Below are 127,182 nucleotides of genomic sequence, written 5' to 3'. Positions count from 1 at the left end.
TTACACATGCCTCTAAGCCTGTCCTCTTAAAATGCTAGAAAATAGCTAATTACGAAATTTATGGGAAATAGGTAGGAAAAGAAGGCTGTAATTTGTCTATTAGAACTAAAGCTTTGTAGAAATAACTATAATATCGTTAGATTCCTTGTAGTTGCAGGATATAATTGTAAGTAAATGGATGCGAATGACTGTATATCTAGCAGAAAAGACGCTAACGGAACAACCCAGGACGCTTGTCATGAATGCCAACGTCTAGGTTTAAGAAATCGCTAAACTTTACAGGAAGCTTTGTAGTGTCTCAGTGATTTATTTTACGTGGACTCCTATTAGTGGCCCTTCCTTGTTATTTCAATCGCTGTAACATCAACATGGGTTGCCTCCAGTGGCATAAGGTGCTTCGAAAAGTTAGCACCGCATCCTTATTGAAATACCCACCCCAGCGGGAGACCACGGAAGGGGTGGTGCAACACCCACACCATGGGGGAACCACGGACAGGATGTCGCAACACCCACCTCAGGGGAAGACAACAGGGAGGCGCATAGGGCGCGCGAAGGGCCCAGTCCAGACGGGCCTATGTCCCCCACTGTCTTGCGCCCCTTTTCCCCTCAACGGAGCCAGACGGAAGAACGCCGCCCTGGCACACTACTCTCCAAACGGGCCAGCACTCGCCAGGATTGGGGTGAGACTTGTAGCCATGCAGTCCCAGGCAGTACTGCGATGACGGCCACCTTCCGCGTCAGGGAGAAGTCAACCATCATACATGAAATGATGACAAGAGACATCATGACACCTCCAGGAGGTGACATCGGAGGGGTAGACAGGGCACACACGACGTCCATGCCATATGGACGTAAGTCCCATAGGGCCACGTGCCCCTATTACCCAGAAAGCACCCGGTGCGAACACCTCAGTCTGGGTGCATTACCCTTTCACTGGACCAGCCTGCATCAGGATCGGGGTGGAGCTAGAAAGCTAGCTCCAAGCAACACCCAAGTGACGGCCAGTAACCGCGCCCCTGCAATGGCCTGTAACCGTGCACCTGTGACAGCTGGTAGCCACACACCTAAGGCAATGGCCTGTAGCCGTGCCCCAAAAGCAAAAGCCAGTAGCCGTGCACCTGTGATAGCCGGTAGCTGCACACCTTAGGCAATGGCCAGTAGCTGTGCAAAAGCAATGGCCAGTTGCCACACCCTAAAGAGATGGCCAGTAGCCGCTCCTAGTGCTGCTATTCCCCCCTGCAGAACCCGTGATGGACGGTTGCTCCACACAGGAAGAGAATGGAACGCCCTCTCTCCTTCTGCAGTTGCCTTGAGGGGCATGACACCGGTGACAGCCAGCAGCTGCACCAGCAGGCAAGGGACGGCCCGTAGCTGCTCTTTGCCTACACGTCGCCTCTCATACAGGACTTCAGTGACAGCCTGCAGCCGCACCTGCAGGCAGGTGACAGCCAGCAGCTGCACTTCACCTGCGGTCCCGTCAGGGAGTCGGGCCCCGGTAACAGCCAGTTGCTGCACCAATGGGAAAGGGATGGCCTGTAGCCGCCCTTCTCCTGTTGCCCAAGGGACTTCAGCAACAGCCAGTAGATGCACCAGGGAAGAGCACCTCAAAAGCCCCTTGCCCCCTGTGACTCCTCAACCCAAGGGAGACCCTGGAAGTCAGGCAGGTGACGGCCAACTGCCACACCTACGGGACAGGGACGGCCTGTAGCCGCCCTCCTCTCGTTGCCCAAGGGACTTCGGTGACGGCCGGTAGCCATGCCAGGGAGGGCGCCCTGAAAGCCCCTCACCCCCTTCGACTTCCCCACCCAAGGGAGACCCCTGTTCGAGCCACCCCTCCGGTGGCAGAGCAAGTCCCACCCTCGGCTCCCCTACCCGAATCAATCTCCAGGAGGAGCACCTCTATCCAGGACTGGTGGAGAGGACTCATCTTGACCCCGTGGTTACACTCCATCAAGCCAGCATCAGAGGGAGACCCACACCTGTTGGACTCCTGTCACCCACAACGCCGCAGCTCTACCCTGACAGCGAAGCAGCGGGAGCAAGACCACAGTTGGCGGGCACTCCACACCACCCCTAACACCCCGAGGCGTGACCTCTCCAGTCCGGAGGAGGAGCGACACCCTTCCCACACTGGGCACCTGCAGGAGCGCCTTGACAGAATCTTCAGCTCCAGTCCCAAGGGCCAGACTCCGGTACCAAGCCCCTCTAGTGTGGGGCCCTTCCACACACCAGACCGCAGCCCATCCCGGAGGACAACGCCCCCACGGGTAGTCCCTTGGCCCCTCACCGAGAGCGCACCTGGAGGGGCGCCACCAACACTGGGCCGCCACCTGTGAGCTGCCAGCCCCTCCCTCCTTGGTTGGCCTGCTCCCCTGCCCCTCATATCCCCATAGTGACTGTGATCTCTCTCTCCCTGCCCACGAGTGAAAGTGAAAGTGACTGCCTGAGCATCTAGTACAGCGACGGTGAAAGCTAAAGTGCAGTGGCAATGGTAAAGCAGCCAACATATAGGGAGAAATAAGAAAAGATACTACCAGTGCATACCGTGGGACAGTTGTAGAAATAAGAGGAGATACCAAGAGCCTTAGAATAAAATATAGTCACAACTTATCCCAAGAGCAGCATCTGTTTGTCTGTCTGTCAGCATCCTGCGAGATATCTTTAACTTACAAACACCTGTCCAGTCCAGCTACCTGCCTTTGGATAAAGTCTAGCTCCTGTATTCAGAATTTGGTAATAAATGTGTAAGGTTGTTGCTCTGTGTTTTTATGCCCTGTTCCTCTCATACTGTGTTTAAGCTCCAGTCTAGAAAGGGAACCCAGCTATACCTTAGGTGTTCTTAGGAGAGGAAGCCGACCTAAAAACGCCTAGCATAACAGTACACTTCCCAGCTACTATCCCCTGCAAGACTGTGGCGACGGCCACCGTCCATGCCAGGGAAGGGTCAGCCACCATACACCCTTCACCTGCAGCCTCCGCTGGGAACAGCACCACAGTTACGGCCACCGTAAATCTCTCGGCTGTGACCCCAGAGAAGGGCAGAACTGCAGCAACAGCCACCGTCCATGCCGGGGAAGGATTGGCCACCGTCTGTCCTTTGTCTGCCACCTCCACAGGGAGCAGGACCACAGCAATGGCCACTGTCCATGCCAGGGAAGGGTTGGCAACCATATACCCTTCACCTGCTGTCCCAGGGGTTAGTGGAACCGCAGCGACAGCTCACCGGGGAGGGATCACCCATCATACATCCCTCATCTGCTGGCCCTGTGACATCCCTCATGGAGGACTTCCCTTGCTTACCTCACCACCCATCCAGAGGCCGAGCAGGACACCCTTCTCTCTCTTGCCACAGAGGGAGATCCCCGGAGGAGTTACAGCTGGAGGAGATATGGCGAGGCCCCGTGATGAGTCTGGGGATCCATGCCCTGCAGCCAGCACCCTGACAATGCTCCCCGCTGTCGGACTCCGGGAGGAAGGGACGCCACAGGCAGCCCCTGATGGCAGCTCGACCCGAGCGAGACTGCAGCCCTCAGTCACCTAGCGGCACCCCCAGGACTCCAGGGCGTGACCTCCCCAGCCCCAGTGGCAAGTAGTCCTCCAGGAGCGGGCACAAACAAGCGTGCCTGCTCGCTCTGTTTGGCTCCAGTCCCAAGGGCCGACCCCCCACCGAGACCCCACCAGGAAAGGGCCTCCCTCCACGCTGCCCAGCAGCCCACTCCAGATGACCCGGCCCCTGGCAGTGGTCCCGTGCCTCCTGCGGGAGGTATACCTGACAAGACCCCTCCCACACTTGGATGGGGGGGCGGTAGCTAAGGGGTAGAGCTTCAGGCTTGGGACTGGGGGGTCGCAAGTTCAAGCTGCGCTCAGAGACTACAGCGCTGGGTGGGGTAGCTCCCACCTGTAACCTGGTGGGGCTATATGATACATTACAGTGTCTAGCTCGGGGGAACACCATTTCTCCAATTTCCCACACCTGGACGACACCCGTGAGAAGCCCAAGTCCCCAGCAGCCCAAACTAGACTCCTGTCTTATTGTGCCTTTTACCTGTACAGTGTATTGTGCTGATATTGTGTTAAGTAATGTTGATTCTAATGCAGTATACGTGTAAGGTTGGTTGACCCGAGTTTTTATGCCCTGTTCCTTAGTTGCATGCTCTAGACCCCCAGATCAGTCACTCGTGTTCAGAGGACAAGAAGTTGATCTCAGAACACATAGCATAACACTTATATTTGTGGTAAATTTATCTTACCATTCTCTCGAATATTATTTTTAAAAAATGATAATGACGTTGTTTTCATCAACATCAATATGTATAAAAGAGGTTATTGATGTGCAACGTGAAGAATAAATCGTTAAAGATGAAGTTTTACGAAAATCAAATTTAAGACAAGCCTCTGTCTACATAAAGAAATTTTTTTTTACTTGGTATAATTCTTCCATCTGAACAAATGACAGCAATTTAAACCGAGTCTACGCTAAATCATCTACAGACGCTTTCATGTCACCCAGTCCTTCGCCATCATGCTGCCCTATCTACGACAAACACCACTCCCATCCACATATCTCTCCACCCTAAGCCACCACTTCATCCATGGTCTCTCTTTTTCCATTTCCTTCCAATCCAAACTACCCTTACTCATGTCTCTCTTCATCCCATATCCCTCCATCTCATTCTCGGTCTCCCCCTTCCCCTCTCCCCTCCAGCTCACAAACACACTCTCCTAGAGACCCTATAGAGTCTGTACACTCTCCTAGTGAGGCTTTCATTCTATATCCTCTCCACATGGCCAAACCATTTCATGGTAACTTTATCCTAATGCTTATCAGCACATTCACAGTATCACAACGCTCCTCCACTTCCTCATTAGTCAGTCTCTCTCTCTCTCTCTCTCTCTCTCTCTCTAACTCCACATGCTCCTCTTAGATAACTCATATCTGTACCTCTCTCTTCACTTGTCCTTCCAACAGAGTCCACGCTTTATGAACTTCCGTATGTCAGAGTGGGGAATCACGGTATTATATATATATTTACCTTCATACTCACCCCTGTATTATTTCGTTTATAGAGACTCCACTCATGCTTGAATGCGTTGGCCTTGATCACCTAACGGTGGCTCTCCACATCGTTTGATTTCTAGCAGCCTCTCTCTTCCGCTCCTTATCCCTGAGATCACACTCTATGACCTCGTCCCAAGTCACTCTTCGGTGTCTCTCGCAGTTCTACCCTAAATGTTTACACCTCTCACCGGGTCGATCTTTTCACCGAGCGCCACCTAACCTAATTGTTATGCTAGCTGTTCTTAGGTCGACCTCTCGTCCTTAAAACACTAGCTACTGAGCCGGGGTTCTCTTTTGAGACCGGAACTAGAATACACAACAAGAGGAACAGGGCATAAAAACACGGCTGACCAACCTTCCACATTTATTATCTTACAATCAGAACAGTACAGTATTAATAATATACAGACAGGTTAAGGGGGACGCTATTAGGCTAGTTGACTCTGACCTAGGCTGCTGTGGGACTGGGCTGCTTACAGGTGGCACCAGGGCGTAGGAGGTAGCTCGTCAGGTGTGCCTTCCAGTAGGAGGCACGGGACTACTGCTGGAGGTGGTGTCGTCCGAACAGGGCTGTTGGTCGTCGTGGAGGGAGGCCCTTCCCTAGTGGGGCCTCAATGGGGAAGGCAGCACTCTGGACTGGGGCCGAACAGGGCAAGCAGGCTTGCTTGCCCCTACATGCTCCTGGAGGAGGACTGCCTGCTGGCGGGGCTGGGGAGGTCACGCCCCGGAGTCCTAGAGGTGCCCCTGGGCGTCTGGGGGCTGCAGTCTCCGCTGCGTAGAGCTGCTGTCAGGAGCTGCCTGTGGCGTCCCTTCCTCGTGGAGTCCATCAGCGGAAGGCGTCATCTGGGTGCTGCCTGCAGGGCACGGATCCCCAGGCTCGTGATGGGCCCTCGCCACAGCTCCTCCAGCTACAACTCCTCTGGGGAACTGCACCTGTGGGGAGAGAGAGAAAGGCGTCCCGCTCGGCCTCTGGATGGGTGGTAGGCCGAGCCAGGGACTTCCTTCAAGGGAATAGTCACAAGGCTAGTGGACGAAGGGCGTACAGTGGCTGTCCCTTCCTTCCCGGTGCAGATAGTGGCCATCACCGCGCGGTTCCACAGGCCCTAGAGACAACAGCCAAAGAGCGGACGGTGACCCTCTCTTCCTTCACATTGCAGACAGTGGCTGTCACCGCGGTGCTGCTCCCTAAGAAGGTGCCAGACGAACGGCATACAGTGGCTGTTCCTTCCTTCCCAGTGCGGACGGTGGCTGTCACCGCAGTTCTGCCTTTCTCTGGGTTGTCAGCCGAAGTGTGGATGGTCGCCGTTACTTCCTTCCCGTTGCGGACAGTGGCCGTCACCACGGTGCTACTCCCAGGAGCAGCTACAGCCGAAGTGCAGACAGTGACCGTCACTTCTTTCCCGGTGTGGACAGTGGCCGTCACCACGGTGCTGCAGGGGACAACAGCCGAAGAGTGAACAATGGTTGTCACCGTGGTGCTGCTTGGGACTGTGCTATGACAAGTCTCACCTCGATCCTGGCGAGGGCTGGCCCAGCTGCAGTAGTGTCTGCCGGGACGGCGTTCATGCTGGTGGCTGTGTTGAGGGGAAGAGGGATGCAGTGTCGTGGGGAACGTAGGCCCATCTCGCCCGGGCTTTGTGCGCTCCTTATGCGACTCTCCGTGGTCTCCTCCTGGGGTGGGTGTTGGGCCGTGAGTCCTTCCTGTGGTGGGAGTTGCGACACCCCTCCCTGGGCTTCCCGTAGGAGTGGGCACTTCACTAACATAACCTTGCTTTTCCAGTGGCCCTCGGTCTCTCTCGGTGACCCTTGGTGAAAAAACTCACCGCCTCTCACCCTCCGCACCCACATGCCCAAACCATCTAAGTATTAATAGCAACTGCATATTTTTGATGGCCATTGTCAGACACACTCAGATTGCATTCCACATCATATACAGCCACGGGACAGAAAGGTAATGTTATATCGTAATCACACGCTTCAGAAATTACCGCTAAAAACTGAAAGATTGTTTACACCTTACTACTCAGAGTTTTTGTAAAAATCCTTTTGCAACCGCTTCTACCCCTTCAGCCAGGCGACATATTTTCTGTCATTTTACCGTCGTTATAGCCGATTTAACCGAATCTGACAAAAATCCAAAACTTTTTCAGTTATGTGGATGGCATGATTTACTCAGATTGGAGGCTTGATTCGACTATAACCAAGAAGATTCATTCTTATTCTATAACATACCTACATACATAATCTAATCCTGCGTTGCTCCATGAGGAGCGTAGGAGCCCTGGGCTAAGCAAGTTGGTCCTGATATTTTAGATGAGAGTGACCAGCCTCACTCATCCCTGAGTGGCATTACGTCAGTAAATCCCAACCATCCCTTGGATATAAACCTACACAGGCTCAATCCGGCTGAAGCGCCTTAATACCCACTGAACCACCAGACGCTATATGGTTACCACCTAGCGTAGTAAGTGATTTCCTGGTGTGCAGGAAACCATTTGGCTTGTCACTCAGTGTAGAGTCACCTATAGACAGAGGGAAGAGGAAAGAAAGACAGATGAGGAAGATAGGAAAGAAGGAAGGAAGAGAGGAAAGGGCAGTCACCTGAGAGCAACACTACATCGAGTGAGTGGATGGTGAGCACCTCCACCTACCACCTACTCTATGGCGACATACTATAGTATAATCAAAACTGTAAGTGTTATGCAGCGTATTCTGGGTCCAACTCCTTGGACTCAGATACGGGCACGACCTTGGGTTCTTTTGTTCAGGACCGGGCTAGGGCATGCAAACACTGGATAGGGCTCAAACACGGGCTAACCAGTCTTACACGTATATTACCTTACAAACAAATACAGTGGACTTTACACAATTAGTACATGAACAACACTACTGTACATATGGCATAAGTATGGTATATGGCACAACACTATATATGGCACAAGTATGGTATATGGCACAACACTATATATGGTACAAGTATGGTATATGGCACAACACTAGATATATCACAAGTATGGCCTACTGCACAACACTACATATATATATATATATATATATATATATATATATATATATATATATATATATATATATATATATATATATATCAAGGAGAGACAGGTATCCCATAGAACTACAACACTGTAGGTTCCCACAGATATAACACAAGGGTCGTCATATTACAACTGGGGCACAAGGGTGTGGGCGCGATTTTACACACAGCAAGTATTATATATAGGGGTCACAAATATTACACAGGGGTATTGATATTACACATAGGGTACGGTGTTACACAGGGGTATAGGGCACAACACAATAGATCACAAACAGGGACGATGTTAGGGGTTAAAAGCACTACACAGGGGCAGAGTACAAATATTACACAGGGGATGTATGCGCCTAGGGTCTATGCCACGTTACGGGGAGGGGTTACTATATCACACAGGGGCACGACACTCTGGACAGGGGGGGATGGGGTTCACACAGGGTCTATAGCACTAGGGATTGGACACGAGTGTTGCACAGTGTTGGTGGTGCCGCTGGTGGGCGCCGGGGTGCACAGAGGGCTAGGTCACAGGTAAACGCAGGTGACAGCCCGGTGTGGGAGGGGGACTGTCAGGGGTGCGGTCCCGATAGGGGCACAGGTCTCAGGCGGCGTGTTGAGGTGTCCGGGGTAAGCTGGAGGCACCTGCACTGCACGACACCTGCCCTTGGCCGTGGTGGGAGTCATAGGGGAGGGTCCTGGCTGGTCCGGGCCTGGGGTCGGCTGCGGGGCGCCCCTTGAGGACCGAGGGCTGCGGTCTTGCTGAGACAAGGCCGTCAGGGGTTGGCTGTGGCTGCTCACCCTGGAGGTGTCCGTCAGCTGCTGGGGTCGTCTGGGGCTGGGCTGCAAGGACGGGACACCCAGGCTCACAACGAGGCCGCTCCAGGTACTCTCCGACAGGGACCCTGTTGGGGAGCAGTCTCCACCCTTTGTAGAGTAGGGGGAGATGGAGGGGCATCTCGCTCGGCCTCTGGAGGGGCGGGCTGAGCCAGAGACTGCACCCTCGTGGGGAGCCTCTGGGGTAGTGGAGGAGGGATGCCCGGGGGTCTGTCCCTCAGCCTGGTGGGTCTGGCGGACCCTGCCGGAACTCCACTCCAGGGCAGAGGAAGGAGGTCCGGAGGACACTCCTTCCGCCTGGTAGGTCCGGGGGATGCCACCCAGGCTCCCTCCCGGGGTAGTGGATGAAGGAGATCCGGGGGACACTCATTCTGACCGAGAGGTCCGGGGGACACTGCTGGGGGACCATTCATCCCAGGGACACTAGGAGGAGAAAGTCCGGCGGACTTTCTGGCTTCTGCGGCAGGTCCAGTGGACTCTACCGCCCTCCTGCTGCCAGGGGAAAAGTGCAGCTGAGGGACGACTGGTGGTCTCTCCCCCGGTGGCAGGTCCAATGGACTCTACCATGGGCCCGCCACCCTCCTGGGGACTGCAGGCGAAGGTCGTCTGACTGACGGTCTGAGACGCCTGCTTACGAAGGTGGGTGGCAGAAGAAGATCTGATGGACTCTCCTTCTACAGTAGATCCAGTGGATACTACTGTGCCGCTGCTCCCGTGGGGTAAAGTAGGTCTGTGAGCACCAGAAATCACTCTTCCTCCTGTGGAGGCAGGTCTGGTGGACATTGCTACCGAGGACCTACTTGGGACTGTCTTAGGGCAAGTCCCACCTGATTCTGGTGAACGCTATCCCCGTCAGAGGGTAATGCACCTGGTCGATGCACTTCCCATGGGTCTGGCTGAGTGGAAGAGGAACATAAGGAAGCTGGGGATATGGGTCGGTATAGCGCGGAACAGCGCGGGACATCTATAAGCCTCCCCGTAGCCTCCTCTAGGGGTAGGTGTCACCTCCCCATGTCCTCCTCCTGGGGTTGTGGTGTCGGGGTCGCTCTGTCGGGTAGGTATTTCAGTAAGAGTGCCACAGTTTTGTCAGACAAGAACAAACTGACACCACCTTCTATTGTCGTATAAGTATTCTCTATACCTTTTGCACAATAAACAATTATTTCAGATCAAATATTGCTGCTAAAATAGAAGTGAATGCCTCTCAGTCTAGCGAAAAAGAGTGCTAAATTGGCAACCCTGACGTTTACACTCCGGCGGCACTCGATTACCTCTTTTTATTTAATAGCTTTTTTATTATCGCCGCTTCTTACTGATCATTTACCTGATTATTTTAGTTCTGATTTACATATATTTTATTTAATACGTATTTATCGTTTTTTTCTTTTAACTGCTACTCAGTATATCTCACTACTTCCATATTTATCTTGCCAACTGCTTAAGATCCTTTATGAATAAGAAGAGGCCTGAATACTTGAAAGGAGATCTTTTTTTTTTCGGCTTCTTTTTATAATGCAAAGCCCTGAAATACGACAGGGAATAGTTGGTATTTTCTGGCATTAGTCTGTGTCAATACAGAAAGGTAGCTAGATTGAAATACCGGCCGTGGCAACACAGGGCGCAACTACACCCCCAGGAGGAGACTACGGAGGGGTAAATGGTGCGCGCGCCAAGTCCATTCAATACGGACATAAGTCCCCCCGGGCCGCGCTCCCCTATTCCCCGGAGTGCACCCGCCGTGACCACCCCAGTCCGAGTGCACTGCTTTTCGGGCGAGCTAGCCCTCGCCAGGATCGGAGAGGAGTTGAAAAATCCCAAGCAGCACCCCAGCGACGGCCGATAGGCGCGCAAACCTAGAGACGGCCTGTAGCCGCTTTAATTATAAGGAGAGGGAGGGGGAGACCGAGGATGAGATGGAGGGATGGGGTGGAGAGGTATATGAGAGAGGGGGGGTGTGAGTTGGGAGCAGGGCAGTGAAATGGCGGGGGACAGGGCGACTTGGAGGCGATTTGTTTGTGGCCACCCCAAAAGGGATTGAGGCGTCTGGCAATAGATAGATAGATAGACGGCCGATAGCCACTCTGATAAAAAGGCAACGGCCGATACCAGCACTTAAAAGAGGCAACGGCCTATAGCCATGCCCCAAAAGAGGAGATGGTCTGTAGCTGCTCCAACAGGTGCTGCTCAATCCCCCTGCAGAGCCTGTGACGGCCGAAAGCCGCACGTGGGGAGAGAATGGTACGCCCCCTCTCCCTCTGCAATTGCCTCGGAGGGCACAACACCGGCGATGGCCTATAGCTGCGCCAGTAGGCAGGAGACGGCCTGTAGCCACTCCTCGTCTACACATCGTCCTCCATACGGGACTTCGGTGACGGCCTGTAGCTGCGCCCGCAGTCAAACAATGGCCTGCAGCCACACTTCGTCTGCAGTCCCGTCAGGGAGTCGGATCCCGGTGACAGCCGAAAGCCTCACTGACAGCAAAGGGACGGCCTGTAGCCGCCCTCCATCTGTTGCCCAAGGGAACTTGGCAATGGCTGATAGCCACGGCAGGGAGGGACGCCAAAGTCCCTTACCCCCTGAGACTCTGCAACTTGAGGGTGACCTGTGATCAGTCTTGCCTGACGGCAGGCGCACAGGCCGCATGCCTGTCCACCCAGACAAAGGCAACCTCCAGAAGGAGGACTTCTGCCCTGACAACAGGTGGAAAGGCCCGGTATTATCCCTGGGGTTATTCTCCATCCAGTCGGCCTCCAAGGAGGACCCTCACCTGACGGACCCCTGCTGGGAGCGATGCCGCAGCCCCACGTGACGGTGGCACAGCAGGAAGGAGATCGCAGCCGACAGGCCTTCCAGGGCACCCCCAGGACTCCAGAGTGAGACCTCTCCCCTCCCCAACGAAGGCGACGCCCTTGCTCCACCAGGCGCCTAAGGGAGCACCTCCAGAACCTGTTTGGACCCCAGTCCCCAGCCCCGACAGTGAGGGGCCCTTCACCACGCCCAGCCCAAACCCTCAAAGAGCGATGACGCCCCCGCGAGTTATCCCGTGGCCGCGGGATGAAGGGACTCCTGAAGGGACTCCACCTACTCCAGACCGGCCACTGTGAGTCCCCAGGCCTTCCCCCTTCCCTTTTGGCCCTCCAGTGACTGTGATACATAGGTCCCACAGACAGCAAGTGAAAGGCAGAGACTGTGCAGTGTCCAAGTAATAGTGAAATCCAGTGCAATGATAAAGGACACTCGTGACAGTGCATATCCACCTCATGCAGAACGAGAGGCAAAACTCGGGGTCATCATAAGAACTCTGTGACAGTGCATACCCACTCTGTGTAAAGCCAGTGACTATATATGTATATGAGTCATAAATCTAGAAATAGAGTCAGTGCCACATCTAGGACTCTCGAACTACCCCGTGCACAGCAAAGCCCATATTTCACCCTCTCACTTTGAAACGAGTCTCACGTACAAAGACTGTGAGAACTGTGTATTGCCTCTTTACCAGATTAAGCCCATTGCCTATCTAATATCCTGCGCGATACTCGAAACCCATCTCTCAGCCTGTGTATTAACTTTGTTTAGCATATCTTGTGTACAGTCTTGTCTGCCTGTTCCACATCAGCGAATCTGTCAATATACGTGTAAGGTTGCTGCCCTTTGTTTTTGTGCCCTGTTACTCTCGTACTGTGTCTAAGCTCCGGTCTACTGTAGAAAGGGAACCCAGCTGCATCCTAGGCATTCTTAGAGCCGGAAGCCGACCTAAAAATGCCTAGCATAACATAGATAAATAGATAGGTAGGATTTACATACAAAGTAATATATGGAGTAAAATGGTCAATATATAGATAAGAAAGAGACTGAGAAACTGACTAGAAGAGTGTACGTGAATGTGGTGGTGGAGGAAAGGGGATGGGAAGACCTAGGATGAGATGGAGGGATGGGAAGGAGAGGTATATCAGAGAGGAGTGTGTGAGTTGGAGAGAGGGCAGCCTGATAGCGGGGGAGAGGGTGACATGGAGGCGATTTGTTTGTAGCCACCCCGTCTATGGTAGAGGAGATGCTAGAAAAACTCCTATAATTGCTATTTTTTTCATTTTAGGGAGCTGAGCAAGTCCAACAAGACGAATAGCTAAATTGTGGTTGACGAATGAAGCGAAAGAACGTTGTGGGGTGGATGTGGATGTGATTGAGAAAATTAGGAGAAATACACTGAGGTAGGTTAGAGCAGATGGGAGACGTGGAAGGTGTGTGCAATTCACAGAAGAAATCTGTGCAGCATGTGAGATGGTGTGTGGGGTGAAGAGAAGACGAAAGGGGGTGCAGAGAACAGTATGGTGGAATGAAGAGGTGAGACAGGCTGTGGCACAAAAGAAGAAAGCATATAGTTAGTGGATGAGAAACAGGGGCATGGAAGAAGTTGAGAGATGGAAAAGAGAGTTATACGTAGAGAGGAAGAGAGAGGTGAAAAGGTTAGTAAGAGTAAGAAGAGAGTGTATGAGGAATTTGGAAGGAATTTGAGTGTAAAGTGGAGGGAATGTAAGAAATTGTTCTGGAAAGAGGTAAAGAGAATTAGGCAGGGTGCCAAAGAAGTTAACTGAGGAGTGAAAGATAAAAATGGTAGATTGCTAGTGGAGAAGGGAGAAAAAGTGAACAGATGGAGAGAACACTTTAATGAATTATTGAACATAGAGAATGAAAGAAATGCAAATATAAGTAGCTGGGGAATGGCTGGGAGAAGGTAGGATGTGAGAAGACAGGAAGAAACCAGTAGGATGGAAGTTGTGGAAGCAATGAAGAAAGTCAAATTGGGGAAAGCCCCAGGAATTGATAAAGTGTGTGGTGAAATGCTGAAGCATGGGGGAGAGATAGTAGTAGAATGGATGTGGAAGATGTGCAGATTGGCCTGGGAGGAAGGTATAGTCTCCGAGGATTGGAAGTCAAGTATAATTATTCCCCTGTACAAAGGAAAAGGGGAAGTGTGTGGTAATCATAGGGGCATTTGCCTTCTTAGTGTAATGGGAAAAGTATATGGTAGAATACTTATTGACAGTGTTAGGGAAATAACAGAGGAATTAGCTGGAGAAGAACAAGGAGGTTTTAGGAAGGGAAGAGGTTGTGTAGATCAGATATTCATTCTTAGCTCTGTAGTGGAAAAGTTTCTAGAGAAGGGAAAGAAGTTGTATGCAGCCTTCATGGATTTTGAGAAAGCATATGACAGGGTGGATAGACAAGGATTGTGGAAAGTATTAAGAATATATGGAGTAGATGGGAAGTTGTTGAAGGCCGTGAAGAGTATGTATGAGGGTGCTAAGGCTGCAGTGCGTGTGGATGGTGAACTGAGTGAATTTTTCTATTTGAAGGTTGGATTGAAACAAGGATGTGTCATGTCTCCATGGTTGTTCAATCTGTACATGGATGGGGTTATAAAAGAGATACAAGGTAGGGCAGTGGATGCTGGAGAGGCCCTTGTTTGGAAACTCCCTGTACTGTTGTTTGCAGATGATACTGTGTTGTTTAGTGAAGACGAAGGGGAGCTGCAAAGCTTCATGGATGAGTTTGGGAGAGTGTGTAAGAAACGGAATCTAAAGGTGAATGTAGGGAAGAGTAAAGTGATGGACTTCGAGAGAAGTGAAGTCAGTGAATGTACAGTGAGGTTGGATGGGGAGGAAATGGATAATGCGAGTGCGTTCAAGTGCTTGGGTAGTGTGATAAGTAAGGATGGAGGTTTGGAGGGTGAAGTGCTTGAAAGGGTAAGGAAGAAAGGTTGCTGGTTCCTTGAAAGCAGTGATAAGAAACAGGGAAGTGCGCATGAAAGTGAAGAAGCCACTACATGACAGTATTGTGATACCAACTCTAACGCATGGAAGTGAAGCTTGGACGTTGTTGGGGGGACAGAAGTCAAGAGTGAGAGCAGTGGTAATGAGTTATTTGAGAGGAGCCTGTGGAGTCACATGGAGGGACAGACTGACAAATGAAGAAGTGAAGGAATGTTGTGGTGTGGATGTGGATGTGACAGGAAGCGTTAGGAGAAACACACTGAGGTGGTTTGGCCATGTGGAGAGGATGGAGAGTGAGAGACTGACAAGGAGAGTGTATGTGAGTGAAGTGGAGGGAGGGAGAGGGAGGGGGAGGCCAAGGATGAGATGGAGGGATGGAGTGGAGAGGTATATGAGAGAGGGGGGTGTGAGCTGGTAGCAGGGCAGTGAAATGGCGGGGGATAGAGCGACATGGAGGCAATTTGTTTGTGGCCATCCCTTACGGCATTGAGGCGTCTGGCAATAGATAGATAGATAGATAGGTTTGGACATGTGGAGAGAAAGGAGAATGAAAGGCTGGCTATAAAAGGGTGTATGTAGGTGAAGTGGAGGGAGGGAGACGGAGGGGGAGACCGAGGATGAGGTGGAGGGGTGGAATTGAGAGGTATATGAGGGAGGGGAGAGTGAGTTGGGGGAAGGGCAGTCAAATAATGGGTGACAGAGCGACTTGGAGGCGTTTTGTCTGCGGCCACCCTTTGCGGGATTAGGGCGTCGGGCTGTAGTTAGATAGATAGTGGTTGTCTGTATTTCTGTGAGCCTGAATTATGACGCAGAAAAATGCTTAGACGACAATTTATGAGTGTCGCGGATTTAGGGAACGAAATGGGATGAAAATATTTGCTAGTCAGAGAAAAAATACTCTTTTATCCCCGTGTTCTCGTAAGTTAGTGTTCAGTTTCACATTCTCCGTTCGACTTCGCGCTTCCCAACACATTCCGCACCAACTAAGCATACGGCTGAATCTCCTTGGTTACTAGTCAAACCCCCTTCCACTCTGGCTACTCCTGGCCTTCAACTGAGGCTAGAATACTTGCACCATCAGCTGTGGAGAATGTGGTGTTGGGACGCCTTCATGTGGTGGCACTGATATGGCCAGGCGGTGGAGCTGCCCGGTAACACAAGCGTCCCTCAGTGCCCTCCCCAGCCCCTGAAAAGAGGATGGCGGCCGGCAGAAGGGAGCATTCGGCCTGCAGTCCACTGGGTTCATATTTATTTGAACAGCAACTACTACTACCACTATTACTGCCGCCACTACCACCACTACCATTACTAGCTTACCACTACTATCACCACACCGCTACTACTACTGCTGCTATTATTACTACTGCTACTACCACTACTGCTACTACCACCACCACTACTACAACTACTACCATCATCACCACTACTACTATTACTGCTACCACCACTACCACCATTACTACTACTACTACTACTATTGTTTTTCGGTGACATTTTGGAAGTAGTAATGGCAGTAGCAGCAACAATAGCACAAGTAGTGGTAGTAGTAGCAGTAGTCGTAATAGTAGTAGTAATAGAGCAGCAGCAGCAGTAGTAGTAGATAGTAGTAGTAGTAGTAACAGTAGTAGTAGTAGTGCAGCAGCAGTAGCAGTAGTAGTAGTAGTAGTAGCAGTAGTAGTAATAGTAGTAGTAGAGCAGCAGCAGCAGTAGTAGTAGTAGTAGTAACAGTAGTAGTAGTAGAGCAGCAGCAGTAGTAGTAGTAGTAATAGTAGTAGTAGTAATAGTAGTAGTAGAGCAGTAGTAGTAAGTGCCATGGAAAGGATGTGGACCTGTGGCATAGTCTTTTCCTGCCACTGAGCTACGTGAAATAAGCTGAAAAAGGAGAAAAATCCGCTACGTGAAATAAGCTGAAAAAGGACGAAAATCTGACACGTGAAATAAGCTGCAAAAGGAGAATAATCCGCTACGTGAAATAAGCTGCGAAAGGACGAAAATCTGGGCCAGGTTAAGGATATATTGCACCTTATTGTCCTATTCTGTGTCATATAAACCCATCAAACATCGCCATCCTCTGCATAAATATCGTAACAAAAGAATATTACCCAGACATATCCAAAAAATAAATCGCTAAGGAAGAGGTGTTAGGGAGCCTCCTTACCCAACGAGAATAAAAATGTCAATGAAAATTAATAAATAAACGTCTATACTCCTTTCACCTTAACCTGTCCCAGATTTTCGTCCTTTTGCAGTTTGTTTTACGTAGCTCAGTGGCCGAAGTTGACAATGCTATCCCTCCTCATCCCCGCCATCGCACTTCTTCGTGACTAGCATCATCTCCGGGTGTTCGTATCTTGCTCTAACTCAGCATTCAAGACAGCGAGATGCCCTGAGAAATGTATGGTTGCTGGAACGAGTCTCCTTGGTTTCTAGTCAAATTCATCCACCAATCCGACTACAACTGGCCTTAAGCTGGGCTGGAGAGAGAGAGAGAGAGAGAGAGAGAGAGAGAGAGGAGGAGGAGGAGGAGGAGGAGGAGGAAGGTTGGAGAGAGAGAGAGAGAGAGAGAGAGAGAGAGAGAGAGAGAGAGGAGGAAGAGAAGGAGGAGGAGGAAGGTTGGAGAGAGAGAGAGAGAGAGAGAGAGAGAGAGGAGGAGGAGGAGGAGGAGGAGGAAGGTTGGAGAGAGAGAGAGAGAGAGAGAGAGAGGGGAGGAGGAGGAGGAGGAGGAGGAAGGTTGGAGAGAGAGAGAGAGAGAGAGAGAGAGAGAAATGGAGGAGGAAGATTAATGCAGTACAGACGCCTTCACGTGGTGGCACTGATATAACTGGGTGGTGGAGCTGCCTGGTTATACAAACATCCCTCAACTCCCTCCCTATCCCCCAAAAGGAGGATGGTGGGCTGCAGGGACGGTATTCTCGTCGGTTAAGGAAGCTCCCTAACACCTTTTCCTATGCGATTTATTTTGTTTATTACACCTTACTGTCCTATTCTGTTACTTGAATCCTTCCAATATCGCCATACTTTGCATAAATAGCTTCCTAACACCTTTTCCTAAGCTATTTATTTTGTCTATTACACCTTACTGTCCTATTCTGTTACTTGAATCCTTCCAATATCGCCATACTTTGCATAAATAGCTTCCTAACACCTTTTCCTAAGCTATTTATTTTGTCTATTACACCTTACTGTCCTATTCTGTGTTACTTGAATCCTTCCAATATCACCATACTCTGCATAAAACTCCCTAACACCTTTTCCTGAGCGATTTATTTTGTTTTTTATACCTCACTGTCCTATTCCGTGTTACATAAATCCTTCCAATATCGCCATACTTGTGGTAGGTGGTGGCGACCATCATCCACTCGCTTGATGTAGTGCTGGCTACTTCTTCCTTAGCCTTTATCATTCTTTTTCTGTGCCTGCCCTCCTCTCTTCCTATTTCTCCCATCTTTCCTGTTACTTCTTATTGCTTTTCTTTCCTTTACAGGTGGCTTTACATTGAGTGACAAGCCAAATGGTTTCCTGTAAGCCAAGAAACCATTTACAACGTCGGGTGGTAACCATATACCCAAACCATACGTGCTCCCTACGTGTCAGCAAGTGGGTTGGTGGAGGGTTAGTGCCCCTCCCCGTAAAACAAATAACTTAAACTCAAATGGCCACCCCTTACGGGATAATGGCGTCTGGCAATAAATAGATAGATAGATCGCCATACTCTACATAAAGCTCCCTAACACCTTTTCCTAAGAGATTTATTTTGTCTGTTACACCTCACTGTCCTATTCCGCGTTACATAAATCCTTCCAGTATCGTCATACTCTGCATAAACTCCCTAACACCTTTTCCTGAGCGATTTATTTTGTTTATTACACCTCACTGCCCTATTCCGTATTACATAAATCCTTCCAATATCGCCATACTCTGCATAAAGCTCCCTAACACCTTTTCCTGAGCGATCTATTTTGTCTATTACACCTCACTGCCCTATTCCGTATTACATAAATCCTTCCAATATCGCCATACTCTGCATAAATTATGTACAAAACGATATTAGCCAGCCATAGTCCCCCCCCCCAAAAAAAAAATCGCTAAGGAAGAGGTGCTACGGAGCTAATATTACGCTCTCCATCCAATCCCTAGCACTTCTTCGTGACAAGCATCATATTCTAATCCCTTGTTGCTACTCAGCATTTAACATGAACATAGTCATTTTTATTTCAGAGTGAGGCTTCGTGAATCCTTTTCCTAAGCGATTTATTTATTTATTTTTATATAGCTGGATAATATCGTTTTGTATGTCCTTTGTGCAGAGTATGGCGATATTGGAAGGATTTATGCAACGCAGAAGAGGTCAGTAAAGTGTAATACAATAAATCGCTTAGGAAAAGATATTAGGGAGTTTCTTAACCGACGAGAAAACGGCTCTGTTATTTAGTTTTCGTTATGAAGGGGTTAATGAGAGAGAGAGAGAGAGAGAGAGAGAGAGAGAGAGAGAGAGAGAGAGAGAGAAATAAAAAGGAGTACAAAGGAAAGGTAGCCAATAAATTTAATATATCGGTTAAAGACAAGGATAGCAAAGCAGGAAGGCTCTCCCCCACCCACCAAACCCTCCAGTGGAAGCAGGCAGGAAATAGTGAGAAGGACCACCATGCAGTATAGAAAAACTCATAGAAATCCTATAGGAAAGAGAAAAAGGAAATCTCATTCGACACTGTCTGCCTGGAAAGGAAAATACCACTGTCAACATTATTAATACGGTGTTGTTTGTGGCTTGTATCCCCCAGACTCCGAAAAAAATATATATATATATATATATATATATATATATATATATATATATATATATATATATATATATATATATATATACAATACACTACAGAAAAGTATTATTCGGAAGTGAACATACTGATTTTTAAAGGTTTGTGTGAAAGGGGAAATAGTAGGGGAGTGAAAGATAGGAATAATAGATTGTTGGTAGAGAAGAGAGAGAAATTGAGGAGATGGAAGGAGCACTTTGAGGATTTGTTGAATGTAGAGAGTGAGAGCAATGCGAGTATAAGTAGCTGGGGAATGGCTGGGAGAAGAGATGAGAGGAGGGAGGAAGAGATCAGTAGGGAGGAAGTAGTGGAAGCAATGAAGAAGATCAAGTTGGGAAAGGCCCCAGGAATTGATGGAGTGTGTGGTGAAATGCTGAGGTATGGGGGTGATTGTTGTGGAGTGGATATGGAAGTTGTGTAGATTGGCTTGGGAAGAGGGATGGGTTCCAGAGGACTGGATATCAGGTATAATTGTTCCTTTATACAAAGGAAAAGGGGAGAGAGAAGTATGCGGTAACCATAGGGGCATTTGCCTTCTTAATGTGACTGGAAAAATATATGGTAGAATACTCATTGACAGGGTTAGGCATATAACAGAGGAGCTAGTTGGAGAAGAACAAGGGGGATTTAGGAAGGGAAAAGGGTGTGTAGATCAGATATTTGTTCTACGATGTTTAGTGGAGAAGTATCTAGAGACGGGGAAAGAAAGTGTATGCTGCCTTCATGGACTTGGAGAAAGCTTATGACAGAAGAGATAGGCAAGGTATGTGGAAGGTATTGAGAATATATGGAGTGGAGGGGAAATTGTTGAGTGCGGTGAAGAGTATGTACGAAGGAGCTAGGGCTACAGTGCGAGTGGATGGTGAGCTGAGTGAGTTCTTTGATCTCAATGTGGGACTGAAACAAGGTTGTGTGATGTCTCCATGGCTGTTTAATATATATATGGATGGGGTTGTAAAGGAGGTGCAAGGTAGGGCAGTGGATGTGGGGGTGGCTCTAATGAATGAGGGTGAGATGTGGAAGATTCCGGTGTTGCTGTTTGCTGATGATACAGTATTGTTGAGTGAAGATGAATGGGAGCTGCAAGGCTTGGTGAATGAATTTAGGACAGTGTGTAGGAAGAGGAATCTGAAAGTTAATGTCAACAAGAGTAAAGTTATGGTGTTTGAGAGGAATAAAGTCACAGAATGCACAGTGAGGTTGGATGGTGAGGATATGGAGAATGTGAGTGCATTCAAGTACTTGGGTAGTGTGATGAGTAAGGATGAAACTTTGGGGGATGAAGTGCTTGAAAGGGTACAACAGGGAAGGAAGGTTGTTGGTTCACTGAAAGCAGTGGTGAGAAATAGGGAGGTGAGTATGGAAGTTAAGAAGTCACTGCATGATAGTATTGTGATCCCTACCCTGACGTATGGAAGCGAGGCATGGACCTTGCTAGAGGGGAACAAGTCAAGAGTGAAATCAGTGGAAATGAGTTACTTGAGAGGAGCATGTGGAGTGACATGGAGGGACAGGCTGACGAATGAAGAAGTGAAGGAACGTTGTGGGGTGGATATGGATGTGACTGAGAAAATTAGGAGAAATACACTGAGGTGGTTTGGACACGTGGAGAGAATGGAGAATGAAAGACTAACTAAGAGGGTGTATGTAGGTGAGATGGAGGGAGAGAGAGGGAAGGGAAGACCGAGGATGAGGTGGAGGGATGGAGTTGAGAGGTATGTGAAGGGGGGGGAGTGAGTTGGGGGGAGGGTAGTCAAATGGTGCGTGACAGCGACTTAGAGGCGTTTTGTCTGCGGCCACCCTTTGCGGGATTAGGGCATCGGGCTATAGATAGATAGATAGATACTTCATTCAAGGGCAGTTTGTTCCGTATACAGTATTTATTTACAACTGTGAAAGAAGAAAAAAATGCCTAGCTTCGTGTGACTGTAATCGTTTGTTGATAAAATCCATTCTAAAAAAAAAATAATAATAATAATGATAATAATAAAAGCAACAAAACTCATTGGTGAGGTAATGGGGGTTTGTAAGGGGGATCGTGATGAATTTCCAGCAAATAATAAATTACCCCTGATAAAACAAAATCTATTATACTCTTTAGAAAATTAGGCAATGAGAACCCAGCAGTGGGGTAATGGGTGATGGGTAGGCGGCAGGCACAGGGGATTGAGCAGGTATGTTACTATTTAATTTTAGTACAAATAATAAGTGCATTTTCTTTAAAGGAAAACTAATAATCTATAGCATGAAAATCCCTCCACCCTGAGTAATGGCTAATGGGGGAAGCGGAGGCAGGGATACGTGAGGTAGAATAGGATGGGCTGCCATTTAAAGCTATTTATAGCGGAAAACTAAAAAAAAATATACGGTATTACCAATCGCTGGGGTAATGGGTAATGGGGGACTTGAAGGTGGCGAATGGTAGTGAACTGCCATTTAATATTAAATGAAGCGATAATAAATGACACCTGATATAACAAAATCTCTTATATCTATAAATAAAATAAGGTATGGGAACTCAATGGTGAAGTAATGGACAATGGTGGGCTTGGGAGGCTGCGGGTAATGGAGGATGAGTAGAGCGACTTAGCATTTAAATTTAATTGTGATAAAACATGACACCTGCATTATTTTCTGGGGAGACTAATCAAAACATAGCATGACCACTCACCCACGGAGTAATGGATAAATAAGTTAATGGGGGATGCGGAGGTGGGGGATAATGGAGATAGAACGGGTCTGGTTGGTATTTATATACAAAGTAACGACAATAAAAGCAATAAAATTCATTACAACAGCCAAAAAAATCAAGTCTGTAAATCCAATGACGGGGTAATGGGTAATAATGGGGTCTGGGAGGCGGGGGATCATGGTGAATTGCCATTTCGAACTCGGTAAAGCCAAATAAACGACCCCTAATATAACAAAATCCATTATAGCATTCAAAAATAAGGCAATGGGAACCCAATAGCGAGATAATGGGTAATTGGGGGGCTTGGGAGGCGGGGGATAATGGGGGTTGAGCAGGGCGGCATCCAGTCCTCGCGCAGCCAAACTCATACCAATGGAAACTATTACCGCCGGGTTCTCCATGGATTTTCATTGACAGGTAAGTTGAAATTGGGTGGTGTGGGGTACAGACGGGTAGGGGAAGGGACCATGGAGGTGCTGGTTCGGGAATGGGGGTGGTGTGGGGCCCCCATGGTGAATTTATAGGGGATTTTCATGTCGCCTCGGGAAAAATTCATGGGGGTCTGTGCACGAGGCATATTGATTTACACTAGCACCCAGGCAGCCCAGTTTTATCGCCTAATTACCGGTTCCCCATCGGGTCCGGGCCCCATTGGGCACACTGGCCCCACTACCCGATCCCTGTCAGCCCCATGGAGCCCCACAGGTTTCAAATTAATGGGGGTTTTCATGGGGATTTTGGCAAAGTTTACACCAAATGATATCATGTTTTGCTTTAGGTCCTGCCAACACTTCCGAACCGGCGGTTATTTTAGCATGTAACACTCGAAATTTTACCAATATTTCAGCAATCCCCCAATCGTATACATATACAATATTCCCCTAAAACCATTTCATCATGTTTTTGGGCAATTTTAAGGGTGTTTTAAGGGTATTTGTGGTATTTGAATTGTGGTATATATGTTTTGTTTATGTTACAGGGGTTGGCCGGCCTGACACAGCATGAGCGACTTCGGCACCACTCCCTTTGAAGGTTGGTCTCTCCTTATCCCATTTTCCTGCCAAGTTTTAAGTAGGACATCTAAAATTTGTTGCTAAATTGGTAAATAATAGTTAATAGGAAATTCTAGCTCTGAAAACACGTCAATGTATAGGGAGAGCGAACTCGGCTCAGATTGTGAAGGTTAAGTTTGACCTCAGTTTTTGCTTTCGTCCCATTTTTGCCCCATTTTCCTGCCATTTTTCAACCCAGGCGTTGGAAATGGGAAGTAGAAATGAGAAATAATGGTTAGTGGAGGATTCTGACTTAGGAAACACGGCAGTGCTTAGGGGTGGCAAACTCGGCTCTGCTTTAAAGGTTGCTGCTCAGTGATATCGCCCATTTTAACCCTCCCAGCCAGCTTACGTTACTTTTATTTTAGTTTTTGCAACAATCAGGCAATTCTGGTCAACTCTGGAGAGTCACCAAGCAATTTAGAGGGTAGATAAAGGCCGTAAAACATAGAGTAATAATTCCCTCTCATTTCCATAAGCAAGATTATTTTTTTCTTAAGAGTAAGAATTTTGGTCAGCTTTAGAAAACCATCAAGTATTTAGCGGGTTACCAATGGCCATATTTTGTTAGTTCCTCCCATTCTAAGCTTCCATTAATATTTTCTTTCTCTTCAGCCATTATCAAATTATTATTCGCAGTTGCATTACCGGATGATTTTACTCAAAGATGGCTCCATGGTTGCTCAGAGTTCAAAAATATTCAGTAATTTTTTTTTTTAAACTCCATCAGCCAAATTATGTCTGTGGTATTTTTTTTTAATTGAATGTTTACTGTTACTATATTCTTCTCACCGTACTTTTGCTTGGCCCTGATTGTTATTCTTTATGATGAGATGGAGTAGAGAGGCTTATGAGAAATGGGGGTGTAAGATTGGGGGAGGGCAGCGAAATGGCAGGGGAGAGGATGACATGGAGGCATTTTGTTTGTGGCCACCCCTTACGGCATTAAGGTATCTAGCTATAAATAGGTAGATAAATATAGACTATGGCTTTACATTCCTTCCATAGCATTTCTTCGTGACTAGCATCATATTATAGTGCTAATCCTTTATTACAAACCAGCAGTCAAGATGGTGAGATGACAATTTTAGGCCAAGTTAGAGTAAAAAGGGTAGCCTATAGACAATTTCTCAACCTCAGAGAGCCATCAAGCTATGTAGGGTTTTAATGAAAGGCTTAATTCACTTAACTTTTCTCATTAAAAAAAGAAAAAACTTGCAGTAATATTGGTTTCATTTCAGAATTACACTCAACAGGGGCTGAACTTAATCTGGTCAGTTTTAAAAGTAAATAAGTGGGTGTCGGGATTGTCCGGCACCTGGCTGTCTGTTGTTGCGTCTTCGTTAAAATTGATTAAGTTAGGTTAGGTTGGGTTGCATTGGGTTAGGTTTGTGGTGGACAATATTGGTGTATATTTATTGCTGCCTTCATTTATGCATTCACTCAAGTGCAGTAGCTCCTGTTTTGTAAAGCACGTTATCTCTTCTGTTAACTAGTTTTGTATTCTCACTTTCATTAGCCTAATACTGATTTCTCTTGTTTCAGGTCTGTGTTGTCAACTTATGCTCAGTAAAGCTTCATGCAACAAGGTTAGGTTGGGTTGAGTTAGGTTAGGTTAGGGCAAATTAGACTAGGGAAGTTCATTTTAGCAAGTGTAAAGAAAGAATGGAGATAAAACTGAAGAATCTTCCCAAAATCCTCATTTACTTAATGTGTAAAAGCATTTGTGATAGATTTATTTGGAAAAGAAGGTGCTAAGAATTAATTAAATTCTTCATAATAATTTCAGTGTCATCTTTGGGCATATTTCCAAAAATTGCATTACAATATATTTATTCCTTCCTGCTGCGAGTTTATTTTATTTTTTATTTTTTTAATATTTTATGCCAACGGCCATACCACGTTGAGTACACCGCTTCCCGTCCGATCAGCGAAGTTAAGCAACGTTGGGTCTGGTTAGTACTTGGATGGGTGACCGCCTGAGAACACCAGATGCTGTTGGCATCCCCACGTGTCAAGTGGGGTTGGTGGAGGATTAGTGCCCCTCCCTGTAAAACAATTAACTCTAAGCCCTTGGCCACCCTGTCTGAGATACATGGCGTCTGGCAATGAATGAATGAAAAATGATTAATATTTTATTAAAGAGCCACACAGCATTCAAGGATGGTAGTGAACACTGTTGATGACTCTTCCATGTCAAAATATCACTTGTTAACCCTCTGTGGTATTTCTTCGGAATTAGACTAAAAAGACACTGAAATTAATATGCTCTGCACTTAGTTTGTAATGCTATATGGAGCTTCCCTTATGTAATTGTATGCTGGATTTTTTATTTCCTTTTTTTTAAATAAAGAGATCGGTTTGGTCGAACTCTTAACTCCATCTGTTATGATGTTAAAATTGAGTAACTTTAGAGTAGGTTCGGTTATGTTAGATTAAGTTAGGGTAGGTTAGGTCTTAGGTTGTGTGGTTAGGTTAGGTCAGATTCAGTTAGGTTAGGTTCAGTTTGATTACAGCAGATTAGATTAGGTTCAGTTTGGTTACGTTGGGTCAGGCTTGGCTAGATTGGCTCACTGTAATGTAGATCCAATAATGATGGAAGCAAGAGCTGGAAAAATCGCTCCTTCCCCTCCATATTTACTGAAAAAAAAAAGTAGGATGTTTATATAAGAAAAATTGCCTTGAACTGCATAAGCTAGGTGGTGGGCTTATTAGTTTTAGTACCCTATCCGCTAGTAGGGTGCATTTCCAAAAAATTAACTGAACAAATTTGCTTGGAGATAGCATTTCTATCGTATCATTTATAAAGGGTCCATCATGCTTGTGTGCGTTGGACTTGGTCACCTAATGGCAGCTCTCCACACTGCTCAGTCTCTGGCAACCACCCTATTCAGTCCATTATCCCTGAGGTCACACATTATGATCTTGTCCCAAGTCTTTTTTGGTCTGCCTGTCACGACCCTTCCCTCGACATGCACACTTGCCACCTTCCGCACCCAGTTGTCATCCTCCATCCTCTCCACATGCCCAAACCATCGCAATCTGCCCCTCATCACAACACCAATACACTCCAGTCCCATCCTTCCTCCCAAACCATCTCAATCTGCCCCTCCTCATCAAAGCACCAATACACTCCAGTCCCATCCTTCCTCCCAAACCATCTCAATCTGCCCCTCCTCATCAAAGCACCAATACACTCCAGTCCCATCCTTCCTCCCAAACCATCTCAATCTGCCCCTCCTCATCACAACACCAATACACTCCAGTCCCATCCTTCCTCCCAAACCATCTCAATCTGCCCCTCCTCATCAAAGCACCAATACACTCCAGTCCCATCCTTCCTCCCAAACCATCTCAATCTGCCCCTCCTCATCAAAGCACCAATACACTATAGTCCCATCCATCCTCTCAACTCATCAGTCAAAAGAAAAATAAAAAAAAAGTCATGTGATGTCTTTTATTGGGTGATTTTTACTGCTATGCCACTTTTACTTTAACTTGGCAAGATTCTAGTCCTTTTGCAGCTTATATCATGGAACTCATTGGAGGAAAAAGATAATACTATGGCCCTACATCCTTTCCATAGCACTTCTTCATGATTAACACCAGATTCTAATGTTAATCTGTTATGGTACTACAACTGTATTCTCTTAACTTTAACTTGGCCTAGATATGTGTCCTTTTGCAGCTTATAACATGTAACGCATTGGAGGAAGAAGATAATACTATGGCCCTACATCCATTCCAAAGCAGTTCATGCCTAACATCAAATTCTAGTATGGCATTAATCTGCTTTTACAACTGCTGTGTCTTCTTTAAAGTGACATATGAGTAGCACTAGTAGTAATAGTGGTGGTAGCTAGTAATAGTTGTACTAGTAGTAATAGTAACAGTAGCAGTAGTAGTAATAGTAGTACCAGTAGTGGTAATAGTAGTAGTAGTAGCAGCAGTAGTAGTAGCAGTAATAGTAGTAGAAGTAGTAGTAGTAGTAGTAGTAATTCTTGCAACCCAAGACTCATCTAAATATAAATCTGGTGGACTGCAAGCTGAAATTATCCTTCTGTGCATCATCATTTATTTCCAAGGACAGCAGGGGAGATGAAGGACTTTTGTTGAATTGTTGGCAAGTTAATCCCTTCCTCCTTGCAGTCTCCACAAACCTGATCGTTGGATTAAGATATTTGTTAATCCCTTCCCCCAAATCTAACTCATTTTACCTCCCCAACACACACCTAATCCTGGAGTAAAAATATTAGTCTGTACCGGTACCTTCCATCAGATCTAACCTGATCCTGGGGTAAAATTTTGAGTTAATCCCCCCCATCTGCAACTGTCATCCTGTCTGTATTTCCTTCTGCCTATGGCCTCCAGTCTTTCAGATACAGTGTGTCCAGGCTTCTCGAAATGAACACATCTTGAATTTGGCTGTCTTATCTCGTTTTTTCCTGGAGGGAACAATCATGTGGGCTTCTAGTGTTTGGTTTCTTCTTCCTTGCATTAAAAAAAAAAAAAAAAAAAATCTAATTCACTTACTGCCTCCCCACAGATCTGATCCTGGGCAGTCAGTTCTTGCCGGCACTTGCCACACTCGACCGTGAGGACGGAGAGCCAAGCATCCGAGTGGGCGTGTTGCAGTGCCGCCGCTGTGCTGCGTGCTTCCTGCAGGTGAGCTGGCATTTAATTGGCATGGATAGGTGGTAGGTGGTGGCGGCCATCATCCACTCACTTGATGTAGTGCTGCCTACGTCTTCCTTCACTTTTGTCATTCTTTTTCTGTGTCTGCCCTCCATTGTTCCTGTTTCTCACCATCATCCATTCACTTTATGTAGTGCTCCCTACGTCTTCCTTCACCTTTATCATTCTTTTTCTGTGTCTGTCCTTCTTTTTTCTCAGGTATCCCATCTTTCCTGTCACTTTTTATTACTCTTCTTTCCTTTTCAGGTGGGTTTGCTTTAAGCTACAAGCCTAATGGTTTCCCGTAAGCCTGAAAACCACTGGGTGGCAACCATATAACCAACCCATATGTGTTCCCTATGTGTCAGCAAGTGGGTTGGCAGAGGGTTAGTGCCCCTCTCTGTAAAACAGCTAACTTAAAGACAAACGACCATCCCTTACAGGAGTATGGCATCTGGCTATAGATATATAGATAGACAGAGTGAGGATTAGTTAAGTCAGGAATCAATACATAATGTGATTTTCCCTTTTTTTCCGTGACTGATTCCAAATGATAATCAGTGTGGTTGTACTTTATTCATGTGGGTGTTTCCAGCTGATAGTTAATGGGATTTTTTTTTTATCTATCTAAGTGATTCTAGGAGAAATACATTGAGGTGGTGTGGCCATGTGGAGAGCATGGAGAGTGAGAGACTAACTAGGAGAGTGTTTATGTAGGAGGTGGAGGGGAGGAGAGGGAGGGAAAGACTGAGGATGAGATGGAGGGATGGGGTAGATAGATGTATGAGAGAGGGGGGTGTAAGCTAGGGGGAGGGCAGCAAAATGACAGGGGACAGGGCAACATGGAGGTGACTTGTCTGTGGCCACCCCTTTTTGGATTAAGGCATCTGGCTGTAGATAGATTCTAATCAATAGTTAATGTGATTTTATTTAGTCTAGATTCTTATTTACCAGTCAGCACATCCCAACACTGTGAGTAACATTGTCACAGAAGGCCAGCAGGAATTAGTGTAATAAGCCAAATTAATACATTGACTAGACACATTTATGGTTTTAAATAATCTGTTATTTGGCAGCATGATAAAAACAGTAATTAGAATGATAAGGTGGTAAGTGGTGGTGACCATCATCCATTCACTTAATGTAGTGCTGCCTATTTCTTCCTTCCCATTTTTCATACCATCTCTGTGTTGGACCTCTTCCTACTTTTCACTGTCCTTCTTGTCACTTTTTATTACTCTTCCTTCCACTCCAGGTGGCTTTACATTGAGTGACAATCCTAATGGTTTCCTGTAAGAAACCATTTACAGTGTTGGGTGGTAATCAAATAACAGGGTGAAGTGGAACCTACTACGATGCCTCTGTGAACCGGGTGGAGAGACACAAATGCAGTGTCCATCAAGGAACCAAACTTCCACACTATTCCTCACACCTTGCTGCAGTGAGGTGCTGTCAGCCATAAGGGAACATCAGTTCACTACACGGGCGGTTGCTTGAGTGTGGATGATGAGTCTGCTTGGCCAGACAGAATGGGGTTGCTCAACAACAACAGCAACAACAATAATATTCTTTTAACCTAAACTTGGTCCAGATTTTGGCCCTTTGCCAGTTATTTCACTTATCTCGGTGGCAGAAGAAGACAGTGTGACAGTTTGATATCCTTCCCAAAGCACAGGACTTCTTCATGACTAACATCATATTCTTATGTTAAGCCATTGTTACAACTAGACATTCAAGATGAAGAGGTGGCAGTTTTAGGTCAGGTTAGAGTAAAAACAGTATAGCACATTCTAGTGTTAATCTCTTAAAATAAGTCAACATTCAAGATGAGGTATGGCAGTTTTATGCCTTCATAAAGTGAACAGAATATAATCCATCACAAACCTGCAAGGAACAATAAGTACCGTACCATTTTCCTTCACTCATAATGTACTTTTAAGTGAGGATTGAATATATGTCATCTAAATCAAGGGGTATAGCAATGTCTGACCTAACATACTCTTACATAACCCAACCTAACCCAATCCAACCCAGCCATACATTACCTAACATGTGACCAGGCCTCTCAAGATGAATGGATCTTGAATTTTGGCTCTGTTATTTTGTTTTTTCTTGGGGGAAACAATCCAGCTGGCTTCTGGCCTTTGGTTCCTTCTTCCATGCATTAAAAAAAAAAATGAAAAAAATAAGACTATCCTGATCCAACCCACCCCATCCTAACATAACCCAGCCTAACCTAATCAAATGTAACCCAACCCAGCCTAACCTAACCTAACCCAGCCTAACATAACCCAACCTAACCAGATTTAAATGTAACCCAGCCAAACCTAATGGAACCCAACCTAACCTAATGTAACCCATCCCAGCCTAACATAACCCATCCTATCTAAATCTGTTATTCAATGTAACCCACCCCAGCCTAACCAAATCTAACCCAACCCAGCCCAACCTAATCTTATGTAACCCAACCCAGCCTAACCCAGCTTAATCTAATGTAACCTAATGTCACCCAACCCAGGTGCGTGAGGCCCTGTCGCACTACCGCCTGCACGTGTTCGAGACCCACAAGGAACATTTCACAGTGGTGGCCGGGGGTGCCTGTCACATGCCTGGGTGTCCACTGGCTGCCAAGGACATCCCCACCATACACTTCCACTGTGCCTACTGCTGCTTCACGTCCACTGAGGTGAGAGAGAGAAATTCGACGTAGGGTAAATTATAATGAGAGGGATTTTTTTCAAATTTTCTTCCTCTTAAAACAAGGGTGTGCTGTACCAACCTTAACCTAAACTAACTTAATCTGTCCTACTGTAGCCTAACTTAACCTCTGTCTATCTCTCTCTAACCTTAACCTAAACTAACTTAATCTGTCCTACTGTAACCTAACTTAACCTCTGTCTATCTCTCTCTAACCTTAACCTAAACTAACTTAATCTGTCCTACTGTAACCTAACTTAACCTCTGTCTATCTCTCTCTAACCTTAACCCAAACTAACTTAATCTGTCCTACTGTAACCTAACTTAACCTCTGTCTATCTATCTATCTATATACCTAGGCTGCTTCCCGCAAAGAAATGGAGGTAGCCGAGACAGGACGACACACTCCCAATTTACTCATCCACACACACACATTCATATGCATCTTACCCTAACCATACCTAATCTGTGAACAATTGGGTGTTACTGGAAAATTGTCTACATGGAGCAACTCACACTCACCCAAGTTCTCTCCAGCTGTGCAATGCAAGAATCAGCTGGTACTCTCAGTCCCTCATGTGGTGTACGCAGCAGGTTAAATCTAGAATCCTTATCCTCTGTCTATATTTTCCTCAGCCCGTGATCTCCACTCTTTTCAGATTATTTACGGTAAGTGCAATTGTCTAAGTTCTCTTGAATGGATCTTGAATTTGGCTCTCTTTTGTTTATCTTTTTCTAGAAAGGTCCAACATTTTTGTACACTCGTAGCCTTTGAGCCTTCTGCTTCTTCCTCTTCTTCTTCTTCTCTCTCTCTCTCTCTCTCTCTCTCTCTCTCTCTCTCTCTCTCTCTCTCTCTCTTTTTATTTATTTTTTCTCTAACCTTTCCACTTTATGTAACCTAACCTACTCTCCCCAGTCAGCCCTAACCTAACTTGCTGTGATGTACCCGGATCTGATCCTCCCCCACCAAGGTAATGGACCTGCCACACCTTATTTAATATGTCCTGTCATGCACTGAGCTGACCCTTCCTTCCCCGGCCAGATAATGGACCTGCCTCTTCACATGGAGAAGCGTCATCTGGCGTTCTACCGGGAAGTGAGTCTGGTTCTGCGAGGTGACGACGTGCAGCGCACTAAGGTGAGAGAGAGAGACCTGTACTGTATTGTTTTGCTTAACCTAGTCTCTCTGGTGGAGCAGACCCATTAACCACAGGTAAGCAGTTGGCTTGGACCTTGTTGGAGGGAGAGATGTCAGGAGTGAGAGCAGTGGAAGTGAGTTATTTGAGAGGAGCATGTGGAGTCACATGGAGAGACAGACTGACAAATGAGGAAGTGAAGGAGCATTGTGGTGTGGATGTGGATGTGATAGGAAGCATTAGGAGAAACAAGAAAGTAATGCTAGAACATGATGCCTTATTCCCGTAAGGGGTGACCACAAACAAATAGCCTCCATGTTGCCCTGTCCCCCGCCATTTCATTGCCCTGCTTCCAGCTCACACCTCCCTCTCTCATATACCTCTCCACTCCATCCCTCCATCTCATCCTTGGCCTCCCCCTCCCTCTCCCTGCCTCCACCTCACTCACATACACTTTCCTCATCAGTCTTTCACTCTCCATCCTCTCCACATGGCCAGACCACCTCAATGTGTTTCTTCTAACGCTTCCTATCACATCCAGATGAGGTGGGTATATGCATGCTTAAGGCAGTTCACCTTTAATTATTTCTTCTTATCTTTGGCCCAGACTCCTTTTCAAACTGATTTCATGTACCTCAGTGGTAGAAGGTGGCTGTTCAATCTTTCCACAGCACTTCTTCATGACTTGCATCATGTTCTAGCATTACTTTCTTGCTCCAGCTCAGTACAGTCACGACTCAGTGTATGACAGTTTGGTAGGTGATCATTTGATAGAAAGATAAAGTAAAAGTTACACCCTGTTTCAAGCTAAGTCATGAAATTTGCTTGTACAGTAATTGGTGGCTGCTTATGACAGTCCTATGTGTATGTGGCACCACCTGCACAAGCAAACAGTCAGACATTTAAGCCAAAATGGCCGCCCAGTGTTTAGATACAGTACCCTTTGATCATCTCCCATTTATTCCGTCTACATGCAAGGCCATTGAAACACCATTGCTATCACCAGATAACAGTGCAAGTGTGCAACAAATACAGTACTGTAGTGCATTGTGTGATATTAAGTGGAGTGATAACTGTTTTGTGTGTGAAATACTGTGGCAAGGCTGCAACCCCCAGTGGAAAGGGTTGTGCCTCTGAGGGTGCTGAGGGCAAGCCTAAACAGGTAAGGTTGTCTGTGAGATTTTAGGTTATGTGGCCCATGACCCCCAGTGTATCCCAATGGAACCCACGTTAAATCAGCATTGATTTACGATAAATTGGTGTGCAATAGGTTTTCACTTGACGTAACCCCATTGCATACCGAGTCATGACTGGATTCAAGATGGAGAGATGGCAAGTATAGGCCAAGTTAGAATAAAATGGGTATAGTTTTGCAGCTCCTCTTTCTATGTTTTTACAGCCTGCATCACCCTGTCTTATAGGTGGGAAGAAGGGTAGTGGTGATGATGATGTATTGCATGGCTCTTATATTGTACAGTGGGCGCCATAAATACTGGGACCTACCTCTCGCTGCTTCACCAGCACTATTGGGATGGACAATTGTATCTAATAAAAAATGGAAACGAATGGGAAACTCAAAGAAAAACACCCTAGTAACCAGTCATCTCCCCTTTTGCCTGCAGAACAGCTTTATTCCTTCTAGGCATGCTCTCACACAAGTTGATGAAATACTGAAGGTCCATTTCTTGGCACCATACATGCTTGATCACCTCTTGAAGGTGTGACAATGATGTCACTTGCTCATCCCTGACTTTAGTTTTCAGGACTTTCCATGCATTTTCAATTGGATTTAAGTCAGGACTGTTGCCTGGCCATGGCAGAACACATATGTTGTTGTCCTCAAGGAATTTAGTCACCTTCTTGGCTTTATGGCAGGAGGCACTGTCATGCAGAAATGTTGAGGTGGCATGAATGGTGTTAGCATTAAGCATGTGATCATGTAACACTTTGATATATTGATCAGCATTCATTGTAACGTTCTTTGGCAGGAAGAACAAACTCCCCCTACCTAAATTAGCACTGCAGCACCCCCAAATCATCACAAAAGCACTGTGCTTCACGGTCTTGATGGTGTAACGTGGATCATATCAGTTTCACCTAAGAGGTCGCCTTACTCGTAGTCTGTGTGACGTGACAACATGGAAGGTGCTTTCATCGGACCACAACACTTTCTTCCAATCTTCCACAGTCCAGTGCTTGTGATCCTGGGCGAACTTAAGCTGCTTACGCCGCATAGCATCCGTGAGAAGTGGCTTTAGGGCAGCCACACGACTAGGAAGTCCAAGGTGGTGCTTGAGGCGGTGTTGAATGGTGCAGATGGCAACATCATTGAGTAGCTGTGGATATAATTTCTTTAGGTCTCTTGCCGTCAGTCTTGGGTTATGTGTCACAGCAAGCTTCAGGAGACGACCAGTTAACTGTGAGGTCTTGCATTTCTGACCAGAACGCTTTTTATACTGAAGTATGGCATTGAGTGGCAGGTAACGTGCTGCAGCAAGCAACCTCATAATGGTCTATTTGGCTCGACCAGTACGCCTCATGATTTCCTTGATAGGCACGTTTTCCTCTCGCAAAGCTAAAATACGAGCTTTCTCACTATCACTGAGTTGTGTGGGACCCATGTCCGACCACTGGTATAGCCCGTGGGTGGTGCCAAAGTTCTGAGGGGAAAATACTTGGGAATGCAAGGTCACCAAATGCATCAAACGTCCTCCTCATTCTATGCCTGTGGGTGCACTGAAGCTCTACCCTGCTCTCAATAGTGTTGCCAACCTAAGAGAGTTGCTAGGTACTGCTAGATACCATGACAGCATACCATAGGATTTTTAATGCAATTAATATTGGGACCGTCTTATATTTATTGTAAAGGCAGGGTGGTCCCAATATTTACGACGCCTACTGTAGTTCATTGACATTGCACTGTTGCATTAATGTATGTTTTCCATCAGGTGTACACATGTGGTGAGTGTGGCAGTAAAATCCAGGGCACCGTATCCATCGTACAACACCTCCTTGCACACGACTCCACCACCAACACCACACAATCCCAACCTCTGCCACCGCCACCACCATCAACGCTGGTCAACGGTGGGGCAGAGAATGGCGATGGGGCAGGGCAAGGAGTGGGTCAGGGAGGAGACAGTCAACCGTTGCATCCCCCGCTGGTTAATGGGGTCGGGAAGGGTGAGGGTGAGAGGCAAGGGGGGACTGCATCAGGGGGCACTCAGGTTCTGGACAATAGACTCCCCAATGGAACAATCGGGTCGGAGAATGTGGAGTCCTTGAAGGGTGCCAAAGGTGTGGGGGCCGTGCCTGTGTATCTGGGGCTTCAGAATGGGATGGGGGAGGCGGAGGGGGATGGGATGGAGGACGGGGCGGAGGAGTCCATGCAGGTGGAGATCAATCCCTTGGACCTCCTAACCACGGTAATGGAGGAGGACCAGAAGAGCGACCAGCCCATCCTTCCGCCCGAGCACTTCCTCCTTAGCCTGTCCACTCCTGCCCACTTCCTGGAGGGCGGGGGTGGGGCGGAGGGCGGGACAGAGGACCCCGGAGATGGCCCAACAGGGGATGGGGGACGGGAGGACGAGGGGGACGGGGAGGAAGATGGGACGACAGATGTGCTGCTGGACCACCCCGGCATACACCACTGTGATAAGTGTGAGGAGTCCTTCAAGTACCAACACCGCCTCGTGGCCCACAAACACCATGTAAGTAAAAGAGAGAGAGAGTACTGTAGTAACCTCTTCAATCTAGTGATTTTAGTTTTCGATTGAGAGAGAAAAATAAATAGAGATAGAGAGAGAGAATGACTTTAGTTTTCAATTGAGAGAGAGAGAGAGAGAGAGAGAGTAGTAGTAATAGTAGCCGCTTCAATCCAGTGACTTTAGTTTTCAATTGAGAGAGAGAGAAAAATAAACTGAGAGAGAGAGACAAAGTAGTAACACCTTCAAGCCAGTGACTAGTTTTTATTTTAGAGAAAGATTGAGTCAGGATTCCATGGGCTTGAGTGATGAGTTGGTGAGTGTGTGGCCCATTCATCCTGGCAGTCTTTGGTTAGTTTCTCATGTCATGTTTTTCTTGATGATGACAAAGGGAGAGAGAGAAGGTGAAGGAGAGAGAGAGAGAAGGTGAAGAAGGGAGAGAGAATGTGAAGGAGGGAGAGAGAAGGTGAAGAAGGGAGAGAGAAGGTGAAGAAAGGAGAGAGAAAACGAAGGAGGTAGAGAGGAGATGAAGAAGGGAGAGAGAAGATGAAGAAGTGAGAGAGAGTAGGTGGAGAAGGTGAAGAAGAGAGAGAGAAGATGAAAGAGTGAGAGAAGATGAGGAAGGGAGAGAGAAGGTGAAGAAGGGAGAGAAGATGAAAGAGGGAGAATGATAGGAAGAATAAACACTGATATGAATTTGTTCAGGTACACTATTTTATTTACCGGGAATGTTACATTTTATTACATTATGTTCAGAATTCTTTCCAAGCGTTACAGTCTTGAGCCATTTCCCTTCTCAAACCCCTGTCCTATACTCATTTTACTCTAACTTGGCCTAAAATTGCCATTGGTTCAGCTTCAGTGCTTAGGTGTAGCAAGAAATTACCACTAGAATATGATGCTAGTCACAAAGAAGTGCTGCGGAAAGGATGTAAAGCCGTAGCATTGTCTTTTCCTGCCACTTAAGTTGTGTGCAGTAAGCTACAAAACAATGAGAATATGGGCCAAGTTAAGGTAAAAGAACTACAGTGATTTATATATAGGACCTGTCTGTCCATCTGTCTGTTGCCCAATGCCTTAATCCCATTAGCGATGGCCACAAACAAACCACCTCCATGTCACTTAGTCCTCTGCCTTTTGGGCGTCCTCCTTTCAGCTTGCACATCCTGTCACTCATATACCTATTCCATCCCATATCCCTGAGGACACTAGGGTTATAACTTTTTTACAACCTTATGTTCCTGTACCTCAAGTCAACGAACTTTTGCTTAAAAACAAAGAAAAGAGCCCTTATTCCTATCAGTTTTAGAAAAAGGTCACCCCAAAATAAAAATTTCAATTTGTGCAAGCGTATACAGTATTTACATGTACACTAATAAAAAAAGAAGAAGAAGAGAGCTTATACAAATGCATTAATACTTAAAAATCACTGTTTATTACCTAGAATAAATCTAAGTTGCAGTTTGGCTTTGTTTCTGTAGGCAGCATAAAGTTCCTGCATCCCTCTGATTGCATGTTCTGCACACTGATTACTGCTTGGTATCTTGAGTAACGAAGGCTCCTGCTTCCAGTGATTCTGCAATGAGTTTAGTGTTTTTTTTGTAAGGTTTCATTATTTCTGACAAGTTCTTGAAGTCATTTTCATTGTACATCTGATTACTAATCCAGTACTCTGCCCATTCGTACGAAATGAATCTGCACACCTTCTCCAAAGTCTTCCTTGTTGTAGGTATAAGAATGAGTGCAAGAATAGTGAGAATTGCTCTTGAAAATTCCACCTTGCATTGCTGATATTTGGAATTTTGTGAAAGTTAATCAGAGGAAAATGCCCTTATTCTTCAAAGAATCTAAACACTCATGTTAAATGGTACAAAAACTTCATGTCATGTCTCCATCCTGACTTATCAAGGATCTCTTCTGTTCCATTAACAAACTGTGATTTTAGTTGTTCATAATATTTTATTAGTTGAGACACAAATGAATATTCGATGTTTGGAGAATTGGTGTTAGCGCCAAGTTCTTCGTCCATCATTAAACGGAGAATCCTGTCCAGAATGTGATGCTGACAACCAATAAATTATGGTTTATTGAAACTCTCATCTGAGAACATTGTTGTAATCCGACAACAACGCCACTCTTTTTCCCAGTGTTAATGCAAGGTGTATCAGCAGTGATCATTTTTATTGCATGCCATAAGTTGTATTCATCAGTAACTTTTGCAATTCCTTCAGCAATAGTTTCAGCCTTGCCATTATCCAAACACAATGCATCCAATTTTATTTTGGTTCTCTCATTTTTTAATGCTGGGTGGTAACCATATAACCAAACCATATGTGCTCCCTATGTGTCAACAAGTGGGTTGGTGGAGGGTTAGTGCCCCTCCCCATAAAACAAATAACTCAAAGTCAGATGGCCACCCCTTACGGGATTATGGCATCTGGCAATAGATAAATAGATAGATAGACTACCTGGTATTAGTTTTCATCAGTCCGCTTTCCATGGAAATGTAAGGACCATGTTTCCAACTGTAACTTTTCAATCATTTCCTCCTTCAGTGTAGCAGCCTCTTTGTATATTGACTTGTAAATTGCTGCTTGACTTGGAGCTGGAATGTCAGTACCATCATGTGACAGTTGTTTGCATATGTTAGCAGCTTTATTTGTTGATACTCCAGCGGATGTCACCAAGTTTGTTGCAGCGTTACTTCTGTTGTGTTTTCTGGTTGGTGGATGATTAGTCTCATCTTCATCCTTATATTCACTGTCATCAGATTCAGTGCAACTACCACTAGATGAAAGATCGTAAGATGTTGACGGTAATATAGGTTCATCAGGCAGTTTTCGTCTTTTTGAAGGGTGAATGGTTTCCTTACTTGCAACTTGACCTGTTGAGTACCCCACTTCTCCTTTGCTTTGCACTTGTAGGTGGTAGAGTTGTTTATCTTCACTGGATAACCATTGACCATTTACTTTTGTGATACCAAAAAGTTTATTTAGGGCATCATATTTTCCCCTCTTGACACATTCATCGTAAGGTTTTAGCACCTTGTCAAGCACTGCTTGTATTGCTTGATCTGACACATGTGGAAAGTTCAATTTATTCACCCATAATTTTGTAACTTCTTTGGAAATTTTGACTATTTGTTCTTTTCTTAATTTGATTTTTGCTCCAAGAAACTGCTAACATCCAACAACTTGCTTTTGGTTTGGCAGTCTGCATTTCTCTTCTAATGAAGATTCTTCTAAAGGCACAGTTCCTCTTCTTCTGTGTGATTGCTGGAACTGCACCAAATAATTGGTCCAGACGTCCTTGTTCTTCTGTATGATAGTATCACTTCTTTTGTGTGATATCATGCTTGTCTGAAAAACAAAAATATTAATTATATAACAGTAACACATTAAGCAATTATTTTGCTGACTGTTCACATGCAGACTGCAAAGATAACTGTTAGATGCTGAAAACTGCATCCTGTTTTATAATATTTAGATTATTCTAGAATATTCTAAACAATGTTAAATCATACTAGAACATTACAAACTGTTCTAGGAAGCTCTAAACAGTTCTAAAATCTTCTGTGCAAGTCTGTAAAGTTATGGAAAAATCTATATAAAGATTCAGAAAGTGATAAAACTTGCTTGTGGTAACATTAAATATATGGTAATCCATTTTTGTTTTGGGGGTGACTTTTTTTAAAACCTGAGAGGAAAAAGGGCTTTTTTCTTTATTATTAAACAAAAGTTCATCAGTTTATGATACAGGCTACCTTTTATTTTAAAAAAAACTAAAAAGTTATAACCCTGGAGGACACATTCTGTAATCTCATCCCAAGTTTGTGTGTGTGTGTGTGTGTGTGTGTGTGTGTGTGTGTGTGTGTGTGTGTGTGTGTGTGTGTGTGTGCCTCACAACCCTACCGTCAACATTCACACCTCTTACCCACCACACCAGGTGTCATCCTCCAACCTCTCCACATGCCCAAACCATTTCAGTCTACCCCTCTTCATCACAACACTATACTCGTGTTTTTTTTATTGAGTCAGAGATGCACTTGACAGTTTGTTGACGACTAGCTGAATGCAACATGTCCGAATAACATCGTTGTATTTCGAATAATTTCCGGTAATGTGAATCAAAACGTACTGACCAACTCCAATACAATGATATACGGTAATTCGGACATGTTGCAGTCAGCCAGTCATCACCAACGTGTCAATTACATCTTCGCCTCGATAACACAACATAGTCTGTCTATCTATTTTTGCCAGACGCCTCAATCCCATACGGGGTGGCCACAAACAAATCGCCTCCATGTCGCCCTGTCCCCCGCCATTTCACTTAGTACATTTGGTAAAATGGCTATAAATCACCAGCATGTAAGAGCTCCCAAGACACCTCTTTTACAAGCGTTCTGGATCATTTTGTACAGGAACACATGCATTTTCCACAGGTACACCAAGCGCTGGACGCCTTGTACGAGTGTCAGGTGTGTGGGAGTGAGTACGGCAACATCGGTGATCTGCGTCGACACGTGGCCACTCACACGGGGCCTGGCGTCGTCACGTGTGGCGTCTGTTCTCTCGGATTCCCTGACCGAGCCTCCTTGAAGGTCCACGCACTCTCACATGGGTAAGGGAAGGGGAGGGTACAGTAGGTTAGGGTAGGGTAGGTTTGGTTTGGTTTAGTTTAGTTTGTTTAGGTTTGGTTAGGCTCACACTAGCTTTCGTGTCCCCAGCTACATTCACACTAGCTTTCGTGTCCCCAGCTACATTCACACTAGCTTTCGTGTCCCCAGCTACATTCACACTAGCTTTCGTGTCCCCAGCTACATTCACACTAGCTTTCGTGTCCCCAGGGGTTCTGCCGAGCGTGCCAACAAGTGTGAATCGTGTAGCAGTGAGTTCCCGTCAAAATCGGAGTTGACGAGACACATTGTGAAGTTCCAGGGCACGTGTAACCCCAATAAGAATGGTGAGTAGAGAGAGAGAGAGAGAGAGAATGATGGACTGAGTTGTGTTGCTATATGTAAAGGTATGTGAGGGTAATGCTGAAGAAAGAGAGGGGGAGGGGGGAAAGGGAGGTAGACTGAGTTGTGTTGCTATATGTAAAGGTATATGAGGGTAATGCTGAAGAAAGAGAAAGAGAGAGAGAGAGAGAGAATGATGGACTGAGTTGTGTTGCTAAATGTACAGGTATGTGAGGGTAATGCTGAAGAAAGAGAGAGAGAGAGAGGAAGACAGTCAGACTGAGTTGTGTTGATAAATGTAAAGATTTGTTGAGGGTAGTGCAAAAGAAGAGAGAGAGAGAGAGAGAGAGAATGATGAACTGATTTGTGTTGCTAAATGTACAGGTATGTGAGGGTAATGCTGAAGAAAGAGAGAGAGAGAGAGAGAGAGAGGGACACAGACAGACTGAGTTGTGTTGATAAATGTAAAGATTTGTTGAGGGTAGTGCAAAAGAAGAGAGAGAGAGAGGGAGAGAGAATGATGGACTGAGTAATGTTGCTAAATATAACTGTATGCAAAGGTAATGTTGAAGAGAGAGAGAGGGAGAATGATGGACTGAGTTGTGTTGCTAAATATAAAGGTATGTGAGGGTACTGCAAAAGAAGAAGAGAGAGAGAGAGAGAGAGACTGAGTTGTGTTCCTAATGTAAAGGTATGTGAGGGTTGTGTTGAAGAGAGAGAGAGAGAGAGAGAGACTGAGTTGTGTTCTTGATGTAAAGGTATGTGAGGGTAGTGTTGAAGAGAGAGAGAGACTGAGTTGTGTTCCTAATGTAAAGGTATGCGAGGGTAGTGTTGAAGAGGGAGAGAGAGAGACTGAGTTGTATTCTTAACGTAAAGGTATGCGAGGGTAGTGTTCAAGAGAGAGAGAGAGAGAGATTGAGTTGTGTTCCTAATGTAAAGGTATGTGAGGGTAGTGTTGAAGGGAGAGAGAGAAAGAGACTGGGTTGTGTTCCTAATGTAAAGGTATGCGAGGGTAGTGTTGAAAGAGAGAGAGAGAGAGAGAGACTGGGTTGTGTTCCTAATGTAAAGGTATGCGAGGGTAGTGTTGAAGAGAGAGAGAGAGAGAGACTGGGTTGTATTCTTAATGTAAGGGTATGCGAGGGTAGTGTTGAAAGAGAGAGAGAGAGAGAGACTGAGTTGTGTTCTTGATGTAAAGGTATGCGAGGGTAGTGTTGAAAGAGAGAGAGAGAGACTGGGTTGTGTTCCTAATGTAAATGTATGCGAGGGTAGTGTTGAAAGAGAGAGAGAGAGAGAGAGGAGGGGTTGTAAACAGCCTTCATTAACTCCTCATCACTGTGTATGTTTTGATGTCAGCAGAAGGAGTGCGTTGTGCTACATGCGGTGAGGGCCTGCCGACCCTAGAGGCCCTGAAGGAACACCGCCGCACTGCCCATCCCGCCCCTGACCCCCCACAGCCCGGCGCTAGGAGAGGCTTTGAGTGTGACTACTGCGGCAAAACATTCAACTGCCGATCTAACCTCAGGGATCATTTGGTGAGTGTTTGTGGAAGGGATTGAGGAGGGGAGGGGAGGGTTAAGTAGGGTACTATAAAAGGTAGGGTAGGTTAGGGCACAGTGAGGTTAGGTAAGGCAGGGCAAGGTAGTGTACAATAGAGTAGGGTAGGGTAAGGTAAGGTAATAATAATAATAATAATAATAACAAAGGTAAGGTAATAATAATAATAATAATAATAACAATAATAATAAAAATCTGGTACTTTTTCTCAGATTGCCAGTTCATCTTAAGGAATTCACTAGCACATGACACTCATTTATGCTTTTACAGTAACAAAAGTATTGACATCACTCATATACAATACAAACTTCAATCAATCAATCAATCAATCAATCATTTCCTGTGGCACCCCACGGGATGCATAGGGTCTCAATGAACTCTCTCCACCAATATTTGTCTCTTGCCATCTCCTTCAGGTCCCACCAACACTCCTCTCCTGCTTCTTTTTTCATTGTCCTCAACCAGGTTTCCCAACAAAAAAAGTGACAGCATTTAAATCCTATAATTATCCATTACAACACTTCTCTCCAAATAGTAGCTTCTTGAAATGTGAAAGTCTTAGAGCTGCCCTTGAAAAGATTGTTTAGAAGTCCATTGCCTCGTGAATGATGGGAGTTTATGATATAACCCAGGGGCGGTATAGGAGAAAGACCAGTCAGAGGAAGACAACTGATGAACAGCTGCAGGTTCACTGAGGCACAAGGAACTGATTTCATTCCTTAACATCACACCTGGGCATGTGGACTGAAGTTTTAACAGTTCAGCAAGGTACTTTGTTTCACTAAACTTAACAACTTTGAAAATAATGACACAGTTCAAATTTAACTAAAGCTTTTACCAGCAACCAGTGCGACTCGGTTAGAAATGAGGAGGTCAGGGTTCTTGGGGGGAGGCCAAAGATAAGCCTTGCTATTCTGTTCAACACTGAAGGAACCTTTTTTAATAAATTACACAGGAGGCCAGTCCATAACAAAGCACAGTACTGTACTTGATATGAGACAAGACCATAGCGTGGACCAGTGTTAAGAGGCAACATCTATTCGGTACAGGTTTTTGGTGTGCAGATAACAACCTTTGACATCTTGATTAATATACAGTATTTATTTATAATTTAGTTTTTAATTAACATATACACACATATTTAGGACAGAACTTGCTGGATGAAGTCAGGGCATTGTCCTCATCACCACCCTTCCTGTTTCCTTGAATGATTATGATTTCTGTTTTACCATCATTCAGCTTCTATCTCCTCTTTGCCATCCAGATTTTAATATCAGTCATCAGGGATTCTGGTTTATTCTTGATATCATATAAAGGATTGGACATATCATGTGCATCAAGTAGAGACAATAATCTATCTATCTATCTATCTATTGCCAGACGCCTCAATCCCGTTTGGGGTGGCCACGAACAAATCACCTCCAAGTCGCCCTGTCCCCCACCATTTCACTGCCTTGCTCCCAACTCACACCCCCCTCTCTCATATACCTCTCCACCCCATCCTTCCATCTCATCCTCGGCCTCCCCCTCCCTCCACCTCACTCACATACACTCTCTTCGTCAGTCTTTCACCCTCCATCCTCTCCACATGGCCAAACCACCTCAGTGTGTTCCTCATAACACTTCCTATCACATCCTATGTATAAACTGTAGGTAAGGCAGAGTAGGATAGGGTAGGATATCAGTAGAGTTAGAACAGGGAGTCTCCTTTATAAATAACCTAGTTTGACTCTTCTATCAACACCTCAGTACTGTAAATTGAAAGAAAAAAAAGCCAGTTACAGCTGTACCACTGCCTTTAAAGCTGATCTGCCAATTCCCGCAATTCACAGTACCCACTTAATTTTGGAATCCTGTGATATTTCAGAACACATCCCTGGCCCAGTATAACTAGTATTGTGGGCATAGGTATTGATCCACTTCCTCACCATACATAGAAGACGGTGTGCAGTGTCTGTTGAGATTGTAGCTGGTTTGTTTTCACCCGTGTGGGGTGGATGTGCAGGGGTGTCACTAAAACAACTGGACAGAATTCAAAACAAAGGTGTACGAATCATTAATAACCCAGCAGTTACAAGTGAACTACCTTCCCTGCAAGTAAGAAGGAATGTTGCCTCCCTTGCATTATATTGCAGATCCATCCATCCATCCATCATCCAGTCCTATGTTGCCCCATGAGGAGCATAGGAGCCCAGGGCTAGGCAGGTTGGTCCTGACATTTAAGATGAGAGTGACCAGCCTCCCTCATCCCTGATTGGCATTTTGTGAGCAATAAACCCCAACCACCCCTTGGATATAAACCTACACCAGCTCAATCCAATTTGAGCACTTTCATTACCCACTAAACCATCAGGCACTGTAATTTGGTTATATGGTTACCATCCAGTGTAGTAAATGGTTTCCTAGTGTACAGGAAACCATTTGGCTTGTCACTTAATGATACTTTATGGCAAATGCTGAGATGAAACTGCATTCACTGTGCCACTTCTCCACGCCTTACCCTATGCTACACAGGCATCTGATAGCGCATATGATGTGACTGTCACCCTGCCTTATTTCAAAACTTCTACCTATTAGAATTCCTTTTTTTTTCCCAAACCACCTGTCTTTGGAATTCACATCTCCAGAAGAGTTTCCTTCCAAACCTCAACCAGCAGCTGTTCAAGTTCAATTATTATTTATTTTTTATAATGAATGAAGGACATTTGTAGTCAAGTGTATGTTTTTTTTTTTTTTTTGTTTTTTTTTTTCCCTTCCTCTGTTGATCATCTGAAAAAATGAAATTATGGAAAAATTGATCTATCTATCTATCTATATCCTGACGCCCTAATCCCGTAAAGGGTGGCCGCAGACAAAATCCCTCCAAGTCGCTCTGTTACCCACCATTTAACTGCCCTCCCCCCAACACACTCCCCCCTCCCTCATATACCTCTCAACTCCATCCCTCCGTCTCATCCTTGGTCTCCCCCTCCCTCCCTCCACTTCACCTACATACACCCTCTTAGTCTTTCATTCTCCATTCTCTCCACGTGTCCAAACCACCTCAGTGTATTTCTCCTAATTTTCTGAATCATATCCACATCCACCCCACAACGTTCCTTCACTTCTTCATTTGTCAACCTGTCCCTCCACGTCACTCCACATGCTCCTCTCAAGTAACTCATTTCCACTGCTTTCACTCTTGACTTGTTCCCCTCTAGCAAGGTCCACGCCTCGCTTCCATACGTCAGGGTAGTGATCACAATACTATCATGCAGTGACTTCTTAACTTCCATACTCACCTCCCTATTTCTCATCACTGCTTTCAATGAACCAACAACCTTCCTTACCTGAGAAATAATTCTTTTTGGTTAACAGTCAGATTCATTTTCCAGTCTGACTACACTTGGCCATCAACTGCACTGCACTGTGATATTTAGAGGCCAGCGTGCTTCTCTGAGTGATGTGTCAGAGTTTGAGTTGATATTCCATAGGCTTGTGTGTGTGTGTGTGTGTGTGTGTGTGTGTGTGTGTGTGTGTGTGTGTGTGTGTTTATATATGCAAGGAAGAAGGAACTGAAGGCCAGGAGCCTGCAAATCATTCCTCCCAAGAAAAAGACAAAATCAATACAAAAGAGAGCCAAATTCAAGATCCGTTCATTTCAAGATGCCGGGACACACTGCATTTGAAAGACTGGAGATCATAAGAAGTAGGAAGTACAGACAGAGGGAGACAGTTCCAGAGTTGACCTGTTGCATAAATGAAAGACCGGGAGTAACGGTTAAGTCTTGCATTAGAGAGTTGGACAGAAAAAGGATGAGTGAATGGTGAGTGACTGGGAGTGTGGCCCATTCATTTAGGCAAACATTGCTTAGGATCTCTATATCGAACGTTTTCTGGCTCTCTCAACACTGCCTCACCCCACCGTAGATAGGTAGATAGATAAATAGGTAGGTAGATAGATAGATAGATGGATGGGGTAGATAGATAGATAGGTAGGTAGATAGATAGATAGATAGATCTGGTTTTTAATGATGATGTTAATGATAATACCGATGCAGCTTCTGGAGCAGGTTTGAAGACCCACCATATATAATGATGATAATGATGAAAATAATGATGATGATGTCTTTGCAGGTTGTCCTTGTGGTAGAGAAGCCATACCCTTGTACAATATCTGCGGCAAATCATTCTCGTTCATCCACAACATGAAGAGAATGATGATGATGATGATAATGAAATTGATGATGATGATGATGATGTCTTTGCAGGTTGTCCACACGGGAGAGAAGCCGTACCCGTGCGACATCTGCGGCAAATCGTTCTCGTTCATCCACAACATGAAGACCCACCGACTCACCCACAACGAGGGTCGCAACGAGGTGTGCCCGTACTGCGATAAGGCCTACAAGAGCAAAATATCCCTCTATTACCACATGAAGAAGGGCAACTGTAGGGGACTGTCCACTAAAGAAGTGAGATGAAGTCGTTTTTGTCATTTCCATTTATAAAGGCTACAACATGCTTGCTTGTGTCAGCCATGGTCTCCTGTTGGTGGCTCTTCACACTGCTCAATCTCTGGCAGCCTCCCTTTGCTTAAATTAGGTAGGTTAGGTTTGGATAGTGTTGGTTAGGCTAGACTAAGTAAGAGTAGGTTAGGCTGCAGTAAAACATTCCAGAGCAAGATATCACTGCTGCTATACGAAGGGCAGCTGTAGGGGACTGTCCACTAGAGAGGTGAGGTTAATGCAGTGTTTTTATGCTCTTCACTGCAAGACTGACTTCTCATTGTACTGCCACATGGAGGAGGGAAAATGTAGGGAACTTTCTAATTAGGTGAGATTAGGTTAGGTTGGGTGTGACATGAGATTAAGTTAGGTTAGGTTGGGTGTTGGGTGTTAAGAATATATGGAGTAGATGGGAAGTTGTTGAATGCTGTGAAGAGTATGTACGATGGTGCGAAGGCTGCAGTGCGTGTGGATGGTGAACTAAGTGAATTTTTCTCTTTGAAAGTTGGTTTGAAACAAGGATGTGTCATGTCTCCATGGTTGTTCAATCTGTACATGGATGGGGTAATAAAAGAGGTACAAGGTAGGGTAGTGGATGTTGGAGTGGCCCTGGTGAGAGAGGATAGTGTTTGGAAACTCCCTGTACTGTTGTTTGCAGATGATACTGTGTTGTTGAGTGAAGACGAAGGGGAGCTGCAAGGCTTGGTGGATGAGTTTGAGAGAGTGTGTAAGAAACGGAACCTAAAGGTGAATGTAGGGAAGAGTAAAGTGATGGTCTTTGAGAGAGGTGAAGTTAGTGAATGTACAGCAAGGTTAGATGGTGAGGAATTGGAAAATGTGAGTACGTTTAAGTATTTGGGTAGTGTGATGAGTAAGGATGGAGGTTTGGAGTGTGAAGTGCTTGAAAGGGTACAGCAGGGAAGAAAGGTTGCTGGTTCCTTGAAAGCAGTGATAAGAAACAGGGAAGTGAGCATGGAAGTGAAAAAGTTACTACATGACAGTATTGTGATACCAACTCTAACGTACGGAAGTGAAGCTTGGACATTGTTGGAAGGACACAAGTCAAGAGTGAGAGCAGTGGAAATGAGTTATTTAAGAGGAGCCTGTGGAGTCACGTGGAGAGACAGGCTGACGAATGAGGATATAAAGGAGCGTTGTGGTGTGGATGTGGATGTGATAGGAAGCGTTATGAGGAACACACTGAGGTGGTTTGGCCATGTGGAGAGGATGGAGGGCGAAAGACTGACGAAGAGAGTGTATGTGAGTGAGGTGGAGGGGGGAAGAGGGAGGGGGAGGCCAAGGATGAGATGGAGGGATGGGGTGGAGAGGTATATGAGAGAGGGGGGTGTGAGTTGGGAGCAGGGCAGTGAAATGGCGGGGGACAGGGCGACTTGGAGGCGATTTGTTTGTGGCCACCCCAAACGGGATTGAGGCGTCTGGCAATAGATAGATAGATAGATAGGTTGGGTGTGACATGAGAGTAAGTTAGGTTAGGCTGAGTGTGAATGAGATTAAGTTAGGTTAGGTTGGGTGTGACATGAGAGTAAGTTAGGTTAGGCTGAGTGTGAATGAGATTAAGTTAGGTTAGGTTGGGTGTGAATGAGATTAAGTTAGGTTAGGTTGGGTGTGACATTAAGTTAGGTTAGGTTGGGTATGACAGATTAAGTTAGGTTAGGCTGGGTGTGACAGATTAAGTTAGGTTAGGCTGGGTGTGACATGAGATGAAGTTGGGTTAGGCTGGGTGTGACGTGATTAAGTTAGGTTAGGCTGGGTGTGACAGATTAAGTTAGGTTAGGTTGGGTGTGACAGATTAAGTTAGGTTAGGCTGGGTGTGACATGAGACTAACTAACTACAAAAATAATTCTTCACTGCAAAATCAGAACTTCACTCTGGTATCCTGTGAAGAAGAGAAAATGGAGGGAAGTGTTTACAAAAGAGGTGAAGGGAAAGTTAGATTAGGTGAATTGTTGTTGTCCTCCTCCTCCTTCTCCTCCTCCTCCTCTTCCTCTTCCTCTTTCTCCTCCTCCTCCTCCTCCTCCTCCTCCTCCTCCTCACAACACCAATACACTCCAGTCCCATCCTTCCTCTCAAACCATCTCAGTCTGCCCCTCCTCATCACAGCACCAATACACCCCAGTCCCATCCTTCCTCCCAAACCATCTCAGTCTGCCCCTCCTCATCACAGCACCAATACACTCCAATCCCATCCTTCCTCCCAAACCATCTCAGTCTACGCCTTCTCATCACAGCACCAATACACCCCAGTCCCATCCTTCCTCTTAATGCGTCCATTGTAAACCTAGCCAATGTTAAACAAACCATGTACATCCACAACAGGTTCCAGAGGGGTACCACCGTTGTACCGAGTGTCTACAAATGTTTGCCAGTGAGGAGAGGTTCCGCAACCACAAGGAGAAGGGTCACTGCCAAACCTCACACCGATGCCAGCACTGTGGCCTGCGCTGCTCCACACAGGCACGGCTCCACAACCACCTGCAGAAGGGGCTCTGTCTCAACAAGGTGAGAGGGATTTAACCAGGAAGATGTAGCATAGATTTAGGTAAGGTTAGGGTAGGATACGTCAGGTTTGGTTAGGTTAGGGTTAATTCTGTCTGCCTGTCTATCTGTCTCCATATCTGTCTATATATATGGGCCTGATGGAGTCCCTGCTGTCGTCCTCATGAACTGTGCTTCTGTGCTCACACCCTGCCTAGGCAAACTCTTTTGCCTTTGTCTATCAACTTGTACCTTTCCGTCTTGCTGGAAATTTGCTCTCATTCAGCCAGTCCCAAAGAAGGGTGACCATTCTCAACCCTCTAACTATCGTCCAATTGCTTAACATCCTGTATCTCAAAAGTTTTCGAGTCTATTCTTAACAGAAAAATTTTAAAGCATCTTCCCTATCACAGCCTTCTTTCTGATTGTCAGTATGGGTTCCGTCAGGGATGCTCCAAAGGCGATCTTCTCATCTATTTTTCATACTCCTGGCCATCCTCCTTTCAGGACTTTGTTGAAAGCTTTGCCATTGCACTTGACATCACAAAGGCTTTCGATTGAGTGTGGCATAAATCTTTAATTTCCAGACTGCCCTCTCACAGTTTTTATCCTTCTGTCTGTGCATTCATCTATAGCTTCCTTTCAGGTCGTCCTATAGCTGCTGTTGTAGATGTTCACAGTTCTCCTAGATTTGTCAACAGTGGTGTTCTTCAGGGCTCTGTCCTGTCACCCACTTTCTTCCTTTTATTCATCAGTGACCTTCTAAGCTGTACATCTAACCCTATCCACTCGTACGCTGATGACTCCACCCTTCATCTTTCCATTTGGTTCCCGCAACGGCCATCTCAGCAGTTACTTCAACAAACAAGGGATGAGGCTATGGCACACCTAATGTCTGACTTGAGTCATATCTCTGACTGGGGTATAAGTAATCCTGTTGTTTTTAATGCATCAAAAATTCAGTTGTTACATTTGTCAGCCTGACAAAATCATCCACAGGAGTACCCTTTATCTTTTAACAATATCCAGCTTATTCCTGCATCATCTTTAAACATACTTGGGATATCATTCTCTTGGGATTGTTCTTGGAAAGAACATATTACCTCTCTTGTAAAATCTGCTTCCAAGAGAGTAGGTGTGCTAAACAAACTCCGTGCCTTTTTTTACCCCTGCACAGTTGTTGACTTGATACACATGTTTTATTTGCCCGTGTGTAGAGTACAACTCTCATGTGTGGGGAGGCTCCCCACATACAGCGTTCTCAACAAAGTAGAATCAAAGGCTTTTCATTTTATTATTAACTCTCCTTCTCTTACTGGCTCCCTTCAACCTCTGTCTCTTCGCCGCACTGTTGCCTCTTTATCTCTTTTCCATTGCTGCTTCAGTGGTCACTGCTTCTCTGAACTGTCTGCTTGCATCCCTCCACCACTACAGCAGCACGTAACACCCATTTAGCAACAAACTCTCATCCTTTTTTTTTGTCCAACTCTCTAATGCAAGAGTTAACCGTTACTCGCAGTCCTTCAATTATGCAACAGGTCATCTCTGGAACTGTCTCCCTCTGTCTGTATTTCCTGCTAGCTATGATCTCCAGTCCTTCAAATGCAGTGTGTCCAGGCATCTCAAAATGATTAGATCTTGAATTTGGCTCTCTGTTATCTTGTGTTTGTTTTTTCTTGGAGGGATCAATTTGCAGGTTCCTGGGCGTTAGTTCCTTAAAGAAAAAAAAATAAAGTTATCTGTCTCTATATAGCCAGATACCTTAACCCCATAAGCGGTGGCCACAAACAGATCACCTCAGTATCGCTCTGTCCCCTGCCATTTCACTGCCCTCCCCCCAGCTCACATCTCCCCGCTCTCATATACCTCACTACTCCATCCCTCCATCTCATCCTCAGTCTCCCACTTCCTCTCCCCACATCTGCCTCACCCACATACACTCCTAGTTAGTCTCTCCCTCTCCATCCCAATTGATACACGTAACAAGAGGATGATAAGGGGTTGCATAACAAATCAAGAAGGAAGAAATGTTGATAATCTTTAATTCAAACTGTAATTCTTTCTCAGTAACTCAGCCCAGATTTTTTCTGTTTGTTGCTTATTTCACAGAGCAGTAGTTGCACCCTTTCCTTAGCACTTCTTCGTGACTAGCACCATATTCAAGTATTGATCATTTGCTACAGTCTGGCATTCGAGAGACTAATTGTTTATGCCAGGATTCCAGGGGCTTGAATGGTGAGTGAATGGAAGTATGGCTCATTCAGTGGGTCAGTATTTCATTGTCTTTTTCTCTTTCTCTGCACCCCACCTCACCACACCTGGGCATGAGGGAGGCAGTTTGGACAGTGATGATAAATGATGATGATGGTGATGATGATTGTTGTTGTTGATGATGATGATGGTGATTGTTGATGATGATGATTGTTGATGATGATGGTGATTGTTGATGATGATGATGATGATGGTGATTGTTGATGATGATGGTGATTGTTGATGATGATGGTGATTGTTGATGTGATGATGATTGTTGATGATGATGATGATTATTGATGATGATGGTGATTGTTGATGATGATGGTGATTGTTGTTGATGATGACGATGATGATTGTTGATGTGATGGTGATTGTTGTTGATGATGATGGTGATTGTTGATGATGATGGTGATTGTTGACGATGATGATTGTTGATGTGATGATGATTGTTGATGATGATGGTGATTGTTGATGATGATTGATGATGATGATGATAAGTGAAGAGAGTATAGCTAAAAATGTTGATGCGACTTTGACTGAATGTGTTAAGAGAAATACCTTGAGATGGTTTGGCTGTGTGGAGAGGATCAAGAATGAGAGACTGACTAGAAGAGTGTATGTGTGTGAGGTGGAGGGGGAGAACAGGAGGGGGAAGCCAAAGTCCGTACTGTACACTTGTTGGGAAAGGAGGCTCCCTAAAACCTTTTCCCAAGTGGTTTATTTTGCTTATTACGCCTCACTGTCCTCTTCCATGTTATGTAAATTCTTCTCACATCACCTCACTTTACATTCATAACGTCTATCTATCCATCTATCTATCTATAGCCTGATGCCCTAATCCCGCAAAGGATGGCCGCAGACAAAATGCCTTCAAGTTGCTCCGTCACCCACCATTTGACTGCCCTTCCCCCAACTCACTCCCCCCTCCCTCATATACCTCTCAACTTGCAGAAGAATATTAACCAGCCATATCTAAAAATAAATTGCTAAGGAAGAGGTGTTAGGGAGCTGCCTTAACTGATGGGAACATGGGCCCAAGGATGAGATGGAAGGATGAAGTGGAGAGATATATAAGAGAGGGATGTGTGAGTTGGAGGGAAGGCAGACAAATGGCACAGGACATAGCGACTTTGAGGTGAATTGTTTTTTCTCTTACAGGATTAAGGCATCAGTCAATAGATAGATAGACAGATAGATAGATAGGAGTATATAATGAGTATGTTTTGCAGGATGACAGTTCTGGCAGCCCCAACCCCGCGTCTGAGCCCCCCAAGCGTCGTCGTAGCGGTGTGGGTCGGGAGCGTGGTGAGAAGCATCACCAGGAGGAGATTGTGTGTGAGCGCTGCAACTACACCAAGGACTGCTGCTGCACCTTCTCCTGCAACCACTGTGGCAAGCGTGTGTTCTCCATCATGGCGTACACCCTACACACCGAGCGCACCTGTCCCGTCCAGCGGCAGAGGAGGGAGCGGATACGCATGGCCATCATGGAGAAGCGCCGCCGCAGGGAAGGCAGGGAGGGGGAGGCGGAGGGCAGGCTGGATCGGCAGGACCCCGGGCCGGATGCCTCCGCCAGCACCACCCGCTCCAAGACCATGCTGCACAACAGTCTGGACATCAACGGGAAGGATACCGGGCGTCGACGCAACCAAGACAGCTCCCTAGGGAACAGGGAACCCCGGCGGGAGAGGATCATAACCTCCCTCAATCAGATGATGGGGGCGCGGCTCTCCACCAAGCCCCGCAAGACCCTCAATGCGTCACGATCCCCGGGTGGAAAGGCGGCAGAGAAGGTGAGCCCATCGAACAAGAAGGGAACGGAGGCCAATGGAAAGGGGGCATCGGGGGAGAAGGGGATGGAGATGGGGGGTGTCGGAGACGGTGATGACAGTTCCTCCAGCAGCCTGACAGATCTCTCCACCTTCACCACACCCAACCTCCTCCAGCCCGTCACCAGCCCCACAGATGAGTGACCTCCCATCCTGCCTGTCCTCACACCCCATACCTACCTTGATCTGTATTTGTGTGGGATTAGGAAGCCTCTTAGCACCTCATCCTTAGCTGTTTAATTGGCATTCTGCATGTCTCAATTCTCTGGTCTACTAATTTGTCATTTTGATATTGGTGTGTGTTGCATAAGTAACATAGACTCCACAGGAATGTAAGTGTCATATGGGACAATAATAAGGAGGAGGTGTTGTGGAGGCTCCTAGGCAGACACAGATACCTGAGCCTTGTTGAAGTCCTCCTGGCGGCACAAGTGGTGGCCTCAGTATGGTGTTGCTTCCTGGACATATCATAGGTGAACCTTGTACCCGTGCACACTTCATGTCTTTCATTGGCCAGCCCAAAGGTGTTTTATACTGGGACAGTCTTCTTGGTTGATTAATTGTATAGAAGCTGTGGAGCTTTTAACCCTTCATTGTGATGACTTACATATGTACTTCATGAGTACATGTTATATGGGTGTTTTCCATGTGTACATGCATATGTAACATCATCATCATCATCTGGACCTCCTTTCCCACCCAAGGGCAGGGTGAGGAGTAGCAATGTCCAGACAGCACAAACTTGCCCAATCCAAATAGACCACACTTCCATTCACTCATCATTCAAGCCCCCGGAATCCTGGCTCCACCGGATGCGCCAAAATATTCACCACATTCTGCAGCTTCACATAGCGTATCCAATTGTGCATGTGTAACACATACAGTAAAAGTCCTCCAATCCAACCACCAGTACTCCAAATTGTTGAAGGTGATTTTTTTATATATTTTTTATTTTTCTGGGGTTTATCTAAGGCTTTATCAGGCTTGGACTTGCTTTTGGCCTTGTATGTACCTGTCTGCAACTATTCATCTACAGTTCTGTGCATTAACAGTGAGTAAAACAATAACCCATAGCATTTTAAGTGTTTGTTTAATGATCATGTACATATTTATAATGAGTTCAGACGTCCCTACCAATAGTCCGAAGGAAACAGTAGTCCAAAAGACGCTCAGTCCCCTGCCATTCGGATTACAGGACTTTTACTGTGCTCACATTTTGTTAGACACTGTGAGTAATTATGTAGTACACAGAGTACGTTCATGCATTGTTAAACAGTTTTCCATGCATACTGTTCGGGGGGAGGGGGGGACTGGTCTCTCTCTCTTTCTCTCTCTCTCTCTCTCTCTCTCTCTCTCTCTCTCTCTCTCTCCTTAATGGCAGGTTTCCATGGTGCAGAATGCCCTGTATTATGGCTGTCAAGTACCTAACCGTGATGTCCCAGTTGAGGACGTTATTCCATGTTTTGTGTGGTGTGTGTGGCAGAGGCTTTCCAGTACTCATTCATGTTATTTTTGTGCTTCTCTCACACTTACACATCCTCTCCACATGTCCATATCATCTCAGTCTACCAGTACACATCACTATCATCACTTATCATCATCATCATCATCATCCAGACCTCCTTTCCCACCCAAGGGCAGGGTGAGGAGTAGCAACATCCAGCCAGCCCAAATTTGCCCAATCCCATGGTCCACACTTCCATTTGCTCACCATTCAATCCTCCGGAATCCTGGCTCTATCTGATACACCAAAAATATTCACCATGTTCTGTAGCTTCACAAAAACGTATCCAGTAGAGTCAATAATTACTTGTACAGTGTCATATATCTGTACATGGACACTACATAACCATCTCACCAGTCCAGTTTCATTATGTGCCATTGTGCTCTCACCTTCTTCCATCACTGCCTGTGTTTTACTACCATACACCATTGTCTGCCCATGTTTCACTGACACACACACACACACACACACACAAAACTTAAGCGAGTTCAAAGCAGAATTTAACTTATCGAGAAACAGAGACAGGACCCCACGAGTGTAGCTCATTTCCTGTATATCACAACTAGGTAAATACATGCACACACACACACACACACACACACACACACACACACACACACACACACACACACACACACACACTGCATTAAGTTTCATTTTCATACCTAGAAAATCCCTGCCTCTCTCACAGCACCCCCATTCATTTACCTCCTTCAGTTGCAAAGGGAAATGCAAGCCCAGAATAATGTAATGTATTTTTCGGAGCATCTCTGGTTATTGATTACAGTTAGCCTGCATCCCACATTACCGAGTGCAGACAGCAACATCTAGGAAGGCAGTACCCATTCCATCATACTCACTTGCTTCAGAAATTGTCTTAAAAAATAGGGACCTTGCATTCCACTCAGCAGTTTAGTGTTTGTGTGTATGAATCTATCTGTCTGTCTAACTATCTATCAGTCTAACTATCTATCAATAGCCAGATGCTCTAATCCCTGAAGGGGTGGCCACAAACAAATCACCTTCATGTCGCCCTGTCCTCTGCCATTTCACTGCCCTTCCCCCAGTTCACACCTCCCTCTCTCACATTCGTCTCCACTCCATCCCTCCATCTCATTCTTGGTCTTCCTCTTCACCATTCCACGTCACTCACATACACTCTCCTTGTTAGTCTTGAAGAATGATATTGGTCTTTGCTTCTTTTGGTGGTGGTGGAGAGGGATGCCTTCATGTGGTGGCACTGATATAACCAGGCACCTCACCTGCCTGGTTATATAAGTATCCCATAGCTCCTTCCCTATCCCCCAAAAGGACGCTGGACTGCATAGGGACAGATTAAGTTTGTACTCCACTGGATTTGTATTTCCTCTGAACCTGGGGCTGCTGCTACTACTATTACTACTACTGCTACTACTGCTACTAACTGCTACTACTACTGCTACCACACTACCACTACTACTATACTGCTAACTATTACCACTACTACTGCTACTGCCACTATACTACTGACTACTACTACTACTACTTGGAGAGAGAGAGAGAGAGAGAGAGTTGTTTAATTACAACTTGTACCCCTTTTACTATAACTTGGCCCATATTATCCTTTTGTAGCTTATTTTACATAGCATAGTGGCAGAAAAAGGCAATACTACAGCTCTGCACCCACTTCAATAGCACTTCCTCATGACTAGCATCATATTCTAGTGATAATTTATTGTTACAACTCAACCTTCAAGATTGAGAAGTGTCAATTTTAGCCAAAGTTAGGGTAAAAAGTATATAGTTACTTAGTTACTGCCATGGCTAACCTATCTGTCTGTCTATCTATAGCCAGACACCATAATTCCACAGGGGGTGGCCTTTCGTCGTTGAGTTACTTGCTTTACGGGGAGGGGCACTAACCCTCCACCAACCCACTTGCTGACACGTAGGGAACACGTATGGGTTGGTTATATGGTTACCACCCAGTGTTGTAAATGGTAGGAAAGCATTAGGTTTGTCACTCAGTGTAAAGCCACCCGAAAAGGAAAGAAGGGTAATAAAAAGTGACAGGAAAGATGAGAGAAATAGGAAGAGAGGAGGACAGACACAAAAAAAGAATGATAAAGATGAAGGGAGAAGTAGGCAGCACTACATCAAGTGAGTGGATGATGGTCACCACCACCTGTTCCCATGCCTAACCTTACCAGTAAAAAGTCTCTCCTGAGCCAAATAAAATTGCTGAGAGTACAGAAAAATAATAATTCATTCATTCATTCATTGCCAGACGCCATGTATCCCAAACGGGGTGGCCAAGGGCTTAGAGTTAATTGTTTTACAGGGAGGGGCACTAATCCTAAATGGCTCACTTAGTAAGCTGCTGTACTCACGCAGTTGCAAGCGCTGGTTTGAAAATAATAATAATAATAATAATGATAATAATAATAATAAAACATCATCATGGTAAGGGAGTTAAGTATGTGGGAAATTTGAAAAGTAATTTAAATTGTCTCCCCGTCATACTTACATAATCTCCCTGTCATGCAACATCCAGGATTTGTTTGTCCACACCTCAGGCATCTTCCTTTACACTGCCTCCCTCAAACGCTTCAGGACATCCAAGTAAACTCTTTATTGACCATCTGACCACTTGGAGCAATTCATGAACAACGCCCTTCAAGTAAAAAAGGACGATCAGCATCACCTTCACATTTGAGCGAAGTTGACATGCTTTTGTTGGTTGTGGCGGCGATGTTCCAACCCACTGCATCAACTGCCTTTTGCTTTGACATCATAGTCATACATCCACGTTTCATCACCTGTTATGACATTTTCAGAAAGTTTTCATCAGCATTCAGACCATCAAACAGCTCCGGACTGACCATGACACAGTTCTCGTTTTGCTCATCTCTCAGCAGATGTGACAGATTTTGCGGCAACACAGTGCATCTTCAGTTTTTTAGGTAAAATCATGTGGCACAAACTTTTACAGATGCCTGCTTCTTTAGAAACTTCACAGTCGGGCAACGACTTTCACGGATCATAGCACACACTTTCTCAAGGTGATCGTTGTCTTTTGATGTGAAAGGCTGTCCAGATTTGGGATCATCATCAGTGGATGTTCTTCCTTATTTGTACCACTGGAACCACTTGTGACATTGCGTACAGCCCAAACAATCCTCCCTATAAGCCTGTTGCAACATTTGAAAAGTCTCCCTAATAGTTTTTCTCAGTCATACAGAATTTCACACAAACATGTAGCACTTATAGATTCTTTATTGTTCAGCGTACAACAAATCGCGAAGTGTACTAAACAGACATTCGCTCAAGTGTGTGTATCACAGTGACTAAGTGATGTGGTGTGTTGTAGCTGGTGTTAAATTAAAGCTCAAAGTTGCCGCCACACAACATTCTTGTCATGTTCACATAATACCGGCTAGTTGGTGCATCATTTAAAATGTTTGGTTTCGTTTTGGACATACCTCGCACAATCATTGCTTCGCTGAGCTATGTGAATTAAGCTGTAAAAGGATGAAAATCTGGGCCAAGTTATGGTGAAAGAATTATAGGACAAGAAATAAGATAAAAGAATGCATCAGTTTAGTTAAGAGGTGGTACATTCAGGTGATACTCAGAAATGTGTGAAAGTTTTGTGATTTTGTAGTAAAACTTGTAAAAGGTAAGTGAACACATCATCCATGCCAAAGGATTTATGATGATATTTTTTGATGATGCTGTGAACCTCTTTAAAAACTTTAAAATATTTGAAATGCTCTGAATGTTGTAAAAAGAAAGAAAAAGTAGGTCATCTAACTGCTGGAGTTGTAGGTGATATTGAAACATTTTAAAACTTTGAAATGTGAGAAAATTTGAAAAAGTATGAGTGTGTCATCAGTGTTTTGAGGAGGTGATATTTTAGATGATGATGATAAAATATGAAAATTTTTGAAACATGAAAAATTTTAAGTACATTATCTGTGTCTTGAGGAAGTGATGTTTCTGGTGATATGGTGAAACTTTTTGAAACATGGGAATTGTTGGTCTTCCTATCTGTCCAATGTTCAACCCCTTTGGCTCAAGGATGGTGTTTGTCTTTACTTCCTGCTGCTGCTGCTGGTGACGGGCATCTTCATGTGGTGGCACCAACATGACCGAGCGGTGGACCTGCCTGGTTACACAAACGATCCCTCAGTTTCCTCCCCATCCCCTAAAAGGAGGATGGTGGTCAATGTAGCATTATTTTGGTTCGACCTGTTACTTTAGTTCTGGGTAAACAAACCAATACTCCCTTTTTTTAACTGAGACAAAGATGCACTTGATGGGTTGGTGAAGACTGGCTGAATGCAACATGTCCGAATAATATATTTACTATCCCAAATTTCCCCCTCAGATATATGTTGTCAATTAATAATGCTAATGAGTAAAGAGATTATGAAGTAGTGTTGCATTTAGCCAATCATCACCAACCTTTCAAGTGCACCTTTGCCTCAATAGAAAAAAAAATGAGTATAGTGCTGTTTCAGGATTATTCGGATACCTGACCTAACCTAACCTAATCAGATATTTTTTGACATTTACTGACAGAAGGGCACACTCCGCCGTGATTTCATTTGGGATGGGCCTGGGGTTGCAACCACTACAGTGCCCGTTTTGCATTAACTTGGCCCAAAATTGCCTTCTGTCCCCACACTTTCTGAGATATAACTGTGATTAATACTAGATTATGATACTAGTCATGAAGAAGTGCTGTGGAAGGATGTAGAGCTGTAGTATTATCTGTTTGTCTTTGTTCTGGCACTGAGCTACATGAAAAAAGCTGCAAAAAGATGAGCATCATGACCAGGCTAAAGTACTGCTGCAATCACAACAACAACCACTACCATTACTGCTACTGCTGCTACTACTACTACTACTACTACTACTACCACCACCACCTGACTTTTTAATCATGATAGGAAACAGTGGTTATGTTTCTTGCCATTTGTTACACTTCCACATTAATTTATTCATCCTGAGAATATTTTTTTAAATTTGTCCTGCTTCCTCATGATGTAGTCTGTCCGAGGATGTTGCTTGTCTGTCTGTCTTCCTGTCTATACTTAAATATACAGTACTCGTATATAATGTATACTATATATATATATGATGTATATAGAGTATCTGTCCCTATTTGTCTGGTTGTGTCTATCAATCTTTCATCATCTGGCTGCCCTCTCTCCTCTTCTCCTCCTCCTCTCTCATGTACCCCTCCACCCAGTCCCCTATCCCCAGTCTCCCCTCCACCTCACTGACATACACTCCCCTAGTCACTCTCACCATCCTCTCCACATGACAACATCAACTCAGCAGTATTTCTCCAAGTGTTTCAATTGCATCCTCATCCACACCACAACACTCCATCGCTTCCTCATTTGTCTGTCTGTCTGTCTCTCCACATCACTTCACGTGCTTCTCTCAGATATCTCATTTCCACTCCATCACCCCTTAAATGATCTCGACTATCGGTAATCTAGCCTTGGGCCCCTGTGCTTGGACAGAATGGGATTTAACAGTACAGTCAAGTTGCCTATGATGCGTGCTTCTATGCCACGGTTTTCTATGACACGGCAAGGTGCCAGACACAAAAAAACGAACCACACGCATAATCTGTACCTACGGCGCGGGCGTGGCAAGGTTTGAAACATGTGGGCAAATTCCTGTGGCGGCCAGAGAGCGAACTTCAGCCCTCGCCCACCATTCAAACCCCTCTCAGTGTGTAGCCAGACCACTTGTTATCTGATCACCCTCCCATTTTTTGTGCCTATTGTTACGTATTGTAATACATGCATTGACTGATTGCTTGATTGTGTGCGTGTGTGAAGTGGGGAAAATTGGGGAAAAATGGGGTGAAAAGGGGGACTTTGGGCGAAGGTCCAGAACCAAATTCTATTTTTCCCATAGGTTTAGTTATTCATATGGCACGGTTTTCCATGGCACGGACGTGATCCAGAACCAATTGGCCACACCTTAGGCGACTTGACTGTATTTCTTTTTATTTTTGTTTGCTGGGAAGTGGACAGAATGAGATTTGACCGTTTCCTCTTTCCCTCTTTTTATTTATTTTGCCATTAAATCCTTATGAACCTCCCTGCCCCCCCAACAAAACATACACACTGGGGAGTTCTTCTGTTTGAGATGCAACCGAAATCAGTTGCACAAGAGGCCAAGTCAGGTGTGAATATTGGGAGTAGGGTACTAGGGTTGAGAGAGGCAGAGCAAAAAACACCTGGGATGAGGACTGAGTAGGGAGGCTGCCAGAGATTGAGCATGAGGCAGATCAAAAAACACCTGGGATGAGGACTGAGTAGGGAGGCTGCCAGAGATTGAGCACTGTGGAAAGCTGCCATTAGGTGACCAAGGCCAATGCATGGAAGCACGTTGGAGCCTTTATAAACAAAACAAAACAAAGTGGACCTTAGCTTTGAGGATCTGGGTGTTACTTCCTTCCTGGTTTACTCTTGCTGCTGTCACTTTTTTTTTCAGTTACTTAATAAAGATTTCTTGTTTACTGAGAGAGAGACTTGCTCCCACCAGATAATTTTATGATTATGTAAAGGCTTTGCTTGTTAAGGGATATAAGGCTGTATCGAACCCCACCTGTTTAGTCTCTCTCCTATAGTGAATAAAATCATAAAAAGAACAAGAAAAAAAAAATTGTTATGGGATAATTTTGTAACTATGGTAAAGTCTTTGTATTTTTAATGATATAGTAAAACTGTATTTAACCCCTCCAGTTTGAAAAGCTAATAATTAATAATAATAATAATAATAAAAATAATAATAATTATCTATCTATCTATATACCTAAGCTACTTACCCCAAAGAAAGGAAGGTAGCCGAGACAGGTAATAATAATAATAATAATAATAATAATAATAATCAGGAAGCTGCAAGAGTAAGATGAAATAATACTCTGCTGTTCTGTAATTATTTTATGAGGTTAAGGGCCAGCCTCTCTTGTTTTCCATCTGTCTTTCTACCAATAGCCAGACACCTTAGTCCCATAAGAGGTGGCCACAAACAAATCACCTCCATGTTGCCCTGTCCTCTGTCATTTTGCTGCCCTTCCCCCAACTTGTACCCCACTCTCTGGCTCATGTACCTCTCTATTCCATTCCTCCATCTTGTCCTGTCACCCCCTAGTATTTTTGAGGGATATATTTAGGCTGTATCTTACCCTCCCAGTTCAAAATATCTGTCCTTAAGTGAATATAGAATTTGCCTGGAGGTAGCAAGGGTAAAATAGGATAAAACACTCTCAGACTCATAAGGTTATTGTGTATAGTGATAAGAAACAGGGAAGTGAGCATGGAAGTGAAAAAGTTACTACATGACAGTATTGTGATACCAACTCTAACGTATGGAAGTGAAGCTTGGACATTGTTGGAAGGACACAAGTCAAGAGTGAGAGCAGTGGAAATGAGTTATTTAAGAGGAGCCTGTGGAGTCACATGGAGAGACAGGCTGACGAATGAGGATATAAAGGAGCGTTGTGGTGTGGATGTGGATGTGATAGGAAGCGTTATGAGGAACACACTGAGGTGGTTTGGCCATGTGGAGAGGATGGAGGGTGAAAGACTGACGAAGAGAGTGTATGTGAGTGAGGTGGAGGGGGGAAGAGGGAGGGGGAGGCCGAGGATGAGATGGAGAGATGGGATGGAGAGGTATATGAGAGAGGGGGGTGTGAGTTGGGAGCAGGGCAGTGAAATGGCGGGAGACAGGGCGACTTGGAGACGATTTGTTTGTGGCCACCCCAAATGGGATTGAGGCGTCTGGCGATAGATAGATAGATAGATTTCTCTCTACTTTACTCTCCGTGTCGGCCATTTTGCTATACTCTTTTCACCTTAGCCTGGTCTGGAGTTTCGTCCTTTTGCGGCTCATTTCACACAGGCCAGAAAAAGACCATATTACAGCACTGTACCCTTTCCATAGCCCTGCTTCACGGTTATCATTCAATTTTAGTGTTAATCAGTAATTCTGATTTGGCTTTAAGTATGAAGGTAGGGTAATTTTATGCCAGGTAAAAGCAGTGTACCTGTCTTGGAAGAGTGTGTAATGCCTCTTTCCCTGCGAATTTATGTACCACACTTAAATGGGACATGTTTGTTACTGGTGCAGGCTGTGCTGGGGAGGGCAGACGTAAACTGATATGCTCATTGGGTATGGAGACTTCCTACCACCTTTTCCTTAGCCATTTATTTTTCAATACCCATTTATATTCGTTCTTTTTATTATATCTTTTAAATATCAGCATAGCATGAATACCAAATATCAACATAGCATGAATAACAACATAGCATGAATAACAAATGGTGGGTGACAGAGTGACTTGGAGGCGTTTTGTCTGCGGCCACCCTTTGCGGGATTAGGGCGTCGGGCTGTAGTAGTAGTAGATAGTAGATGCATACCACACAAGAATATAGTAATGGAGCAGAATCAGAAATAAGGTGTTAGTAGGTTGTTAGTTAGGTGTTAGTAAGCTTCCTAACCACACCAGAGTACCGCTCACACCCTCTGTACGCACAACCACACCCAGAGCAACAGGAACACAGCAGGTCAAACTGATGCAGCCACCACACTTCCCTGCTACAATCTATCTATCTATCTATTGCCAGACATCTTGATCCCATAAGGGGTGGCCACAAACAGATCACCTCCATGTTGCCCTGTCCCCTGCCATTTCACTGCCCTGCTCCTAGCTCACATCCAGCTCACACCCTTCACAAAATGCAACTCAAACAATCCACAATGCAGAAATGTTGGGTGGGAGAGATAGACACATGCACACACGGGCTAGAGTTTGAATTCTTTATTTACTCTAACATTTTGGGCTACATAGAACCCATCTTAATGTTGGGTGGGAAAGAGACACAGGTTAAAGCTTGAATTCTGTATTTTCTCTAATGTTTCAGGCTACATAGAACCCACTCCAAGTTCTATGTAGCCCAAAATGCTACTAAAGAATTCAAACTCTAGCCTGTCTCTCTCTCCCAAAATGCTGCTAAAGAATTCAGACTCTAGCCTGTCTCTTTCTCCCAAAATGGTAATAAAGAATTCAAACTCTAGCCTGTCTCTCTCCCATCAACATTCTCACTTGTCATAATAGATCATGTACACTCCACCCCGGCCAGACTATAATGTAGCACCTCACACCCCATCACAGTTCACCACATGCACCACACTACCACCACACAGACTGTCTTTCACCATAACAAAGAACTTCTGGGAGCAACCTTTAAAATTGCTGATATCCTGCAGTCCACTGAGTTCACTGTGAGATGAGCCTGGGGTAGCAGCAATAGCCAAAACAACAGCAGTATACAAGAGAAACTAAGGTGTAAGATGAGACATAAATTGCTAAGGGAAAGGCACCACACATTCTCCAAAACCATTCAATACTGCAACTCATTTGAAGTCAGTTTGTTGTAAGTCAGTGTTCTTTAGGTGATAAGTTCCTAATGTTTATTTATTGAGCTACTTAACTGTGAGGTATACTATGTGTGCAAATATGATGTAAATAAATAGTGATGAAAGATTTGTAGCTAAACTGTGGTAAAGATATACTGTAACCAGGCTGCTGTGCTGCTTGGCTATACATACATCCCTTAGCTTCCTGTCCATCCCCTGAAAGGCGGATGGTGGACTGCATGGAAAGGGCAGGTTCAGTCTGCAGTTCACGGGGTTCACATTCAAATGAGCTTGGGTCCACAGCAACTACAGTTCAATAGATATACAGGGTTATGTGTTTAGATGTTTGATATGTACAGTTGTTGCTTGTAATACTTATGTCTGTGCTAAACTAAGATGGTGTTTGTAACCTTTGTGGTATTATCATGTCCTGTACTCCATTACAGAGTACAGTTACACTCTGCCATGACTCTCAGCCTTCCACACCTGCCCACACTGCCCCATTGACTCCATCACTCACTCATACACCTGCCTACACTGCCTCACTCTAGCTCCATCACTTGTAACTATAGTCCCACACACCTGCCGTCACTCTGTCTCCACCACATGTCACTGTAGTTCTAATCTGTACTGAAGTAGAGTTACAGGCAAGGGAGTTAGAGTGAGGGAGTACGGGCAGGTAAATGAGAGTTTGAACATGGCTGAATGTAATTGTACTTTGGAACTGTATAATTGAACACCGTGCGTATACGAGCATCAATTCTCCCCATACCATACTAATCCATGTATGCTTCATTCTCTTTAACATGGTGAAGATTATTAGCCCCCCCCCCTTTTTAATCCATTTCCCGTAGCTCATGGGCAGAATAAGACAGTGCTGTGACCGTGCATCATTCATGACACTTATTCGTGACTAGCATCAGTGTTCATTCGTCATATACCTCAGCATTCAAGATTGAGAGATGGCAGTTTGACTTCCGTACTCCTTTTACTCTGGCTTAGCGTAAAATTGGTATACTGTACAATATTTCCATCTTGAATGCAGGGTTTTAGCAACAGATTAGCAATGAAATGTGAAGCTAGTCAGGAAGAAGTGCTATAAAAGAGGGTGTAGAGCCATAGTACAGGTATTGTTTTTCTACCATTGAGTTCTGTGAAATAAGTACTGAATGGACAACACTCTTGGCCAACATCAGACGAAAACGGTACAGTCTAGTTAAAGCGAATCATCATCATCATCATCATCATCCGGACCTCCCCCATAGGGCGGGATGAGGAGTAGCAACGTCCAGACAGCCCAAATTTGTCCAGTCCAATGGGCCACGCTTCCATTCGCTCACCATTCAAGCCCCCGGAATGGTGGCTCTATTATATACACCAAAAACATTCACCAGTTTCTGTAGCTTCACATATATATATCCGATGGGGTGCATTGGTATTTATATTTTCTGCTCAGCGACCATCCCTTCCCCAGCTGATAGAGTTTTACGCTGAACAAAGGTGCTGGAGGAGGACACAGACACTCTAGTACCATGTGGCTCTGCAGCTTCATCATACAAGTGTCCCTAAATTCCCTTCCTGTCCCTCAAGAGGATGATGGTGGACTGCATGAGAAGGACACTCTCAGCCTGCAGTCCACTGGGTTCACTTTCAGATGAGCCAGGGGTGACAACAGCAGTGCCATACTAAGACCCATCATCCTGTGTTAATATGATACAGTGTAGTTTGAAGCCGAGTTAAACAATCGAAAGTATACTCTAAGAAGACATTGGTACTGGTGCTGTGTTGAGGCTTGAAACTGTAGTCATTTTACCTTAACTTGGCTCAGATTTTGGTCCTTTTGCAACTTATTTCATGTACCACAGTGACAGAACAAGGCATTACTGTGGCTGTACATCCTTTCCACAGCACTTCTCGATGACATCCATTATATTCTGGCATTAATCATTGTTACAACCATTCAAGATAGAGATGGCAGTTTAAGGCCAAGTTAGAGTAAAATGGATACACCAACTGAAGCCCTTGTTCAGTGTGAAAAACTGGCTACAACCTTGTTCCATCCAGCAACAGGACACAAGACAAGATGAAACTATGGTATGTGAGTGTACTGTACCAAACTGGGGTGTGATTCTCGTATAGGGTAACCCACTAGAATTTTTAAGGAATGTGAGGAGGTTATACCAGAGCTAATTTTGAGTAGAAGGTAGTCTCAACATAGCTCCAATTTTCAGCCATTATGGAACTACTGGTACAAGTTACCTTATGGGTTTTATGGGCTAATTATGAAGGCAACCATTTCACCCATAAGGTTGTCAGTAATTGTAGCTCAGATGGTTGAAAATTGGAGCCGTGTTGGTATAGCATTTCATACTCAAGATTAGCTCCAGAATATCCTTGTGGGTTCTTTATAAAATCTTATGGAACACCCTGTGCTTACAAGTGATTTCCATTTAGAGTGTTGCCTGGGGTGGGATTCTCACATGTATTTACAGTCAATTCGTAGTTGTAACTCAGCTCTGTTTTTCCAGGAAAGACCAGGAATACAGTCTTTCAATATCTTGTTCAACAGAAAAAAAAATTAAAGGAAAACTATCATAAAAATGTTTTAGTTTAGTTGCAACAGATCACACACACACACACACACACACACACACACACACACACACACACACACACACACACACACACCACCGCTTCAGTCTCTGGGTGACCAGCATCATGAGAGGAGCCATAAATAGAGCATTTATTGAGAAAAAAAAGCCATTTAGACCCAGGTGTATGTTACTGTATGACTGGATGGCCAAATGATGCTCTGTATTTAATTTTTGTTTGGTAAAAGCCACAATGCCTGGGAAATTACCGAACTGCATGGTATTTGGCTTTAACAAACTATCAGCTTGAATGTTAAGGGTCTGGTACCAATTAGTTCATTATATCAAGAGTGTACTGTACAGTAAAACCTCACTGTAATGGACTAATGGAGGGGGAAGCCAGATCTGATAAAGGTGAAAATCCATTATATCCGATGGTCCCCCTGAGGTGGGATTTCAAGCACATGTTTGAAAATGAATGAGTACTCTAGCATATTCTAGTACTAAAAATAAAACCTATACCCATTTTACACTAACCTGACTCATATTTTCACCCTTTTGCAGTTTATTTCACATCCTTGTCATAGCACTTCTTCATGAAACACATGTACTGCGACCCATTGTGCTGGGGTGCCCCATTTGGTGGATATTGTTCGTTATAGCCGAAGGGTGACTGGTGGATTAGTAGTGTCCGTAAAATCTGATATCCAGTCTGTCGAGATACATTAAACAGAGGGTCCACTGTATATTGTGTGTGTTTGGAAAGTGATTGAAGGAAGGGGGAGTGAACTGGGGGGAAGACAGTCAAATGGTGGGTGACAGAGCGACTTGGAGGCGTTTTGTCTGCGGCCACCCTTTGCGGGATTAGGGCATCGGTCTATAGATAGATAGAGAAGTGCATTATCTCCCTACATCACTGTGGTCTTTTTACATTTACTTGGCCCAGATTTTCATCCATTGGCAGTTTGTTTCTCGCACCTCTTTGGCTGCTCTGCGTCCTTCCAACAGCACTTCTTCATGACTAGTAAAATGAGTGCTGTCTAGTCCTTCAAGCAAAAACAAGTGTGCAAGCTAGGACAGGAAATCAGTCAAATGTGTTTCAGAATTTCACCCCTCAGTTGTACCTTGCTGAACCATATTGTACCATAGTGTTGTACCATATCGTACCACATTATACAGTACCGAACCATTTTGCACCGTACTGTACCCAACTGCTGTACCATACTAAGCCATGTTGTACCATAGTGAACCATACTATGTTGTACCATATCATACCACATTATATACTACTGAACTATTTTGCACAGTCATATACCCAACTGCGTACCATATTAAGCCATGTTGTACCATAGTGAAGCATATTGTACCATAGTGAACCATACTGTGTTGTACCATATCGTACCACTTACGTTAACGAACTAATTTTCACCACTGTACCCAACTGCTGTACCATACTAAGCCATGTTGTACCATGCTGCACCGTACCATATTGTACCATACTGTACCGTAGTCTTCCTATTTATGGTTATGTGTCTTGTAAATTCATAACTTTGTAAATACTGTTGCTGGATTATAGGTAGATTTTTGCCCTTTTTTAAAATTAAATACTGTATGTCATTTGGTAGGGTAGAGTAGATTATTATTGTTATTATTATTATTATTATAGTTATTTACTTATTATTTACTTATTTTTTTTGAGACTGGATGTATGGGGTTAGGTAGTGCAGAGTAGAGGTAGTAATTTTTGGCATATCATAAATTTGTAAATAAGTAGATGGTTTGGTAGCGCTGGGTAGATTAACAATTTTTGGACTTTTTTATATAAATATTATATGTGGAATTTATACTAAGTTTGTTTTCACCTCTTGGACCTGTGCTGCTCCTATAGCCCGGTTGTGTGAAATTTTATGAGGCAGGCATGAGTCTCCTTGGTTACTAGTCAAATCAGCCCTCCAATCTGACTACACTTGGCCATCATCTGAGCCAATAGGTGTTAGGAATCTGTGTCTTGTTAGAAAAATGTGTGTTAGTGTATTAGGTGTGTAGTGTAGTGTTGATTGATAAACTTGTGTAGTGTAGTTGGCTAATGTTTGGAAATAGCAGATAGGTTGGTAGTGTACAGTGGAGTCTTTTTTAGTGCCAGCAACTGTCATCCACTCACTTGATGTAGTGCTGCCTACTTCTTCCTTCACCTTTAGCATTCTTTTTCTGGATCATCCCTCCTTTCTTCCTATTTCGCACCATCATCCACTCACTTGATGCAGTGCTGCTTGCTTTTTTCTTCACCTTTATCATTCTTTTTTCTGTCTGCCCTCCTCTTTTCCCATTTCTCACCATCATCCACTCACTTGATGTAGTGCTGCCTACTTCTTCCTTCATCTTTAGAATTCTTTTTCTGTGTCTTCCCTCCTCTCTTCCTATTTCTCACTATCATCCACTCACTTATTGTAGTGATGCCTACATCTTCTTTCACCTTTATCATTCTTTATCAATGTCTGTCCTCCTCTCTTCCTGTTTCTCCCATCTTTCTTGTCACTTTTTATTACTGATCTTGCCTTTTCAGGTGGCTTTACATTGAGTGACAAGCCTAATGGTTTCCTGTAAGCCGGGAAACCATTTACAACACTGGGTGGTAACCATATAACCAACCCATATGTGTTCCTTACATATCAACAAGTGGGTTGGTGGAGGGTTAGTGCCCTTCCCTGTAAAACACCTAACTCAAAGACAAACAGCCATCCCTTACCAGATTATGGCGTCTGGCTGTAGATAGATAGACAGATAGGTTTGTAAGTAGTGTCCTATAAAGGCACCTGATGGTATAGTATATAGGATGCCCCAGTCAGAGCAACTGCCATGCATAAGTTCAGAAAAGCCTATATTCTCATTGGTTAAGGAGGCTCTCTAACACCATTTCCTAAGCAGTTTATTTTGTTTATTACACCCTACTGTCCTCTTCTGTGTTATGTAAATCCTTCCAGTATTGCCATACTCAGCATAAAGCTCCCTAACACCTTTTCCTAAGCAGTTTATTTTGTTTATTACACCTTACTGTCCTCTTCTGTGTTATATAAATCCTTCCAGTATTGCCATACTCAGCATAAAGCTCCCCAACACCTATTCTTAAGCTGTTTATTTTGTTTATTACGCCTTAATGTCCTCTTCTGTGTTATATAAATCCTTCCAGTATTGCCATACTAAGCATAAAGCTCCCCAACACCTATTCCTAAGCAGTTTATTTTGTTTATTACACCTTACTGTCCAAACACTGAGGTGGTTTGGACATGAGAGAATGGAGAATGAAAGACTGACTAAGAGGATGTATGTAGGTGATGTGGAGGGAGGGAGAGGGAGGGGAAGACCGAGGATGAGGTGGAGGGATGGAGTTGAGAGGTATATGAAGGAAGGGGTTGTGAGTTGGGAGGGAGGGTAGTCAAGTGGTGGGTGACAGAGCAACTTGGAGGTGTTTTGTCTGTGGCCACCCTTTGAGGGATTAAGGCGTCAGGCTATAGACAGATAGATAGACCTTACTGTCCTGTTTTGTGTTACACATATCCTTTCAGTACTGTCATACTCTACAATGTACAGATGGAGTGTAACCAGCCATATCCAAAAATAAAACAGTTTGGAAGAGGTGTTAGGGAGCTTCCATAAGCAATAGGAATACCAGCCAAAGAGGTGACTACAAGGTATAAATGGGAAAGGGGTGTAAGTAAGAAGAGATGTGAACGTGGAAATACTGTACTATGTTAGGTTTTTCTGTAACAATCTATCTGTCTCTGTCTATAGCCAGATGCCATAATCCCATAGGGGGTGGCCTTTTGTTGTTGAGTTAGTTGTTTTACAGGGAGGGGCACCAACCCTCTGCCATCCCATTTGTTGACATGCAGGGAACATGTATGGGTTGGTTATATGGTTACCACCCAGTGCTGTAATGGTCTCCTGGCTTACAGGAAACCATTAGGCTTGTCACTGAATGAAAAGCCACCTGAAATGGAAAGAACAGTGACAATAAGTGACAGGAAAGATGGGAGAAATAGGAAAAGAGGAGGGCAGACTCAGGAAAAGAATGATAAAGGTGAAGGAAGAAATAGGCATCACTACACCAAGTGAGTGGATGATGGTGAGAAACAGGAAGAGAGGAGGGCAGACACAGAAAAAGAATGATAAAGATGAAGGAAGAAGTAGGCATCACTACACCAAGTGAGTGGATGATGGTGAGAAATAGGGAGAGAGGAGGGCAGACAGAAAAAGAATGATAATTGAGAAGGAAGAAGTGGCAGCACTACACCAAGTGAGTGGATGATGGTGAGAAATAGGAAGAAGCTGGCAGAGCTACACTGGTTATACACATTCATTTATTTCTGCATCTCATCCTTCACCTCTATTCATTTACCTCTGGACCTCATCCTTCACCAGTAACTCACCTCCCTCATTCATACACCTCCCCACCTCATCACCCTCTCCCTCTCCACATCATGTTCACATACACTCTCCTAGTCAGTCTCTCAATATCCATCCACATAAAGCCTTATCAGTGCTAACAGGTTAACTAGATCACTGCCAGAGCTGAACAAAATTATCTCGTGTTGGCCTCACTAACGGCAAATTCGATTTTTTTTTTTTTTTTTAATCAACAGACGATTTGATGCTATTTAGGAAAGATGTGTGGCTAACAGACGATTTGATGCTATTTAGGAAAAGTGTGGCTGTGGGGGGCTTAATTAGTCGACCAACAGACGATTTGATGCTATTTAGGAAAGGTGTGTGGCTATGAGGGGGTTAATTAGTCGACCAACAGACGATTTGATGCTATTTAGGAAAGGTGTGTGGCTGTGAGGGGGTTCCTTAGTCGACCAACAGACGATTTGATGCTATTTAGGAAAGGTGTGTGGCTGTGAGGGGGTTAATGAAGACTGGATCTAACCCCGCCGGGTACAAATGTCTCATACATTAAAATATTCATCGGTTTTCAAAAACAAACGAAATGTAATCGGACTGAAGGGGTTAATGAAGGCTGTATCTGACAACCAGTAAAGCAAAAACAAAAAAAATCGGTCAATAAACGAATCAAAATAATCGTCTGGCTAAATGAAAAATAAAATATATGCCGCTTGAAACGATTAAATGGGAAGTTCAGTTCTGAATCAAGTTTTGAATTGAATTTAAATATTTATTGCTATAAAATGTACTGAGTGCTATTACAACAAAAGAAGGTTTTCAATGTCTCCTTTCAAATTGATTTACCAGTCTCCCTCCAGTTTACAGTAACTTAACAAACGGGAAACTTTTATATACTCTGTTACAGCCACAGTAAAGTGAGGAAAAAAAAAAAAGTTTACCTGTTGAGTTTTCATTCCTACCAGTAAATCTGAGCCTGATTAAGCAACTGTGGCCAGTTTTATAAACATAGATGTGACAACGGTTGACGCAAGTGGCCGCCATCTTGGTACTCGCAGGAGGGTTGTGCTGCAGTTTGCTTGGGACACAACAGTTTCATGCTTTGGGGGGATCAAGTAATTCAGCACTCAGCCATCGTGTGCCGCGATCAACTGCACAGACAGACAGACAGTTCAAGGACCGTGGGAGAACTTTTCATCGGTGAGTAGGCATGATGGGGAGTATTTAGCTTGTGTTTTTGCCTATTGAATTACTTTCACGTAGTCTCAAAGCAGTGTGGCACCTAAGGCAATGTTGCGATATTGTGGACCTTTGATAGAATTTCAGTTCTTGGAAACTTCCCAACAATGTGGCACAAACAAGTGGTGTGTGTGTTCTTTAATCTAGTGAACTTTAAGAAGGGAAAGCATGGTTGGATTCTGTCATGAGGATTTGGGGTTTGGGGCACATCAGCAACGATAGCCACATGGTGCCCAGTGCATTCTGTCTTAGCCATAAAACTGACTTAATAATGGGTCTATGATATTATTTTACAAGTTGCCAGTGTGCGGTTTAGGGATATTCCATAAACGCATGGTATGATATCTAAAGGTAAGCATTCTGCTGCAGCAGGCTAGGTCTTGTAGTGGGGGTGTATTGGCAACTTATAAAAATTTACCTGTTCTGTTACTTGTTCAATAAACTGGTGGCTGCTGTGAAACTAATACTTCTGTGTTTGCAAGTCTTTCAAATTATCTAACTGTTGGAGTTAATCTGTTTTATTTGATTCCCATTTGAATGGCCGGACATTTTGGTGTGGCAGGTCAATATGAGAAGAGTGTACATCACAACCATTGACCCTATCTCAGAGGTAGCTGGTCAGTGAGATAAAATATTGCTTAACGTGATGACCTGCGAGGACTGTGGGCTGTTGAATGGCGTTACAGTGGCTGTTCTACGATAAATGCCATAGAAACCACTCGATTTTCAACTTTTCTAGAGTGATCATATTAATCCATTTTGTCCCCCATATAACCAAGGTTGGCATTAAAAAAATAAAAAACAACCTTAAGTGTTTATTTTGTTTCTTACACTGGTACTTTTTGTATAAAATATAGTCCTGTTCGTAAGGTTGGGTTAGGTTTGGTTAGTTTAAGTTAGGTTAGTTTAAGTTAGGTCTGGTTAGGTTAGGGTAGTTAGGATGTAAAACTGGGGAACATACATTTGCCCCCTCTCTCAGCAGTCATAGTTATACATCCAGACAGCACAGAAATTTTCCAAAAATCATACTAATGTTGCTCCAGATACAGTATTGTACTGTAGTTATTTATTAGCTATTTGTAAATACCTTGCTTACCTGCCTTTTCTCTTTAATAAGCTTTCTTCTTGAGACACTTTAGGATGTGGATTCTCACTCTTTCTATTTTAGCACAATTTATTTGGTTGCAGTATTTACAGGCTGCTTTCTGTTTATTATTTTTTAAAGCATCAACTTCATCCCACTCAGTTGCCACTTTTCTGCCACAACCAGCAGGCATTTTGTTGCTCTGGCCCTCCCCCCACCAAGGAAAAACTGAGACTGAGACACTGAGTCAACAGTAATCAAGCCTCACCTGTCCATTTCCTGTATGAAGACTTGCTACACCCCAGGGGAGCAGCGGCACAGTAGCGCCCACTGGGTCTACTGTCGGTGGAGTGACCAGTGGTTCTCCATGCTCTGCCACCCACCTTCAGGACCCAGTACGTCGGCTTGTCTTACAGATGACCTTTGCCGTAACTCCCCAGGAGGGAGGCTGGTCCAGGGGTAGACTCCACCGGAGATACCACTCGAGACAGGCCACTGTCCGTCCCCCAAGGCTGCCCCAACCCCGACGGATGGAAGACAGACTCCACTGGAGCTGTGGCTTTGCCCAGGAGTGCCACCGGGCCTCCCCCTCCCAACGTCCCCGGAACAGGAGCCCCAGTCCTGACGGCGGAAGAGCAGACTCCACCGGATCTGCGGCTGTTGCCAGGAGTGGCCACCAGGCCTCTTCTTCTTGCCGTCGCGAGGTTCTGCGGCACCTGGAGGAGTCCCCTCAGACCCCTCCTCCACCCCTGTCCCGCATAGGAGCTCAAGCAGTGCGCAACGGGGCTGCCTGGTGGAGGGAAAGTCCCTCAGACCTCCTACGCACACCCCGGACCGGAGTTTTGGCAGGGTTTGTCAGGCCTGCAAAGCTGGGGAGCAGGCCTTTGGCCACTCTCCCTCCATGAGTCCCGGAGCTTCTACCGAGGGTAGTGCCTCTTGCTCAGCCCGCCCCTCCTGTGGCAGAGTGAGGCGCCTCTCTCCTCCCCTCTCCCTGAGTGGGTGGAATCTGCTCCCCTACAGGTACCCCGCCAGAGACCACACCAGGCAAGATGTCCCTGAGACCAAGTGTCCTGTCGCTGCAGCCCCTTCTCCCCCACCCCCAGGCACTGTCAGAGTCCACCGGAGCGAGAGGCCGCGTTCACCCCTGACGGTCTCCTCCTGCAGGCGAGGCCGCAGCCCCTGGAGTCAGCGGGCCACCCCAGACACCTGCTGCAGCCGCCAGACCTCCCCCGGTGCAGGAGGCCACAGTCCTCTCCTGCCGGCCGCCCCTGCTGGACGAGACCGCGGCCCATCCAGAGCCTCGCCCTGTCCGCAACCGACCCTCAGCCTGGGCCTCCCCAGGTCCGCCCCCAGGACCCCGACTACAACTAAGGGCCAGTGCCATGCAGCGCACCTCCTGGCCCTCTTCGGCCCCAGCCCAGAGAGCCCCATATCACCCAGGGCCTCTATAGAAAGAGGGTCGCCCACCACTCCACCCACCAACTCCTACGGGACTCGTGGCAGTCCCGCAGGTGACCTACCCCCGGAATACACTCCGGACGGCCCACCCCTAATGCCCGGATGCCACCTGCTGGTTCCCGGCGTAAGGGCCTCCTGCCGCCTGTGACCTGAGCACCATTCTCCACCTGTTCCGTGTGTAATAGACTCTGAGGTTATTTGTCCCCTAGTGTCCATGAGCCCCTACCCCAGTGCACCAGTCCCCCCCTTCCCCAGTGCTCCCAGTGTTCTCCCCCCCAGTGTTACCTTCCCCGTGTGGAACAGTGAACTCCCCACAGAGAAACTCACACGCGGAGTGCGTGGTGTTAGACCTGGGTCGCCCCCAAGTGTGACTATCCCTCCCCAGTGTTATACCCGACAGACAGCTCCAGTGCCACACCCTCCCCTCCTTTGTCCATGTCAAGGTAAGTCAAAGGTGGCATATAAGGTATACTCCCAGCAACCAGCCCCGTAAGAAAGTCTGTGTCACCTCAGTATTCTCCCTCTCTCCCGCCCCCCCAGCCCCTGTTGCGCAGATAGATCGTAAGTGCTATATTCTCCCATCCTATGTCACGCACTCGTAGCATAAAGATAGCTAGGGTATCGTTTGTGTCACGCAGATGCATATAACTTGCATGGGAGGCTGTTTATGTTACGTGAGCATATATCTATCTATCTATATGTTTATGTTACATGAGCATATATCTATCTATCTATCTATCTATCTATATATATATATATACAGTAATCCCCGTAATATCCGGACGCCCAATTTCCAGACATCCCCAATTACTGGACATTTTCATCCCGGGATCCAGTATTCCCAAAATGGGCCAAAAACCGCAAAAAATTCGAAAAAAATCCTACTTTTTCCCGCCCATAATTTGAACTTGGCGCGCGCAGCACGGGCCAGCTGTGTTTTGGTGCGTCGTTCTGCCGCCGTCGGCTAGAGGGCCCTTGCATCCTTCCCACTTACCGCCCGTCTCTCGTTGTGTGTGCACGCTCGTCGTCATGGCCGCCCACGTCCTCACTTTTGTGGTGGTGCCTTACCTGCTGCAGGCTCTCCTGCTGCTCTCGTGCCTCTTCTTCGTGTGTGTGATGATGGCCCCACCATCTGAGAAGAGGAAGAGAGTGGTTTTGACTCTGGAAAAGAAGAGGGAGATATTGGACAAGGTGGATGCGGGATGGTCTTTCTCACACATCCTCCGTGAATTCAACCTGGCCCGATCTACTTTGTTTGATATCAAGAGATCCCGAGACAAACTCATGCAGTACACGGCTGACTTCTCGTCGAAAAGCAAATGCAACGTGGAGAGGAAGGTGATGTTTACTCCCAAGTATGCAGAAGTCGACTGCTCCACGTTGATTTGGTATCGACAGCAATATGCTGCTGGTGTGATGGTGTGTGGCACGGAGCTGAAGGCTGCTGCAGAGAAGTTCACAAGGCTTCACGACGCCCTAGACTTCAAGGCATCCAAAGGTTGGCTCTTCGTGTTCAAGTTACGACATGGCCTTACCAACCGTAAGTCTCATGGATGGAGTAGACGAGTTTCGGCACAAGGTGAAGCACTTGATCGACAAGGAGGGCCTCACTCTCAGTCAAGTCTACAACGCTGACGAAACCGGTGTATTCTATAGCTCTTTGCCTACGAACGCTGTAGCTGAGGAAACGGAGAAGCGTGTACCTGGTTGCAAGCTCTGCAAGCAACGGATATCTGCTTTGTGTTGTGCCAGTGCTAATGGCATGCACCTGCTTAAGCCCGTTATTGTTGGCCGTGCAAAGCAGCCTCGGTGTCTTCGTGGGGTGATGGATGTCCTTCCTGTCATCTGGTACCATTCCTTGAAGGCATGGTTCACTGCCCACATCTTCAAAGACTGGTTCCACCGCCATTTCATCAAGGAGGTCATCCATTACCAGATGGAGAAACTGGGAATCCCATGCGACCAGGTAAAGGCCCTCCTTCTCGACAATGCACCTGCTCACCCGTTCAACAAGGACTTGGTGGCTGAGAATGGCCGCATTAGGTGCATGTTTCTGCCACCTAATACTACTTATCTCATCCAACCAATGGACTAAGGAGTGATCGTGGCAACGAAGAGGCTGTACCGACGGAAGTTCCTGGATGAGGTGATGGTTGTTCTCGAGGACGAGGATGAGCGCAAGGAGGGACGGGACACTCGAGGCCAGCGGACTTTGGAAAACCTTCGCCGCTACAACATCAAGTCTGCCATCTACAACTTGGCCAGTGCATGGAAGGAAGTTCCTGTCAAGGCTCTAGAAAATGGTTGGTCTCGTCTGCTTCTCGGAACGGATGTGGAGCACGATTTCCTAGGTTTTGACGTGGATGACTTCCATGCACGTCTACAGTACATGCGCATGGGGACGATGTTGATGTGGACGAAGTGCATGAGTGGTTGGATGACGACGAGGGCGATCCTAGGTATCAGACCATTTCTGATATGAAGATCGCATCTTCAGTTGCAGGTGTCAGTACCCAGCTTGAAGATTCCGATGAGGACGGCGACGATGATGCAGACTCCTCTCAGCGTGACACTACTCCAGTCATCCCCAAGCTGAGCGCACTCCGGGAACACCTAGAGTTCGTTCTGGACTACCTGGAGCACCCGGACTGCGACAGGGAGAAGGGGCCCTTGGGACTTGTGGAGGAAGTGCGCACTTTCAGGCAGCGCATCATTAATCATCAAAATCATCGTTCCTTGCGTCAATCAACCATTGACAGCTCTTTCAGGCCCGTGACCCCTGCTGTGCCCAGCCCTGGCTCCACTCCATTGACTCCCCAAGACAGGCCCTCATGCTCCGAGCCACATCCCAGCACATCAGGCACAGTGGAGTCACCATTCGACGTGAGTTTGCGCCTCTCTTCAGAGTCATCTGCAGTGTGTACTCCATCACCACGACCCAGTGACGCACCCCTAGGTCACCTGCAAGAGCTACTCTCAGACTCTGACAGTGATTAAACACCTAGAACTTCTTCATTAGACCACACGGGAATTTACAGTGTTGTGCCGTGGAAAAAAACAGTGCATAGTGTTAAGGAATTAGAATTCTGAGTGCAAAGACAAAGATTTAATTGACTTTCAGTGTAACATAAATTAACTAGAGTGTGTTATGTTTAGAAAATGGTTTTATGAATGGAAAGACTTTAAGTGCAGAGTGCAACACTTATTTCATTAATGTACAATGGAGCGCAAGTAAGACAAGAGTGCGCAGTGTTAAGAGAATAGAATTCTGAGTGCAAATGACTAAGTTCAGTGCAAGACTTCATGAACAGTGTACTGCAAGTGCTTCAGGAACTCCTTCTTACTGTCAGAGTCTGAGAGGAGGCGGGTTATTCATCGAGATGGCCAGGGACTTGCTGTAAGTACCCAAATGTTTCATATTGTACTGTATTTTCCATACTTACCTCAAACACCCCATTTCACTCTTTTATGTCCCTTATTGGTGTGAATAGGGTCTTAGGTGCTATGCATGTGCAGTAGGGAGGTGTTTTTCTGAGTTAGGCTAGATTAGGGTCCATAACTACCAGTCCAAGAGCCAGGGACTTGTTGTAAGTACCCAGAATGTTTAATATTGTATAAACTCACCTCTAAAACATCATTTTATGGCTCTTTTGCATTTATTTCAGTCTTTTATGTCCCTTATTGGTGTGATTTGGGTCTTAAATAGGTGCAATGCATGTCCAGAGGGAGTTGTATAGGTGTTTTTCTGAGTTAGGGTCCATAAGTAAAAGTCAAGGAGGCTGGGGCCCACTATCCGGACAGGACCACTTTCCGGACGTGCCTTTGGCTCTGTTACATCGGATATTGGGGGGATTACTGTATACATATATAAGGACCCGAGTGTATTCTGCCGTGTGTCACCCTTTTGGGTATACTGAGATACATGAGACTGTATTTGCCATATACCTGAGACAGGGGGCACCTAGTGTATTGTTTGAACCATATGTACAACACTGTGTGGAAATTATCCTATGTAAGGAAAGGTAGAATACTGTGTAAAGGTCAAACTCGCTGAACTAAGTGGAGATATTTATCGTAAGGGCTAGCCTTCTGAGATTGTCTTGTTATTTTGTCACATAGTTTTGATCACGGGTGTGTGTGTAGTTGTCTATTGTTAATATATAAGTGTGCCATTGACCAGTTGTGGTTGAACTTTCCTTCCTTGCCTGTGACTGACCTGGTCGAGAACAAAGAACCCAAGGTTGCGCTGTACCTGAGCTCGAGAAGTCAGGACTCAGAATACGCTACATAACACATACCACCACAGACACTACTGCCTCATCTACTAACACTGCCTTACACACTACCAAGACTAATCTGTGTAACACCTGTGTGTCCTGGCCACATACCTACACAGACTCTACTGCCTCATCCACCAAGCCAGTGGCTTGGCCCAGGAGACCCTTAGTGACAATGCCCTGACCTCATCAAGTGCCACTACTGCTGTCAGGAGACCTTTAGTCCCAGTGGCCTGACCTCATCATCAAGTGCCACTACTGCTGACAGGAGACCCTTAATGCCAGTGGCCTGACCTCATCATCAAGAGCCACTACTGCTGTCAGGAGACCCTTAATGCCAGTGGCCTGACCTCATCATCAAGAGCCACTCTGCTCTCAGGCGGGTCTGCAGCCACTCCATCAGTATAACTGTAGCAGCGGCAGCATCAAGCTAACTCATCATATATTACCAAGGTTAGTTACCATAAATTACCAACTGATACCTGACAGTGACTGTGCCACAGCCTGAGTCAGTACCCAAGCCATAAGCGGGCCATACACGCACAGGCGAGGCCGTCCGGTGGCCTGAGGAGGCCGGCCCGTTTAGGCAAACCTGGATGTGTGTGTAGGGAACAGGCGACCGCATGGGCGGCCTCAACAGTCGTCCTGGGATCTGTCATGGACAAATTTTTGTGGTCAGGCTCCGGTCAGGTTCAGGCAAACTGAGCGTGTGTGGGTACCGCAGGCCGTCAGGTGTCAGGTTTGTGTCAGTTGTGTGGGAGAAATTTAAATCCTCGTACGAGCAACCTGTGGCAATAAACCTCAGTGTGGCTGTCAGTCTTTCATGTGGTGAAATAACACTCCTCATACAAGTGTCCTTCTTCTTTATTACTGGGAAAACCAATGACAACAGCTGCAGGTAGGAATCATCGTCCATCCTCAACTATTTAAACCAGTCATTTTCGCAATGCAGTTCTTTCAACAGTCAGATGGGACAATTTACTCATCAACCAGTCTTTTGCCCATTTGGTCCGTTTTTCCCTCCTTTTTATTTTATTTGCAATGTAGGCTGCGGTAACAGCCCCAATAGCATACAGCTCCAGATCATACGTGGGCAGCGGAGCGTCCATGGCCACCCTCACGCCACGGCATTTTGCTTGCAACTGAGCTCGAGACGTGAGGCCAACTGAATCGTGTGTGGGCACAGCATTGTTCATTAAGGCCGGCCTCTTCAGGCCACTGGACGGGCTTGCCTGTGTGTGTACGGCCCGCTATACACACGTTGCAAAGTGAGGGGGTACCAGACCACATCACTGTCTCTGCACAATTTATTGCAAAAATGTTTACCATTCACACTTGACAGCACCCACTCAGTTACCATAATTTTTGTGAAACACCACCATGGCAGCAGTTTCCACTGTGTTTTGCAATTGACTGAATCAAACACCTTCTTGAGATCAACAAAGACTGATGCAGTCCCTCCTGAAGGTCACTTTAGCATCCCTGCCTCACCCCAGCTTTGATCAGTTCAACAGGGATGCCACAAACACCAGCTGCCACACCACTTTTCAACCTTGTCACTGCCTTGCTAATTTCGTCTAGAGAAGGCGTGACATAGTGGATTGGTGGGACTGCAGTTAGCATTTGCACATGAGCCAGTGGAAGGTGTTCGGTAAGGCCTTGTCATATACAGCGTATTAAAGCAGCTGGCCCAACCAACCTTATACAGTACTCAGTCATGGGTGCAGACAAAAAACCAGATCGGCAGCCATTTACCGAATCGGCACTTTTATTTGGAAAATATTATGAATTTTATGACCACATCGGTTCATACACACCTAATTATTGGAAATCCAGTCAAAATTTTGTGTTCCATTTTACCATTAATTAAAATATCTGGATTTAGAGCATAACCGTGCCAGTGCCAAAGTTAGCGGAAGTGTTTCACCTTTGGCTTGCCAACACACTTTGACAGACTTCTGTTTTGCATAGATACTGATTTGAAATGAAAATGTATATGCAGGCACATACATTGGGGAGGCAGTGGTTCAGTCGGTAGTGAGGTGGCCTGTAGTCCTACCTTACCCAGATTCAAATCCCCTCTGGGGCAGGGAACTGTTTAAGGATTTGAATTTAATAAAAACAGGCTTTACTGATCTACCAGAAGACCCGCCGACATGTCGTAAAAATACCCCTGCTAATACCAATACACCAGTCCTGTATGAGACAGCCCTAGCATGTATTCAATATGGACGGTGGGTGTTAGTGCTGAAGTGGTGACATGTACAGTAGAGGTGTATGGTATGTAGGAGGACTACTGGGCCTTGAGAGCAGGCTGTGAAGCCTTTGTCCAGAGTTGGACACACATGAAAAATTTATAACACATTTATTAATATGTTGGTAATTGTCCATACTTATTATCCAATATAAAATTTTTAGGATTTCCAGGGGAAGGTTTGGGCTGTATTTAGCGCAGACGTATGTCGATCTCTGGGCTATTTTTTGGTGTTTGGAAAAAAATTCTGGCATTTAAGTATATGATGTGCTTTGAACTACTGTATTTAGAGAGTTAATGTTACTAAATCTGGGCTTAGAGCAGGTGAAGAGAGTATATTTAGTGGTGGTTGTGAGACTGGTAGAGGTGAAACTCAAAATTTATCCTTTGGACTCTCCAGAGATTTGTCTCATGACACCTCTCTCTCTCTCTCTCTCTCTGTCTCACACACACACACACACACACACACACACACACACACACACACACAGAAAATACAGCAAACCCTCAATATAACAAACCCCGGTATTGCAAATTTCAGATATAGCGAATGGCCAAATCATGACCGAACTTTCCCGATTTTGCGAACAAAGGTCACTACGTGCAGGGGAAGTTCATGAATGAGCCCACAGTGACAACAGCATCCCTTCCTGGCACAGTAAGTGTACTACAACAGCACTCCTTCTTGGCACAGTAAGTGTACTACAACAGCACTCCTTCTTGGCACAGTAAGTGTACTACAACAGCACTCCTTCTTGGCACAGTAAGTGTACTACAACAGCACTCCTTCTTGGCACAGTAAGTGTACTACAACAGCACTCCTTCCTGGCACAGTAAGTGTACTACAACAGCACTCCTTCTTGGCACAGTAAGTGTACTACAACAGCACTCCTTCCTGGCACAGTAAGTGTACTTCAACAGCATCCCTTCCTAGCACAGTAAGTGTACTGTAACAGTACTACATTATACTGTATTCTTATTATAGGTATTGTATTTATATGTACAGCTTCATACAGTATTGTATTTACATGTACAGCTTCATAAACCATTGAATTCTCCATGTAAAACTGTAAAACTTCATAGAATTAGTTTAGCTTATGTTTGAGCACATAGGACCAAACGACTCCCCTTATATAGCGAACTGAGTTTGGCAATCCCTCGGAAATATCGAACCCCTTGTATATGGCGAACTCTCGGATACAGTGACCCACCCCTTCCCCCAATTAGTTTGTTATATCAAGGGTTTACTGTATACTACATGTTGATGCGTCCATCAATATTTGCAGCAATTTATTTGCTCCTTAGTACAGTAAAACCTTGATATAACTGACTTCTGTAGACTGGAATTCACTTTTATTGGAATCAAGGAGCTACTGGACTACATTCCTATAATGTATATTGGAAAAAGTCCAGTAAAGCTAGAAGCAGTCCAGACTGCCTGACCACTTCAGCCATGTTCACCACAATAAGGTAAATAAAAGACTTGTTTATTAATGTACAGTACAGTATTATTATATATATTTTACCATTTGCTTAATGTAGTGAAGTTATGACACAGTACAGTACCACAATGGTAGTCAAATTAGTTTGAAAACTGTTCATGTGATCCGGACTAATGTCTGATATATCAGGAAAAGTCTGGATTAGCAGGGGGAAGTCCGGATGTCGCTTTTATCGGAATTTCGCATTATTCGGAATGGCTTGAGCCCCAATTAGTCTGTTATAATGAGGTCTTGCTGTATGTCACATTCCAGTCAGTGCCGCACTGTTTTTCCCGGTGGCTATCACTGTGGTAATGTCACTTTCATTTTGACTTTTACAGCTTGCTGTCTGACATCTCAAGCCAAATCTGACAAGCGTAGGAGGCCAGCATAATTATATATATGTGTGTGTGTGTATATATATATATTGCCAGATGCCACAATCCCGTAAGGGGTGGCCATTTGACTTTGAGTTATTTGTTTTATGGGGAGGGGCACTAATCCTCCACCAACCCACTTGTTGACACGTAGGGAGCACGTATGGTTTGGTTATATGGTTACCACCCAGCGTAGTAAATGGTTTCTTGGCTTACAGGAAACCATTTGGCTTGTCACTCAATGTAAAGCCACCTGTAAAAGAAAGAAAAGCAATAAGAAGTGACAGGAAAGATTGGAGAAATATGAAGAGAGGAGGGCAGACACAGAAATAGAATGATAAAGGCTAAGGAAGAAGTAGGCAGCTCTACATCAAGTGAGTGGATGATGGTCACCATCACCTACCTCAAATATACATATATATATATATATATATATATATATATATATATATATATACTGTACAGTAATTGTTAGTACAGTGCATTACATGAGGATAGTACAGTGCAGTACAATAATGGTGAAGGATGTACATTAGAGTACATTGATGCAGCAAAGTAACTACAGAATTTTTCCAGTGACGTCACAGAGATCATGTAATTTTGTTTACGAGTCCATATTGGACGGCAAACTCCTCGCAGTACTGGCTGTCCAGACATGGCTGTCAGAGATGAAACTGTCAGATATATGCAGAAATCTGAATCAACGCCACCAAGATCTGTACAGGAACAGGATAAATTGTTTGGGGCTATATCCTTACACCATATCTAGGGAGAAATTCACCAGTTTCAAGGACTGGGGACCAAAACCAGATCTCAGATATGGCGATCGCTATCACTATTTGGTAAACACTCCATCAAAGTTCACCGAGGCATCCCTCAAGGTAAACAGACATGTCATATTGTATATATGCAATGTAGATAGCTAGGATTGACATACGGTACTTGAATATTGACTTGGTAATCAGTAAATTATTGACGTGGGGCCAAGTGGGGAGGGATTATATACATTGACTGGAAATCAAGTAGTTAATGAATGGAACTGGTTTCCCAGTGATGTACCCTAGTTGGTGCCCCCTATTTAGAATGCTTCAAGCATAGGCTAGATAAGTGTATGACAGATATAGGTTGCATACAAAATTTGTCATTCTTGTAGTCACACTCCTGTGACAGCTGCCTAGCATGGTCCTGCATGGGCTATTGTAGGCAGGGTAAATTAGTCACACTCTTGTGGGAGCTGCCTAGCATGGGCCTATTGGCCTACTGCAGTTATCCTCTCTTCTTAATCTTCAAGTTAGGTCAGGTTAGGTTAGATTAGTTGGGTTAGCTTGGTTTGGAATAAATAAAAAATCCGATAAATGAATATCAGATTCAATTTAATCACACTATAAAACATTAAAAAATGAGACTTCAAGGTGAATTGGGGTAATTCTGAAAATTTACCAAAAAATTTACTTCTTTTGGAAATTTCAGTAATTATAGGCATAGATACATCCACGCAGCCTATGTACTGTATGTTTAAAGCACTTTTACATAAAATACATAACTGATAGCACTGTATATGCCAAAACTGTCAAAATTACTCTTGAAGTTAACTTTTACATTACAACTGAAACATAACATTGACAAATTTAAATGAGGGTCATTTATTTCATGCAGATGAGTACCACAACATACAACTAAAAGACTTCAGCAGTATAGTTTTAATGATTTTACATTTTATGTTAACAAAAATATCTTAGTAGCTACATACCTAGTAAAATATAAGTATAGGGGGCTGTTGACATAAGTACATTATTTAACCTCTATTTGTAATTATTTTTGTACCAAGTGAAAAATTTATATTTGATTGGGGCATGTATTGACAGTTTTGCCTTCTGTGGAGCAACATTCATTTCTAAATAAAACAGAAAATCTTAAATAGTAGTACTAGTAATTATGCTTCAGTTGTAATTGAAACATTGTTTAGCACACAGGCTCACAGTGGTATATAACAGTTTTATACTGGTGTTGAACAATGTTCTGTACTGCACTATTATTAAAATCATCCAATATGACACAAATATCAGTTTCAAATGAATCACTGAAAAACGAAAAAAGATAATTATAAGTTTTAACCTAACCTAACCTAAATTTAAGTATGACCTAACCTGTAATTTAATCGGTTTTACTTACGCATCTAACATTCTTCATCATCACTGCTATGTCCGATTTGGTTTGGGTGAAACTCTGGCATAAGAACAAAATAAGGCCTGTGACACGGACCCTCCCCCTCTTTTCCCACACACACACATGGCTGTGTGGGTCTTGTGCTGTGTGACATTAACATAATTAGGATATCCCATGACACCTACAACTGCTAAGAATGGCTCGTATCTACTCACAAGTCATCGGCTCACCTGATATGAAATGCCTGCTACAGAGGCAGAAGTAGCCCATCAGCTGACAGTTCTCCCTCTTCATGGCAGCTATCCACTTCTCTCGCCTTTCCTCATTGACTAGAAACCAATAGAAGTTTACCCCACTTCCAGTTTTCTGCCTTGTCTTTACAGCCGAAGGCACAACTGTGGAATATCATTGTGGATTCTGCAATTCTCCCTATCTAGACGTCTGACAACTTGCCGTCCAATGTGGCACAGTAAACAAAAGTCACATGACTTGTGACATCACATGGAAAAGGTCTATTGGTTGAGCACGATACCACAGTCCACCACAGTGACCTTTGTGATGTCACTGTGGTTGGCTGCTGCCTTTACCACCTCCAGCCCTCTGACCACCTGACCAAAGACACCAGGGCACAACTTACCAGCTTTACATTTCCTGGTGATGATGGCAAACTGGGCAGCCCTGGCAGCATCACGATTCACCCTTACCCGGGACATCAAAACGGCCCCCTCCCTGTCTGACTCCCTGTACTGCCCACCTCTCATGTTTATTATCCCTGCCCCTCCTTGCCCTCCCATCCCTTGGTAGTCCCCACCCATCACACACTCCCCCCGCTTGCCCTTGCGCCTTACGCAGTGTAATTTAGTGTTGCGGTATGAGACGCCGGTCTGGCCGGTACACAGCAACTGAAACTGCCGTGCTGCGGGTGTGTTGGGACTCAGCCGGATCTGGACCCGCCCTCCTATTGACCATCCCCAGGCCAGGTGAAGGTGGACCAGGGTGGAGGAGGGGTCCATGGCCCCTACCACCTCTCTCACCTGCACAACACAACAACGTCAGTCACGGAGGCAGAGACAGGAAGGAAGATATACACACAAAAAGCTGGAGGCAAGGAGAGGAGGGAGGGAGGAAAGAAGGAGAAGTGTGAGCACATGAAGTGGAGGAGAGGAGGAGGCCGCCATGGCAAGGTTAGAGCATGTGGAGCAGGAGAGAGAGTGAGAGACAGATAGACGGAGAACCAGGAAAAATTTAATACAAATGACAAAAACAACAAAAAATCAAATTATTAAAGACAGAAATAAGAAAGTGCAAAGGAGAAACAAGGATTACAAATATTCACCACCACCACCACCCAGGGCTCTTGTTTGGCCAGCCACAGCTTGCAAATGTGAGTATTTTTTCTCTTCGGCGAACAAATTATTTATGCAAGTTGCCTTTTGGCGAGGAGAAAATACATCCTCTTCAAAACCCAGTAAACTACAAAATAAGTAAATCTCACTTAAATGAACAAAAAAGCACGTTGTGATCGATTATTAAGTCTTTCCTTGTCGCCACTGTGAATGTTTAAAAATAGACCGACGGCTCTTTGTCAGTTTGGCTACTAAAAATTTATTTAGCTCGTAAATCTGAAACCTTAGGAGCCAAGTGGCTCGCAACTATCGGCAGTTAGTAAGAGCCCTGCCACCACCATCATCACCACCCCCACCACATCATCATCACTGCCACCACATCATCAACATCAACACCACCACCACATCATCATCATCATCATCATCAACCACAGACACACGCACACTAATTATACGAGAGCCGACTGGGAGGCCTTCACGACTGAAACAGACCAACACTTTGAAACACTAAATAGTACATCCATCACAAACATCAACAGCGTTGTGCACACTTTCAATACAATTATACAAAACTCAGACAAAAGACACATCCCTAGAGGCAACAGAAAGAGACACAACCCCAACTTCACACTAGAAATTCAAGGCCTCATCAGTCATTCGGACACACTACGACACTCTCCAACACCATAAAACAGATACAAGAAGTCAAGACTCAGATGAACAATAAAATATCAGAACAGCAAACATTAAATTGGAATGATTATCTCCAAACACACTGATCACAAAACAAACACTAGCAAACTCTACAAAACGCTAAACAGCATCACACTCTCCAACAGCAACACTACACAATCACACGTTGCCATCACAACAACAGACACCGTACCTTCAAACAGACAACAAGCAAACACTCTCTCAATCACTTTTCACACGTCAACCATCTAAACCCCCATTGCGATGACCGACGTGTCATTCGGCATAAGAAACAGTTCCCCACAGACCGAGACTACGCACCTTTCACATACAGCCAGACGAAGCACATCATTAGCAACCTTAAGAACTCATCTGTCAATGGACTAGACAACATAAGCAACAAACACCTTGGACCACAAGGCATACAAGCACTCACCAACATATCAAACTACAGCTACTCACACACCATAGTGCCCAGCATCTGGAAGCATGGCACTATCATCACTGTCCCCAAATCCAAAAAAGACCCCACGTTACCTTCCTCACACCACCCCATCACACTCCTCTGCACCCCCTCCAAAGTCACTAAACGACTGGTATTACAATTAGTAACACCTCACACACCCCTAGCCCCAACACCTGGTTTTAGGCTACTACATTCCACAAACACTTCTTACAGACCTTACACAGAGAGTTTTTGATGGCATGAATGCAGCTAGGCCACCACACAGAACACTGCTAGTCACACTAGACATTGGCAAAGCTTTTGATGCCATCCCCCGCCACAACCTCACAAACAAAATACTCAACACAAACATGCACAATAACACAAAAAGATGACTGGCAAACTATTTAGCAGGCAGATGTGCACATGTAACATTTGCCGGTCAGTCTTCTAACATCAGAAACTTCACGAACAGCATCCTCCAAGGATCTGTTTTGTCCCCTACACTCTTTAACCTATACATGCACGACATACCCACACCCCGCACAGCACAGATACATATAGCTTTCTATGCGGACATAACATTTACATGTACACACCAAAATGCGCACACACTCGCACTCATCCTCCAACCTTACCTCAACACACTACACGAATGGTTCACCACAAACAGACACAAAATAGCCCGAGCCAAATCTACAGTGACCCTTCTCACAAACTGGACAGCAGAACACAGTCACATTCCACACCTTACCATAAACAACACTCCCCTAACACACACACACACACACACACACACACAAAATCCATGGTGTAACATACAATACATCAGTGTCATTTGAACAACACATCGCAAATCTTAAAAATAAATTAACACCAAGACTCAATGCCTTGAGGTCACTTGCCCATACAACATCTGGACACAACAAAGAAACCACCACCACAGTATACAGACAATATATATGTTCATTGATGAATTATGCAAGCCCTGATTGGGCTTCTAACCTCACTAAAACACACTTCAACACTCTACAGACCATACAGAACAAGGCCCTAAAAATAATCACAGGCTGCACAGCTACTACACCCACAAACCACCTACATCAAGAAACCAAAGTCCTCAAAGTCAAGGATCATCTAATCATAAGAGGCACCCAAATTCTCACTGCAGCCTCCACAAACCCACACTATCCACTACACTACATGGCAGCACATCCACACACACCAAGGAACATCAAAACAACACCCAGCACACTAGATCATACACAAATACTGTCATCTCTGCCCCCTCACCCGCCTCAAACCAGCTTCCAGAAGCATATCCATTCTCAGATCACTTGCTGCTCCATTCAGTCACTTAAAGACAACACACAGCCACATGCACGGCCTCCTGATATCCACCCTTCTGAATCCTATCTCCCTCGTGAGGACAGGGTCCACCTAGCCAGGCTGAGATGTGGGCATTATCCAACCCACTTAAGTTACCAGAAGAGGCCGGATGACTCCATTGCTGATGCCTGTCCAAAATGTAATACAGCACCCCATACTATTAAGCACATTATGGAAGACTGCATTGCACACAATCACCTACGCCAACAACACAACATACACTCCTTGAGAGCTCTGTGAGAAAGCCCGGTCTCAGCCATGGCCTTCCTTAGGAACTTGGGGCTGTTCGGCTAGAACTGCCTAGGGAACAACTACTACGGTACTACTACTACATCATCATCACCGCCACCACCACCCACCACCACCGCCATCTTCATCACCATCATCATCAAAACCACCAACACCACCACCATCATCATCAGCATCATCACCACCATCACGTAAGGATGGGGTGAGGTAGTATCCGCACAGCAAGTAACGACAGAAACACGACAGATGAAGAACTAATCAAGAACACACCCAGTGAGATGGGCCACACACTCATCGACTCACCATTCAAGCATATGGAATCCACCCTGCCTCACAGACATGACCATCTAAACATTTTTGGTAGTTCTCTAAATAATTGATTTGCATCATATTACCTGACAGAGAATATCCTGTTACAAAAAACAGACAGACAACCTTTTAGACACACAACCTTTGCCATACACATTCCTACAAGCAACTCATCTTCATCATCATCATCTCCTCTCACGTCCCTGGCCTGACCAACCTCCCCATCCATCTTTTTCCCACTCATATACCAGACAGATAGATGGATAGATAAGTAGATAAACAGATAGATAGATGCAGTTTTTTGGCCAACCACACTTGCCATCTTCAAACTCACTCACAGTATACACAGAATCCCTTCTCCACATCCTATCATGTTCTATCTGTCTATCTATTGCCAGACGCCATAATCCCATTAGGGGTGGCCATTTGACTTTGAGTTATTTATTTTACGGGGAGGGGCACTAACCCTCCACCAACCCACTTGTTGACACGTAGGGAGCTTGTATGGTTTGGTTATATGGTTACCACCCAGCGTTGTAAATGGTTTCTTGGCTTACAGGAAACCATTTGGCTTGTCACTCAATGTAAAGCCACCTGAAAAGGAAAGAAAAGCAATAAGAATTAACAGGAAAGATGGGAGAAATAGGACGAGGGCAGGCACAGACAAAGAATGATTTAACCAATAAAAAAGTTAAATATGTTTGATTTAAAAATGGATAGATGTGACGTATGATGTATGGATAGATGTGATGTATGATGCATGGATAGATGTGATGTATGATGTATGGATAGAAGTGATGTATAATGTATGGATAGATGTGATGTATGATGTATGGATAGATGTGATGTACAGTGTATGGATAGATGTGATGTATAATGTATGGATAGATGTATGATGTATGGATAGATGTGATGTATGATGTATGGATAGATGTGATGTATGATGTATGGATAGATGTGATGTATGATGTATGGATAGATGTGATGTATGATGTATGGATAGATGTGACGTATGATGTATGGATAGATGTGATGTATGATGTATGGATAGATGTGATGTATGATGTATGGATAGATGTGATGTATGATGTATGGATAGATGTGATGTATGATGAATGGATAGAAGTGATGTATAATGTATGGATAGATGTGATGTATGATGTATGGATAGATGTGATGTACAGTGTATGGATAGATGTGATGTATAATGTATGGATAGATGTATGATGTATGGATAGATGTGATGTATGATGTATGGATAGATGTGATGTATGATGTATGGATAGATGTGATGTATGATGCATGGATAGATGTGATGTATGATGTATGGATAGATGTGATGTATGATGTATGGGTAGATGTGATGTATGATGTATGGGTAGATGTGATGTATGATGTATGGATAGATGTGATGTATGATATATGGACAGATGTGATGTATGATGTATGGATAGACGTGATGTATGATGTATGGATAGATGTGATGTATGGGTAGATGTGATGTATAATGTCAACCACATCAGAGGTAATGTATGCAAATGGTGTCATAGCATTTGTTCAGTACAAGTGAAGTACATCTTTGTACAACATTGCACGGTGTACAGAAATATGTGACTGGCAAGTTCTGAGAAGGATTGGGATTATATAACACCATAACAACTCCTTTATATAACACCATAACAACTTTATATAGCACCATAACAACAACTTTATATAACACCATAACAACTCCTTTATATAACACCATAACAACTTTATATAGCACCATAACAACAACTTTATATAACACCATAACAACTTTATATAGCACCATAACAACAACTTTATATAACACCATAACAACTTTATATAGCACCATAACAACTTTATATAACACCATAACAACTCCTTTCAACACCATAACAACAACTTTATATAACACCATAACAACAACTTTATATAACACCATAACAACAACTTTATATAACACCATAACAACTCCTGTATATAACACCATAACAACAACTTTATATAACACCATAACAACTCCTGTATATAACACCATAACAACTCCTGTATATAACACCATAACAACTCCTTTATATAACACCATAACAACTCCTGTATATAACACCATAACAACAACTTTATATAGCACCATAACAACAACTTTATATAACACCATAACAACAACTTTATATAACACCATAACAACAACTTTATATAACACCATAACAACAACTTTATATAACACCATAACAACTCCTTTATATAACACCATAACAACTCCTGTATATAACACCATAACAACTCCTGTATATAACACCATAACAACTCCTGTATATAACACCATAACAATTCCTGTATATAACACCATAACAATTCCTGTATATAACACCATAACAACTCCTGTATACTGTATAACACCATAACAACTCCTGTATATAACACCATAACAACTCCTGTATATAACACCATAACAACTCCTGTATATAACACCATAACAACTCCTTTCAACACCATAACAACTTTATACAACACCATAACAACTCCTTTATACAACACCATAACAACTCCTCTGTACAACACCATAACAACTCCTTTATACAACACCATAACAACTCTGTATAACACCATAACAACTCCTTTATATAACACCATAACAACTCCTTTATACAACACCATAACAACTCTATATAACACCGTAACAACTCCTTTATATAACACCATAACAACTCCTGTATATAACACCATAACAACTCCTGTATATAACACCATAACAACTCCTGTATATAACACCATAACAACTCCTGTATATAACACCATAACAACTCCTGTATATAACACCATAACAACTCCTTTATATAACACCATAATAACTCCTCTATTTAACTCCATAACAACTTTATACAGCACCATAACAACTCCTTTATACAACACCATAATAACTCCTCTATACAACACCATAACAACTCCTTTATATAACACCATAACAACTCCTTTATATAACACCATAACAACTCCTTTATACAACACCATAACAACTCCTGTATACAACACCATAACAACTCCTGTATATAACACCATAACAACTCCTGTATATAACACCATAACAACTCCTGTATATAACACCATAACAACTCCATTATATATAACACCATAACAACTCCTTTATACAACACCATAACAACTCCTGTATACAACACCATAACAACTCCTGTATATAACACCATAACAACTCCTGTATATAACACCATAACAACTCCATTATATATAACACCATAACAACTCTTTTATATAACACCATAACAACTCCTTTATATAACACCATAACAATTCCTGTATATAACACCATAACAACTCCATTATATATAACACCATAACAACTTTATATAACACCATAACAACTCCTTTATATAACACCATAACAACTCCTTTATACAACACCATAACAACTCCTGTATATAACACCATAACAACTCCATCATTTGGTGTTTGTGCTTCACAAAGTATGGAAGAACAAGCAGGATGTTATGTAAATGATATGTAAACACTGCAAACACTGTAGCATTTCAAGTCTACCGATGCTGAACAACAAATAGGATGTTATGTAAACATAACACACACTGAAGCATTTCAAGTGTACTGATGCTGAACAACAAACAGGATGCTGTGCAACATAACACAAAGGTGAAATGCATTAACCCCTTAACCGCGGGGCGTCACTTTCGTGACGCTTGGGAGCAAGGGATCATACCGCGGGGCGTCGCTTTTGTGATTCTGTGTTATTTTGAATTCACCCGGGCTTCCAAGTGGTGGCTTGTATCATCTATTGGTACTGCCAATGTCCAACACTAGTCAGCACTCCTAATCTCATCTGTACTCCCATCCATTGTTGACAATTTAGCCATTTCTCCCCGTTCTTGACTCCCCTCCCTACCTTCCCTCCATTACCCTATCCTCTCGCCTGCCCGGCCGTGCTACGCTAAGTAAATCTTCCCTGGAATTTTCCACTGATTTCATCCATTGAAATAAGCCCTATGCCCTATTCTTATACCAAATAATATATACCAAAAAGAAATAAGGTAAGTGAAAGTGCCATACACCTGGAATTGGCTAATTATCACCTGACAACACCTCACGTGTACTCGTTCTCTAATTTTCACTGTTTATTTCCCCTTGAAATATGCCGTATAATTATTTTCGTAATAAATATACATATAAGGAGGGAAGGGAGAAGCCTAAGTGATATTTACATTCACCTGGAACTACCTAATTTATAATGTATTGTCTAGATTTCCTGCCAATCATTTCACTGCTATATAGTAGCTGCTGTCAAGAGGCTAACATTGGCAGTAATGGATTTCCCTAGGTAGGCCACCACCCCGGCCCACCCTTATCAGTTCACTCTCATCTTCCAATGTGGAGGTACGTCTGTTTGCTCTTGCTGACTTCAGGGACTTATCACCCCCATGCAAAGGGCCCTGTGACCTTTACCCCCTACTAAACCTCGTGTGGAAAGAGGTAAAGGGCTGACAATTGATAAAAGAGTGACTACGATCTTTCTGTTGAGTAAAACAGTGCAAGTGGAATTGTAAATAATGTGTAAACAGCAAGTGAAAGTAATGAATGTAAATATACGTGAACAGTGGAAAATAGTTTTATAAGTTACTTCAAGTGACAGTGCATAAGTGTAAATAAAATAGAAATGTAAATAACGTAAATAAAATAGAGAACGTAAATAGAAATGTAAATGAGTAGTATTATAAGAATACGAGTATATACCCTAGGAGTAATGAAAGTGAAAGTTTCACTCTAGCATGTCTGAATACTATGAGTTATGAGAGTGAAGGTGAAAGTGACATTCACTCTCAATGCTAGTATACAGGACGAGAAAGTGAATGCTACGTATTTTACTGAAAGAAATTGAATCCCTACAGTGACAATAAACTAATACTACTGAAGGAAACTTATGGATAAAGACTGTAGATATATATAAGTGTTATATAGTAATAGAAATATAAAGTGTGAGGGGTTTTGTGAATAATAAATGACAGAATACCAACAGCAAACTAGCGCAAGTGGGAAGGTCATACGCGCTCGTAATTTTCATTGCTTTCACAGTGGTTTTTATTTGGAGTATGGATCCCAAACTACTTGATAATCATAGAGTAGTGTTTATAGTGTTAATATCTGGCTGTGGTAATCATATTACGGGTTGTCGGGAAGTGTAAAGTGGAGACTTCGTTACCCAACTTCAGAGGTCTCCACAAGTCCTACGGTAATTGACGAAGGCTCAACAAACATCCCAGGAGAAAGCTGAAGGTATGTGCCATATGCATATGTAATTTTAATATTCTAGGACTAATAACTGATTTTTGGCAAATATTTTTTGAGAGTCTGTCAGAGGCTGAATAACCCCGCTGGAGACGCAAAACATTGGGAAACATGCCCGCGGTGTAAGGGTTAAGGAAGAAGAGTTTGGTGAGTATATAAGCGCTGGTGAAGAATAGTTGAATTGCGTATAAAAGATGATGAGGGAGTGGGTCAGCAGTTTGATGTGTATATGAAACATACACCTAGACAATATAGCACAGGCGAGATAAAAATCAGTGGTATATGTGGCTGGTATGGAGTGAGACTCAAACAGGTGAGGGAGTTGATGGTACATGTCAGAGTGGTGGAGTTACCTGCAGTGTGTGGGCGTGGGGGGGTGGGGGCTGATCCTGAAGGCAGTACATGTATAGCTGGTCATTTTCCAGGCTTATCCTGGAGGACCGGATGCGACCTTGGTCTTCTTGGACGGCGAATACCCGGCCAGCCTCCACCAGTGTCTTGATAGGTTGACTCATCTCCAGGAGGTTCTCAACCTGTGGGCATTACAAGTACTGTACATTAGTACAAGCGTACAATATCAGTGTTATTACATGGGACACTGTTAGTACATTCTTATGGACATTATTATTACATGGAGACAATATTGGTGGAGGTGCAATGAGTAGGGACAATAGGGTAACTTACTGTTATTTGCTGTGTCATCTTTGTGATGGTGTTGATCCTGTCCATGATGGTGGAGGCCGGGTCTGGGTGTGGTAGAAGGGCGGGGCTGTGTGTGGCATCAGCCTCCACTGGCAGTGCGTCCAGGGCCGTCCTGATGGCCTCACGCACCTGTCCGTAGTAACACAAACATTAACGCTGGAGGCTCTGCCAACTGTGAGCTAATGTACACTTTACACATCAAAGGTTTATATGTCAGTGTAAGTGTGCTCATGTTACTACAGAAGCCTGGTGGTACAAGTAGAAGGCAGTGGCTACCTACCTTCAAGCTGGTGGTGACAGTGTTGACATCAGGGAACAGTTGCTGACACTTCTGCCTCCAGTCTTCAACCTCCACACTGCATTGGTCAGCTTGGCCAATGGCTGTGAGGGCCTCCTGTGCTGTGCTGGCATTCTGCAGACACTCCAGTCTGGCCTCCAGCTGCTTCTCTCCTTCCTCTCCTTCTTTCTTCATGGCCACCACTCTGGCATACTCCTCCTCTATCAGCGTCACAGTTGCGGCAATTCTCTGTGTGCTTTCATCCATCTTTTTCTTCAGCTGGAGGTTTTGTTCCTTCTGATCGGCCAGCCAGGTCCGGTACTGGTCCATATGGGACTGGGTGTCTTGGCTGCCAGTAACCTGGCTCCTCATGCTGCTCTCATGCTCCCCCAGCAGAGACCAAAGGTCCTCGCTTATCCCGCTGGGCCTCTTCTGGATTGTGCCACATCTTCTTTTGGCTGGCCTTTCACCAGAAGGTCCAGCTTCCTGTGCCTCCTGTACACTCTTTAGTTTTTGTATAAGAGCCTCCATTCGATAGCTTACTGGGAAATTATCCAGGGAGGTGGTGGGGTGGCTGGCACGGCATTCAGGGCAGGTCAGCAGGTTGCGTCTGGTCAGTTGTAAGATGCAGGACGAACAACAGGTGTGGCCACACGGCAGATTGCGTGGCCGATGTTCACTCTCATCATGGGTATCATAGGTGTTGTAGCACACACTGCACTCCACAAGATTGTCCTGTGCAACAAGAACATTGATTGCTTACAATGGTGGACATTGCTGGTGGACATTGCTGACCTTACAAGCTAAAAGATAGTTTTAATATTCATAACTCACTGATGCTAAGAAAGAAAGCAATAACATAAGCTTTATATAACTGACGTCCATACTGTACATGTGATAGTCTAATAACAGTAATGTGAACATGCCATAACAGAATATGGTATTGTAGTGTAACATGTACAGTAACACTAATATTAATAGTGAGAGACAGTACAGTAGTGAATAGTGATCTTTTTATCCACAAACTGTATGTCCAACAACATATGAATTAAGAACCTTTGTACACTAGTCCTGAATGTGACAACCCTCCTTTGTATAGTGTGTGTGTGTGTGTGTGTGTGTGTGTGTGTGTGTGTGTGTGTGTGTGTGTGTGTGTGTGCCTAACTGTATCTTTACAGGAATGAGTCAAGCTCACACTGTCCTGTGTATTAAACCATTTTTATCATACATATCCTTAAATTTGTGAATAGTAGTAATAGAAGGAGTTGTTCCCTAGGCAGTCTGGCTGAACAGCCCCCGAGTCCCTAAGGATGGCCATGGCCGAGACCGGGCTTTCCCACAGAGCTCTCAATTAGTGCATGTTGTGTTTCCGGTGAAGGTGATTGTGAGCAATGCAGTCTTCCATAATGTGCTTAATAGTATGGGGTGATGAGCTGCATCCTGGCCGGTCATGAGCGACAGAGTCATCCAGCCTCTTCTGATAACTCAAGAGGGCTGGATGATGCCCACAAAGTTTTGGCACACACTTTTTCATTTGTTAGTGCATTCCACTGATCAAGTGCCTATTTGGGAAGCTATATTTCCTTACATTTTTATTGCCTCTCTCTCTCTCTCTCTCTCTCTCTTTTTTTTTTTTTTTTTTTCCCCCAGTGTCCTCTTGCTGATGCTTCCCCATAGGTTATATACCGGTACTCATTTATGTCTATTTTCTCTTTCCCAGCGATGAATTTATATAGCATAATCATGTCCCCTCTTTTTCTTCTCTCTTGCAATGTTGGTAGGTTTAATTTTTCTAGTCTTTCTTCATAGCTTAGGTCGCTTAAGCTTGGTACCCATCTTGTAGCAGCCCTTTGTATTTTTAATCTTATCTATGTGTTTTTTTAGGTAAGCATTCCAGACTGATGCATTACTCCAGAGTTGGTCTGAGTGATATTATTATCATTCTCAGCATGTCTTCATTACCTCCGCCATGGAGGCTATGTTTTCACCCCTGTCCGTTTGTTTGTTTGTTGGTTGGTTTGTGAGCAAGATTACACAAAAACTACTGGACGGATTTCCACGGAATTTGGTAGAAGAATAGGCCTTCGCCCAGAATACACTCCCATTAAATTTTGGTGCGGATCCGGATAAAGTTGCGGATCCAGGGATTTTTTTTAACTTTCTTTAACAATGCAAGGCAGGGCGATGGCAGAGGTATGCACTCTAATGAGTGCCATTCTAGTTTGTGTGAATGCTATTCTCATATTACCAAACAGTGTATACATCTTCCACACCTTTTCAGTGATGTGGTCAGACAGCGATAGTCTGTTAAAGATAATCACTCCGAGGTCCTGCCCCTTTTCTGATATGTGAAGGGTTGAACTTCCTAGTTTATAATCCCAGTCTGGTCTTTTTCTACTTTTACCAAACTTAATTACATGGAAATTGTCCACACTGAATTCCATTTGCCATCAATTGCTCCATTCATGAAGCTTATTTAATTGTTCATGTAGCTCTCTGCAAGTCTGTGTAATTCTCCTTTGTATTTTTGCATCATCAGCAAACTTACATAGCTTCCATTTCCAATGGTGCTGTCATTGTCCCTGATTTGGAGAAGGCCTTTGACAGAGTCCCTAGAGAAGTGGCGAAGTAGGCAATGAGAAAGCTTGGGATGGAGGAGTGGTTGGTTAGGGTGGTTATGGCTGTGTATGTGGGTGCTCACACCCAGGTAAGAGTGAATGGAGATTTGAGTGTGGAAATTTCCGTGAATGTTGGTGTGCATCAGGGGTCAATCTTGAGCCCCTTGTTGTTTATCATGGTACAGTACTTGAAGCCCTTTCACGTGACTTCAGAAATGCACTCCCATGGGATATGTTTTATGCTGATGATTTAGTGTTGATTGCAAAGAATGAAAGGGCAGAGGAAAGATTTAGGAAGTGGAGACATCGTATGGGGCACAAGGGCTTAAGAGTAAATGGAGATAAAACAAAAGTGATGATATCTAGGGCTGGTGCCGGTACTGTCAAAGAAGAGGGAGAGTGGCCATGTTCAATTTGCCAGAAGGGCGTGGGAAGTAATTCCATCTTGTGCAGTGTTTGTGATAAGTGGGTGCACAAGAGATGTAGTGGTACTGTATTACAGGTAGACTAGTGAGATAATGCTATTCATGTGTGCAATGTGTCGGGGAGAGCAGGTGGAGATTGTCAGGTGTGAAAGGATTGAACTTGCTGGTGAGTCTCTTGAGTGTGTGGAAGAATTTTATTATTTGGGAGACATGTTATGTGCTGGAGGTGGGGCTGGAGCAGCTGTGTGGCTTGAGTGAGGAGCGGTTGGAAGAGGTTCGGGGAGCTGTTGCCTCTCCTGTCACTGAGAGGGCTCTCCCTTCGTGCTAAGGGAATTCTGTATGCGGCATGTGTTAGGACTGTAATGCTGTATGGCCATGAAGAGGATATTCGCAGGCTCAAACTTACAGAAATGGCAATGAGTATGTGGATGTGCAGTGCGTCCCTGCATGTGAGGCCTGGGGGAGGCTACATTTATGATGGAAGAGTTGAGAGGTAGGATGGGACTGGAGTGTATTGGTGTTGTGATGAGGAGAGGTAGACTGAGAAGGTTTGGGCATGTGGAGAGGACGGGGGATGATAATCGGATGCAGAAGGTGAGAAGTGTTAATGTTGGGAGTAGGGTAGCGAAACGTAGGGACGAGGTCATTAACTGTGACCTCAGGGATAAGGGACTGAATTAGCAAGCTGCCAGAGATTGAGCAACATGGAGATTCGCCATTAGGTGACAAAGGCTAGTGCATGGAAGTATGTTGGAGCCTTCAAAAGTAAAACAAAATGCAAAAACATAATTGGTGCCAGCACTGAGCCCTGTGGAACTCCACTAGTCACTTTCCTCCATGATGAGTAATTATCCCTTAGTACTGTTTTCATTTCCCTTTTTCTGAGAAAATCTTGCATCCAACAATACAGTTTGCCTTGGATTCCTCCTTGATGGTACAGTTTCCATAAAGGTCTTTGGTTCGGTATTCTGTCAGATCTATCCATCTATCTTGCCAGACGCCTTAATCCCTTATAGGGTGGCCACAAACAAATCGCCTCCACGTCGCCCTGACTCCCGCCATTTCACTGCCCTGCTCCCAACTCTCACCCCCCTCTCTCATATACCTCTCCACTCCATCCCTTCATCTCATCCTCGGCCTAATTCTCCCTCTCCCCCCTCCACCTCACTCACATACACTCTTCTCGTCAGTCTCTCACCCTCCATCCTCTCCACATGGCCAAACCACCTCAGTGTGTTCCTCATAACGCTTCCTATCACATCCACACCACAACACTCCTTTATATCCTCATTTGTCAGCCTGTCTCTCCATGTGACTCCACAGGCTCCTCTTAAATAACTCATTTCCACTGCTCTCACTCTTGACTTCTGTCCTTCCAACAACGTCCAAGCTTCACTTCCATAAGTTAGAGTTGGTATCACAATACTGTCATGTAGTAACTTTTTCACTTCCATGCTCACTTTCCTGTTTCTTATCACTGCTTTCAAGGAACCAGCAACCTTTCTTCCTTGTTGTACCCTTTCAAGCACTTCACCCTCCAAACTTCCATCTTACTCATCACACTCCCCAAGTACTTAAACGTACTCACATTTTCCATTTCCTCACCATCCAACCTCACTGTACATTCACTGACTTCACCTCTCTCAGAGACCATCACTTTACTCTTCCCTACATTCTTCTTTAGAGTCCTTTTCTTACACACTCTCCCAAACTCATCCACCAAGCCTTACAGCTCCTCTTCGTCTTCACTTAACAACACAGTATCATCTGCAAACAACAGTACAGGGAGTTTCCAAACACTACCCTCTCTCATTAGGGCCACTCCAACATCCACTGCCCTACCTTGTATCTCTTTTATTACCTCATCCATGTACGGATTGAACAACCATGAAGACATGACACATCCCTGTTTCAACCCAACCTTCAAATAGAAAAATTCACTCGTTTCACCATCCACACGCACTTCAGCCTTAGCACCATCATACATACTCTTCACAGCATTCAACAACTTCCCATTTACTCCATATATTCTTAATACTTTCTACAATCCTTGTCTATCCACCTTGTCATATGCTTTCTCCAAATCCATGAAGGCCGCATACAACTTCTTTCTGTCAAATGCTTTCTTGAAGTCTATGGTAGATAGATACTGTCCACCCATCCTTCTCTTTTCTGTAATGTTTCTATGACTCTATCATAGCAGCTTAATAGATTAATTAGTAACATGATTTTCTCTTTCTAAAACCGAACTGTCTTTCTGCTATCATATTATGGTTTTCCAGGTGATTTACCCAAATTTTCCGTATCAGCTTCTCAAAAAATCTTGCTTACAACACTGGTCAGTGATACTGGGTGGCAGTTGAGTGGATTCTGTCACTTTCCTTTCTTGAATATCAGGTGGTTTATTTTGACTTAAGGATTCCCTGATTGTTATATATAATGGTCTGCTTAACTTTTCACATTCATGTAGTACCCAACCTGAAATTTCATCAGAACCATTTGCTTTTCCTTTGTCTAATTTACCCAACTCTTCCTGTACCTCTTGTTCCAATAATCATATATCAGGTAATATGTGTGGGTATGCATGTTCCTTATCATCTCTCAAAATTACTTTCTTCTGTAAAAACTGCTTGTAAATTTTTGTTAAGCACTTCACAAATATTTTCTTGGATTTAGATTATCCCCTCATCCATGATGGACTGTATTTTATCCTTAACTTTGGTTTTGCATCGGATGTAGCTGTAAAATTTGATCACTACTTTTATTTGTAATGTCTTCCTCAAATTGTCTTTGAGCTTTTCTCCTCATCTTTGTTAAATTGTGTGCGTATTTATCTAGTTGTGATATACAGGAAATGAGCTGCGCTTGTGGGGTCCCGTCTCTGTTTCTCAGTAAGTCAAATTTTGCTTTAAACTCATTTAAGTTTTTAGACTGGACGACAGGTCTGTGAATCTATAAGGAAAACTATATTTCTTGATATCCTTCAAGCAGCTTGGCTTCTTCAGTTTCATTCCGTGTCCTCATGTTACTCTCTAATCCCATGTATGCAGATCTTCTCTGTCAATTTTATCAACTCCCATCATGGTCCTGAACACTGCAATCATGTCGCCCCTCTCTCGCCTTTCCTCGAAGGAAGGCAAATCCAGGTTTTCCAGCCTCTTTCTGTACGACATCTGCTAGACTGGGGACCATCTTGGTTGCCGTTCTTTGTATTCTCTCAATCTTGTTTATATCTTTCTTCTTGTGTGGGAACCACACTACTGCTGCATATTCCAACCTGGGGCGGATCATGGCCACTATCAATTTTTTCATCATCTCATCCATATACAGTAATGAAATGCTACTCTTAAGTTAGTCAAGAGTTTATACGTCTCTCTAACTGTCTTGTTAATGTGTTTTTCAGGTGACAAACTATCCTGGACCAGCACTCCCAAATCTTTCTCTTCTCTCGCTTTTCTGATTGGTTCTTTACCCATCAAATAATTCAGAGATGGCCTCTTGGTACTTTTACCCATTTCCAATATTTTACATTCCTCTGCGTTGAATTTCATTTCCCACTTCCGGCTCCAATCATGTATCCTATCCAGATCCTCCTGCGGCATTTTACAGTCCTTCTCAGCCTCTACCTTCCTCAAGATCTTTTGCATCATCAGCAAACAGACTTGCATAACTGTTCACTCCATTTACCATATCATTTACGTAAATCAGGAACATTACTGGCGCCAACACAGAGCCCTGTGGAACACCACTTGTTACTTCCCTCCATCCAGACATCTTGTCCTTTACTACTGTCCTCATTTGTCTGTCTCTCAAAAAGTCTCTCATCCATTCCAGTAGGTTCCTCTTCAGTCCTCCTATATGCTCTAGTTTCCACATTAGTCTCTAGGGTACCTTGTCAAAGGCCTTCTCCACGAGTCCCAAGGGCCCCATCTCCCTGTCGCAGTCCGGGTGTTCCAGGTAGTCTAGGACGAACTCTAGATGTTCCCGAAGTGCGCTCAGCTTGGGGATGGCTGGAGTAGTGTCCTGCTGAGAGGAGTCCGCATCATTATCGCCTTCAGCGTCGGAATCTTCAAGTTCGGTACTGACACCTGCAACCGAAGACGCGATCTCGATATCAGACAACGTCTGATACCCAGGATCGCCCTCGTCGTCATCCAACCACTCATGCACTTCGTCCACATCTACATCGTCGCCGTGCGTACGTAGCCGTGCATGGAATTCATCCACGTCAAACCCTAGAAAATCGTACTCCACATCCGTTACGAGAAGTAGACGAGACCAACCATTTTCCAGAGTTTTCACAGGGACTTCCTTCCATGCACTAGCCCAGTTGTACAGCGCAGACTTGATGTTGTAGCGGCGAAGGTTTTCCAAAGTCCGCTTGCCTCGTGTGTCCCGTCCCTCCCTGCGCTCGTCCTCGTCCTTGAGAACAACCATCACCTCGTCCAGGAACTTCCGACGGTATAGGCACTTTGTTGCCACGATCACTCCTTGGTCCATTGGTTGGATGAGAGCAGTCGTATTAGGTGGCAGAAACATGCACCTAATACGGCCATTTTCAGCAACCAAGTCCTTGTCGCACGGGTGGGCAGGTGCATTGTCAAGTAGAAGGAGGGCCTTTACCTGGTCGCGCGGGATTCCCAGTGTCTTTGTCTGGTAATGGATGACCTCCTTGACGAAGTGACGGTGAAACCAGTCTTTGAAGATCACAGCTGTGAACCATGCCTTCAAAGAATGGTACCAGACGACAGGAAGGACATCCATCACCCCACGAAGGCACCGAGGCTGCTTTGCGCGGCCAACAACAACGGGCTTAAGCCAGTGCATGCTGTTAGCACTGGCACAACACAAAGCAGATATCCGTTCCTTGGAAAGCTTGCAGCCAGGTATACGCTTCTCCGTCTCCTCGGCTAGAGTGTTCATTGGCAGCGAGCAATAGAATAGGCCAGTTTCGTCAGCGTTGTAGACTTGACCGAGAGTTAGGCCCTCCCTGTCGATTAAGCCTTTCACCTTGTGCCGAAACTCGTCAACTCCATCCTCGTTAGCGTCCAATGCTTCGCCATGTGCTTTACGGTTGGTAAGGCCATGTCGCAACTTGAACGTGAAGAGCCAACCCTCGGATGCCTTGAAGTCTAGGGCATCATGAAGCCTGGCGAACTTCTCAGCAGCAGCCTTCAGCTCCGTTCCACGTACCATCACACCAGCAGCACATTGTTGTCGATACCAAATCAACGTGGATCGGTCGATTTCTGCAAACTTGGGGGTAAACATAACCTTCCTTTCCACGTTGCGTTTGCTTCTCGACGAGAAGTCAGCCGTGTACTGCATGAGTTTGTCTCGGGACCTCTTGATATCGAACAAAGTAGACCGGGCCAGGTTAAACTCACGAAGAATGCGGGAAGAAGACCACTCCGCATCCACTTTCTCCAATATCTCCCTCTTCTCCAGAGTCAACACCACTCTTTTCCTTTTCTCAGGTGGCGGGGCCATCATCACACACACTAAGAGGAGGCCCGAGAGCAGCAGGAGGCCCTGCAGCAGGTAGGGCACCACCACAAAAGCGATCACGTGGGCAGCCATTACGACGAGCGTGCACTCGCGGTGAGAGATAGGCGGGAAGTGGGGAGGATGCAGCGGCGCTCTATCGGACGTCGGAGGAGTGACGCGCCAAAACAATGCTCTCACGCGGCGCGTGCGGTAAGTTCAAATTACGGACAGGAAAAAATCGTTTTTTTGGGGGGGGGAGGGGAAATGTTGGATCCCAGGACGATTATGCCCGGGTAGTGGGGATGTTCGGTTATTGGGCGTCCGGATATTGGAGTGATTACTGTACACACAATCCACCCAACCATCTCTCTCCTGTAGCACGTCAATCGCTCTTGTGTAAAAGCTCAACAAGTTGGAAACACATGACCTTCCACTTCTAAATCCAAACTGACCATCAGCCAAAATATTCATTTCTTCCAAATATTTTATCCATCTATCTTTCAGAATTCTCTTACACAACTTTGCAACTATGCTGGCCCGGGACACTGGTCTATAATTCAGGGGTTCTTCCTTGTTTCCTCCCTTATAAATTGGTTCCACATTTGCCCTCTTCCATTCTTGAGGCACTTTCCCTTCGTCCAGAAAACACACAATTAAACTGTGAATCTTATCTGTCAGTTGTTCTCTGCATTCCTTCAGTACCCAATTAGAGATCCCATCTGGTCCTGGGGCTTTCCTTACGTCTTGAGTTTCCAGTAATTTATACACTTCCTGTACTTCCACTTTTATATCTTTTTTCACTACATTTCTAGTCACTCCCTCCCCTTCCACAAACTCCTTTTCATTAGTGAAAACTGATTGGAAACATTTGTTCATTATTTCAGCTTGCATTGCCGCATCTTTATAGACCTTTCCATCTACTTTCAGTTTGGTGATTCCTTCCTTTTGTTTCAGTTTGCCATTGACAAATCAATAAAACTGTTTGGGTTCTTCCTTACATTTGTTTATTATACCTTATTCAAAAGTTCCTTTCTTCCTCTCTACGTATTCTTGTATATTCATTTCTAGTTCTTTTATATTCTTCCTATGTTCTGTTATTACCTCTTTCTCCAGTTGTTCCACGCCATATCCCTCTGCTTTTTTTGCTGTCATACACCTTCTGTTAAACCACTCCTTTTTCCTGTTTTCTTTCCCCCATACTCCTGGTACATATTTTTCCATTCCCGAATTACAGAGGTCTAGAAAGATATCCCACTTCCTCTGTATCTCTCTTGTTTCTCAGAATTTTCTCCAATCCGCGTTTTCGAAAAATTTCCTCAGTCCTGTAAAGTTTGCTCTCCCAAAGTTGTATCTTCCTATAAAGCTCCTCTCTTGGCTCCACGTTCCCTGTTATAATCTGGATCTCAGTGGCCACATGATCACTTTTTCCAATAGGACACAGATATTCCAAGGATTCTGTTACATCGGGTTCTTTAGTAAACAGTAGATCTAGTCTTGCTGGTGTGTCCTCACCTCGGAACCATGTCTCTTCTTTGACCCATTGCATCATCACATTATTCATTGTTATGTTTAATAATATAGTGCCCCACGAATCTTCACTGCCTCCTGAGTCCCATTCCTCCCAGTTCACCTCTTTACAATTGAAGTCCCCCGTTAAAATTATACTGTTGCTTTTCTCAGTCAGTCTGTAAATAACTAGCCATGTCTGACAACATCTGGTGTGTGTGTGTGTGTGCTTTTCACTGCATCAAATACACAATTAAAGCACAAGCCATGTACTGTAATCAGGGTAACAGTGTACTCACCATATTTGTAGTAGTGGCACTGTTGACTGTTGTGGCTGGTGACCTGGGAAAATATAACAAGAGTAAATTCTTCCATTAGTTTAAGTTAGTCATTATAAATTCCATCCCTGTATTAAGGCCTTCAGCACCATGATGTAGATATATATTATTGCAATCACATCGTTACATACTGTGGTTGCAATCACATCGTTACATACTGTGGTTGCAATCACATCGTTATATGCTGTGGTTGCAATCACGTGGTTTTGCTTAGGCAGCATCTCAGTGTGTGTGAAGTAGGGAAAGATAATACAGTATAACTTTCCTGCATGATTTTTTTTTTTTTTTCAATATCACTCAAAATACACTCATAAAAACCGACGGCATTGTTTTGAACACAAACAGCAGATAATATTGCATGTGTGCGTGTGTCCCCGTGCTTCCTGTGTGTACATATGTGTGTGTATGCAGATGTACTATCACGATCCAAAGTTTCTTTACCCCCCTGAGTGGAGGAGGGTCGAAGCCAAGGTTGAAGAAATGACGGGCCACCGAACACAGGCCAGTTCATGATGGAGGGGTTCACTAACCTGAAGCTTAGGATAATAAGAATCACCTGGATGAAACACACGAGCCTATTTATGAATCACGGTATCATGAACCATTATTAGTCTTGTATACTGGCAGTGTCCGATCATCTGGTCTTGCTACAACCTTGGCTTCGACCTTCTTCCACTCAGGGGGGTAAAGAAACTTTGGATTGTGATAGTACAGATGTGATCTGAAGAAAGCATCCAGGCCTTGATGATGTCGTGGCCAGGAAACCAGGAATGGTTTGGTGTCCAGACACAGCTCTAAACCCCCTTACCACCTCCTTCCTCCATCCATTCCCAACTACAGCCACCTTCCTTGATCTCGTGATCGAGAGCTACCTCACTGCTTTACTTTGCGGTATCACACACACACACACACACACACACACACACACACACACACACACACACAAATAAAAGTAGTGATCAACCGAAACTATTTTACAGCTACATCAGAAGCAAAAGCAAAGTAAAAGATAAAATACAATCCATTACGGACGAGGGAATCACCTATACACAAGAGGATATTTGTCTATCTATCTATCTATTGCCAGACGCCTCAGTCCCGTTTGGGGTGGCCACAAACAAATCGCCTCCAAGTCGCCCTGTCCCCCGCCATTTCACTCCCCTGCTCCCAACTCACACACCCCTCTCTCATATACCTCTCCACCCCATCCCTCCATCTCATCCTCGGCCTCCCCCTCCCTCTTTCCCCCTCCACCTCACTCACATACACTCTCTTCGTCAGTCTTTCACCCTCCATCCTCTCCACATGGCCAAACCACCTCAGTATGTTCCTCATAACGCTTCCTATCACATCCATATCAACACCACAACGCTCCTTTATATCCTCATTCGTCAGCCTGTCTCTCCATGTGACTCCACAGGCTCCTCTTAAATAACTCATTTCCACTGCTCTCACTCTTGGAAATTCTTATTTAGTGAAGCACTAAATAAGAATTTCCAATCAGTTTTTACAGAAGAAAAAATTTTTGAGAGGGATTATGTGGAACATTCATGCCCACACATACTACCAGATATACAAATATCAGAAAAAGTAATACAGGAGTTAAGTAAATCAGACAAAGGAAAAGCAAATGGTCCTGATGAAATTTCATGTTGGGTGCTACATGAATGTGCAAAGTAGTTAAGTAAACCATTATCTTTAATTTTCAAGAAATCCTTGAGACAAGGTAAACTACCAGATATTTGGAAGAAAGCAAACATTGTTCCCTTATTCAAGAAAGGGAATAGACAAAATCCACTCAACCATCGACCAGTATCACTAACCAGTGTTGTAAGTAAGGTATTAGAAAAGCTTATAAGAAAAGCTTGGGTAAATCATCTAGAAGAGCACAATATGATAACAGAAAGACAGTTTGGTTTCAGAAAAGAAAAATCATGTGTTACTAATCTGTTGAGTAACAGACACATTACAGAAAAGAGAAGGATGGGTGGACAGTATCTATTTAGATTTCAAGAAAGCATTTGACAGAGTAGCCTACCACACCAAAGACTTTTATGGAAACTGTAGCATCAAGGAGGAATCCGAGGCAAACTATTGTTGGATGCAAGATTTTCTCATAAAAAGAGAAATGAGAACAGTACTAAGGGGAAATTACTCATCATGGAGAGAAGTAACTAGCGGAGTTCCACAGGGATCAGTGCTGGCACCAATCATGTTTTTAGTGTATATAAATGATACAGACAGTAACACTGGAAATGAAGGCTATCTAAATATGTTTGCAGATGATGCAAAAATACAAAGAAGAATTACTAATACAGACTCTTGTAAAGAGCTACAAGAAGAATTAAATAAACTTCATGAACGGAGTAATACATGGGAAATGGAATTAATGTGGAAGTGTCATGTAATCAAGCTTGGTAAAAGTGGAAAAAGACCTGAGTGGGATTATAAGTTAGGAAATAAAACCCTACACACATCAGAAGGAGAGAAGGACCTAGGTGTGATTATCAATAACAGACTATCTCCAGCTGACCACATCAGTGAGAAGGTACGGAACATGTATACACTGCTTGCAAATATGAGAATAGCGTTCGCATACATAAATGAAGACATGCTAAGAAAGATAATATCATTCATCAGACCAACCCTGGAGTATGCATCAGTAGTCTGGAGTCTTCATCTCAAAAAACACATAGACAAGATCGAAAAAGTTCAAAGGGCCGCTACATATGTGTACCAAGGTTAAGGGATCTAAGTTACGAAGAAAGGCTAAAAAAAACTGAATCTACCAACACTACAGGAGAGAAGGAAAAGAGGTGACATGATTATGCTATATAAATGCATATCAGGGAAGGAGAAAATAGACATATATGATTACATAACCTATGGGGATGCATCAGCAAGAGGACGCTGCAAAAAAAACTGCATAAAAAGAGAGGTGATGAAGACGGAAGGAAATTTAGTTTCCCAAATAGAGCAGTTGATCAGTTGAATGCACTGCCGAATGAAATAGTGTCAAAACAATTCACAAATTTAAGGATATGTATGATAAATATGGCTTAAGACACGGGACAGTACAAGCTTGACTCATTCCTGTAAAGATACAATTAGGTAAGAACACGCGAGAGACGCTGTGCAGGAAGGACGTACGACACATCGCTCTGCGCTTGGCCAACAACTGCATTTCAAAACAGGCCTTAACAGTTAGCGCCCCAGAGCGGTCCAGGGGTAGTAGGGGTAGCAGTGAAACCACCAAATACTTGGAGCGTGACTTCGCTTTTACTCTAGATATCCTTCTTTCAGAATACTTAGCAGTTATGTATATTTAATCATTACTGACAACAGTATTAATGTTACATGAATATTTGTCAGCAAAATATAATTGTAAATGCATATTGCCGAAATACTTTGGAAATATTTAAGCCATAATGAAGAACCATAACAAATCCTGCCTTCGCCACAGCTGCACCCTCTTGTAATTTCCTCCGATTTTGAAGACGAAATGGACCCTGCAGTACAAGACTGCAGTGGAACAAGATGACTTTGGAAGATATGATCATTGTTCAGAGGTGTGGAGGGGTACAGTACTTCATGGAAGTATGATTTTCGCGGGAATGAATGAAAACAAACCCTCAGTCTACTCTTTAGATCCGCATAGCCTTTACTTTCATTAAGCCGAAAATCAATACTTAATTAAAATGAAGAGGGTACTGTAACAAATCTTTTCATTTATAACATGTTAGTATCCAAAATCAGTTCACTCCCAAATTACACAGAATAATACCCTGGTATTTAGAGTTCAGTTATCCTTCACACGACTGTGATCTAAACCATTTACAGCTGTCAGATGTCGCCAGAGAGACCCACTTCACCAAAGAGTTCCAACCGCGACCGAGGTCGCGACAACCACCCTTTCACCCCCCACACTTTCGCTCTCGAAAGCGCCGTCACGTTCCGTGGCGCTCCAGGTGTTGAAACGCAATGGCCATACCTAAAGTACCTCTATATGAGTCAAGCTGTGTACCAGGTTCAACTAAATGGTGTCCAGATATGAAAGGGGAAGTTAGTAAAAGTATTGTTCAAAAATCAGAATAAAACAAAGCAGTGCAGGAATGCTCCCAGTCAGCTGATTGTGTTTAGTCTGCACACCCAGGGAATGTAAGTAGAATCTTTGCTGTCAGCACCACAAGATGTCCACCTACTGTAGTAAAGCAAATTTGGAAGGAGCTAAGAAAAGGGATAAAGGCAGAAAGCAGGATGATGATTTCTACCAGGAATTGGTGGAAATGGAGAGGTACACTCGCACCAGAGTGTATCGGTGCAGACTATGTGTTAAATATTATGACACACAGAACAAAGGGAACTAAAACTTGCAGTTCTATCCTCCCACATGCAGGCATCCCAGACGGTAGGTGACAGCTATATCAGATATAATTGTGTCCTTCATAATGTGTAGGAAATGGCCGTAAATATTATATACAGGTGTTAACGGACTGTCAATGCTGCATGGTCGAATCATTCCGGATGCATCGCACCCACAAGTGCACCGATACTTTCAGGTGCGAGTGTACGATACGCTGTTTTTGAACAGATAAAGGGATTGGAGAAGGCATTTCAGAGTGAAATGGATGAAATTAAGAAACACTTGCTCATGCAGGAGGAAAATGAAAAATTAGTAAAGTCAGCAGGAGACAACAATAGATGAGCTGGTACCTAACTGGCCAATCTCGCTTCTCAACAATATTTAGCGTCGTTTCATCTGTGCACAATTATGAGAATATCTGGAATTTTTATTATTTCATATGGTGATTTTTTTTTTTATTTATCGACATTCTAGATGAAATGCGTGGCTTTAACAGACACACATACGGTACTCCAGAATATTCCGGAGAATACCATAGTATCCCCGACAACGGGGCAAACCAGAAACAACGGAGTTCGCCCACGAGAATGCCGACACCCCCACTCGGACCCCACGGGGTAGCCGCCACTAGCCACCTAAAATGCCCGCCGCAGGACCTCCCACCTCACCACCCCCCACACCACCACCGAGCCGCCACCCCACCACCACCCCGGGAGGACACACCGGTGAGGTTAGTGACCCCGGGCAAGAGGGTCATCGGGGCATCCCGACCCTGAGCCCCTATTCCTCGCAAGTGCCCCAACCCCAGGCGTTCAGACAACCTGAACTACTGTGCGGGCGGGGTAGTGACCGTCAGACCAGGGGTGGGACTGAAAAGAGGTCAGTCCCAAGTAACACCGTCTTGACGGTCTTGCTACACCCTCTAGGGCAGGAAGAGGCCCAAGGGCAGGAAGAGGCCCAAGGCTACGGCCTTAAAAGAGAGATAGACACAGGCTACGGCCTGACAAAGTGTGTAAAGGGGAAGGTGACCCCAGGCTCCGGCCTTAACACGCTGAGGAGAGAGAGTTGCCTGTGTGCATCCCTCTCCAGTTGTACCTTGGCTACGGCCAGAATACGGTCCAGGGTAGATAGACCCTGCTACCGTACGTGTAGCGCCACCCAATTACGGAAGCGGCGACTCGGGGCCGGCCTCTCGCCGGAGCAGACGGGTGATCCCGTTTCTCCGCTAGTCGTTTCCCGTACGGGCGGACACTCAGTTACGACTGGGGCACGTACCAGGGTGGAGAATTCCCTGACGGTAGGATCTGTCCGTATTGGAGAGAGTGCGGTCCTCGCGCCCCTCACTCCGGCTTGTTCCCTACTGCGGGAGGAACACCACGCTGACGGCCGCTTGCCTCGGCGAAAGGGCAACCCCGATCACCCTACTGGTGTCCCTCGCACGCCGGACAAGTTCACGGCACCAGCCAAAGTCCATACTAGGGGAAGTGGAGCCCCACCTCAGCCCAATGAACACACTCAGGGAACCACGGAGAGCGTGAGTCTCCCTCAAGCCTCTTTCCCTCCGGGGAGCCCTTCGTCGCCATCCAGGCTTCTTGGCCAAGCGGAGGCGTTAGAGTGGTGGCAAGGCCCGATTGCGGAGTTACCGCCCACACCCGGACGCTCCTTAGCACTGTTGGAGCCCTACAGGAGTCGCTGCCGCAGCCCAGCCCTGACGGCGCCTCTCCCCCTGAGCACCTGCAGACCCCGGACGCCCAGGCCTTCCACCACGGTCCCCGACGACGGCGACCTAGGCTCCCTCACGCCCCGGCAGAAGAAGAAGCAGGCCCGAATCCTCCGCCTGTTCGGTCCTAGTCCCGAGGGCCCCCGATCAGGTCAAGGCCTCCGGACTACGAGGTCCCCTTGCACCCCACCAACGCGGCCCTAGGAAGGAGCCGCCCCTCAGGCCGAGGCCCTAAACAAGAGAGCCTCCCCGACAGTAAGTACTAGTGACCCAACTACCAAAGAAATACGGGTAGAACAGTGAAAGTGACAGTGACCCCTAATACAGTGACAGTGATCCAATGCACAGTGGCAGTGACAAATAAAAGTTATGTTAAACAGTGATATCAGGGTAAGTCGTGCTTGAACATTAAACAGTTCAGTTCCCCCTCTCAGAAAGGAAGCGGGGAGTTTTCTGTGGAATCAAAGGTAGGTGTGTGAGCGAGCCGGAAGGCTAGTGAAGTGCTTCCCTGCGACTAGGTGACGGTGTCGGATGTCGCCACACGCACCCTACCTTTGTTATAGTATCATATCCCCCACAGACTCCCAATCACAGTGAATATAAGTGAGACTCCTCCATTTATTATTATCCACCAGTGACACGACCAGTGTTCTCGATTGACCATTGCAGTGAAGTGATATCTCTCCTCAATAATAGTCACCCATATCCCTGACTGCCCTGTGCCCTGTGCAAAAGTAGATTGGATCCAATTATAAGTGTATTATTGTATCTCTGTGTTATTGTGTATCAAATATTGTGTATGTAGCACTGTAAGGAATAGAATTTAAGCAATAGATGTGATTTGGTGTACTGTCTCTTTTTATGCCCTGTTCCTTTGTTAGTGCATTACATCCGGTCTAGCCAAAGGACCCCGTCCCAGTGCTCGTGTTTTTACGACGAGAAGTCGCCTTAAAAACACAGCATTACACCACCACCACTCCGGGCAACAACGACGCATGTCAGCCCGGGCCGTGCGCCCCTGTGACATTCAACCACCACGCCGCCGCCACCGTAGGCGAAAGACACTACCTTCGCGTGGCGGAATCACTGAGTTAGCTAGGGGTGGAGTCAGAAATAGCACTCCAGGCAGCGCCCCTCTGGTAGAGACGATCTATGGTCGCTCCCACAGTGATTTGGTAGAGACGATCTATGGTCGCTCCCACAGTGATTCGGTCGAGACGATCAATGGTCGCTCCCACAGTGTCCAGGTAGAGACGATCAATGGTCGCTCCCTTAGTACTCCGGTCGAGACGATCAATGGTCGCTCCCACAGTGCTCGGGTAGAGACGATCAATGGTCGCTCCCCCAGGGTCCAGGTAGAGACGATCAATGGTCGCTCCCTTAGTCCTCCGGTCGAGACGATCAATGGTCGCTCCCACAGTACTCGGGTAGAGACGATCAATGGTCGCTCCCCCAGTGTCCAGGTAGAGACGATCAACGGTCGCTCCCTTAGTACTCCGGTCGAGACGATCAATGGTCGCTCCCACAATATTCGGGTAGAGACGATTAATGGTCGCTCCCCCAGTGTCCAGGTGGAGACGATCGATGGTCGCTCCCAGGGCGTAGTTAGGAAAGGGATGTCTCTCCAACCGGAGACTGAACCTCAGGGGTCTCGTCCAGAATACCCCGGAAAGACCTCCCTGCTTCCCCCGGTCTCTGTTCCCTACGTTTGGCCTTCGAGCAGACACACCTGTCGGGCCCCGTGACAACCGCTGCCGCAGCCCTCCCCTGACGGCGCCTCTGGTCGCGGGAGACCGCAGTCTGTCGCCTCTTCCGGCCCTCCATAGGACACCCGGGCGAGACCTCACCACGCCCCCGTGACGCCGGGACCTGACCCAGAGGTTCCTAGACCTCTTCGGCCCCAGTCCTACGGGCCTTACGCCGGAGCCCGGCCCGGAAGCCCCCGGACGTGAGAGGACGCCCTCGCGAGCCTCCCCGTGTCCTCTTGGCTCGCCTCGCCCTGACGACACCCTCAGTCCGACCGGATCACTGATGACGTGTCCTTGTTTCTCTCCATGAGGAAATACGGGTGACCCTGTAACAATCGTGAAGTAGGTTAAGTGTGACTCCCTCTCTCTTAGAATAAGTATTGTGCAGTGAATTTATGTAATCTCTATTGGGGTAAATCAGAACACAATATCCAGTTGAAGGACGAGAATGTGGATTAAGATCTAAAGTGAAAATACGTGCGAGTGTCACCCCGAATCTTTCTAAAGACATATCTCCAGAACCAGAAGAAAGACTAAAATATTATTGGAGTTCTATTGGCTAGTCTCTAAGTAATATTGTGAAATAGTATTTACGAGTATTCCGACTTTGTTACGCGTTGTGAAGCGAGAGTCTACATATCATACTTAGAAGATGTGTAATTAATAAGCCTGTGCCTACAGAAATATGTTCCCACCCTAAATCTCAAGAAAGGGGAGTATTAACGATATTCCCTCCCTCCGCACGCTACTCTTAAAAACTCTCTCCATTCCTCGCTCACTCTCTTAAAGCCAAAGTAAGAATCAGAGTTATTTGTCAAAGAATCTTCGCCAACAGAAAACACCTAAACTCCCTTGCTAATATCGAGCATCCTCCAATATTACCATAACTTTCTCCTCGCCGTTTTAAGTCACTCTCCGCTTCTCCCCTACCTCCTCCTAGTGGATCACCAACCCCTTTCCCCCCCTCCCCCTTACACGCTCCGCGCGCACTTGTATTTACTGCACTCCTAGTACTAAGATTTGTTGTATTGTCATTAGTACCTAGAAAGCTAGTATCCTGTGAGATACACATATCTTAGATAAGGTTTTTGTATTGCTCTATATTGTGTTGTAATATCTGCTGAAGTGTCCTGTGTCTGACTGTGGTAATATACGTGTATGGTGTTGCCGAAGGTTTTTATGTCCTGCTTCTCTTTATTGCACTAGCTCCGGTCTCGAAAGAGGACCCCGCTCCACGTTGGGTGAAATAGGTACGAGAAGTCGAGCCTAATTCTACCCAGCATTACACTGGTGGCCAGCGGTGGTTCTAGATCCGAGCGTAGAAGAGAGGTAAGAAGGAAATATTTGGAAAAATGGCAACTAAACTGCACGTTCAGTTACCCAAGTTTGACCCTGACCAGTATGACATACACACATATCTTGCAATAGTTAAACCCTTACTGGATATTGGCTTCGATAATGACCAACAAAAAATTGCAGTCACACTACTACTACTGGGTAAAGCCACAGCGAATGTTGCGCCAAAAATTATCCCAGAACTCACCTGGCAGAAGTTTACCAAGTTCGCGGTCCAAGCCATCACCCCATCACTAGGGAAAGTGGTGGCTCTATCCAAATTGGATAGCTTTACTTATGACGGGGATTTAGATAATACCCTGTTGCAGGCAAGACGCCTGATTACTGCTGCTTACCCGGAGGCAGACGAAGAAACCCGGGATCAGCACACATTCAGTACTCTGCTCCGAGTACTCCCAAGTGTTGTGAAGCAACACTTTACTATCCACGACCCAACAGGAGACATGGATAGAGATATACAGCTGATACGGCGCCTCCTGACCGCCTGCCCTTCTCCACAACAAATTAATGTTGTCAAGAAATTCCCCACCCGACCCCCGGCTCCCCCAGCCACACCACGTCCGCCCCTTCCCCACACCAGCCCGACCCCGATGCCTAGCCCACCCAGGGCGCACCCCTCTCGTTGGCGCCCCGCCCCGCGAGAAAACCCAAACTTAATTCTGATCAACCCGTGGGAATTCACAACCTGCAGCTCCCGTTGCCCCCTTCATGACATACGGGACCAGCTGAAAGCTGCTCGCCGCAAAAGCACAACCCCGGGTTCGCGTAAAGTTTCCGCCCTAGAAGGCGAAGCCCCAGGGGACGAGCTGGCGCCTGCGGACGAACCCCCCTCAGGAGAACTAGAGCAGGAGCAGGAGCACGAGAGCCCTGGCCAGCTGGATTTTTAGGCCCGCCCCCGCACCAACCCACGGTGGCGGGGTCCATCACCCCTAAGTATCGCCCCCCAGTATACCACAAGATGAAAATCAACGGCGTGAAGGCCAGACTACTAGTTGATACGGGAGCAGCCAGATCCTGCCTTTACAGCCATTATTTCTCCCGCTACAAATCACGGTTTGGCCCACTCCGCCCCACTACCACTCACCTTGTAGACGCGGGGGATGGCCCCCTGCCCATCCGTGGGGAGACTCGGGCCCTACGGGTCGACACCCACCAGCCAGTATCTGCCCAACACCCATTCATCATTTTTGATTCCCCCTGCCGGAGCTATGACGGATATTTAGGGCTAGACCTACTTCAAAAACTTGGAGCCACTATCGACTGTCGCAACCGACAACTCCAGTTCCGCCCCCCACCCCGTTCCGCTCCAGCCATTTGCACCTGCACGCCGCAGCCCCGGCCGGAGGACCCACACAACCCCCCCCCTGCACCCCCTCTCTTTTCTTCCCCCCCCCCTTCCCCCACGCTGCCCCGCCCCACTCTTGCCCCCTCCTTTCCTGCCACCATTTCCACCGCCGTTACCATCCCCTCACACCACGAGGCATGGGTGCCCCTGAACAGGCCCTCGGGCCCATCCGTTTTGTTCTCCCCCCTCCTCCCCTCCGGACCCCTTTCTGCCTGCCTCGTTTCCCCTACCTTTCTTCCCCCCCACCGCACTGCCATTCGCATCACCAATCTCGCCCCATCCCCTCTCACCCTCCCCAAAGGGCTTATCGTCGGAGATGGAAGAAGCCGAGCCCTGCGCCCCGTCCCCCCCCCACCACCCCGCCCCCCTTCCCCCCATCCCTGACCATCTCTCCGACCAACAGTCAGACGCCTTACGCCGCCTCCTCCTGGAGTTCCAGGATTTGTTTGCGACAGGGCCTGCAGATATAGGACATACTACGTACCTGTCTCATGAGATCCATACGACAGGCCCTCCGATACGACAACCTTCCCGACGTAAGAACCCCCGACAGAGAGAAGAGGAGGACCGCCAAGTGCGCGAGATGGAAGAGGCAGGTGTTATTTCCCCCTCCACCAGCCCGTGGTCCTCCCCCGTTGTTCTAGTAAAAAAAAAAGACGGCACGATGCGGTTTTGCATCGATTACCGCCGCGTGAACGACGTCACAATTAAGGATGCTACTCCCCTCCCCCGCATCGACGATTCCCTAGACTCCCTATACGGGGCGTCTTGGTTTTCTACCCTTGACCTCCAGTCTGGATATTGGCAAGTCCCCGTCCACCCGGATCATCGAGGCAAGACGGCCTTCTCTACCAGTAATGGCCGACATTACGAATTTAATGTCCTGCCATTCGGCCTCTGCAACGCCCCTGCCACGTTTTCCAGGCTGATGGAATCTGTCTTAAGCGGCCTCACTTGGGAGATATGTTTGGCCTATCTTGATGATGTCATTGTTTTTAGCCAAACCTGGGCCGACCACTTGCAGCGCCTCCGTCGAGTTTTCACCCGAATTCGCCAGGCAGGCCTCAAGTTACATCCATCCAAATGTGTCCTGGCCACAAAAACCGTCGCGTTCCTAGGCCATACGATTTCTCAAGTGGGAATTTCCCCAGACCCCGACAAGCTGCGTGCCATAGCGGACATACCACCTCCGCAGGATGTCCACGGCATCCGTGCCTTCTTGGGGCTCGCGTCCTACTATCGCCGCTTCGAGAAGGGGTTTGCACAGATTGCTAAGCCGCTTTCCAACAGCTGAAAGACAAGCTCATCTCGGCCCCCATCGTGGCCTTTCCCGACTATGCCCTCCCTTTTCGCCTCTACACGGACGTCTCCCTTGACGCAATTGGCGCTGTTCTAGCCCAGGTACAGGCCGGTCGGGAACACATTATCGCTTGTGCCAGCCGCACACTGAACCCGGCCGAGAAAAATTATGCCGCCACCAAGCGAGAATGCCTCGGCATAATCTGGTCCCTCCAATATTTTAGGGCTTATCTTTCCGGGACTCAAGTCACTATAATAACCGACCACCAATCACTCCAGTGGCTGCAACAATCGGACTCCCAGAACGCTCAAATCGTCCGATGGCGTGACACCCTAGAAGAATTTCAATATGAAATTTCGTACAGACCCGGGAAGCTCCACACCAACGCAGATGCCCTCTCCCGCCTTCCCATCCACGCGGTCCAACCAAACCTGGACCTGCTGGAACTCTGGCACCACAAGGAACCCCCCCCCCTGGATTCCAGCCCACCTGTTTCCCAAATTGTGCCAACAGGGCGACCACCTTTTAACCCTGTCTGGGCACATCCTCTTGGCCCCCAATGCGGCACGTGACATCCGCGCCAGTTACACGCCCACAACGGCATCCATTTGGGCACAAAAAAATTGCTACAGGTGTTTAATGACATCTACTGGGCCCCGAACCACTCCACCCTCGCCAAGGAAATTATTCAAACTTGCCGCGCCTGCGCGCTCGGGAAAGACATTACCCGGACCGCCGGGCCATCTGGCCATATCACCGCCCACAAACTCTGGCAGCTCCTAGCAGTCGACGTAGTAGGGCCTCTCCCTCCTAAATCGGGATATAAGTATGTGATCACTTTTGTCGACACGTATTCCAAGTTCGTAGTAGCCTGCCCCGCTAAAGAACATCACGCCGTCGCTGTCGCCGATGCCTTACTCCAACACGTCTTCCCCTACTTTGGCATTCCCCAAGCCATCCATTCCGATAATGCCCCCGAATTCTCCGGAAAAGTCTGGGAAGAACTGGCCAGGATTTTTGGATACGAAATCTCCCACTCCTCACCATATTGGCCCCAAGGGAACGCGGTGTGTGAACGCAGCCATCATACCCTGGTCAATCAGCAACGTACCAGAATCGAGGCTACGAAAGACAACGATTGGCCAGCACACGTCAAAATCGTCCAGTGGGGCATGAATTCGTGCCCCCGAGACGACGGGGTTTCCCCCCACGAAAGGATCTTTGGCGAAACCCCCCTCCTACTACCTTTACGCCGTCACCCGCAACCGCCCACCTCCGCCCCCGCCACGGACCCGCTACACTTGCTAAAAAGGCGGATATACCAACTACAGAGGAATTTAGATCTTGAACCCGACACAGCCACCAACCCCTTCAAGCCGGGTGACACCGTAGTCGTCGCCCAACTCCCCACAAACTTGCCCCCCGTTTCACGGGCCCCCACATCATCACCAAAATCCCCAACCCTTACCAGGTGGTCGTGGACTACCACGGCACTCCCCGTACCCTCCGAAACCGGCACGTGCGCCCCTTCCGCACGCCCATTCCCCCCGCCCCGACCCCACACCCCCAACCTCCCACAGCTCCCGCCCCACCATCTACAACCACATATGAGTGCTACATCTCCTCACCTTCCCCCTCCGCCCCCCCTATCACCTCCACCTCACCTGCCCCAGGCGCCTCCCCCGCCACCCCCCCCTCACCCTCGCCCCACCCATCCACGGTTTCCCCCTCAATCCTCACTCCCTCATCTCCAGCCCCTGCCACCACCCCCTACCCCCAGCCCACTACCACCTCTTCCGCCCGCACCACCACCCCTTCGCCACACCCCCCTTCCACCCCCCTTCCCCTACCCACCACCCGTACGCCCACTTCACCAATACCACATTCTACCATGCCCGCGGCATGCAAGACAACACGCCCACCCCCAACGCCCCCTTCCCCCCCACCCCTACCCTCACCACCACCACCACCCGCTCCGGCCGCCTCTCACGCCCACCCGCCCGATATTCCAACACCCCTACACCACCCACCTCCCCGCGACTTCACACCGTCCAGCTACATCGGGCCCAAATCCCTCCTACCTGTACTCCCCAGAGACTCAACGCCGCATTACTGCTGCACAAAACCCGGCCTTCGCCCACTCTATCCAGCATTCAACCTCCAACCACACCGACAACCACACCAAGCAACATGAGGATTAAGCGGGCCGTATGGGCCCCTACCTTTACCAAGAACCACCGGCTCCGCGGGCCACACCATCTGTTAAATATCCTCCAGTCCATCATCGTCCCCTCCGCCCTCTTCCTCACCTATGACCAAGCACAGGAGGAAAATTCCTACACTGTCGCCTGGCAGAACACACTCCGACACCTCCAGCCCGTTTACACCACCTCCAACACTCTAGCGTTCCACCTCCAGCCACAGGGACGTGACTTTCTTCAAGAACACGGTGGTGAAATGCGTAGCTTTAACAGACACACATACGGTACTCCAGAATATTCCGGAGAATACCATAGTATCCCCGACAACGGGGCGAACCAGAAACAACGGAGTTCGCCCACGAGAATGCCGACACCCCCACTTGGACCCCACGGGGTAGCCGCCACTAGCCACCACCACTTCAGGCAACAACGACGCATGTCAGCCCGGGCCGTGCGCCCCTGTGACATTCAACCACCACGCCGCCGCCACCGTAGGCGAAAGACACTACCTTCGCGTGGCGGAATCACTGAGTTAGCTAGGGGTGGAGTCAGAAATAGCACTCCAGGCAGCGCCCCTCTGGTAGAGACGATCTATGGTCGCTCCCACAGTGATTTGGTAGAGACGATCTATGGTCGCTCCCACAGTGATTCGGTCGAGACGATCAATGGTCGCTCCCACAATGTCCAGGTAGAGACGATCAATGGTCGCTCCCTTAGTACTCTGGTCGAGACGATCAATGGTCGCTCCCACAGTGCTCGAGTAGAGACGATCAATGGTCGCTCCCCCAGGGTCCAGGTAGAGACGATCAATGGTTGCTCCCTTAGTCCTCCGGTCGAGACGATCAATGGTTGCTCCCTTAGTCCTCCGGTCGAGACGATCAGTGGTCGCTCCCACAGTATTCAGGTAGAGACGATCGATGGCCGCTCCCCCAGTGTCCAGGTAGAGACGATCAATGGTCGCTCCCTTGGTCCTCCGGTCGAGACGATCAATGGTCGCTCCCACAGTACTCGGGTAGAGACGATCAATGGTCACTCCCACAGTACTCGGGTAGAGACGATCAATGGTCGCTCCCACAGTACTCGGGTAGAGACGATCAATGGTCGCTCCCCCAGTGTCCAGGTAGAGACGATCAATGGTCGCTCCCTTAGTACTCCGGTCGAGACGATCAATGGTCACTCCCACAATATTCGGGTAGAGACGATCAATGGTCGCTCCCCCAGTGTCCAGGTGGAGACGATCGATGGTCGCTCCCAGGGCGTAGTTAGGAAAGGGATGTCTCTCCAACCGGAGACTGAACCTCAGGGGTCTCGTTCCAGAATACCCCGGAAAGACCTCCCTGCTTCCCCCGGTCTCTGTTCCCTACGTTTGGCCTTCGAGCAGACACACTTGTCGGGCCCCGTGACAACCGCTGCCGCAGCCCTCCCCTGACGGCGCCTCTGGTCGCGGGAGACCGCAGTCTGTCGCCTCTTCCGGCCCTCCCTAGGACACCCGGGCGAGACCTCACCACGTCCCCGCGACGCCGGGACCTGACCCAGAGGTTCCTAGACCTCTTCGGCCCCAGTCCTACGGGCCTTACGCCGGAGCCCGGCCCGGAAGCCCCCGGACGCGAGAGGACGCCCTCGCGAGCCGCCCCGTGCCCTCTCGGCTCGCCCCGCCCTGACGACGCCCTCAGTCCGACCGGATCACGGATGACGTGTCCTTGTTTCTCTCCATGAGGAAATACGGGTGACCCTGTAACAATCGTGAAGTAGGTTAAGTGTGACTCCCTCTCTCTTAGAATAAGTATTGTGCAGTGAATTTATGTAATCTCTATTGGGGTAAATCAGAACACAATATCCAGTTGAAGGACGAGAATGTGGATTAAGATCTAAAGTGAAAATACGTGCGAGTGTCACCCCGAATCTTTCTAAAGACATATCTCCAGAACCAGAAGAAAGACTAAAATATTATTGGAGTTCTATTGGCTAGTCTCTAAGTAATATTGTGAAATAGTATTTACGAGTATTCCGACTTTGTTACGCGTTGTGAAGCGAGAGTCTACATATCATACTTAGAAGATGTGTAATTAATAAGCCTGTGCCTACAGAAACATGTTCCCACCCTAAATCTCAAGAAAGGGGAGTATTAACGATATTCCCTCCCTCCGCACGCTACTCTTAAAAACTCTCTCCATTCCTCGCTCACTCTCTTAAAGCCAAAGTAAGAATCAGAGTTATTTGTCAAAGAATCTTCGCCAACAGAAAACACCTAAACTCCCTTGCTAATATCGAGCATCCTCCAATATTACCATAACTTTCTCCTCGCCGTTTTAAGTCACTCTCCGTGTCTACCCTACCTCCTCCTAGTGGATCACCAACCCCCTCCCCCTTACGCGCTCCGCGCGCAACTGCACTCCTAGTACTAAGATTTGTTGTATTGTCATTAGTACCTAGAAAGCTAGTATCCTGCGAGATACACATATCTTAGATAAGGTTTTTGTATTGCTCTATATTGTGTTGTAATATCTGCTGAAGTGTCCTGTGTCTGACTGTGGTAATATACGTGTTTTTTTTTTGTTTTTTTTTATGTGACCGACTCTGGGCATAGGCTTCACAGCCTGCTTTCAAGGCCCAGTAGTCCTCCTATACTCGGTTCCACGGAGTCTGACGCACTGATTTTGCCAGCCGAGGACAGGTGGATCTGGTAACACTGGGCGACGTACTCGGGCGGTGATTGGTCGATTTCCGTTGTTTGAATGTGCTCCAAAGTGACTTTGTATTTCAACCAAGGCCCTCATTGATTTGTAAGATACCGGATTATACAGATACAAATCAAAGCAATGATATCTTTAATGATAAATATGTGCCTTTTAAATTACTAGAGATAAACCTGAACGACAATTCTAACAAAAAGCAAGCAAAGTCGCGACTGAACGCATCCGGACAACAGTCAGCGACTTGATTTAAATTAATTTAATTATGTTTGATTTCGTTCACACTGCACAAGGTTTTATTATAGCAGCATAGTTCAACTATTATTTTCTCATGGAGTTTGCTTTTATCTTACTTTCCTTGTTTCCATCATTAAAAAAATTTGGTTCATTCTGTAATGACGTAATCCATTACTTTCCCGGCTCTTTGTCGAGGGGGCAGAGATACATGCTTAAGGATGCATTGTGACCAGTGATAGGGTGTCCGTCTGCATGTCTGTGTCTTATGACAAAAAAATGTTAGGGAAAATCAAACACCAAACTTATTCATGTAAGAAATAGTTCTACTGAATCTGTCAATGAATAAAAACAAATGCAGATTTTTAAAGCTACTGTGATGTTACCTATGAAGCTAATGAAAATATGTATGTACACTATATGTACTGAGAATAGAATAGCATGTATTGACCCCAGTGAGGTGTGTGTGTGTGTGTGTGTGCTTACACAGATCATAATTATTCGAAGCTAAGCTAAGCATATCTAGGGTCAGGTTGTATATGAGCAGATGAGGTAATGAAGGGCATGGTGAAGACTGTGGACTGTAACATTGTGTAATAGTGGTGGGGAAAACATTCAAGCCTTCACAGGACCTCGGAACCACCTCGCTATGAACGTCTAAATTCCCGCACAGTCGCTGACTGTTGTCCGGATGCGTTCAGTCGCGACTTTGCTTATTTTTTTTATATAATTGTCATTCAGGTTTATCTCTAGTAATTTAAAAGGCACATATTTATCATTAAAGATATCATTGCTTTAATTTGTATCTGTATAATCCGGTATCTTACAAATCAATGAGGGCCTTGGTTGAAATACAAAGTCACTTTGGAGCACATTCAAACACAAAGGAAATCCACCAATCACCGCCCGAGTACGTCGCCCAGTGTTACCAGATCCTCCTGTCCTCGGCTGGCAAAATCAGTGCGTCAGACTCCGTGGAACCGAGTATAGGTACCGGACACCTCTACATGTCACCACTTCGGCGCTAACACCCACCGTCCATACTGAATACATGCTAGGGCTGTCTCATACAGGACTGGTGTATTGGTATTAACGGGGGTATTTTTACATGTCGGCGGGCCTTCTGGTAGATCAGTAAAGTCTGATTTTTGTGAAATTCAAATCCTTAAACTGTTCACTGCCCCAGCGGGATTTGAACCCGGGTCCGTCAGGACTGCAGGCCAACTCTCTACCGGTGTTGCCGAAGGTTTTTATGTCCTGCCTCTCTTTATTGCACTAGCTCCGGTCTCGAAAGAGGACCCCGCTCCAAGTTGGGTGAAATAGGTGCGAGAAGTCGAGCCTAATTCTACCCAGCATTACACTAGAGATGTTTGAGGCTTTGCGTAACTCACTTTCATCCGAGTCCAACACAGGTGTACACATGCATAAATTGATACGCAAGCATCTTATCACTCTCTCCATCCCCCACCCCTGTCTCACACACACACACACACACACACACACACACTATGTGTACCGCCAAGTGATCCATCATATACCAGTGCCCCTTCTTTGCGGCAATAAACAACTCACGTGATGGAGTTCGCAAACAGCCTTTCGTGAATGGAGTCTGTGTGTTACACTGACTCGCCAGAAACCATCACCAGTGTTGCCAACTCCCATATAGTTCGACTCTGCTCTACTGACAGATTACCTTACGGATGAAAATATTACGATGCTAGTTGGTAGTTTTTATTTATATGCCGGTATATAGCATCAACAAAAAATTAAGTTTCTCATGTTTAGAGCAAGTATCCTACTGCCCCCGACAGACCAGGGAAATGATCAAATGAGGCTGAATTAACGTACAGTTGGCAACATTGGGTTATTGCATCATGCCAAGGCCAGTGTAACGGGCCTTGGCATGGTGCAATAAATGAAGGCAAAAGGAATGTGAGGATAGAAGCACACGAAAAAAAAGAAGTGCACAGTGTGGCAACCGCAGAACAGTAATCTGAATATGATTTGCAAACAGTGCTCGAAGGAAAAGGAGAACCGTGGACTGGCAGGAAGGCGACAACCAACGAAGCAGACTAGGAAAGCAACTCTCCAGTACAACACAGCAGGTTAAAACGACTCATCCCACCAGAACAAAATGTGCGAAGTGCCCCACCCATTCAAAAGAGCAGGATAATGGCTTCATGTGAAAGGTGATATAGAATATGGTTATGGTAAGGTAAGCCTAAACGTATCAGTCAATCACTTCCTGTGGCACCCCACGGGATGGATAGGGCCTCGATGAACTCTCTCCACCAATATGTCTCTTGTCATCTTCAGGTCCCACCAACACTCCTCTCCAGCTTCTCGTTTCATTGCCCTCAACCAGGTTTCCCTCGGCCTACCTTTGCCTCTTATTCCTCTAGCAGTCCACTCTGGCACATCCTGTATTAAACTGCCTTGTTTTCTATTGTTACGTTCCAGTCCCACACTGCCACAGGCTCCAACAGCAGTTGTACAGTACAGGAAGGACGTTGCCCAGTGAGTTGTTCTTATGGTCAGCCTTTAGGTGTGCAGTACACAAGAACAGCTGAGGCAAAAATAAACACTGGCTCCTTAAAGTTCACTGTCTTTATTTTCCAAATAATTCCACTTAATTCTTTCCAACTTCACTGTTCTCACAAGCACTGGAGCTATACACACTTTACTAACTGTTATTACACGTCACTCTTAACGACACTTCACAGTTATTACACTTAATGCTTGACACTTCACTCTTCTCAAGTTCCAATGATATACAGACTTCAATAACCCGTCACTGTTATCACAAGTACCAAAAATATACAATCTTCACTGACACCGACTGCACTTCACACAAACTGACCTGAAACCTGACTCAACTCCAAACTGCCTGACTAACTGAGCTCTTCCCCATCCTTATATAACCTTGCATTGTTCTAGAAACGTCCCTTTGGACATACTGTCTTGCATCACCCTAGCAACAACAGTTACCAACTACGAGACATCAAAACATGCTAGAATTTTCCCACATTACATAACACTCCAAATCATTTGCCATACGAATTTAAACTGCATGATTTAACAAGCAGTCACTTAAATAAAACATTATAAAGAAAAAAGCACATTAAATTAATGCACAACTTTCTTCATTATTTAATCTACCCATTATTGCAAGTGCCATAAAATTTTATTTAAAAAATATTGAATTGAAATATTTATTGTTGCAAAAGGTTAATTTCATTAATTTCTTCTTTATTTGATCTACCAATTATTGTAACATAAAGTGAGTAGTGTATGATATGTAATGTATTAAAATGAGAAGCTCCCAAATTTATACTTGGTTCTCCTGAAATTTTCTGTCAGAATCTCCTGAAATTACCTCCGAACGATCTGGCAACACTGAAGGTACGAGACTACCTAACTGGCAAATCTCCCTTCATAACACTATATTGTCCCAGCCACTTCCAGCGAGACAGTCTCATATATTCATCAACTGGTTCCACTGTCATAATATCCCATACTCTTTCATTTGTAACTCTGTCTTTCCACTTTACCCCAAGAATCCTCCTCAGTATTTTATTTTCAAATCCTAATATTTTTTGATGTGTTGCAATTGAACTGTACCATGACTCATGCCCATAAATTAAAATTGGTCTAACCATGGACTTGTAAATTTTTACTTTAGTATGTACTGAAAGTATATTATTATTCCAGACAGATTTGAACATTCCAACAGCACTCCAAGCCAGTCAAATCCTCTCCTCAATTTCATTGTTTAATGATCCATTAGCTGATACAATCA

At 45.3% G+C, this 127,182-nt stretch overlaps 2 protein-coding genes and 1 non-coding gene across 3 annotated transcripts; 2 read left to right on the top strand and 1 right to left on the bottom strand.

Moving 5' to 3' along the window:
• The first annotated feature begins 23,220 nt into the window (after nucleotides 1–23,220).
• On the top strand, nucleotides 23,221–53,206 carry LOC145393899 (uncharacterized). Its single transcript, XM_080267935.1, has 12 exons — nucleotides 23,221–23,251; nucleotides 23,815–23,817; nucleotides 27,818–27,936; nucleotides 30,464–30,631; nucleotides 31,685–31,780; nucleotides 34,727–35,488; nucleotides 39,927–40,105; nucleotides 40,332–40,447; nucleotides 41,799–41,974; nucleotides 46,247–46,450; nucleotides 48,822–49,004; nucleotides 52,463–53,206. The coding sequence occupies exons 1-12, from the start codon at nucleotides 23,221–23,223 to the stop codon at nucleotides 53,204–53,206; spliced, it is 2,781 nt and encodes a 926-aa protein (XP_080124061.1).
• LOC145394593 (5S ribosomal RNA) lies at nucleotides 25,157–25,275 on the top strand. The gene has a single exon (XR_013896456.1). It is a non-coding gene; the product is annotated as a 5S ribosomal RNA (ribosomal RNA).
• Nucleotides 53,207–85,835: 32,629 nt separating the features above from the next.
• LOC145393883 (uncharacterized) lies at nucleotides 85,836–126,250 on the bottom strand. The gene is made up of 6 exons (XM_080267934.1): nucleotides 126,244–126,250; nucleotides 106,385–106,427; nucleotides 96,053–96,784; nucleotides 95,755–95,901; nucleotides 95,424–95,603; nucleotides 85,836–86,357 (listed from the first exon to the last, which is right to left on the bottom strand). Exons 2-6 carry the CDS (start codon nucleotides 106,385–106,387, stop codon nucleotides 85,836–85,838), a joined length of 1,584 nt encoding a protein of 527 aa, XP_080124060.1. The 5' UTR covers nucleotides 106,388–106,427; nucleotides 126,244–126,250.
• Nucleotides 126,251–127,182: the final 932 nt, after the last annotated feature.

Source organism: Coenobita brevimanus, chromosome 3 (genome assembly GCF_032717465.1).
Source record: "Coenobita brevimanus isolate Jiangsu-jjx chromosome 3, ASM3271746v2, whole genome shotgun sequence".
Classification (NCBI taxonomy): Eukaryota; Metazoa; Arthropoda; class Malacostraca; order Decapoda; family Coenobitidae; genus Coenobita; species Coenobita brevimanus.
Note: the sequence above shows the minus strand (reverse complement) of the source record. Positions and strands in the feature narration are given on the sequence as shown.

Excerpts from the sequence above, each read along its gene's own strand:
- LOC145393899 (XM_080267935.1), top strand. The coding sequence starts at position 23,221 with ATGAGCGACTTCGGCACCACTCCCTTTGAAG. Across the intron at positions 40,106-40,331 it reads GTCCACGCACTCTCACATGG|GGGTTCTGCCGAGCGTGCCA; the intron begins GTAAGGGAAGGG and ends TCGTGTCCCCAG. Across the intron at positions 46,451-48,821 it reads GGGGACTGTCCACTAAAGAA|GTTCCAGAGGGGTACCACCG; the intron begins GTGAGATGAAGT and ends CATCCACAACAG.
- LOC145393883 (XM_080267934.1), bottom strand. Across the intron at positions 95,902-96,052 it reads CTGTCACCACCAGCTTGAAG|GTGCGTGAGGCCATCAGGAC; the intron begins GTAGGTAGCCAC and ends TACTACGGACAG. Across the intron at positions 86,358-95,423 it reads CCCACGCCCACACACTGCAG|GTGAGAGAGGTGGTAGGGGC; the intron begins GTAACTCCACCA and ends TGTGTTGTGCAG.